Below are 144179 nucleotides of genomic sequence, written 5' to 3' on the forward strand. Positions count from 1 at the left end.
GCTATTATTCTGATTACACGCTTTTGTGCAATAAATACTTTATTCCTCAGTGATGAATTACCCCAAAATATGATGCCATATGAAAGCAACGAGTGAAAATAGGCGTAGTAAGTTAATTTTCTAAGATGTTTATCACCAAAATTTGCAATGACCCTTATTGCATAAGTAGCTGAACTCAAACGTTTCAGCAGATCATCAATGTGTTTCTTCCAATTTAATCTCTCATCAATGGCCACACCTAAAAATTTGGAATATTGGCCACACCCAAATTAAGCAGGATTGTTGGGATTTCAGCCATCAAATAATTTAATTTTACTGACAGCAAGGGTTTTTTAACAGCACAGAACATGAATATGATAAGACTAGTTTCTCTCTTTGTTATTGTGGGGTGCCAGGAACTTTTGGTTTTGGTATATTGACTCTATTCATTGAAATTATTCCTTCAACAATTTTACAGTTATATTTTCTTGTTGTTTCAGATTGAATAAACCTATTTTTTTATATTTTTTAATGTTAAGTTCAAGACCATTAGAGCAAAACCATATTAGAAAGTAGACAAATAACAAAAGTCACAAAGTGTAAGACTGCCTTTGTCATCCCAAACAACCTGGATCCTTCTGATGCCCAGTACATATAGAACCTGGATGGTGATCTGTGGGATTACATAGTATTGCTGGAGAACCAATTCCTTGAGACATGTTGAAGGAAGATACTTATTTGTTCCGTGCAGACCACAGTTTGAGTATGAATAAAAGCCTTTTGGGTGTCACACCACATCATTCTAAAGGAGTAAAACTACCGTAAAAGTAAAACTACCGTAAAAGCAATGTTTTGCCCTGAGGAGGTCTGTTGCAAAGACAGTTATTACTTATCAGAATTTATTTCAAAGTGCAAGATCTTATATAGCTACAGTACACTTTGATCCTGTCCATACTCATGATCAGACGGTCAGTTATCAATGCTATAACTGTAGCTACCTTTGTTGCACTGTTGACAACTGGGACATGCCTAAATAGTGAAGAATGTTTATGAGGGACAACTCATTTCATCTGTAATATTTGTGTTTATGTTTATGTCTCCAAACGAAATTCCCTGTCAGTTCACTAGCTGATACTTCAGAGTTGTTGTCATCACTAATTGTAACTGTGTTTCTTTCCTGGCACAACTACACTATGCCCACAGTCTGAAGAATTCATACAAGTCTGTCCTTTTATACAGTGATAATACTGCATGGTGGATTTCTGTCTTTACACTAGTGCTAAGTTAGTCACACTGTAGTGCATTTCAAAAATTGGAGCTCAACTTGAAATTGATGAATCTTATTTTTTATTTACTGCATATTTTGATAAAACACTGTGTCTGTAAAATGACCGGAGAGTTATTTTTTATGACATCTAGTAAGCGTTACTTTTAGTGTGAGAGATTTATTATAACTGAAACTTGTAGCTTTACATGTAGCTTTACATGCATGTGATAGAGGCTTCTGGTTAGATCCTGAATAAAAGTCATCAGCAATGATGGGTGGAGACTTCTGGAATAAAGAGTCACGCTTATTCTGCCAACAGCCTTGTAAAAAATGGCGGAGGAGTAGATAGAGTTTCCGGCCACTTCCTCAAACCTGTGTTAGGAAACTGTCCCTGCAGGCAGAATAGTGAGCAATCATCAACAGCAGGAGGATATTTGTATTTGTATTTTTATTCCTTTATTGGTCCTGTAAATCGGGTTTTGGTACATATTTTGCACAAACGATGTAGGACAAGTCAGGTTGGTACGGTATACAGAGTGAAAAGTATGTAAACTGACAAACTCTGGGAGGCTGTAGGGGACATCAAAACAAATATTGTTCCCTAATGTCATTTTTTCCTATAAGGAATATTTAAACCGGTATAGGAAGATTTCTCTGGCGGCAAATTAATAAAACCAACATATACTTTTCCATTTTTTTATGACCAAGAGACAACACATTAACACAACCCAATTTCAATTACAGTAGATTTTCACAAATACCTCCATTGACACGTAAACAAAGGTTACACCGTCGGATCATGTTCTGTCTGACACGGGCAAAAACCCCAGGAGTATCCTGATTTGTTCCTGCTGCTGTTACTATCCGGGCAACTAGATCCTCTTCTGATGAAACAGGATTTGCGTAAACAAGGTTGCGCATCTCTCCCCACACAAAAAAATCCAGACGGGACATATCTGGGGATCGAGCAGGCCATGGTACAGGACCACCTCTGCCAGTCCACATTTCTGGGAACCGTCGGTCCAGGAATCAATGCACACGACGACTGAAATGTGCCGGTGCCCCATCATGTTGGAACCACATGCATTGTCTTGTAGGGAGCAGGACGCCTTCCAGCAATTCTGGCAATGCTCTGGCGAGAAAATGGTAATAGTGCCTTCCATTTAATGGCCTAGATAGCAGATATGGCCCAATTAAACAGTCCCCAACAACACCAACCCACACATTAATGAAGAACTGCACTTGATGAGTGCTAGTAACTGTGGCATGTGGGTTATCCTCACTCCAAATATGCAAATTGTGCATGTTGAAGACTCCGTCACAAATGTGTCTCCCATTTTAGATTTTGCTGAATATGTATACCTAAAAATTTTGTGTTGCTCACAGATGAGACAGTTTTTCCATCAATTTTAAAAATCAATCTTGCAGGATGTAGTCTCTGTGAATTGTGTAAATTGAATGTCACTGGTTTTTCATTATTTATTATTAGTTTGTTTGTTCTGAACCATTGTGTTAAATTTCATATTGTACCTGTAGCTGTTATTTGTAGGCTTTCCTCATCAGATGATTTGATTAGGATATTTGTGTCATCTGCAAAAAGTACTGTTGTCCCGTTCGTTATTTTTTCTGACAAGTCATTAACATAAAGAATGAAAAGAATTGGCCCAAGGACTGACCCTTGAGGAATTCCATGTGTAATGTTTCGTGCATTACTGTAAAAATTACAATTCTTTGTGTTTTTATGTCTCTTTATTTTATTTGAGTGATCTGTTGATGGTCATGAAGGTAGGAATGTATCCACTTATTTCGCAGGCCTCGTACTCCATAATTAACTAGCTTCTGCAACAGAGTATTATGATCAGTTACATCGAAGACTTTACAAAGGTCAAGAAATATGCCAGACACATGTTGCTTACTATCTACTGCAGTTAGAATTTCATTTAGGAAGATATAAATAGCTGACTGTGTTGATCTGCCAATTCTGAATCTGTGTTGCACATTACTTATTAGGTTTTCTTTATTTAGAAAGGCTGTCAGCCTTCAAAGAAATACGGAAGGTAATGGAAACTATTGCATTAAAGATAAATAATGTGTATCCACAGGAGATGTAACTGGAAAGGTACCTTGATAATATCTCTGTTGGCAAAAAGTTGTGGCGAACTTGCAGCATGCTGGAATAGCTGTGGGTCAACAACTTCTGTTAATCAGTACAATGAAAAACCAGCCAAAATTGCAAATTGCACTTTTTCTATTCACTCAATAACTAATTTCAGGCTGTGGCCCATTTACAAATCATAGTAACATGCTCAAAAATGGTATTTCCAAAAACACAAAAACCATGTCAGAAATGTGCAAACGAGCAGTTACAGCAAATACAGATAAATAAAAAAATTCTGGAGTAGTCCCCCATTCAGATCTCTGGAAGGGGACTGCGAAGTGTTGAGTGACCATGAGAAAAATAAATGAAATATTGTCATTCTATGAGTAAGAGTATGGAATTTTAAGAATGTGAGGAGGATTACCGGGCTGTTTGCACCAATAATCACATCCATTTCGCAGTAGTTCATTTATTGACCTTAACACATACAAGGATCACAAAGAACTGAACATGGTGGAACATCCAAAGATAATGCTTAGAGTCCAAAGATGAATGCATATCGATGTTAGTGTTTGTTTCATCGGCACCACAAATGTTAATGTGATAGGGAAGCATAAAAATCTGAAAAGGGAAACACAAAGACTCAGTCTAGATATAGCGCGGGGTCAGTGAAGTAAAATGGAAAGAAGATGAGGATTTCTGGTCAGATGAATATAGGATCATGTCAACAAATGGTGTAATGGGAGTAGGATTCATTATGAGTAGGAAAGTAGGACACAGTAATTTATATAGCTCGGATGTAATTGTGAACATCACAAGCAGAAGATGAAGATGTGATGAAAGTATATGAGGATAGTGAACAGGTAATAGGGATCAACATGGGAAGAAATCTTGGATGACAGAAGAAATACTTTAAAAATTGTTGAGGCAGAAATATGCCACTACAGGTCACTTTGGAATGAAACCAATACAGTTTGCCGGGAAGCAAAAGATGAAGCGCAGGGAAGAAAAAAGTAATGACTGCAGGAAAACTGAGAAGAAATACAAAAGGAAATTTTCATTAGGTGCTCAAGTTCAGCATGTAGAAAAGTCAAAACAACTTTTCGTGACATTAAGAGCAAGAGTGTCACAATTAAGAGATCAAAATAAATTCCATTCATAAACACAGAGGATAGGGTAGATAGATGGAAAAAGTACATTGAGAGCCTTTACAAGATGGAAGAAATGCCTGCTGATGTGACAGAAGAAGAAATGGGTAGATTTGGAAGACATAATATTAGAGCCAGAGTTTGATAGGGTTTTGAAAGGCTTGCAATTAAATGAGGCTGAAGGCACAGGTCACATTCCATTGGAATTTCTAAAATTGTTGGGAAAAGTCAATCAAATGATTATTCAAGTTAGTGTGTCAAATTTGTGGCACTGGAGGTATACCACTGGACTTTCATAAGAATATCATCCACACCACCTCAAAGATATCAGAGGCAAATAAATGTAAGAATTATTGCGCAGTCAGCCTAACAGCTCATGGATTCATATTACCGACAAGAATTATATAAAACAAAATTGAAGATTTAACAAAGGAATGTCCAGGCTGGAATATCAGCAGTATTATACAAAGGATAGATTTCTACTTACTTTAAAGATGACACGCTGGCTTGAGGAACAACTTAAAGCCTGTTACTCATATAACTTTTGGCAATAGCATTCTTCAGAAAAGAAAATGCTGAACGTGTCTTCTTTACTGTAATCTACTGTAGTAATCTATCCTTTTCATAACACTGTTGAAAATTGAAGATCTATTAGAGGACTGTCATTTGGGCTTTAAAAAGGTAAAGATACCAGACAGAGAGTTCCGACTTTTTACTTGATGGCGGTGGCAAGACTTAAGAAAAATGAAGAGACCTTCTAGGATTTATTGACCCATAAAAAGCATTTGACAGTGTAAAATGTTGAAAGATGTGCGAAGAACTCTGATTAATTGGAACACACTTTGGGGAAAGATGAATGTAGTATACAATATCTACAAGAAACAAAAGGGAACAATAGGAATCAAAGACCAAGAGAGAAGTGCTCAAATTAAAGAGGTCATAAGGCAAAGATGCTATCTGTCTCCCCTACTCTTCAACCTATTCAATGAAGATTGATGGAAATATACGAAAGTTTTAGAAGTGAATTTAAAATTCTGGGTGAAAGGGTATCAGTGATAAAGGTTGCTGATGACATTGTCACTGTCATTGAGGATAACAATGTCATCCTCAATGACAGTGACGAACGTGCTGAATAGAATGTACAGTCTAATGAGAACAGGATACAGACGGAGGGTAAACCAAAGGAGGATAAAAGTAATAAGGAATATCAGAAATAAGATTAGCAATAAACTTAGAGCAAAACTGAGACAGCATAATAGACGAAGTGAAGGAACACTGCTACTGTGGAAGCGATGTAGCACATGACAGGCCAAGCAAGGAGGATATAAGAAGCAGACTAGTTCGGGCAAAGAGGCCATTCTTCTTTAAAATAAGTCTGATCATAACAAACATAGGCCTCAATTTTAGAAAGAAATTTCTGAGAATGTATCTCTGGAACACAGAATTGTAAGAAAGAGAATCATGGACTATGGGAAAACTGTAAAAGAAAATAACTGAAGCATCTGAGATTTATTGTTACAGAAAAATGCTGAAAATGTTGATAGATAAGATAAGAAATGAAGTTACTCCACAGAATCAGCAAGAAAAGGAAGGAAAGGAATATGTGGAAAACACTGACAAGAAGATTAGACAGAGTAATAGAAAATGTACTGAGACACCAGGGAATAACTTCCATGGAACTAGAGGGAGCCATAGATGGCATAAACTGTGGGGAAAGACAGAGATTGGAATATATCCAACAAATAATTGAGAACATTAGGCCTAAGTGCCACTCTGAAATGAAAAAGTTAGTGCAGGAGAGGAAGTTGTGATGGGCTGCATCAAAGCAATCAGAAGACAAATGATTAAAAATGGAGAGTAGAAAATGGGAAGCAGAGATAATTTTGGCTTTCTCATCTCTTTTTCACCCATACTGTCTGTAAAAGGCTGATCACAGATATCCAGAAATAAATTTATCTAATTTTCCTTTCATGCACATACATGGAATTGTAATCCAGTGATAACTACCAAAAATGCACAGAAATGCTAATTGCAAAATAAAAGGATGTTTTGTATCCAATCAGTGATAGCTAATGTGATGGCTTCTCATCATCCAGAAAATTTGTTTTGGCTGTCAACCCCTCTACAGCTAAAACTCCGAATCTTTGTTGACAAAATGAGAAGCTACATTAAGAGAACCATAAAAGAAAAAAAAGAAGCATAAAGAAAATAAATTTGAGTGAAAGTGTATATAGTATTCTAATAAATTAAGGATATTTAAATGCAAGAAACCAGCAACAAAGCAATAAAAATGAGAGCAGCAGAATAGGCAACTATTATTAAACCTGTTCACGAAGTTCCATATGTTGTAATGTGTTGAAGATAATCTCATTTGTACTATATGGTTACTGAAAGTAATTAGAATTTTTGAGTCATGATAGGCACAACAAAAAGATTCACACAACTGTAGCATTCGGCCTTTGTCAGTAGTAGACACACATACGCACACACACACACTCACACTCACGCAAACACAACTTGCACACACGTCTTCAGTCTCAGAGAGCTGAAACCACACTGGATTTTCCATTGTTAAATTAGAATTTTTGTGTAATACAGTAAATAACAAATTATAAGTATTTTGTTGACATTTTATTTTCAAATGTACAGTATAATAATAAAAAAAACTTATTATTAAAACCTATGGCAGTGTTGTCAAATAATAATCACAATAATTAAATCAGTTTTCATTTAACACTAAAACTAAATATTTCACAATGCTGCACTTTTCTTTTTGTCTAGTTGGTCGGAAGTAGTACGGTAGTTGCACATCTTAAATATATAGTGTTAAAAACACGTTAACTTACAAAACTAAAAGCTTAGCACCACATGTTTGATTTCACAAAGTACTGAATAGTACTAATGCAAGTATTATCAATTTCCAAAGTGTGAAGTTACTTTGTACCACACTTTACTCCAAACAAAAAGGCCAAATAGGATTGGAGCTTTCAAGGAGTATAGCTCCTTAGCCTTCTCTCAGTTCATCACACCTTTCATCCAGATCATCCTAAAGGAAAAGAAAATGTGTTTATTTATTTCATTCCACATGAGGGATGGTTTATTAAGATTGATATGCTGACTGAAAGTGCCTTACCTGATCCAATTCCAGGCATTTCCCCCATTCTACCAGGGAGATAGTGTGATCGTCGTTAACATCACAGCTGTCAAGGAAAGGTGCTATACAGTGCTCTAGAGCCATGAGTGGAGCACGGATTGGGAACAGCTCATGCCTTGACACACTCCTGCAGACAGACATAGATTTCAAAGTAAAAAATGTTTTATAACCCATATTTCACAATAAAAAGTATGTTACTAAATAATACTGTTACATGACATGACGGATTTTCCTTAAGAGTTACAGAGCACTGTATTTTTTAACAGAATATGAAGGAACAGTGCAACAGTAAGTACATTGCTGAATCACAGAAGAAAAGACATTACTGCATTAAATTGGAAGTACATCTCTAATATGAAAGCCAGCCAAAATTGGTTGAAATTCTCTTAGAATGACATGAGTTAAAATAATCATAGTCACATGTTTTTAATTCTCCATAACAATGCTGTATTCTGTGATGCATTACAAGCAAAAGAACTATAATGCCTACAATTTCTTGATCATTAGCCACTAATAGCATGAGGTGTGAGGAATGGTGAAAGCAAGGTCTGCGAAGCTTATAAACTACCACAAGGAGACAACCAGTGTAGGAGGCACAAGCAACCCTTCCTCGTGCAGGCAGTGATGGTGCTATGTATGTGCTTTGCATCAAGCATCAATACAAAAGTAGAGAAGACTCATCCTTCACTACAGATTGTAAACCACTGTGCCATTCATGACTGACCCAAAATTGTTCCCTTACTTACAACGAACAATTTCTGCTCTAAATGAGTTTTGTCCCAGCTGCATGTTAGTGCTGTATTGTTAGTTAATTTACAAAAATTTAGCATAGTATATGAGGAAGTCCAGTTATGGCCATTATCCCTTAAATGTAATATTTATCACTTGTAATTGTATTTCATATGCTTCTTTCATTCTTAGTTTTTCAAAAATACATATTAAATATGTGACAAGGTAGGACGTTGTCTCTGCAAATCACATTCAGTATGAATATAAAAACCTCTGACAATTTCATATTAAATACTGAGTTGGAAGGAAATTATGTCAGTACTGAACACACACTGTTGTTCAACAATTGCCAGCTTCCTTGCTGTTGGTAAGATGAATGACACTGAACACTGATGGTATATATTATACCTGTGCCTTAAAATCAGCAAATTAAAAATTGTTTCACATTAGAATGGTGTGATGAACCATCATTGAATATTGCTGCATATAAAAAAGACAAATCAACTGGTCTCGATTTGATAGAAACATGATGGGCTGGTTGTATTTGAAAACTAGAGCAACGAAAAGGGATAGTTCTATTACAGGAAGCAAACTGCAAGGCAAGAAAGTAAATAGGTTACAAAAAGTAGTGCAGAGTGTGCAGTTGCAGAATGGTAGTGCTGTGTCTTGTATCAGGAGATACACACAAATTATTTGAAAGAGTTACAAGTAACAGTGGTTCATTAAATACAGAAAGTGGATCCATTTTTGTACTGACTTCATTTGTTCAGATACTGATGAGTACTAGAATTAACTCCTGCAGATTTTTTTTTCCATCATTTCACCAAGTTACTTCTGGCAAATGCTGGGATGGGTCCTGTAATGCCGAGGCCAGTTAACTATCCCATACTTGTCATACTAGACCTCTAAGTATGTAAATGTCTGTACATATTAATGACTTTATTTTGTTATTCCTAAAGTTTAATATCAACAAGACATGTCCAATAAGATAGTAAACACTTTTACGAATGATTAAAACCACCACCACCACCACCATCACTACTACTACTACTACTACTACTACTACTACTACTTTGTTTCATTTATGTATTATGTACTCCTTATTCAAGTCAACATTTATATTTCTAAATCACTTCAACTATTGAATTAAAAAATACACTAGCTTCTCTCTGTTAATTTTGGTTAACTTGTGAACTCTCTTTTTATCAATTGAGATGTCTTTCAGTGATCAAGGACATAAGTAAGTAACTGATCAAAGACCTAAGTAAGACCTCATCAGAGGTGAGGACACCTGTGTAAGCAACCTTGTCCTATACCAATTCTGCTGCAAGCACTGCACAACTTTTTATGTTGGTATGACTACCAACCAGCTGTCCAGTAGGATGAATGGCCACCACCAAACAGTTGGCAAGGACATAGCTGACTGCCCGGTGGCAAAACTTGCAGCTCAGCATAACACAATCAGTTTCAGTGGCTGCTTCACAACCTGGCCATCTGGATCCTTTCCTCTATCACTAGCTTTTCTGAACTATGCAGATGAAGTGATCCTTGCAACACGTCCTTCACTCCCATTATCATCCTGGCCTTAATCTCCAGTAACCCACTATCCCCACACCCTCTACCCAACAGTTTCCCCTTCCTCCAGTGTGTCACTCCCTCCCAAATTCACGTGTTAACATCACCTTCAGTGTACACTGTTCTCCACCACCTCTGACAACCGGGCATCACAGGCCTAGCCTATGCACCTGCCACCCCTCCCACATTTGTAGCCAGCAAACTGGTGAGCCACTAGCCACCCGCACCCAACCCCTCTCCCTGCCTTCCACCTCTCTCTTCCTCTACCCACCCCACCCAACACAAAGCCCGCCACAACATAATCCATCTGCTGAAATGCAGAAATGTGCATCTAGCCGGCACTATGTAGAGGCCTAGATAGGTGTGAGTGCACGCGCACTTGCACATGTGTGTGTGTGTGTGTGTGTGTGTGTGTGTGTGTGTGTGTGTGTATTTGTGTTTGTGTTTGTTTTACTCTAGCTCAAAAAGGATTACTCTGCAAGTTAGCAAGTTAGCAAGTTTTCTTCCTTTTGTGCGTGCCTGTTGACAACTCAATGCTTCTGCTTTTTGGTGAGTGGTCTCCGTTAATCCAAAAGTATTTACATTCTATGAGAGCTTTCCTACAAAAATAGATAAAATCTGATGATGCTGTCCAAGTTCAGAAGTGCACTTGGTGATGGAGAATAAAATTATTTAAAAACTGTGTGTGTTTAGTGGTAGCTAGCTGATTCTTAAATTACTTATGTTTTGATACAGCACATCGAGTGACAAAAATAGCTTCAATAATTAAAGCAGTGCCAATTTTGTACCTAGTAGACAGAAAAACTTATAAATGTTGTGTGTGAACTGTGTAGTTATTTCATATATGTAGAAATAAGTGTTTCATTACTGTATAAAGAGCAAATCACATGATAATAGAGGAAGGTACATGACCAAACTATGTGAGTTAATTTCTGTCTCTCATTCTTACTCTACAGTGTGTTACGTATCTGTATAGTGTTTACTTGTTTGTAGGTTAAAAAAAGAAAATAAAATAAAGAGCAGAAGTGGTAATAAAAGCAGAGAGAGATATAGGGAATGAAGACACTACTGGAATGATGGAAGTCTCCTTCTGTATTTTAGTTAAGATGTTATCACAACAGAATAATTTTAATTCTCTTTTTTTTTTTAATTGTGAACCACAAAATATTTAACTGTGAAAATATATTTGACTGGAGCTAATGTGACTTTAGTGCTTGTATCCATGAAACTACATGAATCAAATATTAATATTGTACCTGTCATGTGGGTGTCCATCCAAGTCACACCATTTCCAGATGGCAGCGTTGGTCCATCGGCGGGTCATATTATTTTCAGCTTCGCGTTCCATTTCCAGGTAGTGAGGTGTCAGTTCACGACGGTCAGCCAAATCACGCATTATGTTGAAAAGCCAGTCACGCATTCGGCGTGGGAAGTCAGCCATTTCATCAGGTGTGCATTCCTATTTAACACAGTTTTAGATACAGTACTATTAATTATTTCTATCAAACAATGGGTTTTATGAAAAATCAGTTTTTTCAGTTTATTCTGATCATTACATTATTTGTGTCATGGGGTTTCTGTCAATACCTATGGTTTTCCAAGAATCATCTTTCCATTGTTTCAGTTTCCTGAAGATTTGGAAAGATTGTCTTCTCTAACTTTGGAACTGGTAGTTGCCGAAATTATTCACACTGCCATCTCGGTTGGTCCTGAGCACGATGAAGGCACTGCGGTCACTTCTGAGCTCACATAACGACCGTACCTGCAGTTGATCTTCAGATCTCTCTCACACAATGGTCTCCCAGTAGCTTGGATTATGAGTTGAGGTGTACTCCTGTAATCCATGCAACTGGGAAGAAATTGTGTGGGAGAGATCTGTAGGTCAACTGCAGATATAGTTGTTTCATGAACTCAGAATCATCTGCGGTTACTTCATTGTGCTCTGGATCAACTGACATGGCAGTGTGAAGAAATTCACTGACTGTCACCTCCTGAGTAAGAGAAGGCAAATTTCACAAAGCATTGGGAAACTGAAGTGATGGATAAATGATTCTCACAAAACCGAAGCTATTGATAGAAACTCCATCAGTCTGTTGTTATTTGTTTCAAGAAGAGCATATATTTTTCACTGTAGAACTATGAAGTAAACTTACAGGCATGTCTCTGCATTCGCCATAATATTCAATGTGGACATGAGAGTATTCATCACCCCGGCATCCATCCATGCCATGCTTGCACCAGCAACGCATCTGGTAGACCTCACAGTCTGAGCCCCAAGTCTCATTGTGATTGGAACACACCTGTTAACACATATTGTAAATAATTTAGGAACAACGGAAACAACTCAACACATATTGTTAGGTGTACATTCATACACTGTAAGAAAATTTCATGTAACTGGTTGAGTGTCTCATAACACAGGCTGTATCAAGACAGGTAAAGAATGATTTTAAAATGGCATATTAGTTTAAAAGGTACCAAAGTACACTAAAGATGTTTGAGTACTCTAGGTATTTTGATGAATTTCGAATCACACACAAGCAAATTTTTGCAACTTCCAGAAATATGCCACAAGAAAATAAAACAATTTATTATCAAACTGGGAAAGAGCTATGACATATTACAGGCAGCAAATGTGACATATCAATTAACTGGATAGAAGTTTGTGGAACAGGAACACGATAAACAGAAAAGGAAGAATGAGTCACACTATCACATAGAGGAAACCATATTCAGTGTCAAACATTTGGGCACTAGAACCAATATTTGTACAGGATATAAAAGTTTTATGATGGGAAAACGACACCATCTACTTGTAAAAACAACAGACAGGTCTCTTACTCAGAATACAGGATTAATGGCATGGCTGTCATTGTTCCTGGAATACTGAGACTCATTAGCATTGCAGGTTCTAGATGTATCCATTCAACAGAGTCTTCTAAATCTGTGAATCAACAATAGGCGGTCTATCTTTCTGTTTACATAAGATCTGTAGACACTCCAGCAGTGTGCTTTTATCATTTCTCTATTTTGTATTTCAGTGTGTATGTAGTCTTGAGAAGGTCATTGAGCAACATAATGTACTAGTAAATTTCACTCTTAAAACAAAAGTTACATAAGAGTTCTACTAAATGTGTTTGTATACTAGATCATTGTGGGTTTGTGGAGCATGAAGCAAAATAATTATTTGGCAGAGAATGGTCATGAATGTGTTATGATGTAGCTTCCTAGCTATCTGTAGTAGAACAACCATTGCTACAGTATTTAGTAAGTGAAATACTAATTTTAAATAGCATCTAATAATACCTTTCTGCGAGGATCCACTTCAACAGGACAGTCAGGAATACAGACACAGTGCCCTTCTCCTTGTTCATTCACTTCACACACTTGACCAGCTCCACAGTGCTTCTCTGCACAAGGATCTGCACCAGGCAAGAGTAAGGAATTGTTACAAAATTATAGAGATATTGTGCATGTATAAAAGTACAAATAACTACTCAAGAGTGATTCCGTAAAGCAAAACTGTAAAATGTCACATGGAAAGTATTGTATATGAAAGCTTACATTTTAATATCTCAGTTTCTGTCATTCACACACAAAATATGATCAGGCAAGTTAGAAATGATATTTCATTATATAAAATTCATACCAATGGCTATGACTTCATTATCGTCTGGCTGCTGTGGCTCCTCTTCTTCCTCTTCTGGTGTCTTTTTCAAATCTTCATTCTCCTGTGCTTTTTCCTCTTCTTCTTCATCCTGTGCTAGCACTGAGAAAACATCACCATCCTCTGCTCCTTGAATGGCTTCAGCTTGCGGTTCTGTTGTGGTAGTAGTTGTAGTGCGGACTCGCCGATATTTCTTGTGTTTCCTCTAAAAATAATGAAAATTTTGTACATTGAGTATATTAGTCATGCATTATTATATTGTATTAATGAGAAACAAACAAAATAGATTCTAACTGGGTCTCTCAAAACACCCTTCTGGACTTAATCTCTATTAGCATATCCCCACCCTCTTTTCTCAGTACACTTTTTATCACATACAATGTTTCCCTGATTCTTAATTGCACTATGCTTTTCTCTTCTTCACCCTAACCTATCTTTACTTCTCACTCCATCCTTATCATCCTTTCATTGGAATATTGTTCCCTGAGAAGAAAGATAAGTAAAGCAGAATGGAATGCACTGTTGTCATAACTAGAACCACTTCTAGTGCTCTGTGAGGTTTCCAGCGCCAACAGCACAAAACGGGGGAATTCGTATACAGACTATCCGGGACAAAGCTTAGCCAAAGTAATAGAAGATAATCATATTCTAATCATCAATGATGGGTCTCCTACTCTGGTATCTCTTCCTCATACAAGTGGCTCTGTTGTAGCTCTCTTGTTATACTTGCCACTAATTCCCAGTGTTTCTACTTGGTCAATACTGCATGACACATTAGGAATAGATCATGTCCCTGTTATTCTGACAATAGAAGTGATAGGAAGACTTGTGAAATTTGTTCCTAATGGCCTGTGGAACATCAGCAGAGCAAACTAACATTCCTTCCACTAAGCACTAAAGAATACAATTGCTAAAGTACCAGAAAAAGGCCTTTTTGTTGTGGTCTTCAGTCCTGAGACTGGTTTGATGCAGCTCTCCATGCTACTCTATCCTGTGTCAGCTGCTTCATCTCCCAGTACATACTGCAGCCTACATCCTTCAGAATCTGCTTAATGTATTCATCTCTTGGTCTCCCTCTATGATATTTACCCTCCACACTGCCCTCCAATACTAAATTGGTGATCCCTTGATGCCTCAGAACATGTCCTACCAACTGACCCCTTCTTCTAGCCAAGTTGTACCACAAACTCCTCCTCTCCCCAATTCCATTCAGTACTTCCTCATTAGTTATGTGATCTACTCATCTAATCTTCAGCGTTCTTCTGTAGCACCACATTTCGAAAGCCTCTACTCTCTTCTTGTCCAAACTATTTATTGTCCACGTTTCACTTCTATACAAGGCTACACTCCATACAAATACTTTCAGAAACGACTTCCTGACATTTAAATCTATATTCGATGTTAACAAATTCCTCTTCTTCAGAAACGCTTTCCTTGCCATTGCCAGTCTACATTTTATATCCTCTCTACTTCAACCATCTTCAGTTATTTTGCTCCTCAAATAGCAAAACTCCTTTACTACTTTAAGTTTCTCATTTCCTAATCTAATTCCCTCAGCATCACCCAATTTAATTCGACTACATTCCATTATCCTAGTTTTGCTATTGTTGATGTTCATCTTATATCCTCCTTTCAAGACACTGTCCATTCCGTTCAACTGCTCTTCCAAGTCCTTTGCTGTCTCTGACAGAATTACAATGTCATCGGCGAACCTTAAAGTTTTTATTTCTTCTCCATGGATTTTAATACCTACTCCAAATTTTTCTTTTGTTTCTTTACTGCTTGCTCAATATACAGATTGAATAACATCGGGGAGAGGCAACAACCCTGTCTCACTTCCTTCCCAACCACTGCCAAGAGGCCTAGCATACATAGTATTCTATGCATGCTATCAAAAATTCAATGACTGCACATTGCTTAAATTGCATTGACCGACCATCTGCACAGGGTTCCATACTTTACACTGTAACAACAGAACGATTGAATGCTAAGGCTTCCCGCCAACTGGAACTGTAGAGAAGAGGCTATGGAACAAGCCAGTACCTGTCGCATACCAATGCGAAGTTACGAGTTACGAAGGTGGAGGCATTACATTTCCGTCAACCCTCGCACCTTGATATGCATGGGTACCAACCATAGTTCAACTCCTTCCCACTTAACATTGGATAGACATTGAGGATAACCCGTTCTGTGACTGTTTATCTGGTGTTCCTTCGAAGCACATAAAAACTGCTTACCAGAAAGATCCTCAAATATAAAAGCTCTTGTTTGTTTTAAAAAAGGGAGTAACATGTGTATATGAAACTTGGTGTTATATCTGTGGTTGCATAATTACTCTAATCTCCAGGTGTATGCTTTACAGTATCTGGTGAATTCTGTTTTTTATATTCTATTTTGCCCACTGTTGATAAGTCGAGATTCGTTAACTTTAAGTATCAGCCTGTGTGGAAATTGTAAAATACTTTAACATCATTATTCAAAATATTTATATTGTGATTTCTCTGCATAAATGGTTTTATAACAAGCTGTTGGCAGTATTGTTCAACAAGCCCAACCCAAATAAAAAAATTTTAAATGTACCATGTGTGACCTATTCTCTCTAACACCTCATCCTTCATCTTTGCCTACAATTATCCTGACTACAGGTAGGTCCTTCTGATCCTATAGTCTGAGTGACTTGCCATTTCCTGTTTACCTTCTTTGACCTGTCCCTCTGCTCTGCAAAGAAGGAACTTTAGCTCTGGGAGTGAAAAAGTGTATCACTTTTACTTTTATACATTTCTGTTGGCAGTAGGCTACTACACATTCAACCTCCTGAAGGGAGGTACTCACTAGCAATTCTCTCAAATAATTTCTTATTGCATTATCAGTATAATATCTTCTCTAATTCTCTGATCATTTTTCTTATACACACAATCTGTAACTCAATTTTATTCACAATTTTAATTTTAATGTGACATCCACCCATAAAACATTCTTTAAAATGTCTTGCTAGCATGATAAATAGCACTTCCACATTTATAATAGTTGTATGAGGACAGATCATTATTCACCAAAAAGAAGAGGTTCCGAGTAACCCTGCCTTCTCTCTCTCTCCTAATTAACACACACACACACACACACACACACACACACACACACACACCACTCTTGGCTCACCTACTGATCATGCAAACAAATGCTCCATTTGTCACTCAGTACAGCTTAGAACAACTGAATCAAATTCTCTGTCTCCCATTCGGCCTTGAAATGGGGAACATTCTCGCTATACTGCTATTCTTCCCAAAGTGATATTATGTTGCCCATCAAATCCATGTAAAAAATGTGTCCGCCCGAGCACCCTCAATGCTCTCGACACCCAGCTGGATAGTTCATATCCATGTGGGAGGACCAAGTACAAAACCTGTCCCATCATAAAATTTTTGATTGTGTATCTTTATTTGCATGCTCTAATATTGTTTTTGCAGATTCAGTTATGTAATGTTATGAATATAAAACATAGTAATCAGTAGTGACATAATTAGGAGCACTGAAATTCTACATTCATTTGTTCCTGAGAGCCTCTTTTTTTTTTGTCTGCCACCAATTGTTCGCACCACAAGTGTACCACTAGCATAAGAGCAACTTGTACCTGAAAGGGAAGAATTATCTTATATGCAAGAGAGTGAAAGACACTACAGAAAAGATTTTGATTACAAAGATTTTCACTCAAAATCCACAGACCACATTTTTTGCTACTCACCATATAAGGGAGATGCTGAGTCGCAGTTAGGCACTATAAAAAGACTGTCAGAAAGTGAGGTTTCGGCCAACAAGCCCTTTATCACACACACTGTTGTTTATTTCCTACAATGGCCTTGGTGGACAAACGCTCACTTTTTGTTGTGCCCATCTGCGACCGAGCTTTTCCGCCATATGGTGAGTAGCAACTATGTTTTGCATAATATTGCTCCATTCCATTCTGGATTTTCCATTGTTTGAGAGACCACAGTTTAAAAGACGAATAAAGAACATTATTTCTGAGTTACATCACATGGAATGATCAAGATACTAAATAAGAGAATTCGGGGCTTATATTGACACAAAACAATAGTCTTTCATCCAAAATAGTATCAGTAAATAGAGGGAGAAGCGGATGAAATAATAGTAATTCACTACGCTTGGTGTGTCAGATGTCATATAAGGTCTGTTCAAAAAATTCCGAAATATTCGTAATTTTGCGTCAATGGCATGTTGGAGCGAAATGCGGTTGGCACACCCGGAACATGCCTGTATGTAATGTGTAACTACCGAATTTTCATTGTCAGTTTTTCTCAGTGTTGTAATGAGTGGAATGTTGGGCCGCACAGTTTGCGAATTTCAGAGTTAGAGGAGCAACGCATCCGTATTAAATTTTGCGTGAAACTCAAGAAAAACTTTAAAGAGACACAGCACCATTCGGTGGAGTGCGTAAGCCGCACTCAGCGTTACGAATGGTTCACACGGTTTAAAAACGGCCGGACAGAAATTAAAGATGATCCTCGTTTGGACCCCCTTCGGTGTCTACCGACGATGCTCATGTCACGAACATCAACGAAATTGTGCGTGCCAATTGAAGATTGACTGTACGACGTATTGCAGAAGAATGTAACATTTCAGTTGGATCATGTCATGAAATCCTCACACAGCATCTTGGAATCCATCGTGTCGCCGCCGAGTTCGTCCCACGGAGTCAAGATCAGAAAGACCTACGCCTAGCGATCTGTGAAGAGCTTTTGGTTTGCGCAAATGAGAACGAAAAAATCCTTAAGAGGATCATAATTGATGATGAGACCTGGGTTTACGGTTATGATGTTGAGACCAAGGTTCGATGTTAACAGTGGGTCCAGAAAGATTCCGTGCTCTCCAGATCTGACCCCTGCGGATTTTTTATTTCCAAAGTTTATAGATGAGATAAAAGAAAATTTGCAGTCGGCTCTTCACGCGATCCATCAAGAGGTGTGCGAATACTACTTCGGGAAGTGGAAACGTAGTTGGGAGCGATGTATCAATTGTGGAGGAGAGAATTTCGAAGGAGACCATGCACAATAAGTCAAAGATAAACGTAGAAAAATTTTGTGGAGGAAGTTACGGAATTTTTTGAATACACCTCGTATTGTGGTTTGTGAGGCACACTTGTTGATATATTTAGATACAAGGACCGCTTTTGGAGGGTGTTTGCATCTTTAAAGTGAGCTGCCATTAGTACAGGGCTATTACAAATGATTGAAGCGATTTCATAAATTCACTGTAGCTCCATTCATTGACATATGGTCACGACACACTACAGATATTTAGAAAAACTCATAATAAAGTTTTGTTCGGCTGAAGCCGCACTTCAGGTTTCTGCCGCCACAGCGCTCGAGAGCGCAGTGAGACAAAATGGCGACAGGAGCCGGAAAAGCGTATGTCGTGCTTGAAATGCACTCACATCAGTCAGTCATAACAGTGCAACGACACTTCAGGACGAAGTTCAACAAAGATCCACCAACTGCTAACTTCGTTCGGCGATGGTATGCGCAGTTTAAAGCTTGTGGATGCCTCTGTAAGGGGAAATCAACGGGTCGGCCTGCAGTAAACGGTTGAACGCGTGCGGGCAAGTTTCACGCGTAGCCCGCGGAAGTCGACGAATAAAGCAAGCAGGGAGCTAAACGTACCACAGCCGATGGTTTGGAAAATTTTACGGAAAAAGCTAAAGCAGAAGCCTTACCGTTAACAATTGCTACAAGCCCTGACACCCGATGACAAAGTCAAACGCTTTGAATTTTCGGCGCGGTTGGAACAGCTCATGGAAGAGGATGCGTTCAGTGCGAAACTTGTTTTCAGTGATGAAGCAACATTTTTTCTTAATGGTGAAGTGAACAGACACAATGTGCGAATTTGGATGGTAGAGAATCCTCATGCATTCGCAGCAAATTCGCAATTCACCAAAAGTTAACGTGTTTTGTGCAATCTCACAGTTTAAAGTTTACGGCCCCTTTTTCTTCTGCGAAAAAAACGTTACAGGACACGTGTATCTGGAAATGCTGGAAAATTGGCTCATGCCACAACAGGAGACCGACAGCGCCGACTTCATCTTTCAGCAGGATGGTGCTCCACCGCACTTCCATCATGATGTTCGGCATTTCTTAAACAGGAGATTGGAAAACCGATGGATCGGTCGTAGTGGAGATCATGATCAGCAATTCATGTCATGGCCTCCACGCTCTCCCGACTTAACCCCATGCGATTTCTTTCTGTGGGGTTATGTGAAAGATTCAGTGTTTAAACCTCCTCTACCAAGAAACGTGCCAGAACTGCGAGCTCGCATCAACGATGCTTTTGAACTCATTGATGGGAACATGCTGCGCCGAGTGTGGGAGGAACTTGATTATCGGCTTCATGTCTGCTGAATCACTAAAGAGGCACATATCGAACATCTGTGAATGCCTAAAAAAACTTTTTGAGTTTTTGTATGTGTGTGCAAAGCATTGTGAAAATATCTCAAATAATAAAGTTATTTTAGAGCTGTGAAATCGCTTCAATCATTTGTAATAACCCTGTACATAATCTCAAACAGTTCCGAGGCTGCCATTATACTGCGATGTGAACGGTGGTATTTTTATTACAATCGCCTGGAGATCTCTCTTTCATTCACCTAATCCATAAATTTCACACCCAGAAATATTTTTCCTTCTAGTGTTGCTTATATACTATCAGAAGTGAAAAGAATAATGTAATCAGTTGTCTTACCACTTTATCTGCAAAAGCATCGGAAACCAAAAGGCAAAATACAAGAGCCAGTAGTAGAAGATGTGACTTCATCTTGATCACTGGGTCTGTAACAGAAAAGAAGCAGACTGTAATGAAAGGATGCAATCATCCACATAAAAAAATTGAGTGTCAGAATGAAATACAGATGTTGCAGCTGATAAAGCATAAGCAATGTTTTGTTACTGAGTTTCGGCAAATAAAGTCTAAATTACTACCTTGATGCTATCATTTTCTGTTGCCTCTTTTGCTCGTGGTGATGACCTATTATTTAGTGACTGATCTTAATGTTGAATTTTCAGCCCATGTTGCACTTGTACAAGAGAAACCAATCAGAGGCGCAAACAAAATTTAGGTCTTTTCAGAATACTATGTTTGATAACTAGAATGTTGTATCATCATCTCTGCTCTGGAAACCACTAAGAAGTGCATGGCATAGGGTACATCCCATTGTACTAGTGATTAGGGAATGTTCCCACTACATTCTCATATGGAGGGCGGGAACAATGATTGGTTAAATGCCATTGTGTGTGCTGTAATTAATCTAATCTTGTCCTCACGATCCCTATGTGAGTAATATGTATGGGGCTGTAGTACATTCCTATAGTCATCGTTTAAAACCGGTTCTTGAAACTTTATAATTATGCTTTCGGGATAGTTTGTCTGTCATCTAGAGTCTGTCAGTTCAGTTGCTACAGCATCACTGACACTGTCCCAGTAATGGTTGCTTTTGCTTGTTAATGTATAACTTAGAGCGTTCCACATCCCTGAAGGCTCTCTTATGTGACGGTATTTATGAAAGACAATGTGTGAACGAGTGAATGTACCCGTCTGTTTAATCAACTGCTACAATTCAGATTGTGTACATGTCTCAACAGCAACAGCTCTTGCGCTCTTACAAGGGAACCTCCCCATCGCACCCCCCTCAGATTTAGTTATAAGCTGGCACAGTGGATAGGCCTTGAAAAACTGAACACAGATCCATCGAGAAAACAGAAAGAAGTTGTGTAGAACTATGAAATAATAGGCAAAATATACAAACTGAGTAGTCCATGCGCAAGATATGCAACGTCAAGGATAGTTTCAGATGAAGAACGCCGTGGTCGCGTGGTTAGCGTGAGCAGCTGCGGTACGAGAGGTCATTGGTTCTAGTCTTTCCTTGAGTGAAAATTTTACTTTCTTTATTTTCGCAAAGTTATGATCTGTACGTTCGTTCATTGACGTCTCTGTTTAGTGTCTGTGTTTTGCGACCGCACCGCAAAACCGTGGGATTAGTAGACGAAAGGACGCGCCTGACCAATGGGAACCGAAAACATTTGATCGCAAGGTCATAGGTCAACCGATTCCTCCGCAGTAAAACACGTCTGATATATTCTGTACGACACTGGTGACGGCATGTGCGTCACATGATAGGAATATGTTGTCGACCCACCTAACTTGTACACTTGGCGAATGGGTAAAAAGATTCTTCTACCTTGCCCGATTTAGGTTTTCTTGTGGATGTAATAATCACTCCCAAAAAAGTGATGAAAACGTAAGAGTTTGACACAAAAACTGAAAATGAAAAATTAAAGTTTTTTACACCAAGGACCTCCCACTCAGCAGTTGCTCACGCTAACCACAGGACCACAGTTAACTTGTCTTCAATGTGTCCTTGAAGTTGCCTATGTTCCGCATCAACTACTCAGTTTGTATATTTTGTTTATTTTTTCATAGTTCCACACAACTTCTTCCTGTTTTCTCGATTGATCTGTGTTCAGTTTTTCAAGGCATATCCACTTTGCCAACTTATAACTAAATCTGAGGGGGGTGCGATGGGGAGGTTCCCTTGTTAGAGGAAGATACTGGCTGATTTCAGAATGCTTTGAACGTATGGGTTAAAAGCAATTCAATACTGCAGTGTTGTTATTTTCTTTTTGCTGAGGTGAAAATGGACACATAATATAAATGTTTGATATTAAGAATTTAATAAGGTAGCCACAAGCGTCTGCAACATTTTCTTCTTCTATGCTGGAGAAATTTGAGCCATTCAAATGACTCAGACGCAGGGACTCTTTGTCAAAAAAAATGTCACCATTGGTATTCTATGCAACGCTTTGTGTTCACTATTGGAGGCACATAGAACTTATTATTTTCTCTCTATAACCGTGCAAAGCGTAGTGTAAGTGGAAATATAAATCCCATAGCAATCAACAGACACGTGTAACCATAGTTCGGCGAGTTACGCCTCTCTGCCTTCATACAAGTCTCTTGATTAACAAATAGGGGCTTATACTAGTTTCAAAGTTCTCGCCTGCACTCGTCAAGATTAGTGCAAAAGAACGACTACCATTGGGCGTTACAGAGCTGTTAAGTAAGAGGTAGCGGTAGCCCATTCCCCAATATTCGGTCGCTCCATGCTTCTGTCATGACAAACTGTGCCATAGTTTACGTTTTTACGTCCAACATTATCTACAAACTTCGGCCTTGTTTGAACTGTACAGCTGCGTACATTATTAATAGGTCGTTCACCATTGACAATTAAATACGGCTTAGAAGCGCTACAAAACTGAAATATAGCGGCTGATTAATTTACGTGTGTACCTGTAAAGACGGAAATACCGTATCGATGTGAACAGAAATTCTCGGGAACTAAACACGCTTCGAAGCGGCATCGAAATGTAGCGCCCTTTGGTAAAAACGGCGCGTATGTTGTCTTAACGGCTGATTTGCAGACGCAAAAAATCACAACAAAACTACCTATGTTGTGTAGGCTCTACAACAAAATGGAGCTTCAGAAATGAAGTTCACGCCCCGAATTGAAGAAGCTCAATGAGAACGAGACGCAACAATTTGATCTTAACGCAAGAATCTTATGGCCGAGGCACACGTTGGAGTAATAAAGGTGCAAGCCGTAACAGAAAATGGGACTCCTCATTCATGCTTGCACGTTAAAACGCAAATGAAAGGAGAGGGATTACGCATTGTAGGTTTACGCGCAGTTAAAAACGCGCAGTACTTTGATTTACGACGTAAACAGACAAGTGTCGCCTTGGTTAAAAAAACAGGAAATATAGCAGAAGCTGAAACTACGATTATACCGTCCATCGCTTCTGCAGTGATAATAACGACGTCAATTGAGAGAGTCTTCAACCGGACTATGGGGTTGGCCCTCGTCTTCTTTCGAAGCCTGGGCGAAAGGAGTTTATCATGAAATCCTAATCGCAGCGCACCGATAATCGTGGCAACGTGAAAGATGTGCCATCAATTTTTGAAAATTTTGTTGCTTTCGGGACACCAGGAAGTGAAAAGGCTATCACGAGCTGACATACAATAGTGTGTGAATAATAGAAAAAAACACAATATTTGGAACTCCGCCCTAAATAATGATTTGAAACCTATATCTACATCTACATGAATACTCTGCAAATCACTCTTCAATGCCTGGCAGAGAACAACGCGCGGAAAAAGCGAACACATATCTTTCCGCGCGAGCCCCGATTTTCCTTATTTTATTATTATGATCGTTTCTCCCTATGTAGGTCGGCGTCAACAAAATATTTTCGCATTCGGTGGAGAAAGTTGGTGATTGAAATTTCGTGAAAGATTCCACCGCAAGGAAAAACGCCTTTGTTTTAATTATGTCCACCCCAAATCCTGTATTATGTCAGTGACACGCTCTCCCCTATTTCGCGATAGTACAAAACGTGCTGCCCTCCTTTGAACTTTCTCGATGCACACAGTTAATCCTATATGGAAAGGATCCCACGCCGCGCAGCTAACTCCAAAAGAGGACGGATAAGCGTAGTAGTCTCTTTAGTAGATCTGTTTCATTTTCTAAGTGTCCTGCCAATAAAACGCAATCTATGGTTTGCCTTCCCAGAACATTTTATACGTGATCTTTCCAATTTAAGTTGTCCGTAATTGTAATTCCTAAGTATTTAGTTGAATTTACGGCCTTTAGATTTGAATTATTAATTATCGTGTAATCAAAGTTTAACGGATTCCTTTTAGCACTTATGTGGATGACCTCACTCTTTTCGCAATTTAGAGTAAATTACCAATTTTTGCACCATAGAGATAAATGAAGCTGAGGAAAGGAAAAAAAGCTCATAGCTTGTTTTTAAACGTACGGAACTGTCAGCAAGTTCACTTGCGTACTTTAATGAGTGGTTGCGAGAAGACCATGAAGATGGTTGCAATCAAAAAATTAACTGCGACTTGCGAAGACAAGACAGAAAAATATGATACCGATACATGAAATATTTTGGCTTTTGGTGTCGCTTTCTTGCTGTGACATATAGGCTTGGCCAGCTGGCCGTGAAGTAATCGTATAAGTTGGTCGGGTGGGGGTGGATATGGTCAGGTCAGGTCAAACGAGATGTCAAACCGTGTGTTGTGTCTCCGACGAACTCGTGTTGGCCCCTGTCACGTGGGCGCGCCGGATCAGATAGTGTTTGGCGAAGCAGCCCGTAACTCGTATTGTGAACTTTGAAGATTATAGAGCAGGTTGTGCCTTGAAGTTGTAGCTAAAGAGAGAGATGTGTTTGACTTTTTATAACCTTGAATGGGTTGATCCCATGTCAGTCGAGCAGTCGAGAAAACTTCGACAGTGCCGCACTCTGTCAATGCAAATCCACAAGATTGTTCGACGTTTATCGTATTAAATACACCTACTGTATATTTCCTATAATATTCGTTGCTGCTACCATAAAGGCACTAGTAACGTAATTTTTTGTACCTGTAATATTTCTTGTGAATATGCAAGGGTAAATGAGTTTTTCGACAATTAGGTAGTACACTCCAGTTAAAAAAAAAATACACATACGCTGTTACACTCTACTGAAAATTAACAGGAAGAGGCCTCCGTAATTCTTCTGAGATATTTTGTTTGGTTTTGAAGGCCCCAGATTAAGACGGCAAGCTCTCATTTTCGGCCGTTAACCTCTGGGGGGAGCAGAGTTCAACGAAATAAGATAAGCTTTTGAAGGGTCGTTGCGGTTCACGAAATTCGCGCCATCAAACGAGGCCAGCTTACCGCTTATGGGCTCGGAAGACGAAAACAAACATAAAGCAAGCATTGAAAAACTTAAAGCCTTTTATTGCCAGAATTAGAACATTTATACACGTATCTGTGAGTTTACTCCAACAAATACATTTAACCTGTAAAAGCAAATCACGCAAATGGAGTTGTTGGCTGTTGTAAGCAACGTCCTCTTCTGTTAAAGCGAACTACAGTGAATCCCACATTTATTAATGGTACATTTCCCCTGCCATTTGGACGCAATATCAGCGCTATTTTTACAACAGCCATATTGGATTGTATTTCGAATTCTGATACTTGAAAATGAATGTATAAAAAAATTCTCTCCGCTCACATTTTCATTTTTTGTGCTGTCCTTGATGTACTACAAAGGTTTGTACACCCATAAATTTTCCCTTTCTACTCAAGGTAGCATTTGTCGGTTAAAATTACGAGTTCCATTTTACAAAGAGTTCTCTACAGCATTAGCCCCTTACCTAGCTTGCATTTACCACGAATCTCTCGCCCAGCACAAAGTCCCAAGCGACTGAAACAAAGCGCAGGTGACTCCTACATATAAGAAGGAAAAAAGAACGGACCCGCAAAATTACAGACAAATATCCTTAACTTCTGTTTGCTGCAGAATCCTTCAACATATTCTCAGTTCGAAAATAATAAACTTTCGGTGAGACTGAGAAGCTTATGTCCACGAACCAGCATGGTTTTAGAAAGCATCGCCCTTGGGAAACTCAGCTTGCCCTTTTCTTACATGATATACAGCGAGCTATGGATGAAGGGCAACAGGCAGATTCCATATTTCTAGATTCCCGGAAAGCTTTTGACACTGCACACCATTGCAGGTTGTTAACGAAGGTACGAGCATACGGAGTAAGTTCAAAGATATGTGAGTGGCTCGAAGACTTCTTAAGTAATATAACCCAGTATGTTGACCTCGACAACGAGTGGTTATCCGAGACAAGGGTGTTTTCAGGAGTGCCCCAGGGAAGTGTGAAAGCAGCTCTGTTGTTCTCTGTATACATACATGATTTGTCCGACAGGGTGGGCAGCAATCTGTGGTTGTTTGCTGATGACGCCGTGGTTTTCGGTAAGGTGTCGAAGTTGAGTGACTGTAGGAAGGTACAAGACGACTTAGACAATATTTCCAGTTGGTATGATGGATGTGGAGCAATGTAAGTTAATGCGGATGAGTAGGATATAGTATTACAAATGTCCATCTTGACACAGTCAAGTCGTTTAAATATCTGGGCGTAACGTTGCTTTAGCGATATGAGGTGGAAAGAGCATGTGAGAACTGTGGTAGGGATATATATATTGATACTCATTGACTCATTATCAAAGCCTATGGGTTAAGTATCTACATACGAGGGCCACTCCAAAAGAAATGCTCTCTATTTTTGTAAAAATACAGTTTTCATTCGCATGTGTGAAAGGTTTACAGTGTGTAGATACATCCTTCCCGCTTGTTTTCAAACTTAGTTCAACCTGTTCCCGTGAGTGGCGCCGTCACATCATGTCTTCAAGATGGCTGCTACATTGACGTTCGTCAGAAGCAACGTGCTGTCATATAATTCCTGTGCTGTGAAAACGAGAAAGTGGGAAACATCCAAAAGAGGTTGAAAAAGGTGTGTGGAGATGCTGCTGTCGATCGCAGTACAGTTAGTCGGTGGGCAAGCAGGTTACGTGATGAAAGCGGGCACGGCAATATTGAGGATTGTCCTCGCAGCGGCAGACCTCGTAATGCACACACTCCAGACAATGTGCAGAGAGTCAACAAATTGGTGACTGCTGACAGACGCATCACAGTGAACGAATTGTCACGCTGCGTTGGGATAGGGGAAGGAAATGTTTGCACAATACTGAAAGTGTCGGCGTTAAAAAAGGTTTGTGCCAGGTGGGTTCCCAGGATGTTGACAGTGGCTCACAAAGAAACAAGAAAATCGGTATGCAGCGAACTTTTGGAACAGTACGAGAATGGTGGAGATGAATTTCTTGGAAGAATTGTGACTGATAGACTCTCTTCGTGGCACAAGGTTTGAAGATGATGACTCCCTTGTGCACGCTGCCAAACAGTGGCTCTAACAGGTTGGTCCAGAATTTTACCGTGCGGGTATATAGGCGCTGGTTCCAAGATGGTGTAAGGCAGTTGAGAGGGATGGGAATTATGTGGAGAAATGAAAATATTGTTCCTAAAGGATGTATCTACACACTGTAAAACTTTCAGACATGTAGAATAAAATATGGATTTTTAAAAAAATAGTGTGCATTGCTTTTGGAGTGACCCTCGTACAAGTTGGGCCTAACGATGCTGACACGCTATCTCAGCGTCTTTGTTCAGAGGGCTGCATTTTCTGTAATATATATATATATATATATATATATATATATATATATATATATATATATATATATATATATATAAAATACAAACCTGAGTCAGGCATTCAGCGATGAACTTGAAGGGGTTTCCTGTGACGTCCGCCCAGACCAAATGACGAGAACAACGACAAACGAAGCGAAGAATAAAAAAAAAAAAAGTGGTTGAGTCGAATCTTGGTCGGATCACAGATCTTCCAATTTTCTTTATAACCTAGCCTTCGCTTCTCAGGGATGTGAGGAGTCACCAGAAGCAACAAGTGTTTCGAATTCCAAGTTCAACTGTGGGCCCCCTTTCCCCAGTTGGACAACTGGGATAGTTTATGGACGTGTAAGTCGCCGAATTGGCGTCCATTAGAAAGGCTTGCACCAGGCCACTATTATTATTATTATCTATATACGTAATGAAGTTTGTATGGAGCCATCATCAACGATAAGATGCGCCAGGCCACTATTATTATTATTATTATCTATATAGGTAATGAAGTTTGTATGGAGCGATCATCAACGATAAGATGCGCTATAGTCATATTTTTCTTTACCTGAAAGGAAAGCACAACCCAGTTTCGGGACACGTGCCCCATCTTCAGGTGCGTATAAAATGTGAGTCCATAAAAGTCGAATAACAGAGTTTACGGAGGTTTTCTCTCTCGGCGAAAGCAGCCCGCTGCGGCGTGAGTGCGCTGCCTCGAGGCAGCGAGATCGGCCGGCCGCCCCCGCCTTCCGGCGGAAACCAGACCGCCTCCGCGCTGCCCCCGTATCGGGAGCCGCACTTCCGCGACGCCACGTTGTTCTCTGCTCTCCGCGCCTCATCTGGCACACCAAACCGACTTCTGGACCGTCGCCGGCAGCGGGCGCCAAACGCGAGCTCTGCCTTCCGCTCCACACTCACATAAATGCGCCACCAGCGCGAGTTTCAGCCCGGCTCCTCGTACAAGACGCCCTCCTCCTTCGACATTCTAGCAATCTCCCGGGTGGTCATAATTAAAGTGCAGCTACTCATAGAGGTCCAGTGTGTGCTGTTAATTATCGCACGCCAGCGAAACTTGATAGATATTTTAGTGCGTTAATGCGGAACCGATTTATGCTGGAAAAAATTAATTCCAATTTTGCCCATCAGATGCAAATCTGGCACTGTGAATGCAAGAGAGACATATACAAATAAAATATGGCGTTTCAGTCTTAAGCTTAGCTTTAAAAAATGTTTTCACATCTCCCACAGCCTGACTAGGCACAAGTTTATCAAAACTAGACATGGTTATCTCACTGGGAATTCCGCGATCGTTCATTAAGTAAAATATGGCGTTTCAGTCTTCGATCGCTATTCTTTATTTTCAATTACCGGTTTCGGGCTAGCTGCCCATCTTCAGATCTGTTAGACAATGTTAAAAATGTAATTAATAAGAGAGATACAGTTAGTGATAAAAATATCTTAGTTTACAAAAAGAAATTTTGGAACGTATACAAATGTTTCCATATATAATGGACTAGCTTAGTCCCTGCTGCTTTACTCGCGTAGACTGTATGGTCTGTAGAGATCTTTTCTTTTCTTTTTTTTTGCTTCTATTTAATCGAATTTTTATGTTGTTCACAAATTGCAACACCTTCTAAGCTTTCCACGCTAAGTAAGGCCATATGAGCGTGGTCTTTTGCGATTGTACTCCTGACCAAAAAGCGATTCTGGTAGCTGGGGTCCAAACTATTCATGCCGAATACAGGGATTAGCGATCACAAGACAGTTGCTGCTAGGCTGAATACCGTAACATCCACAACCATCAAAAAGAAACGCAAAGTACATCTATTTAAAAATCTGATAAAATGCTCTTAAAGCCTTTTTAAAAGATAGTCTCCACTTCTTCCGATCTGATCACGTAAGCGTAGAAAAGATGTGGAATGATTTCAGAGAGATTGTATCGACGGCAGTTGAGAGATATATACCACATAATTTAATAAGTGACGGTACTGATCCCCCATGGTACATAAAACGGGCCAGATCGTTGTTGCAGAAGCAACGAATAAAGCATGCCAAATTTAAGAAAATGCAAAATTCCCAAGACTGGCAAAGTTTTGCAGAAGTTCGAAATATAGCGCATGCTTCAACGCGAGATGCTTTTAATAATTTCCACAACGAAATTCTGTCTCGAAATCTGGCAGAAAACCCAAAGAGATTCTGGTCATACATAAAGCACATAAGTGGCAAAACGCAATCAATACCTTCACTGCGTGATAACAACCATGGAGTCACTGATGACAGTGCCACTAAAGCAGAGTTATTAAACACGGTTTTCCGAAACTCCTTCACCAAAGAAGACGAAGTAAATATTCCTGAATTCCGATCTAGAACAACTGCCAAGATGAGAAACATAGAAGCAGATATCCTCGGTGTAGCCAAGCAGCTTAAATCACTTAATAAAGGCAAGGCCTCCGGTCCAGACTGTATACCAGTCAGGTTCCTCTCAGAGTACGCTGATGCAATAGCTCCATATTTGGCAATTATAAGCAACCGCTAGCTCACAGAAAGATTCGTACCTAAAGACTGGAAAATTGCGGAAGTCAAACCAATACCCAAAAAGGGAAGTAGGAGTAATTCGCTGAATTACAGGCTCACATCACTAACCTCGATTTGCAACAGGGTTTTGGAACATATACTGTATTCGAACATTATGAAGTACCTCGAACTAAACGATTTATTGACACATAGTCAGCACGGATTCAGAAAATATCGTTCTTGCGAAACACAACTAGGTATTTATATCCATGAAGTAATGAGTGCTATCGATAGGGGATATCAAATTGATTCCATATTCTTAGATTTCCAGAAGGCTTTCGACACCGTTCCTCACAAGCGTCTTCTAACCAAACAGCGTGCCTATGGAATATCACCTCAGTTGTGCGACTGGATTCGTAATTTCCTGTCAGAAAGGTCACAGTTAGTACTAATAGACGGAAAGTCATCAAGTAAAACAGAAGTAATGTCCGTCGTTCCGTCTATTGTTCCTGATCTATATTAACGACATAGGAGACAATCTAAGTAGCCCTCTTAGATTACTTTCATCTCTTCTTTCACCCCCATAGGAGTGGAATTTCGGTCAATTCATTCTTAAACGATGCCTGCAGTTTAAGATCGACACCCTCCCCGAAAACAGAGTTTCTATGCATAGCGATTTGGGCTGGGGGATGACGAGTCAGTAAATCAGTCTGACGCTATTTCACCCCATTGGGAGTTGAATTTCCAAAAACAGTGAAACACGAAGTTTTCCTTCTCTACTAGAGAAGATTAACAGTAATTTTCAGAGATTTAGCTTTAAAAATGCTTCCGCAATGAAATATTTTCATAATGCTGTTCACCCCCTATTTCACCCCTTTAGGGGTTGAATTTCCAAAATCAGTGACAAGCGTATGTTTTATTTCTAACAGAGAAGCCAAATACAAATTTTCATAGGTTTATCGTAAAAGATGCTTGCACACTGCAATATTTCCAAAACAACTTTCATCCCCCGTTTCTCCCCCCACAGGTATTGATTTTTTTCCAAGATCAGTGAAACGCATATTTTTTGGTTTCTAACTGAGAAGTCAAATTTAAATTTTCATAGATTTAGCTTCAAGAATCATGAAAGGAGGCTGTATACATGGAAGAAGCCTGGAGATACTGACTGGTTTCAGATAGATTATATAATGGTAAGACAGAGATTTAGGAACCAGGTTTTTAAATTGTAAGACATTTCCTGGGGCAGATGTAGATTCTGACCACAATCTATTGGTTATGAACTGCAGATTGAAACTGAAGAAACTGCAAAAAGGTGGGAATTTAAGGAGATGGGACCTGGATAAACTGAAAGAACCAGAGGTTGTAGAGAGTTTCAGAGAGAGCATTAGGGAACAATTGACAGGAATGGGGGAAAGAAATACAGTAGAAGAAGAATGGGTAGCTCTGAGGGATGAAGTGGTGAAGGCAGCAGACGATCAAGTAGGTAAAAAGACGCAGGCTAATAGAAATCCTTGGGTAACAGAAGAAATATTGAATTTAATTGATGAAAGGAGAAAATATAAAAATGCAGTAAATGAAGCAGGCAAAAAAGAATACAAACGCCTCAAAAATGAAATCGACAGGAAGTGCAAAATGGCTAAGCAGGGATGGCTAGAGGACAAATGTAAGGATGTAGAGGCTTGTCTCACTAGGGGTAAGATAGATACTGCCTACAGGAAAATTAAAGAGACCTTTGGAGAGAAAAGAACCACTTGTATGAATATCAAGAGCTCAGATGGCAACCCAGTTCTAAGCAAAGAAGGGAAAGCAGAAAGGTGGAAGGAGTATATAGAGGGTTTATACAAGGGCGATGTACTTGAGGACAATATTATGGAAATGGAAGAGGATGTAGATGAAGATGAAATGGGAGATAAGATACTGCGTGAAGAGTTTGACAGAGCACTGAAAGACCTGAGTCAAAACAAGGCCCCGGGAGTAGACAACATTCCATTAGAACTACTGATGGCCTCAGGAGAGCCAGTCATGACAAAACTCTACCATCTGGTGAGCACGATGTATGAGACAGGCGAAATACCCTCAGACTTTAAGAAGAATATAATAATTCCAATCCCAAAGAAAGCAGGTGTTGACAGATGTGAAAGTTACCGAACTATCAGTTTAATAAGTCACAGCTGCAAAATACTAACGCGAATTCTTTACAGACGAATGGAAAAACTGGTAGAAGCCGACCTCGGGGAAGATCAGTTTGGATTCCGTAGAAATGTTGGAACACGTGAGGCAATACTGACCTTACGACTTATCTTGGAAGAAAGATTAAGAAAAGGCAAACCTACGTTTCTAGCATTTGTAGACTTAGAGAAAGCTTTTGACAATGTTGACTGGAATACTCTCTTTCAAATTCTGAAGGTGGCAGGGGTAAAATACAGGGAGCGAAAGGCTATTTACAATTTGTACAGAAACCAGATGGCAGTTATAAGAGTCGAGGGGCATGAAAGGGAAGCAGTGGTTGGGAAAGGAGTGAGACAGGGTTGTAGCCTCTCCCCGATGTTATTCAATCTGTATATTGAGCAAGCAGTAAAGGAAACAAAAGAAAAATTCGGAGTAGGTATTAAAATTCATGGAGAAGAAGTAAAAACTTTGAGGTTCGCCGATGACATTGTAATTCTGTCAGAGACAGCAAAGGACTTGGAAGAGCAGTTGAACGGAATGGACAGTGTCTTGAAAGGAGGATATAAGATGAACATCAACAAAAGCAAAACGAGGATAATGGAATGTAGTCAAATTAAGTCGGGTGATGCTGAGGGAATTAGATTAGGAAATGAGACACTTAAAGTAGTAAAGGAGTTTTGCTATTTAGGGAGTAAAATAACCGATGATGGTCGAAGTAGAGAGGATATAAAATGTAGACTGGCAATGGCAAGGAAAGCGTTTCTCAAGAAGAGAAATTTGTTAACATCGAATATAGATTTAGGTGTCAGGAAGTCGTTTCTGAAAGTATTTGTATGGAGTGTAGCCATGTATGGAAGTGAGACATGGAAGATAACTAGTTTGGACAAGAAGAGAATAGAAGCTTTCGAAATATGGTGCTACAGAAGAATGCTGAAGATAAGGTGGGTAGATCACGTAACTAATGAGGAGGTATTGAATAGGATTGAGGAGAAGAGAAGTTTGTGGCACAACTTGACTAGAAGAAGGGATCGGTTGGTAGGACATGTTCTGAGGCATCGAGGGATCACAAATTTAGCATTGGAGGGCAGCGTGGAGGGTAAAAATCGTAGAGGGAGACCAAGAGATCAATACACTAAGCAGATTCAGAAGGATGTAGGTTGCAGTAGGTACTGGGAGATGAAGAAGCTTGCACAGGATAGAGTAGCATGGAGAGCTGCATCAAACCAGTCTCAGGACTGAAGACCACAACAACAACAGATTTAGCTTTAAAAATATTTTCATAATAAAATATTTTCATAAAAAGTTTCATGCCCTATTTCACCCCCTTAGTGGTTCAGTTTCCAAAAAACACTGAAACACGTATTTTTTATTTGTAACCGAGAAGTCAAATACCAGTGTTCATAGATGTAGGTATAAAATATTTGAGTAGTTCTTTAACAATGATATATTTTCAAAGAAAAGCTTTCACCCACTATTTCACCAACATAGGTTTAAATTTCCAAAAATGCTGAAACACACAATTCTTTATATCTGACGAGAAACCAAATACCAATAGTCGTAAGTCTAGCTTGAAAATTGCCCTAGTAGCGACATTTTTGTAAAAAAAACCTCATCTTGTATATCAACTCTTTACAGTATAAGATCCACGCCGTCTCCAAATTTTAAGTTTCTGTCCTCGGCGATTTTGGCTGGGCGATGATGAGGCTGTCATTCAGGACATTGCCTTTTATGTATAGAGATTAGGATGGCACATCGGCAGAAAAGGTGAAACAGGTGAGAAAGGTATAATGTTGATTTTATTATTAACCGCTTCTTTGGCACCGTTTGTTCAGTATGAGCACTGGAGATGTCGACGAGATGATGTACAGCGCCAGATTTGCACCTGGTGGCCAAAATTGGAACTAATTTTTTCCAGTTAAGTCGGTTCTGCATTAAAACATTAGCATAACTACAAAGTTTCGCTGCTATACGATAATTACAGCCCTCACTGGACCTCCATGAGACCTGTGGTAATAATAATACAGGGTGGTTACAATTAAACTTTTGCTACTGGAGAGGATCCCCATGATAAACGAGTGACTGTAGAACAATGAAACTTTGTGGAAACATTTGTAAGGAGATGCAAAGAGGAATAACGAATAAACCCAAACAAACGCATTTTAATTTCCACATGAGAGGGTAACATTCGTTAATTGTACCTTGTTTACGTTTCAGGTTACAAACGTTGCTCAGCGTGACGACCAACTGCATCCACGACAGCCTGGAATTGCATTATAGATTGCTCTACTGCTGTCCGAAACATCTCAGGTGGGTTGTTGGCTACTTCCGTCACTATGCTGATCCTCAACCTCCAATGTGTGTTAGTGTCCCATTGATAAACTCTGTCATTCGGGTAACCCCACAGCAAAAAATCACACCGATTCAAATCTGGTGATCTTGGTTGCCTCGCAGTTGGGAACAATTTACCAATCATTCGGTTTTCTCCAAACGTGTTACAGACTCCAGAATGAGATTTTCACTCTGCAGCGGAGTGTGCGCTGATATGAAACTTCCTGGCAGATTAAAACTGTGTGCCCGACCGAGACTCGAACTCGGGAACTCCCGAGTTCGAGTCTCGGTCGGGCACACAGTTTTAATCTGCCAGGAAGTTTCGTGTTACAGACTTTTCGAATGATTTCATGAGCAATGTGTCGATACTCACAAAAAGTGGCAGCATTATTGCTGTTGTTGTGATAAAACAGGGTTATTAGTAAGGTCCTGCTTACGTTATCCAGACCCACTTTCAGTTCCTACAATTGTAATCAACACTGGTGCTTGTATTTCAAACCTGCATCGCCTCACCAGTACTAGCACCTAACAGCAAATAATGGTGGTAACACTGCTACTAAATCTAATCATGCAGCACACAGGCTGAACATCTTTCACATAAACTTGTGTTCCCATACGGCCTACGAAGTCAAATATGGTAAATAGTCTTTCATCTACACTGGCTCAAGTAGCGAAAGTTTAATTATAATCACTGCGGACCACGTGAACGTTTTTGCGGACCATTTGTATCCCATCATGCTCGATGCCTTCCCCAACACCAATGGCGTCTTCCAGTACAACTGTCCTTGTCACAAGGCCAGAATATGCCGTGCTACAACGGTTCGGGAGGGGGGGGGGGGGGCGGCGGCATGACGGTGAACTCACATTGATGTCTTAACCATCAAAGTGGTCTGATGTGACCTCAGTAAGCACATCTGGGACTCTACTGAGCACCAGATCCGAGACCACTAACCTCCAGCCAACGGTTTATGAGAACTGGCACGTGCCTCAGGAAACTACCAAGGAGTTGTCGAATCCATGTCATGCAAAATCACTGCTGCATTGTATTTCAAAGCTTGCCCAGCTGGCTATTAAACAGATGGCCATAATGTTTGTCATCCCCTTAACGGAAAATACTGTTCATTTTGGAGCTCTGTAGGTGGTGTAGAATTGATACGAGGCGATCAAGTGGTCATCCACCACTGGCATAAGTCTTCGCAGTCAAGTCGTGTGGACAGCACATTCGGTTGTATGGAATCAGTGCAGTATACAGGGTGGACGAGAAGACGTGACGGTTGGTAGAACAGAGCCATCGTGCTTGGATGTGCTCGTGGTAACACTGTGAAAGGATTTTCCCAATTTGTCGGTGTAGTGAAGCAGGCTGTTCAATATGTCTACAAGGAATGGTGCTCCACTCCCAATCGAAAACGCAGCATAAGAGCAGAGGTCATAAAAAAGGGAAAAAAAAAGAATCTTAAATGACACGAGCCAGAGAGGAATTTCAGACTGTATCAATGACAATCGTTTTCAAACTCGGCAGGAATTGCTGCGGATGAATGTAGGTCTATCCGAATCGGTTTCTGAGCGAACATTGCGGAGGAAAACGCATGCAGTTGACATTTGGAAACGGGCAGCTTGCAAAAAGCCTTTACTTACAGCGGCACATGAAGCTGTATGTCTTCACTGGGCTAAACATCACAGAAACTGGACAATGGATCACTGGTGGTCCTACGAGTGGCGAGTTTGCCTCTTTTAGACTGATGCTGTGGAGACTTTCTGTCTTCCAAGGTAACAGGATCCATGTTCATAGGCCTCTAGGCATAGAAAATGTCTGGAACTCTTTGGAACACCGGCCTCAATGTAGAAATCAACATCCTCACTATTGGTAGCTCAGTGGCTTCATATCATCAGTGAGCTGGAGATGGAATACCTGCAGAAACTTTTGGACCCTCTTCCTCCCCAAACTGAGGCCATTAAGGAGAGAGGCAGTATACACGGTATTAGCGTTTCGTCTCCTGTGACTAATTTTTTGACACAAACTCTCTACTAGCGATGTATAACGCACAAGAAAGGCAGGAAACTACTTCTGATTCAGTATCGTCATAACCTTAGCAAATCAGTAAGGAACGTGCTTACTGTGGGCAGAAGCACACGATCAGCTTCTGCTGAGGGCGTGTTCAATGAGCAATTCACGAGTTCTTCTTCCTCATTGGGATTTACGTGCCCGAAAGGGACTAAGTATGCCCCATCCACAACGCGTAACTCGCAATCTTTATCATGTGCTCCCTTGGCCGAAATATCGTGTAAGTACAATGCAGATTACTGGAGAAAACCCGATTTTCCAAGATGACAACGTCCCGCTGGGAAAAACTGAAGACCTACATACACAGTCCTTTTAAATGGGACTCAGAGAAGCGTGTATTTGTGACATATTAGCAACGTGAAGATCAAATTTATTATATTATTTAATCTGTTTGTTATTATAGAAAAGAAAGATTAAATAACAAAAATAATATATTTATTGGAATACAAGCTCCATATTAACTTTATTTACATATAGGAGACAAGCGGTGTCTAAGATAAACAGAATAGGTTGCGTGGTTTTTTCAGTAATCATTCAAGCGTTCTCCTACAGTAATTTTGAGAAAAATCATGAAGAACCAGAGTCATAATGGTCATAAGCGGAACACACCCTAGGTAGATTGTGAATTAGTTGTCTAAACATATGTGCCACTTGCTCGGCGGAACGCCTGAGGCGGTTCCATTCCGTCAAGTAACTGCTGTCGTGTTTGGTCATCTCGCGACGGCCGTTGGGTGTTGGCGTTAATGTTTGGCAACCATGTGGGCAGAGAACGTGGGCGCCTGCGTGTATCTGGCACGTGGGAGCAAGGACGTCACACGCTGGCCATTATTTGCTGCTGCACGCTCCACTTTCATGGAGACCCATCCTCTTAAGGGGCTCTCATTCAGAAATGATATGTCTCTTTCACACAGCTGTATGGTAGAAAGCAGGCAGTGGTACTAATGCCCTGTTTACTTTCAGCAAAGTGTGTTTAACGGATAGCAACCGTTTCATTTCCTTATCAACCTCTCTCTCTCGCGCGCGCTTCACGTATTACCAAATTTAAGCAACACATGGGCTTCCTCAGTGAGCACAAGAGTTTCTCAGGAAATGTAGCTTCTGTGCATAAGGCGCACAATGGATTGTGAATGTGCAAATATTTCAATGAAATGCTGTACCTTGCGGTGCAGCTGGAATGACATATCACACAGAGAAGGTCAAATTATACGTGAAGACTGACGCGCATAGTAGTAGTTTATTTCTGTTAATTCATTTTGAGGGCGATTAATTTGACATTTTTCCAGATTTTTATTGTTGTTATCCAAACGAGTGGTTTAACTCGTTTAAATTTTTTTGTCTCATTTTTTTAATTATCAGCTGATACCTAACATTATTGGTATGGTATGTGAATGAAATTTTTGTCTTGTGAATAAGTCGTTGAATACCCTTTATTTAATCATAAGGAAGCTGTAATTTTAGATCATTGAATCAAAATAATTGTATTGATACTAATAACATAAAAATATGTACATAGCACGTGCTAAAAATATGCATACCATTTTGGTATCAAAGTAATTTACCTAAAAATCATTGAGTCGTTCCCTATCAGTCGTTTGAGACACAGTAAGTTTTGTGTAATTTTCGTCAAATTTAGTTTTTTGAGGCACTTATATGTTCTCAGACTCAACGAATCAGTTGCACAAAACAGGCGATTTTAGAAATTTGTCATCTTTTGGATAAACTTCTGCGAACTTCCTGGTGACGTTGCATCTATGATCGTTTGAATCTCTCTGTGCGCTGAACGTAACTATTCCATGCAACTTCAGAATAATTATTGTCAGTGAATATTTTGTTTCATACTGTTGTTGACGGTTGTTATAGACCTCCATAATGTATAACTTCTTGTAGACATTTATCATGTATTATGCCTGTTTCGAGAGTGAAAGAGGAAGACAACAGAGCTGAACTACTTTTGAGGTTAGAGTTCAAACATTGTTATATTCATGTGTGAGGTAATTTTTCATGAATTCACTCATTTTAACTACAAAGTTTACGAGCTATCATTCGTGGCACTGAAATATGGATGGCGTTAATTACAGTACTATGTAAATCGACAATTAATTCGGTATTTACGGCTTTAAAATATTTGTTTAGCGTTTCTAACATGAAAATATTGTATGACTCTGAAAACACGTATTTACCACTTCCACACTGTGGCTCCTAAGATATGACAAAATTAGTCAATGGTGGTTACCAAACGGAAAAAAATTAAATTTCAAAACTTGTCGATGTAAGAAAAATTTTCTTCGGTGTAACCATAACGTAAGTTGCTTCTCTTTCTCGAATTAGGATTTCAGTCTCTTTCAGGTTGAAGTTCTCGTCTCTCTAACATCCTTGTTTTTCTGGCAATTTAAATGAAAGATTCGTGTCATTCAGAATGAAATGCTTGCAGTATTATAATTGGTTATGTTTATTAAAATTGTACTAGATGAGTTATTGTATTATGTTAGTTGCGATTCAGTTTTACAGTTCGTTGAGCAAGAGTAATGGACGCCACACCATGGCTTCCAAGTGCCTTCGCAGATTCAGGCACGAAGCTCATCGGCTAATGCAGGACATATACGTAACGAATCAAAAGAAAGGATTTTCAATCCAGACCTAATCGTGTTTCCTAGTTTCCCTGAGCATATACCGAGTGGACATCTGCAGTGAATGCTATTGATGACCGTGGGTTCGTCCCCAACGAGAAACTTCGTCGTCATGAGAAACAAAGAAAGCTGTTACCTAAATTTCTTTTAGTTGCAACTAAATTCGAAAGTGCGTCAAGTTGAAGTATCTTCAGGAAAAACAAGTGAACATACTAAGAAAGTATCTGATGACCCATTTCTTCCTGAGAAATACGATGTTCGTAAAGTGGATGAAATTCCGTTCCCCTTCTAACTGCAACTGAGCCGAAAAGAGCATATTCTAGCCTCTGTTGGCATTACGACATTGCGAATATAACTCTTTTAAAGCGAAAAGTGTGGAGGAAGTCGTTTATAGTGAATTCCAAGATACAGTATGTGCTCAAACTGAGCGAACTGTAAGAAAAATATCACTCAAACACAAGCGAATGGGTGGTAGGCGGGCGGAATCCAAGACGATTTGCAACTTTTTATCTTTGTCGACGGTTTCTTAAGCTTTTATTAATTTATTTTTGGCCTCTAGCATACACACTTTTTAGCCATCACAAATTGAAAGAATTTGAAAATATATCAAAGTAACATTAGACCATCTTCATAACATACATTTTACAGCACATTATATTTTATGCCTTCTTGTGCACCTAGCTATGGCGTCATAATTACGCACTCCTTGCTTTCTCTTTTAACAGCTGGGGTAGTGCAAAGCGACAGGCAGTGACCAAGTTTCTAGAGCTTCTTTAAAGTATTCAGTCTTCTTTTTCATAGCGCTTGGACTGAAATGTGTTATTTGCATTACCGATTTTGTTTTCAAGTTTTATTAAGTGTTAGAAAGAGCGACAGTGCATTCATGTCTAATGCGATAATCCCCAGTTCTCGTAAGAGCAACGCAATTTCTCTTTGCGAGATATACGCTGCTTAGTTTTTATAGTGACTTAAAACTGTCTTTCTAATCGAAATAAATAAATTTTACCGCCTGCCATGTTGATAAACTTCCGAAACACTTTTCAAACGAATCGATCTGCTACCTTAGCGCTATCGCGTTTAAAAAGCCGTTAATAACCGGGAGTTGGGGAGCGGGCCAACTCCACCTAACGGCCAAGGGCAACATGGGAATGGCGCGAAGTTCTGCTCTCCCTAATTCGTTGAATTCAGCGCATGGCAAATCTTTCCGTGTTTTTCTTGTAATAATATTCATATCATATCAAATATTTATCTGTGAAACAGGTTGTGGCAGCTCTGCTTAAGAAATCGCTTCGGTTGTCAATGCAAGATGTAGGCTGTGGAGAGCGTTCTGTCAATATGTTTTCGCTTAATACAGCTCAATAGTACCATGTGCACTCCACATGCAGATGTCCCTAATTTGGCTACCGATAGGATAGATAAATTTCTGTGTTAAGACAACGGCGCTCCTCATTATAGAGAATTAGACGGATTTTTGATGACAACTTATACATAAATTCTTGGCCAAACATGATCAGTCTGTAATTAGTGAACTCACTATCGGCTGATAAATATGTACATCAATAAGTAGTGGAATATTTGACGGGCGAGACGTAAGTACATTTGCGACAACGCGAAAACACGCCGGACTTATTTATTTGTTGACTGAGTCACAGCGAGAAATGTGTCCCGCTTAGCTGGTAACCATCTCATGTATTATATAGCGTTTTCGACCTTCAGAAGTTTGTGAGTTGTTTAATTAAATTGAATAGATCGTGTTCGTATTTGTGATTGATGACAAACAAGGACTATACAAATAAGAACTTTAAACGCATAGCTTATGAAAAGTAAGTCAAATATGGGACAAATTTGAGAAAGAATGTAATGTGAACAACATAAAACAGATCCACAGTCTTAGGAAAATGTTTCGTAATGAAGAAATCTGAAAAGACGAAACAGAGTGGAAGTGCTGTTGGTATTTACAAACCACGCTTGCCGGGCTATGAGTTGCTTACTTACGTTTGAAGTTCTCCAACCCAGTAAGGGAAGTATGGAGATTTTTAACTCGTTTCCTTTTGTTCGGAAGTTTGTATCCCATTAAAGCAAACAACGACAATTACTAATTCAGTGGCCATTGTAATTACAACTTACTCAAGTTTCGTTCAAGTTGGAAAGTAAAAAGCGACAAGTGATGAGCGGTATGCTATTAGTATTCAACAAAATACCTGTGGTCATGAGCAGTTAAGAAACAGCCACCAAGCTATCTCGCCAAGCCATCAGACTCGGCTGATAAGTTACAATTCACACCAGTGTTTATTCGTGACTCTGTAAAGATAAAACTGTCGGATTTATCGTCACTAAATATAGTCTCACATTCCTGTGTGGTTTATCTGCACAAGCATGCAAAGAATTGTCTCTGGAAAGTATGTAAAATTGCCATCTAAGGCTGCGGTACCCTCTTTATTGAAAGATGTCCAGCCACAAATTGCTTTAGAGGAGGGAGCAGGTGAATCTCAGAGGGTGCCAAATCTAGTGGACAGGACAAATGACCCAGAATTAGTATTTCAAATTTCTTTTTTTTATATTACCAACACATTTTTGTGAGCTGATTGTCTTGATGGAAGATTTTTTCTTTTTTGTTTTGCAAGACAAGCCTTTTCTTACAAGTTTTTTTCGAGCAGCACATTTAGAAGACAGTCGGGTATTGTCTGCAATTTGTTGTTTTACTTTATGCAAGACAGTAAATAATTATCATCCCAGAAAACACCGGCCATAAGCTTTTTTTGGCTCCCGTCTACTGTTTTGATTGGCGTTTCCCTGTGGGCTGAAATGGACCCAAGTGTCATCTAGAACGACGATTCACCGCTTAAAATAAGTCTGATTCTTTTAAAAATGACCCAGACATCACTGAGAAATTCATTTTCGCTTTTGCTTTGGGCCAGAATTTGACAAAATGGCACACATCGAGCACAAAAGTTTTTACGTAGTCAGTTGTTCATGTGTGGAGTATTGTACTCTTTCTCCTGATACACCAATGCTTTTATTTTTCATACACCTTCAGTACCCTAAAGTCCATTTCATCTATTATTTTAGTTTTGGAAAGTCCTTCGGAATATCTTAATAACAGACAAGTCACATTTGAATTCAGTCCCTTGTTAATTAAATAGCGAATATGAAGAACAGACTCCTAACAAACCTTTGATATCTGCAAACAAATTTTTGTTGGCAGAAAAACCACCAAAAGAAAGAATTTTATGAAGATATGGTATTTATATGAAACTCACATAAGTATTTCTAAGCCCTTTCAGCAGAGCCGCTATGCATATCAGGTACTCTAGCCCATCAGTCCGAAGATTGTTTTGAATACCACAGTGCTTTAGTAGGCATAGATGGCTCTGTTGCAGGTGACACGCCGTTGCCTTCATCTGACCTTTCAACTGACCTCCCCCCCCCCCCCCCCCCCCCACTTATAGTGGGATCTACAGTTTAACGTAAGATTCCGAACCAAGGTGCAACTCGGTATTTCAGTGACAGAGTTGAAAGAAGTGATAAACGACTTGTAAATATCGTAGAACTGATTGGATTCGAACTCGAGACTTTTGGACCTGTATTCTGGCATTTTTATCAATGAGCCACTGACCAAGTACTCTGCTTAACGTTATTGAGCTGCATATATGAACAGAATTTCACTGATATCAGTGCCATCTCTGGCTGACCTTATGTCATCTTGTCCGTATTCTCATCTCATCTTTTCAGCGAAGTTTGGTCATGTGTTAACACTACCCAGGTGCTAGCATACATCACAACGGTAATGAAAAAGCAACATAATCAGCCTCTTTAGTGCTCGAAATAACTTGACTTTTTTCTACATTCCAAGTGGTGGTACACTTTCGCAAAGTATGATAATCATTGCGAAAACGTTGAATATTGCGATTTTCATTAGCACTGTATTAGATTTAACAAAGAAAAACTTTTTTTTTGTAGAGGTACCTACATCTTCATCTTACCTCAGTGTTACTTTTAAAAATATTATTATTTACCTGCAGCAAAATTTAATTGAAATGTGTGGTGTTCAGAAATAGTATTAAAATTAATTATACTTCACGCAAAAGTCGGCTGCAGATGTTACTGCGTGAAAATGATTTTATTTTCAACAGAAGTAGGAAAAATACTCATATTTGTATACAGAATAGCAAACTTATGGTCTAGAAGATTGACACGTGCTGGGAAGTACGTTAGAAGTTTAGACAGGAGTAGTGCCTAGAAACAGCGTGCTTATATTTATTGCGTAAAACTGACTGGTTACATTTTTATTCACCAGTTTTTTCGTGTAATTACTTACGGAGTTCGCCCAGTGTGGATAAAATAATTTATTAGTACCAATGTATACCTTGAGTTTTGAACTTTGTTTCCAGTCTCCCTTCCTGGCACAACACACTTTTCCGTACGATGAAAAGCTGGCGAGATATTGGGAATTGGGGTCGACAGTGTAATCATTACATTTGAAAACTTTCTCAGACGAGACAAAACATAACGACTGTTTTATTTAATGGAACAACGAAACACCACTAGCCCCGCTCCCCACCCAAATAATACAACGAAACAATGAAAAGGATTATCTGAGACGAAAGTGAAACATGATCATTCGCATTGGAAATAAAAAGCTTTATAGTTGCTCTACATCATTTGATACTCTCTTGCTTCTGCTAAAGTTTTGCTTCTGTGCTTCTTTCACGTTTATGCCTTGGAAGCGTGGTCACTTCGTGTATAGACCACGTTTTCGAGAATATATCATCTCTGTGAGAACCGTTTCCGTGTTAATAAATACAAAGTTAGCACACAGTAAATCTTCCACGGATCGTTTATTTATCTTTGGTCGCTGGAGGGCGTGGGGGTACGGACTGCGAAGGTAGAATTCGGAAGGACGTTCATAGAGCTTCACTCAACGCAAACTTCGCCGCACGGTGGCAAGAAGTGCTTGCTCAGGGTGAACTATTTATAGCGCAGTTTGGCAGTTAACTGGTAAGACGAAGGAAATTTCCGGCCTTCCTCTACGACCGCCTCTTCGCGTTCCTATGCGGGCACGTAACGGTTCAAGCTATCAGTCAAACGGCTCGCGCGTATGGTTTGCACAATCCCAGTACATGAATTGCCCTCCTGTGAATAGTTCTGGTTAGGTATATGAGCAACACAAGAGAACCGAACAACATCGCCTAGAGATGATCACCTTGGTGGGGTTGGAAGCTCCAGATCACGTTCTTTTCGTGTACGCAAAATGCACATGTGATAGTTGTTAGGCTGAAAACAGAAAGAAAAACAAGGGCTTTGTATAATTTTTGCACAAATAAATAGCGACACATGGAAGATGACACACAGGTGTCGATACACGTTTAAAAACACCCTAATCGTCTTAAGATACCATTGAATGACGTAGGGACACTGGCTAATGAAAGACATCATCAATATTAATGCACAGTAAATAAAACATTTGCATTCGGATTCGACGTGGTATAACAATCGCCCGGTACTAGGCTGGCGTGGTACTATAGGCTACATTTTGGGTCTGGCAGAAGGTACTTCTCACACCACTATGCCCTTGCCTGTCCCAAATGCTAAAGGTGTGGGGGAGGGGAAGGTGTTGAACAGCTGAACTGCTGTCGGTGAATTTCCATGTGAGCTTAAATTTCTCTGATTTTCTCGTCGTGGCATTTAAAAATGTACGCTGCAGCACCTAATACGTCGCCTGAGTCCAGTACACTCAAGGAATTTTAACAGTAAACCTCTCCGTGTTGCAACTCTTCTAGCGTCTTGTACGGAAATCTAATTGCCTTAAATTTGGTGAGACATAGTCAGGAGTTAAAAATTCCTCATCTGTTTCTATTCAGTGGTCTACAGACTATCCACCATTTGTGGCCGGCAAAGCAGTGTGTGGAATACCCGATACACATTTTATTTCTCCAATTGCAGGGTAGAAAGGAGTCGCTCTGATGGATACGGGGGTATGTGAGAGTCAGTGGGAATAAAGCAACAAGCAGTTGCCATAGCCGAAGGCATGTAGACTGTAATCCGTTCATCATAAGAATAAACCTGATGTAAACAAACACAAACGCGATGATTGGTCAGAAGCTGTAGCACAGGTACACTGGTGTTGTTACGCTCTTGGAAGTAGGTCCTACTTATGTAGGAGGTATCTTATTACTAAGTTACGTTAAATGAAACTTTAAGCTATGCTAATGTATTAACAGCCATCAACGTTTTTCTTAATCACGCTTTAGCTACGTAGTTTTTATTTCAAAAAACGTGCACAGTTACAGCCTCTGCATGGTTGTAATCTGATTGACGCGCTGTTAATGCGCAGTATCTGCTTTCTTTTCCGTAGTGGGACACGCGCGTGGAACACGATTAAAAAGCGTCGAGAAATAGGCCTTTCTTAATGTTGTTGTTGTTGTGGTCTTCAGTCCTGAGACTGGTTTGATGCAGCTCTCCATGCTACTCTATCCTGTGCAAGCTTCTTCATCTCCCAGTACCTACTGCAACCTACATCCTTCTGAATCTGCTTAGTGTATTGATCTCTTGGCCTCCCTCTACGATTTTTACCCTCCACGCTGCCCTCCAATACTAAAGTCGTGACCCCTTGATGCCTCAGAACATGTCCTACCAACCGATCCCTTCTTCTGGTCAAGTTGTGCCACAAACTTCTCTTCTCCCCAATCCTATTCAATACTTCCTCATTAGTTATGTGATCTACCCATCTAATCTTCAGCATTCTTCTGTAGCACCACATTTCGAAAGCTTCTATTCTCTTCTTGTCCAAACTAGTTATCGTCCATGTCTCACTTCCATACATGGCTACACTCCATACAAATACTTTCAGAAACGACTTCCTGACACCTAAATCTATACTCGATGTTAACAAATTTCTCTTCTTGAGAAACGCTTTCCTTGCCATTGCCAGTCTACATTTTATATCCTCTCTACTTCGACCATCATCGGTTATTTTACTCCCTAAATAGCAAAACTCCTTTACTACTTTAAGTGTCTCATTTCCTAATCTAATTCCCTCAGCATCACCCGACTTAATTTGACTACATTCCATTATCCTCGTTTTGCTTTTGTTGATGTTCATCTTATATCCACCTTTCAAGACACTGTCCATTCCGTTCAACTGCTCTTCCAAGTCCTTTGCTGTCTCTGACAGAATTACAATGTCATCGGCGAACCTCAAAGTTTTTACTTCTTCTCCATGAATTTTAATACCTACTCCGAATTTTTCTTTTGTTTCCTTTACTGCTTGCTCAATATACAGATTGAATAACATCGGGGAGAGACTACAACCCTGTCTCACCCCTTTCCAAACCACTGCTTCCCTTTCATGCCCCTCGACTCTTATAACTGCCATCTGGTTTCTGTACAAATTGTAAATAGCCTTTCGCTCCCTGTATTTTACCCCTGCCACCTTCAGAATTTGAAAGAGAGTATTCCAGTCAACATTGTCAAAAGCTTTCTCTAAGTCTACAAATGCTAGAAATGTAGGTTTGCCTTTTCTTAATCTTTCTTCCAAGATAAGTCGTAAAGTCAGTATTGCCTCACGTGTTCCAACATTTCTACGGAATCCAAACTGATCTTCCCCGAGGTCGGCTTCTACCAGTTTTTCCATTCGTCTGTAAAGAATTCGCGTTAGTATTTTGCAGCTGTGACTTATTAAACTGATAGTTCGGTAACTTTCACATCTGTCAACACCTGCTTTCTTTGGGATTGGAATTATTATATTCTTCTTAAAGCCTGAGGGTATTTCGCCTGTCTCATACATCGTGCTCACCAGATGGTAGAGTTTTGTCATGACTGGCTCTCCTGAGGCCATCAGTAGTTCTAATGGAATGTTGTCTACTCCCGGGGCCTTGTTTTGACTCAGGTCTTTCAGTGCACTGTCAAACTCTTCACGCAGTATCTTATCTCCCATATCATCTTCATCTAAATCCTCTTCCATTTCCATAATATTGTCCTCAATTACATCGCCCTTGTATAAACCCTCTATATACTCCTTCCACCTTTCTGCTTTCCCTTCTTTGCTTAGAACTGGGTTGCCATCTGAGCTCTTGATATTCATACAAGTGGTTCTCTTCTCTCCAAAGGTCTCTTTAATTTTCCTGTAGGCAGTATCTATCTTACCCCTAGTGAGACAAGCCTCTACATCCTTACATTTGTCCTCTAGCCATCCCTGCTTAGCCATTTTGCACTTCCTGTCGATTTCATTTTTGAGACGTTTATATTCCTTTTTGCCTGCTTCATTTACTGCATTTTTATATTTTCTCCTTTCATCAATTAAATTCAATATTTCTTCTGTTACCCAAGGATTTCTATTAGCCCTCGTCTTTTTACCTACTTGATCGTCTGCTGCCTTCACCACTTCATCCCTCAGAGCTACCCATTCTTCTTCTACTGTATTTCTTTCCCCCATTCCTGTTAATTGTTCCCTAATGCTCTCCCTGAAACTCTCTACAACCTCTGGTTCTTTCAGTTTATCCAGGTCCCATCTCCTTAAATTCCCACCTTTTTGCAGTTTCTTCAGTTTCAATCTGCAGTTCATAACCAATAGATTGTGGTCAGAATCTACATCTGCCCCAGGAAATGTCTTACAATTTAATACCTGGTTCCTAAATCTCTGTCTTACCATTATATAATCTATCTGAAACCTGTCAGTATCTCCAGGCTTCTTCCATGTATACAGCCTCCTTTCATGATTCTTGAACCAAGTGTTAGCTATGATTAAGTTATGCTCTGTGCAAAATTCTACAAGGCGGCTTCCTCTTTCATTCCTTCCCCCCAATCCATATTCACCTACTATGTTTCCATCTCTCCCTTTTCCTACTGACGAATTCCAGTCACCCATCACTATTAAATTTTCGTCTCCCTTCACTACCTGAATAATTTCTTTTATCTCGTCATACATTTTATCTATTTCTTCATCATCTGCAGAGCTAGTTGGCATATAAACTTGTACTACTGTAGTAGGCATGGGCTTTGTGTCTATCTTGGCCACAATAATGCGTTCACTATGCTGTTTGTAGTAGCTAACCCGCACTCCTATTTTTTTATTCATTATTAAACCTACTCCTGCATTACCCCTATTTGATTTTAATGTATTCCATAAATTTACGGAGATATTCGGCTTTGAAGTTTTCCGAGCCTTGTATACAATGCAGTTGACGAATTACTCATACTGCATGTGTAGTGCAGTCTGTAGCGTAATGGAAAGTAAACTAACTGCAGTTTTTTCGTGCGTGGATTCAAATCTCCCTGGTGTCACTTTATATTTCTCGATCAATTTGAAACACCTACATCTCGTAATTGTAAAACTCATCACAGTTTTTTTATGAATAATGCATGTCTTATTGTTTCTAATTACATATTGGACGCGAAATTCCGGTTTCCATTTTCAATTATCGATGTTTTATGAAAGGCTGTTCATAAAAGCTCTTTTAATTACGGAAACATAATTTAATTTTGTAAGCCAAAAATAAGAAACCAAATCCTCTTTATTTGGACTATGTCCATCGTTTTATACCGCAGAGATAGATAAGTATCGTAGAAACATGAAAAACAATCTTTTTCACAGCATCGAGCACGTTATAGAAACGCTGCATTTTTACGTTTACTACTGTACCATTACAATATGAATCCTGCAGAACTGATTTGGAGCCAAGCTGCCGGATTTGGCCCGAGAAGTAACGAGATTGTTATGCTGCCAGACGTACTGGAACTAACGCACGCAGCTTTTTCACACGTCACTGCCGAACGCTGGCGGGATATAGAACGGCTCGTCGTAAAAAAAGAGAAAATGCTGCGCCTGACTGGCTCCATGGAATCAGTTGTTGATAGGCTCGTTATCAACGTAGCAGGTAACACTTCCAGAACTGAAATGTATTTCTCGGATTCGGATAAGGAAGGAGCTAAGAGATTACCAGACGACTGACTTGTATGAAATACCTTCAGTGGCTTCAGTATTTAACTATACGGCGAAGTTCTTCAATACTCTCTTACGCTACACATAGTTTACGCAGAAAAATTACCCTGTGGGTAAGTCAGGAATTTTCATCATTCTTGTTTTTAATTACAATAGTACTTTAGATGTAGTACTTTAGAAGTGGTTCATGGTGTGGGTTCCTGTAGTCATGTCCTAGTTCATGAACCACGGGCAACGTATGAGTGGCCAAGTAAGTGGTCCCAACAATCGGGATACCAGTTACTTTGGAATAAGGCTGGGCATCTCGGACATATTCTGAGTCGTGGTCACCTTTGTGCTCATACGGCAAAGACTACCAAATCCACCGGTTAGTCCCTCAGCCGTTAGGGGTAAAACCCAATGGGACTCGGGGCACGTAAGGCTAGTAACCTGCTTCCCTGGTACTTTAAATATGATGCTGGCAATAATCAGAGCAAAATGCCTCGGACCTTTGGAGGTGACGGAGTCCCACCTCTAACTGACAAACCAGGGACTCCTAAGATACGACTTGGCAAACAAATGGTAATGAGATGGGGAGCTATTAATATCAATGGGGGCTACTCTGGCAAGAAGGTAGAGCTGGCAGAGGCTGCAAGTAAGATGGGGCTGGACGTTTTAGCTGTTAGTGACATTCGGGTAAGGGGTGAGAAAGAAGAGGAAGTGGGAGAATACAAGGTCTACCTGTCAGGAGTCAAAGCAGGAATAGCACAATGGGGTGTAGGGCTTTACATCAGGAAAGAAATGGAACCCAGCGTAGTTGCAATAAGGTATGTAAACGAACGACTGATGTGGATAGATTTGACAGTGTCTAGCAAGAAAATTAGGATTGTGTCAGTATATTCGCATTGTGAAGGGACAGATCAAGATAAGATGGATAGTTTTTATGAGGCACTCAGTGATGTAGTTGTTAGAGTAAAGGGCAAGGATAGTGTTCTGCTCATGGGTGATTTTAACGCCAGGATTGGAAATCGAACAGAAGGGTATGAAAAGGTTATGGGTAAATCTGGAGAGGATATGGAGGCCAACAGGAACGGGAAACAACTCTTGGATTTCTGTGCCAGTATGGGCTTAGTAATCACAAACTCCTTTTTTAAACATAAGAACATTCACCGGTATACTTGGGAAGGCAGGGGAACCAGATCTGTCATTGACTATATAATAACAGATCATGAATTCAGGAAGGCTGTGAGGGACACACGTGTATTCAGGGGATTCTTTGATGACACTGATCATTATTTAATCTGCAGTGAAATTGGGATTGTGAGGCCGAAAGTGCAGGAGGTCAGGTCCATATGTAGGAGGATAAGAGTGGAGAATCTTCAGGATAAGGAAATCAGGCACAAGTACATAACAGCGATCTCAGAAAGGTACCAGTTAGTTGAATGTAGTCAATTACAGTCATTGGAAAAGGAATGGACAAGGTACAGGGACACAGTACTAGAAGTGGCTAAAGAATGTCTTGGAACAGTAGTGTGTAAAAGTAGGATGAAGCAAACAGCTTGGTGGAATGATACAGTCAAGGCAGCCTGTAAAAGGAAAAAGAAGGCGTATCAAAAATGGCTACATTCCAGAACCCAGGTAGACAGAGAAAGTTATGTTGAAGAAAGAAACAAAGCCAATCAGATAATTGCAGCATCCAAGAAGAAATCGTGGGAAGACTTTGGAAACAGGTTGGAGACTATGAGTCAAGTTGCTGGAAAACCATTCTGGAGTGTAATTAGCAGTCTTCGAAAGGGAGGTAAGAAGGAAATCACAAGTATTTTGGACAGGTCAGGAAAACTGCTGGTGAATCCTGTGGATGTCTTGGGCAGATGGAGGGACTATTTTGAAGAGTTGCTCAATGTAGGTGAAAATGGGATCAGTAATGTTTCAGATTTCGAGGTAGAATGGGATAGGAATGATGATGGAAATAGGATCACATTTGAGGAAGTGGAAAAAATGGTCAATAGATTGCAGTGCAATAAAGCGGCTGGGGTGGATGAAATTAAGTCGGAACTCATCAAATACAGTGGAATGTCAGGTCTTAAATGGCTACACAGGATAATTGAAATGGCTTGGGAGTCGGGACAGGTTCCATCAGACTGGACAAAAGCAGTAATCACACCAATCTTTAAACATGGAAACAGAAAAGATTGTAACAACTACAGAGGTATCTCTTTAATCAGCGTTGTGGGTAAAATCTTCTCAGGTATTGTTGAAAGGAAAGTGCGAGTATTAGTTGAGGACCAATTGGATGAAAATCAGTGTGGGTTTAGGCCTCTTAGAGGTTGTCAGGACCAGATCTTTAGCTGACGGCAAATAATGGAGAAGTGTTATGAGTGGAACAGGGAATTGTATCTATGCTTTATAGATCTAGAAAAGGCATATGACTGGGTTCCTAGGAGGAAGTTATTGTCTGTTCTACGAGATTATGGAATAGGAGGCAAACTTTTGCAAGCAATTAAAGGTCTTTACATGGGTAGTCAGGCAGCAGTTAGAGTTGACGGTAAATTGAGTTCATGGTTCAGAGTAGTTTCAGGGGTAAGACAAGGCTGCAACCTGTCTCCACTGTTGTTCATATTATTTATGGATCATATGTTGAAAACAATAGACTGGCTGGGTGAGATTAAGATATGTGAACACAAAATAAGCAGTCTTGCATATGCGGATGACGTAGTTGTGATGGCAGATTCGATTGAAAGTTTGCAAAGTAATATTTCAGAGCTAGATCAGAAATGTAAGGACTATGGTATGAAGATTAGCATCTCCAAAACGAAAGTAATGTCAGTGGGAAAGAAATATAAACGGATTGAGTGCCAAATAGGAGGAACAAAGTTAGAACAGGTGGACGGTTTCAAGTACTTAGGATGCATATTCTCACAGGATGGCAACATAGTGAAAGAACTGGAAGCGAGGTGTAGCAAAGCTAATGCAGTGAGCGCTCAGCTACGATCTACTCTCTTCTGCAAGAAGGAAGTCAGTACCAAGACAAAGTTATCTGTGCACCGTTCAATCTTTCGACCAACTTTGTTGTATGGGAGCGATAGCTGGATGGATTCAGGTTACCTTATCAACAAGGTTGAGGTTACGGATATGAAAGTAGCTAGGATGATTGCAGGTACTAGTAGATGGGAACAATGGCAGGAGGGTGTCCACAATGAGGAAATCAAAGAAAAACTGGGAATGAACTCTATAGATGTAGCAGTCAGGGCGAACAGGCTTATATGGTGGGGTCATGTTACACGCATGGGAGAAGCAAGGTTACCCAAGAGAATCATGGATTCAGCAGTAGAGGGTAGGAGGAGTCGGGGCAGACCCAGGAGAAGGTACCTGGATTCGGTTAAGAATGATTTTGAAGTAATAGGTATAACATCAGAAGAGGCACCAATGTTAGCACTGAATAGGGGATCATGGAGGAACTGTATAAGGGGGGCTATGCTCCAGACTGAACGCTGAAAGGCATAATCAGTCTTAAATGATGATGATGATGATGAGTACTTTAGATAAAAACGATACCATGTTGCGGTTTTCGTCTAGTCGTCCAAGGAGCGTATTGGGGGAGATTTAAAGTGTATTATTTCATTCTGCTTAAAAACTATATGACATTCAAAGCTGTATTGCTCCTCTGCTCGTCTCTTTTTACCGGGCGCTGATAACCTCGTTGTTGTGCGCCCTAAAGCACTAATGATCATAATAATCGTCGTATCTTTTTACGTGTGAACTACAGCTGGTCACGTCACTGCAGGCTAGCTGTACCAGCTGACCGGCCAGTGCTGTCCAAGTTAAATGCGCCGGTAAAGCTGTTGTCCCGTATTGTCGCCAAGTTGATGTGCGCGTAACGCACAGCGCAAAACGTACCCTTATTATCGTACTTGACAGTACTCGAGACAGCTTGGCTGCAGTCCCGCGTGAAACGGAAATCCAATGAGGTTCCAGCAAACGCGGAAGAATAGATAGTGTAATGTTTACATCAGGTTTATTCTTATGGTGAACGGATTATACATAACAGGGTTATGAATGTATCAGTGAGGGTGAAGCTCCAGGTATCAGAGCCGAAGAGGCAGTAGTCATGCATAAAACGACTCGGTGTGCTACTGTTCAAGTGTCGCGGCGTGCTGTTGGCAGAGGGGTGCACTCAGCCCTTGTGAGCCCTATTGAAGACCTACTTGACCGAGAAATAGCGTCACCGGTCACGAAAACTGAAAACGGCCGGAAGAGCGGTGTGCTGATCACATGTCCCTCCGCATCTGCATCCGGTGACGCCTAAGATCTGAGGATGACACGGCGGCCGGTCGGTATCGTTGGGCTTTCAAGGCCTGTCCAGACGGTGTTTATTTGGTTTTGCTATTGTTAAGCGTCCTGTAATCTTGTAGTTGAGGTCTGTCATTTCTGTATGGGACGAAGATTGCCAGGAGGCGAAAGAAAACAACAGCTGTCGGGAAAATCTGCTGTAAGACGATGGTGTACCTCCCTGCCTCTAATTCAAAGCCATGAAATCATCTCAACACTCCTTCCAACATAGCTAGCACATCAAGGAACCACGATGTGAGCATTCAGCAGTCTCAATTGATTGTGGTGTACAGATTACTGTATGCAACACTTTAACTGTGCTCGATATTTTAAGATGAAGCCAGCCTGGCTGTGTATTTTATGGGTGATGCTTAATGAATATATTTATGTCATCAGCAAAGTTTATCGTTTTTTGAACAGTCTTCCAATATTCTGGATACATTACTTTTTTAGATCGAGAACTAGCGCGCCAAGTACTGAACTTCGCGGAAGACAACATTTAACGTTTCCCCACTTTCAATTTTGTGTTATTTCCGTCGTTTCATTTGCTGTGTGGCCGTCTGTTATCTATTTTTTGATAAGACTCCAACCACGTAGGGGAACACCTTTAACCCCAAACAGTTTTAAGTTCCCTACTAGAATTTTATGATCTATTCTGCACAATCGAACATCTTGGAAAGATGACAGTAAATGCCAATAGTGTATCGTAAGTTTTCTTGTTTAGTTCTACCAGAAGTCCATATGTCCGATCGTATATTGCTTTCTCAGTGGAGGATCCGTTAAGAATGTCAAACTGAACTGTCGTTAACAGTTTATACTCAGAACGATGGAAAGAAAGAAAAGGTCTGGGGCGCCACCGCGGGCAAGAAGTCATCTTAGGCTGCATGGAGGGTACGTAACTTTCACTTCTCGGGAAGTCGTAAAGTTAGTACCGGTGCAGCACACGATTTCTATTTCTGGCGAGAGTTCGTGGAATCGCAGCGGCTGCTTGAGTTTGCAGCTGTTGATATACGGCATTGCACTTGGTTGTTGAGTACGCCCCGTGTCCGGGGAAGCGAATGCCGGCAGTAATTGCTTCGTCTGCAATTATGCTGTAAGAGGGGCTATTTACTGTTACAGGGAAGTTGTTGTATTTGTACCGTCAGCAGTTGTATACGTCTATGAAATCGAAAAAAAATGCAGAAAGAGAGTATCTCGCGTACTTGTTATTGCGAAGAAATTAAATTCTGTTTCCAATTAACTCGGTACGCGAGCTTTCCACTGATTTGGGTACTGAAAATACCTAACATGTTTACGAGTTACATGAGACGACGTCTTCCGTTATTTTGTAATTTACAATTTAATACCGATTTTCATTTATATTCTGGTGAACATTTTTATTGACTCACTTTGGGTCCTTGCAGTGGTCCGCAAAGACGGCGTAACCTGATCCCTGAAAGCTCGTTGCGCTGTTGTTTAAACAACACGAGAATCCTACAGCTAAACGCGTTTCCACGAAAGACCGGTTTATAACGTTACATGAAGCTAATTCGTAACAATCAAGAGCATGCGCCTACAGTGATACAATGACGTCACAGGAAGAGCAAGCAGTATAGGAAACAAAAGAAAAATTTGGAATAGGAATTAAAATCCATGGAGAAGAAATAAAAACTTTGAGGTTTGCCAATGACATTGTAATTCTGTCGAAAATAGCAAAGGACCTGGAAGAGCAGTTTAACGGAATTTACAGTGTCTTGAAAGGAGGATACAACATGAACATCAACAAAAGCAAACGTGGTCTCGCGGTAGCGTTCTCGCTTCCCGAGCACGGGGTCCCGGGTTCGATTCCCGGCGGGGTCAGGGATTTTCACCTGCCTCGAGATGACTGGGTGTTTGTGTTGTCCTCATCATTTCATCATCATCCAGGAAAGTGGCGAAATTGGACTGAGCAAAGATTGGATAATAGTACGGGCGCTGATAACCACGCAGTTGAGCGCCCCACAAACCAAACATCATCATCAACAAAAGCAAAAAGAGGATAATGGAATGTAGTCGAATTAAATCAGGTGATGCTGAGGGAATTAGATTAGGAAATGAGGCATTTAAAGTAGTAGATGAATTTTGCTATTTGGGAAGCGAAATAACTGATGATGGTCGAAATAAGGAGGATATAAAATGTAAACTGACAATGGCAAGAAAAGCGTTTCTGAAGAAGAGAAATTAGTTAACATCGAGTGTAGATTTAAGTGTCAGGAAGTTCTCTCTGAAAGTATTTGTAAGGAGTGTAGCCATGTATGGAATTGAAAAATGGACGATAAACAGTTTAGACAAGAAAAGAACAGAAGCTTTTGAAATGTGGTGCTACAGAAGAATGCTGAAGATTAGATGGGCAGACCACGCAACTAATGAGTAAGTACTGAATAGAATTGGGGAGAAGAGGAATTTGTGGCACAATCTGAATAGAAGAAGGGATCGGGGATCGGTTGGTAGGATACATTCTGAAGCATCAAGGGATCACCAGTTCAGTACTGGGGGGAAGTGGGAAACGCGCGCGGGGGGGGGGGGGGGAGGAGGGGTATAAAATCGTAGAGGGAGACCAAGAGATGTATACACTAAGCATATTCATATTCAGAAGGATGTACATTGCAGTAGTCACTCGGGGATGAAGAGGCGTGCACAGTATAGAGTAGCTTGGAGAAATGCATCAAATCAGTCTTTGGGCAAGACCACACCAACAACAACGTGAAACACAAGTACGTGTTTTCCTATTCAGTTTTACACATATAAATTTTGGCCATGTTTAAAAGTTTTCAACTACTTCTAAGGCACATTTTCTAAAATTTAACCACGTGCTGATGGCGGCAGTTTACATGTGATGTGTCACCTCAGAGAAAGGAGCCTATGGTCACTGGAGGTATCCTATTTAATTGTTTTTTTTCACCTTTATAAGTTTAATTTTTAGTAAAAAAACCCAAAACCATGTTCTGAAATAGTGATTTTGTTTCTCCACTAGACAGTGTCACGCGTTACTCCAGTCGTAACGCAACACATGCGTACCGAGAAAGATGGTGCGGTGGTTAACGCACTGGACTCGCATCTAGGAGGAGGACGGTTCAAACCCGCACCCGGTCATCCAGATCTAGGCTTTCCGTAATTTCCCAAAATTGCCCCAGGCAAATGCCGGGACGGTTGCTCTGAAAGGGCACGGCCAATTTCCTTCCCCATCCTTGTCGGAATCCGAGCTTGTGCTCCGTCTCTAATTATCTCGATGTCGGCGACACGTTAAACCATATTTTCTTTCCTTACTTCCTTCCACACCACACACACGTCATACTAACACATGTAAATCCACTTGATGATGAAGGTTTAAAACTTCGAAACGCATTGTGGATATAAAAAACCAGTAAACTTGTTGTTCCATTCGATAACAATTATAGTCACGGTAAAGCCTAACCTAAAATGTTCACATTTAAACTAACTGTTGAGTTCTCTTCATACCCAACATACAGCTTACGCAGTTAAACAGTGTGTTATGTTTAACACTTCGTTATAATTTTTTTTGTATTTATAACCGGTATTTCCCGATGTAAAATGAAATAATTCGAAAATAATAGAATTAAAATGTTTCATAATTAAAGTAGAATAATAAAAAAAATCTTAAATTTCTTTTCGTTTCATTCAGTTTAATAGAAAGCACGTCTTTATTCAATACAATGGGGTTAGTTCTTTCTGGTTTCACTAAAAGGTTTTGAAGATCTCAGAGATAACCTTACGTGGAAGCATTTTTTTTCTTATTTTAGTATTTAGCACTGGATTGAGATTCAGGAATTTATTTCTGTTGCAGATTAATGTGTGTATAGTACTTATATTGAAAGTGAAAATAAACAACCCATTATCAAGATCTACATCTACATCTACATACATACTCCGCAATCCACCATACGGTGCGTGGCGGAGGGTACCTCGTACCACAACTAGCATCTTCTCTCCCTGTTCCACTCCCAAACAGAACGAGGGAAAAATGATTGCCTATATGCCTCTGTACGAGCCCTAATCTCTCTTATCTTTGTGGTCTTTCCGCGAAATGTAAGTTGGCAGCAGTAAAATTGTACTGCAGTCAGCTTCAAATGCTGGTTCTCTAAATTTCCTCAGTAGCGATTCACGTAAAGAACGCGTGCTTTCCTCTGGAGACTCCCACCCGAGTTCCTGAAGAATTTCCGTAACATTCGCGTAATGATCAAATCTACCAGTAGCAAATCTAGCAGCCCGCCTCTGAATTGCTTCTATGTCCTCCCTCAATGCGATCTGATAGGTCTCCCAAACGCTCGAGCAGTACTCAAGAATAGGTGGTATTAGTGTTTTGTAAGCGGTCTCCTTTACAAAAGAACCACATCTTCCCAAAATTCTACCAATGAACCGAAGACGACTATCCGCCTTCCACACAACTGCCATTAAATTCTTGTCCCACTTCATATCGCTCTGCAATGTTACGCCCAAATATTTAATTGATGTGACTGTGCCAAGCGCTACACTACTAATGGAATATTCAGACATTAGAGGATTCTTTTTCCTATTCATCTGCATTAATTTACATTTATCTATATTTAGAGTTAGCTGCCATTCTATACACCAATCACAAATCCTGTCCAAGTCATGTTGTATCCTCCTACAGTCACTCAACGACGACACCTTCCCGTACACCACAGCATCATCAGCAAACAGCCGCACATTGCTATCCACCCTATCCAAAAGATCACTTATGTATATAGAAAACAACAGCGGACCTACCACACTTCCCTGGGGCACTCCAGACGATACCCTCACCTCCGATGAACACTCACCATCGAGTACAACGTACTGGGTTCTATTACTTAAGAAGGCTTCGAGCCACTCACATACTTGGGAAACAATCCCATATGCTCGTACCTTAGTTAGGAGTCTGCAGTGGGGCACCGAGTCAAACGCTTTCCGGAAGTCAAGGAATATGGCATCCGTCTGATACCCTTCATCCATGGTTCGCAAGATATCATGTGAAGAAAGGGCGAGTTGCGTTTTGCAGGAGCGATGCTTTCTAAAGCCGTGCTGATGCATGGACAGCAACTTCTCTGTCTCAAGGAAATTCATTATATTCGAACTGAGAAAATGTTCGAGAATCCTGCAACAAACCGATGTTAAGGATATTGGTCTGTAATTTTGAGGATCCGTCCTTCTACCCTTCTTATATACAGGCGTCACCTGCGCTTTTTTCCAGTTCCTCGGGTCTTTACGATGGGCAAGAGATTCGCGATAAATGCAAGTTAAGTAAGGAGCCAATGCAGTAGAGTACGTAGAGTAGATCACGAGAACTAGATTTATTTTTAAAAGGTCTTTCCAAGATCCCAAGGAAACTCAACTGATGTCCGAGAGGATTGAGGGTGGGGGAGGGCGATTGAGCAAGAAAACGTTCTCCAACCAGTCCAGTGTAGCTGAGAGGTATAAGGCTTTGGAAGTAGGCTGTACAGTGTGTGGTGAGGTGGCCACGTCGCGAGTGCCAGCGTGGCAGCAGCACACGCCTGGCCTGCAAGCAGCGCACAGCTGCAGCGGCTGACACGCTGACGTGATGACGTCACTGCGGCAGCCACGTTGGCAGGGACGAGGGAGGGAAGGCCTGTTAACGCAAACAGCGCAGCGTGCGCTGCCTGCAAAATGCTCCACTCCGTCGCCGAGTGGCGTTCCACACTGCACTGCACTGCCTGAGGAGGCGGTGAAAAATGAAAACGCTATATCACGAAGAAATCTACACTGAGTAACCGCAGGGAATGTAGCCGCCTGCTAAATAAATGATTAGATTGAATGTGGACCGATGGAAAATCTGTGCTACGAAATGGCTAAAATCGTGCACAGTCCGAGTTGCAGGTTGCCTACCTAACGCCTTCCGGGGGCAACGAAAATTTCATTTTAAATAATAATTCTTGTAATTCTTGACCGATTTTAAAAATTTAAAACGCCATCATAGTCTTCCCATTAACAAGTATAACCTCACATTAAAGCTTTAACACAACAAGGCATCAAGTATTAAAGTTAGAAACCGTAGGTCTTGAGTCAGCGGATTATATTCTTCTAGTATTATCGACTTCCAACAAACTTTACACACAATTTCAAATATTTTCGGCACTTCTTGTCGCTGGCGAGCCTACCCCCCCCCCCCCCCTCTCCCCACCACCACCACCAGTCCCAGCCCCCCAAAAAATAAAAATAAAAAGATAATGATAGGAAAACAGTGTTCCGCTTACTAAATGTACGTAGTTCACGCGGCAAAACTTTTATACCAAGCATGCCGTTTTAATTCATCGTTTCTTTACTGCTACATCTATTCGCAACACATTCTGCAGACACTAACCCCATATATTACGAATATGTTCATTCCACGACACGTAATTAATATGGTTCAAATGGCTCTGTGCACTATGGGACTTAACATCTGAGGTCATAAGTCCCCTAGAACTTAGAACTACTTAAACCTAACTAACCTAAGGACATCACACACATCCATGCCCGAGGCAGGGTTCGAACCTGCGACGTAATTAATACTTTAACTCATTTGTAAAGTAGTCAGTCGTTTGAAGATGTTCTATACATGAAAATTCGACTGTTTCAAGAATTGAGTTTAAGGGGTTACAGGTAATGTACACAGAAGAAGAAAGATATAGTAGCATTATAAGTTACGCCGGACTAAGCTGCAATGAAATGATATGAAAAGCTCAGCTGCTAACAGTGGAACAGGAAGCCCATAGACTTCAACTACTAACACGTTGTCTCCGTTAAAGCAATATCGCCTGGCTATGGGTTTCACTGTTTCTACCCCTCACCCCAAATCACCGAATGCCATACACTGCCACGCTTGCAGCATCCATTTACCCTCGCCTTCTAGCGTCCTTTTCCAACTCTTCAAATTCCTCTCGCTCCTCATCCACACTGAATTACTGCGTATAGGCTACACATCCTTGTCACGATGGGTGTTTCGTGAGGAGAGGACAATCAGCTCATGAAATGCACTTTCTTGGCCACCTCAATTCGTCTGATCTGTCGTCCTGTGATTTTTACCCGTGGGGCACATTGAAGGGTCAGTTGTACTGATATAGTCCCTATACACTGCAAGAGCTGCAGCAGGACAGAAAAATACGAGCGTTGTTTGACAAGTCTGGTAAGAAAGCAAGAGCAAACGTTTGTTTTCAAAGCAACCGATCTTACTGCTAAGCACAGTCTCCTTAGAGGGATATATACTTGGTCCAGCGATCCTCCAGCTTTTTCAACAAGTCAGAAAAATAGATTCTGCCAAACGTTGCAAAATACCCGTTTACTGCAACTATCACTCCCCCATTTGATGAAAATTTTTTCCAGCAAGCCGAAGTTTCAAGTTCGGGAACAGGAAGAAGTTGCTTGCGGCGAAGTCTAGTGAACAGAGTGGATGAGGAACCAATTCATATCCCAATTCCTGCACTTTCATCATTGGTATCGCTGATGTGTGGAATGGTGCATTATCCTGGCGAAGAGCACTTTTTGTTTGCCAACTTTGGTCTTTCTTTTCAGCCAACGCACGTTTCAAACGGTCCAACAATGAAACATAGTAAAGTCCAGTTATAGTCCTGCCTTTTTCCAAGTACTCTATGGGAGTTCCAGAGGACAGTGGTCATCAGTTTACCAGCTGACAAAACGGTCTATGCCTTCTCCAGTGCACTTTCACAAGCCTATGTTTTTACTATCGTTTTGGCAACAGTGATAGATCAGGGTTTCATCAACAGTCAGAAATGAGCGCAAAAGCCTTGCGCATTGCGATTAAACGTCGCCAGACTATCGTACCGTTTATAAGGCGCTCTCAAAGTCGGATTTTCGTAAACCGATTTACCAATACCGCTTCTGGATGGTCATGTAAACAGTTCAAAATCGATTCTGGAAATCCGCTTCTAGTTGCCGGCTTTCCAATTCCACAAACGATATTCGCTCCCACGTAAGCGCAATCGGTTTTGAAACGCGCTTGGATTGTCAAGTTACGTTTCGTTTTTAGAATATTTGGTTAATACGGACTTATTGTGCATTGAAGGGGAAGCAGAAATATTAGACTGAGCCTGAAGCTGTCTACCTGTGTTGATTGAATCAGAAATTGGATCAGCTGTTTTCCAGACGCCATATTTACCTGGGCTAGCAAATTCGCTTCGGACCGTAACATGTAAACACGACGGCGGAAAATGGTTCCGAAATTCGGTTTTCGCCTTTCAGAAGATGTGTCGCATGTAAACGTAGTGACCGCGTTGAAATGTTGTATCTGACGCGCTTTTGGTCGTCTGTGAGCAATCGCAGCACCCACCTCACACACAGCTTGTTCATAGCCAGTTCTCCGTGCAAGATATTATGCAGTGCCTATAGTCTCAGCACTCTCACGAATTTTTATTCGGGGGTCTCGCATTACCATGCGGCCGCTGTGGCCGAGCGGTTCTAGGAGCTTCAGTCCGGAACCGCGTTGCTGCTACAGTCGCAGGTTCGAATCCTACCTCGGGCGTGGATGTGTGTGATGTCCTTAGGTTAGTTAGGTTTAAGTAGTTCTAAGTCTAGGGGACTGATGACCTCAGATGTTAAGTCCCATAGTGCTTGGAGCCATTTGAACCATTTTTCGCATTACCATACTATCGATTTTGTCAATGGTTTCCTTTGTGGGGACCTCAGTTGGACGGCCGGAGTGCGCTTCGTCTTCGGCGCTTGTCCGACCACGTTCAAATTCATTAATCCAAAAGTAAATGGCACTCAGTGATGGTGCAGCGTCCGCGTGGGCTTCATCCAACAGTGTTTTGATTTGTGCGGCAGTCCAGATCTTCAAATGTAACTGTTTAATAGCAGCACGAAACTCGCTTCTTTTTTCCATTTTCAATTACAGTCGTCACACTGACCAACTCAGACTGGTGTGACCAACTCAGACTGCTGTTAACAGCCCGCATCTCGTGGTCGTGCGGTAGCGTTCTCGCTTCCCACGCCCGGGTTCCCGGGTTCGATTCCCGGCGGGGTCAGGGATTTTCTCTGCCTCGTGATGGCTGGGTGTTGTGTGCTGTCCTTAGGTTAGTTAGGGTTAAGTAGTTCTAAGTTCTAGGGGACTCATGACCACAGCAGTTGAGTCCCATAGTGCTCAGAGCCATTTGAACAATTTTTTTTGCTGTTAACAATAAACGTCACGCTGTAGATTGTTGGAATTCTTTACACGATCTTGGGAATAATGAAGCTTACCAGCCAAGTATGTGGAACAAAAACGTTCAATTCTTTCATGGAATTTTACGAGACTCATCAAACCACCTTTTTTTTATCTCATTTTGGTCGCATTTGTTTGTTTTTATCTGCTCGGGGCGGACGTCGTAAGACATCCGATTTAGTTCGTTGATGACCCTCTGACCGAACACGCTGAGCTACCGTGCCGGCAACCACCTTGGTAGGGCTCTGCTGGTACCACTCAGGCAGAGCCGCTACGCTTTCCTCACAGTTGGATAAACAGAGGACAGCGCTTTATTTATTTAATCGTGTCAGAAGCATCGTACATAAAATCAGAATAATTAACACACACATATCAGGTATATAACAAATACAAAAAGAGTGTAAAAGTATACAGATATATAAGCAGGGTCAAGTAGTTTTTTATTTTGTGAAGTCTTCGACCAGAACCTGGCCACGTCCAGCACTTCCGGTGTGGCATTCATCAAATCCTTCATGGTGCAGGTGCTTGGGCACAGCACACACTGCGTGAGGTGGGTGGTGGTTTGAGTGTGTCCACAGTCACACAGCGCCGGTTCATTTGAGAGGCCCCATTTGCGCATATTCCCTTTGGATCGTGTGATACTAGAGCGCAGCCTATTAAGAGATTTCCATGTCGTCCATCCTTCCATATGGCCGGGAGGGAGTTCTTCGTTTGGGGTTAACCATTCCCCAAGGTGCGCGTTTTCTTCTCGCCACATTGCCAGCCTCACTTGCTGCGGTGTCACGACGATGTTTTCTGCTGTGTGCAGGAAGCTTTTTCTAGATTTTAGTCGACGGCGGGCTGGCTGGTGTTTGTACAGCGGGTGGGCCGCTACTTTCCTTCTAGTATCTGGTGGGGTCACGCCTACCAGGCAGTACAGTTTATCAGTCGGGGTTGGTCTCAGACAGCCTGTGATGATGCGGCAGGTTTCATTGAGCGGTATGTCCACTTGCTTGGCGTGGCTAGAATTGTACCACACTGGGCACGCGTACACCGCTGTTGAATAGCACAAAGCGAGAGCTGTGGTTCTCACAATTCCAGGCTGTGCCCCCCATGTAGTGCCCGTTAGTTTGCGCACAATGTTGTTTCTCGCGGCTACTTTGTGTTTAGTGTTCATGCAGTGCTTTTTATAGGTGAGTGCACTATCTAAGGTGACGCCTAAGTATTTTGGTGTTTCGAAATGTTCCAGGGGCACTCCTTCCCAGTTAAGTTGTAGTTTTCTTGCAGATTGTCTGTTCTTTAGGTGGAAGACTCAGGTTTGGTTCAAATGGCTCTGAGCACTATGGGACTCAACTGCTGTGGTCATAAGTCCCCTAGAACTTCGAACTACTTAAACCTAACTAACCTAAGGACATCACACACATCCATGCCCGAGGCAGGATTCGAACCTGCGACCGTAGCGGTCACGCGGTTCCAGACTGTACCGCCTTTAACCGCTCGGCCACTCCGGCCGGCACTCAGGTTTGGGTTTTCCCTGGGTTGGGTTTGAGATGGTTCCCCTTACAGTAGGTGGCAAGCTTTTCGAGGGCTTCTGACAGATTCTGTTCAACAGTTTCAAAGGTGTGTGCTTGAGCGGTAATGGCGCAATCATCTGCATATATGAAGCTTTCGGTGCCTTGGGGGAGGGGCTGGTCATTAGTTTATATATTAAAAAGTGTTGGTGCCAGTACGCTTCCTTGGGGGAGGCCATTTTTCTGTATCCTCCACCGGCTTCTCTGTCCCTGAAAATCCTCGAAGAATCTTCGATTCTGGAGTAGGTTTCCAATCAGTAACGTTAGTCTGTAGTCCCTACTCATTGCGTATATTTTCCCTAGGAGCAGTCGGTGGTTGACAATGTCGTAGGCTGCTGATAGGTCTAGGAAGACAGCCCCGGTGATCTTCCTGTTCTCGAACCCATCCTCTATGTGTTGCGTTAATTTTAGCACCTATGACGTGCAGCATTTGCCCTGTCTGAAGCCTGCTTGTTGTGGAATCAGGAGGGATTCGATGGCATCGACGTTAGTGTCTTCTGTGGCATTGATTAACAAATGACAATACCACGTCAGTCTTATTGTAATTATTTGCCGAGCCAGTTTTGTTTTACCCTCAGTGTGTCACACGGTTGACGGTGGAGAGCGTCTTTTCCGTGACACGGTGGGAAGGAGGGACGAGGTACGTAGCGAACCGAGACGCCGTCCCCTCGGGCGACTTTTTCAGATTTGCTGCGGCGACGCGTGCGGGCTCGGGTGCAGGGCGCGGCCCATGTGGTCACGGAGACGGAGGCGGCGTCAGCGGCTGAGGTCACGCCCTGGAGGCGGCGGCGGCGGTTTGCGCAACGCTGAGCTCACTCTGCCGCCGCCGCTATTCCGGGCCCGGCCGCTGACATCACCGCATGAACCTCATTACTGCCTATCGAGGCGCGCACGCACTCTTTGCCGTCTGGGAACGACGGCTGTGCTTCCCTCTGCTCGCGGCATAGCACAGGAACTGACCTCCCTACAGTGTACCTTGGGCCTTTGCCACGCTACCACAGCGGCGAGGGACGCGATTAAAAAAAAAAAGTGCCCGTCCTCTGCGCATGCGCAACTGGTGTAGCGCTGCACGCACGAGCGGCAGATCGCAACAGTCTGTCGCCAGGTCGTGCGATATATCCTTGTGTGGCTCGCGATTACGTCTGCAATTTATCGCTAGTGTCTGATGGGCCCTCCTAGCGGCAAAGATCAGCCGTCACATCGTAAAGGTCTCCAAATACCAGTGACGAATCGCGGCAATCTGTCTTGCGATTAGTAAGCAGACCCGCACGTGTCGGGGCAAGTAATCCGATGAAGCGCCGGCTACAAATAGCCCGAATGTCGCTGGGTAGCAGCGACCCGTTTACTAATGCACAAACAACTTTATCGTCTATCACATTCGCAAACTGGGACTGAAAATAAAAATGTTTAACGCTGCTCAAAACAATTACATGGACAAGATTTTGCCCGAGTGCACAATGTCCGTAGTGCGTGATTAATATACCGGGTGATCAAAAAGTTAGTATAAATTTGAAAACTGAATAAATCACAGAATAATGTAGATAGAGAGGTACATATTGACACACATGCTTGGAATGACATGGGGTTTTATTAGAACAAAAAAAAAATACAAAAGTTCAAAAAATGTCCCACAGATGGCGCTTCATCTGATCAGAATAGCAATAATTAGCATAACAAAGTAAGACAAAGCAAAGATGATGTTCTTTAAAGGAAATGCTCAATATGAAACTTCCTGGCAGATTAAAACTGTGTGCCGGACCGAGACTCGAACTCGGGACCTTTGCCTTTCGCGGGCAAGTGCTCTACCAACTGAGCTACCCAAGCACGACTCACACCCCGCCCTCACAGCTTTACTTCTGCCAGTACCTCGTCTCCTACCTTCCAAACTTTAAAGAAGCTCTCCTCGCAGGAGTTTCATATCAGCGCACACTCCGCTGTAGAGTGAAAATTTCATTCTAGAATGCTCAATATGTCCACCATCATTCCTCAACAATAGCTGTAGTCGAGGAATAATGTTGTGAACAGCACTGTAAAGCATGTCCGGAGTTATGGTGAAGCATTGGCGTCGGATGTTGTCTTTCAGCATCCCTAGAGATGTCGGTCGATCACGATACACTTGCGACTTCAGGTAACCCCAAAGCCCATAATCGCACGGACTGAGGTCTGGGGACCTGGGAAATCAAACATGACGAAAGTGGCGGCTGAGCACATGATCATCACCAAACGACGCGCGCAAGAGATCTTTCACGCGTCTAGCAACATGGGGTGGAGCGCCACCCTGCATAAACATCGTACGTTCCAGCAGGTGTTTATCAGCCAGGCTGGGAATGATGCGATTCTGTAACATATCGGCGTACCTCTCACCCGTCACGGTAGCAATTTTGCTGTCCAGCGCCATCTGTCGGACATTTTGTGAAATTGTTTTTTTTTTTTTTTTTTTTTTGTTCTAACAAAACCCCATGTCATTCCAAGCATGTGTGTCAAATTTTACCTCTCTATCTACATTATTCCGTGGTTTATTAAGTTTTCAAATTTATACTGACTTTTTGATCACCCGTATATCTATATACAGGGTGAGTCACCTAACGTTATCGCTGGATATATTTCGTAAACCACATCAAATACTGACGAACCGATTCCACGGACCGAATGTGAGGAGAGGGGCTAGTGTAATTGTTTAATACAAACCATACAAAAATGCACGGAAGTATGTTTTTTAACACAAACCTACGTTTTTTAAGTGGAACCACGTTAGTTTTGTTAGCACATCTGAACATATAAACAAATACGTAATCAGTGCCGTTTGTTGCATTGTAAAATGTTAATTACATCCGGAGATATTGTAACCTAAAGTTGACGCTTGAAATCTCCGGCGTTCAGTTGTAACAAACACGGGCATAAATTGGCCAGCCCGTTCTCCTGATCTTAAACCTCTGGACTTCTTTCTGTGGGGTACGTTAAAGGAGAATGTGTACCGTGATGTGCCTACAACCCCAGAGGATATGAAACAACGTATTGTGGCAGCCTGCGGCGACATTACACCAGATGTACTGCGGCGTGTACGACATTCATTACGCCAGAGGTTGCAATTGTGTGTAGTAAATGATGGCCACCACATTGAACATCTATTGGCCTGACATGTCGGGACACACTCTATTCCACTCCGTAATTTAAAACGGAAACCACGTGTGTACGTGTACCTCACCCCTCATGGTAACGTACATGTGCGTCAGTGATAAAGACCAATAAAAATGTGTTAGCATGTGGACGTAATGTGCTGTTCCAGTCTCTTCTGTACCTAAGGTCCATCACTGTTCCCTTTGGATCCCTACGTAATTCGGTGCTCTCCGATACACACGATCGAACAGCGGAGGAGTGGTACTCAAGCGTCAACTTTAGGTTACAATATCTGCGGATGTAATTAACATTTTACAATGCAACAAACGGCACTGATTACGTATTTATTTATATGTTCAGATGTGCTAACAAAACTAACGAGGTTCCATTTAAAAAAAGTAGGTTTGTGTTAAAAAACATACTTCCGTGCATTTTTGTATGGTTTGTATTAACCAATTACACTAGCCCCTCTCCTCACGTTCGGTCTGTGGAATCGATTCGTCAGTATTTGATGTGGTTTACGAAATATATCCAGCGGTAATGTTAGGTGACTCACCCTGTATACACACTTGTGATTAAGTTATTTACTATTGTTCTTCGTCTTCCGAAGTGTTTTAATAATGAGAACAATCCTCCACAATACGTTTGGATGTCATGGCTTAGTGACAGTATTCAAATGTATCGTGCTATGCCCAAGAATGAAACGAATGAGTAATGTCTTACGCTGTCATCTCGTGTGTGTAAGTATACTCTCTGTGTAGGTTTCATCAGTCACCATGAGGCATGTGACTGAGGCAGAACGCGTTGGGGCAGTGGCATTACTGTAGGAACGATAGTCTATTCCTGCAGTGTTCAAATGTTCAAATGTGTGTGAATTCCTAAGGGACCAAACTGCTGAGGTCATCGGTCCCTAGACTTACACACTACTTACACTAAGTTAAAGCTAAGAACAACACTCACACCCATGCCCGAGGGAGGACTCGAACCTACGGCAGAAGGGCTGCGCAATCCGTTCATGGCGCCTCGAACCGCGCGACCACTCCGCGCTAAGTGGAGCGTCTACAGACCTTAATGTGGCCTCATCCGTTCTTGGGTGGGTCTGAAAACGATTTCGTGAAACTGGCACTCACACAAGAAAGCCAGGGCAAGGGTTAAAACGGAAGACATCGGCCAGTGACGACCGATATGTGGTTAATTGTTCTGTCCGCCGGCGCACGGCGACTGGCTGGGGGACTTACAAAATAGCTAAGATCAGTAACTAGTTGCAGTGCCCGTGACCACACAATACGCAGACTCTGAAAGACCAGATTAAGACTAAGAAAACACCATCATGTCCCTCGATTAACTGCTCGGCACATAAGAGATCGACTTCGATTTGCTCAGGAACATAGGCGCTGGCAACTGCATCACTGGCGCTATGTATTGTGTGCAAACTAGTCCTGCTTTCGGCGACCATGGTGTGACGGACGTCTACGTGTATATCATTGCCGCGATGAACGTTACGACGAAGTAGCAGTCCAGGAAATGGACAGATTTGGCTGCGGCTCATTCGTGGTGAGGTGTGGCATCACAATTGATCGGACTTTCAAATGCTCAAACGCCGACTTGATGCTCAGTGGTACATCAACGAGATTCTATTGGATCAAGTTATGCCCATTGCACCTCAGACTTGAATAACTTGCAGAGGTCCTTATTGAGGAGTGGGAGAAAATTCCACAACAAAATGTTTGTGAACGTCTCAGGAGCGTGCCTCGAAGATGTGAGGCAGCAGTACGGGCACATGAAGCTCCTACCAGGTACTGAAATGTTTCTTTTTGTGCCTATGTGATTTAAGTGAAGGAGTTTCCACATTGGTTTACGACAGTGTGTTGAATTTCTGATCATAGAACAAACATGTGTAATGAGAATATATATATATGTATATATAGTAAATATTTGATTAACCAGAACAAAAATTCTGTTTTACTTCAAACGTTCCTGCAAAAATAATGCGGTTGGCTGAAAATGTTGTCCCTCTAATTTTTTTGAACAGTATACAATAGCTGACAAACTGATGCTCCACAATTTGTCTGCGATTAGGGCTGAAAATAAAGCTGTGTTCTACTAACTGACAGTCGGTAATGCTTAATGTAGCTGTATTGTATAGTGCAGTTCGTTTAGTATGGCCACCTGGAATACGGATTTCACACTTGACTGCATCTGGTTGTTCCGAAAAGAGGAAGCACTATCGAAAACTAACTCCAAAGAATATCCGGTAAATTAAAAAGTGCGAAATGCTTAGAGCTGGTGCTCAATAAAGTTTATTTTCCGCAGCAGAACATGGCGTTGGAAATACTGCTTGAAACTGCTTGGTAAATCGCTCGTCTGTGGCGGCAGCTAGAATACGATCAGCGTCGCTTCCGAGATTGCCGGCGGTTTATCGCTCGTGTGTGCGACCCTCTGCTGTTTTAAGTGGGTGAATGTGTTGATACAAAAATGTAGTTCACGTTGCATCTTCGACACAACATGACATTCCTACAAGCTGCTGCGACTTCCACTGGCATGCGCACAGTACATAGCTGCTCCGTACCCTCTTTGAATCTACCGATAAACTCGCCCGTTGGGCACACATCGGAAGGCAGTCACGTTCATATGTCTTTGCACTCCGCAAGCCACCGTACGAAGTTGTCCTCGACCCAGAGATTGCCACTTGACTATTCATTGTCCTGTTGAATGTGCTATGCAGCTGCTTTCTCCCGACCTTCGGATTCACATACTCAGCCAGTTGTAGAGGGCGTACTGTCTAGTGTGGATCCGGAATAGCAATTTTTCTGTAATATATGCCGTTCACGTTGGGTGACGCTAGTACTGCAGGTTGGAATAGGTTATGAATTCGGTCGTCCTGGAGCATGTGCAATGTGAGGCCGGTCACATAACAAAATCCGTCACCAAGAAGGTTCTAGCTATGGAGGAGAGCTACTACGCCCTCTGTTAAGGAAAGCCATAGAGATTCACAAACAAGAAAGAAAGAAGTCTCAACGTCATCGGAATCTTGATTGTCGTACCACAGCAAACGACCGTTGCACGTAAGAAGGGGAGAATGGGAGAACCACGGCGGTAATGACAAGGGAGAGATCGTCGGACGTTGGTGCGATAGGTATAACCACAGCTCTACCGACAAAGTTTCGGGAGTTGTTCAGGGTTACTTTCTGAGTATTTTGGTGTAAGGGACCTGTAATCAGTAGTGGCTCGTTACAGAGTACCAATGTAATTATGATTTATTCGGTTTGTTCAAAAAATGGTTCAAATGGCTCTGAGCACTATGGGACTTAACATCTGAGGTCATCCGTCCCCTAGAACTTAGAACTACTTAAACCTAACTAACCTAAGAACATCACACACATCGATGCCCGAGGCAGGATTCGAACCTGCGACCGTACAGTCGTGCGGTTCCGGACTGAAGCGCCTAGAACCGCTCGGCCACCTCGGTCGTATTCGGTTTGTTACCACAGTCATCTAGTTTCTGTGAAAATACCTTAACGACAGTGGAGAAGCCTGCAATATGCAATAATCAAAACGTATATCACGAGTAATGCAGGTTTTTTAATTTATCGTTATTTCATTCCACTTGTCCCAAATGGGCGGGAGGGGGGGGGGGGTTTCGGCCTGTCAGCGAATACAATTTTTCGCTCTTCAGCAACATGAGAGTAACAATGTTAAAAACATGGTCTAAAAGCTGGACACGGCGGTTGACGAGAATGAATTTTTTGCACAATAAAAACACAGAACTTCAGTTGCGTAAGTTGAAAAATATAAAAGGCAGATTTGTTGATTAATCAGATTATAGACACAAATGAAATGGAAAACGAGTGTTGCACACGAATACATAAAACAGATACACATTTGCATAAAGTGAAACGAAAAGGCCGTTGCATTTGTTGATTTAAAATGGATACGTAGATGGGTGAAGCGATGAGTGGATGTAGGCTGCAAGGGAGAAGGGTACATGGGAACTTCGCCCTCAATCGTAGTGCGTAAGGAGGGCGTTTGTGTGGGTGTATGTTGGAGGAATGATGGGTGAAGAGTGGAGAAGGATGACGTTCCGAACCAAAACGTGAGTGCAGGAGATGGGAGCCCTGAGAAGGGGAGGGTGAAGAGGCTGATGGGATCTCTTAGATCTGGTAGGAAGGGTAATTACCGGGGCGGATTTCGTGGTCGGGTAATGGAAGGCGATTAAAGTTTCGTTGGGAGAGGACATGGAGGGTGTGAGGTGTACTGTTGGGGAAAGTAATGCAACAACTCCTGTCCGCTAAAGTGCTGTGATGTAGCCACTGAAACAGCTCAGAACAGCGTCGTCGTGCTGGTTTCCACTGCATTCAGTGATCCCATACAAGAGGTGCATATCGGCAAACTCTTTATCAGTAAACCTGTCTACAGTACTGCTGTGTATCGCTGGTAACGTACAACTAACACAGTAGGAAAACAAAATCCTGGACAGAGCCGAACAGTGCCGAGGCAAACTTGAGGGCAACGAGACAAGGAGGACATCATTGTGGTCAACAGAAAGTACTGTGAGCGAACGGAAACAACACACGCAGCGCGTACCGCCGAAAATTGCAGTGTTGCGCCCTATTTTCAATGCAATACAGATACAAAGCTAATTAGGGCAAGGAAGCAAACGAAACGCAATAACTGTGTAACTAGCCCCCAGACACCCTGGATCCGTTATACCAAAATACCAGAACGTATTCTTGAACAGCCTCTGGGAGTTTGTCGGAGGAGTAGGAGGAGGAGATTAGTGTTTAACAACTCGTCAACAGCGAGGTCATTAGAGACGGAACACAAGCTCGGATTAGTGAAGGATGGAGAACGAAAGCGGCCGTGTCCTTTAGAAGGAGCCATCCCGGAATTCGCCGTAAGCGATTAAGGAAAAACACGGGAAAGCTAAATCAGCTTTGCCTGACGCGGGTTTGAATCGTCGTCGTCCCGAATGTCCAGTGTGCTAACCACTGCGCTACCGCGCTAGCTTTTGTCGATGGAGTTCTGGCTTACTTTCTATAAGGGGTAATCAGGAACAGTCAGGGTGGGTTCTGCCTGGAAATAATTGCTAATACAAAAATTCGATACGTTATGCCGTTTCCAAGCTAAATAGTATTGAAGTTTGGCAATCGGACCGTTGCAAGCGCAAATTCAAGCGGCCCTTCAGAGACGGTGCCTCTTAGTTTGCTTTCCTAAAAACCGAACAAGAAAGCGATACGAAAATTGGTCCTGGGGCGATAGTAAGGATCGAACCCGAGCCAAAAGCTGAGCAGTCTCGTGCGCTATCATCTACGCTTTGAGAGCAACTGGCCCTCATTGTATCTGACGGGCCTCGTGAATTTATATGCGCAACAGCCTGATTGGCTAACTTCAATGGTAATTAACTCCGAAACGGTGCACCGTATGGAATTATTTTCTTAACAATTACTTCTCAGCACAACTTACCCTGCAACACTCTTACATCTACATCTACATCTACATTTATACTGTGCAAGCCACCCAACGGTGTGTGGCGGAGGGCACTTTACGTGCCACTGTCATTACCTCCCTTTCCTGTTCCAGTCGCGTATGCTTCGCGGGAAGAACGACTGCCGGAAAGCCTCCGTGTGCACTCGAATCTCTCTAATTTTACATTGGTGATATCCTCGGGAGGTATAAGTAGGGGGAAGCAATATATTCGATACCTCATCCAGAAACGCACCCTCTCGAAACATGGACAGCAAGCAACACCACGATGCAGACCGCCTCTCTTGCAGAGTCTGTCACTTGAGTTTGCTAAACATCTCCATAACGCTATCACGCTTACCAAATAACCCTGTGACGAAACGCGCCGCTCTTCTTTGGATCTTCTCTATCTCCTCTGTCAACTCGACCTTGTACGGATCCCACACTGATGAGCAATACTCAAGTATAGGTCGAACGAGTGTTTTGTAAGCCACCTCCTTTGTTGATGGACTACATTTTCTAAGGACTCTCCCAATGAATCTCAACCTGGCACCCGCCTTACCAACAATTAATTTTATATGATCATTCCACTTCAAATCGTTCCGTACGCATACTCCCAGATATTTTACAGAAGTAACTGCTACCAGTGTTTGTTCCGCTATCATATAATCATACAATAAAGGATCCTTCTTTCTATGTATTCGCAATACATTACATTTGTCTATGTTAAGGATCAGTTGCCACTGCCTGCACCAAGTGCCTATCCGCTGCAGATCTTCCTGCGCTTCGCTGCAATTTTCTAATGCTGCAACTTCTCTGTATACTACAGCATCATCCGCGAAAACCCACGTGGAACTTCCGACACTATCTACTAGGTCATTTATATATATTATGAAAAGCAATGGTCCCATTACACTTCCCTGTGGCACGCCAGAGGTTACAAGCTTTTCAGACTGTCGCGGACCACCTTGTATAATCTCCGACCGCGGTCTCGACCCCAGTCCGCCACTAGTAATGTTGGGTGAATCTGAACAAGCCACTCCTGCTGCCGAAACATTAGAAAAATCATTAAGCAAACGGGTAATATCTCACCAAGTCCGTTTCTTCGATCCATGGATTAACAAACACTGCTGCCGAATAATAGCATCAGTTTGAATGAAAACACGGCCACTCGACTTTGGAAGACACAACTGCCAATAATTTATTATTTCAGCACAGCTGATTCCGTAAAATCATTTGTATCTGCGCTAAAATGAAGCTTCGAAATTCGGGAATGCCAATAACATTCCGTGTTCACGTCTAACTGGCCTGCCTCCTTCTCTCAAAAGGGCCCGTGACAATTTCCGTATTTCTCAACTTCCTAGCAACTTTCGAAATTTCGTAAGTATTTGAAACGCGTTAAGGAATTAACAGTAGGGCTTCAGAATTACTAGCTTGTTTCTCGTGTACAAGAATTCACACTGATTCAGCTCCCTCTACCGTTAATAATTACCCCTATACTGCGTTCGACGGAAGATCTTAGTCAGCCAGTAGCGCTGTTGCCAGCTTTCAAACATAATCACCGTTGAACCTACGACTGTTGCTTCGCAATATCTTCGGAAGTCTTCGCAATTAAAAACGTCTCAAGATGGCAACTGAACGATGTGAAAGTGCGAGGGGCAGATCAAAATCAAAATTCCCATGTACATGGGTTTATTGCTTATTCTCACTAAATCCTTTCCTTCAACCAGCACTTGCGTCAGCACTTAACGACACTACGTAACAAATACCGGCGCCAAATAATATCAGCTTGGAATAAATTAATGCACAAATCATACGTGCATGCGCGAATATAAAACTATGAAAACTCTGCATCCTGGTCTCTCTGGATCTGCCCTTATCACTCCACGAGCGTCCGTGACCGACTTTCAGATTTCACGAGTTCGGAGCAACTGTCGAAATTTGTTTTAAAAATATGAAGCCTTTTATCGACTGATTAGTGGTCCGTCACAATGACCTCTGTCTCGCCCATTGTTATTCTCACTGGGTCAGCTGATAACTACTATCGAGCTCTTTAATTTATTTCCACAATGTGTTTCATTGGTTTAAACCTCCACTATCGAATGGAATTATACGTATTAATATGATATGTGTGTGCTGTGTAACAACATTTGGGGTAACCTGTGGCACTATCTCCATTGGCCACAGGCACCTTTCTCTGTCGTAATACATCACATATAAATTGTCACTTTGCTTACAAAGTGTGGCTGTTTGTGTGTGACGTTTTACGAGAGACTTCACTCCCAAACAGCCATGAGAAAAAAGTCTGAAATTAAAAAACAAATGGACACTGGAACGACGACGGATCATAGCGATAAGATCAAGTGTTGGAAAGATAAAATGAACAGGGAAACTAACTAGTGGTTTGTTATGTGCTCTTTAAAAAACTAAATGAAATAGTAATAATAGTTAGAATCCTGCCTCGGGCATGGGCGCGTGTGATGTCCTTAGGTTAGTTAGGTTTAAGTTCTAAGTCTAGGGGACTGAAGACCTAAGATGTTAAGTCCCATAGTGCTTAAAGCCATTTGAACCATAATAGTTAAGGAACACCACAATAACATTCGTCGACTTCGACGAGGGCTACGACTCCACAGATGGAGAAACATTCTTCAACACACTGGAAGAAATGAAAGTGGACAACGAAAGCAGAAACATGAACAAATACAACATCCAAAGTGAAGAAGTTTGTGGGAGAGAGTTCGGAACGAATCGAAATCAAGACAGGAATGAGGCAGGGCGATGGCCTGTCACCTGTTATATTTAAATCGGTTTTGGAGAAAATAATCAGGACATGGGACAAAGGAGGCAGTGGGGTAAAGATGGAGAGACAAGTATAGAACCGTCAAGATACAACATCTGGACTTTACCGATGATACAGTCATCATAACAAATAACGGAAAAGAAGGCAAGGGAGCTCTAGAGATACTAAATGGTTCAAATGGCTCTGAGCACTATGGGACTTAACTTCTGAGGTCATCAGTCCCCTTGGACTTAGAACTACTTAAACCTAACTAACCTAGGGACATCACACAAATCCATGCCAGAGGCAGAATTCGAACCTGCGACCGCAGCGGACACGCGGTTCCAAACTGTAGCGCCTAGAACCGCTCGGCCACTGACATAAGTAGATAGTTTCAAATACCTGGGAGAGGTTATACAGAAAACAGGACTGAACGGAACATCCAATGAAGAAAGGATCACAAAACTACAAAAAACATACAAACTTATGTGGAACCATTACAACAAAAGAAGTATTTCCACCAATGCCAAATTACGACTCTACAGTACAGTAGTCTTACTAGAGGCCATGGCTCAGAAACAACAGTAATCGAGGGAAGAACGAAAGTTAAGGAGCTGGAAAAAACAAGAGAGGAAAATACTGAGAAAGATCTACAGGCCCAATTAGAAAGAGGGGATCTGGATAAAGAGACCGACAAAAGAACTTTACAAACAGAGAGGATTACAAACAACTCAGGAAAAGGTGAAAGTTCTACAGACACATACATAGGGCGAACGAAAATAGATTGACCAAGAAAATTTTTAACAGAGTGACAAATAACACAGTGAAATCCAACTGGGTAAAGAAAACCATGGAAGATCTCAAGAAACTGAACATCTCCACAGAAGACACGACAGATAGGGAAAAATATAGAGAAAAAATCAGAAACCAGAAATTTCAGCAAACCCCCAAAGTGAAGAAACAGGAAGGAAGTGGACAGAAGACAGCAAGAAGAAACACAGTAAATATGGGAGAGGTTTTTCGGAAGAAAACAGGGACAGAAAGAAACGCCATGAAAATTGTGTTTTAGCGCTCTCCATAACGGGGAATTAACTTTCATAATAATAATAGAGTGTCAGGAAGTTGTTTCTGAAAGTATTTGTATGGAGTGTAGCCATGTATGGAAGTGAAACATGGACGATAAATAGTTTGGACAAGAAGAGAATAGAAGCTTTCGAAATGTGGTGCTATAGAAGAATGCTGAAGATTAGATGGGTAGATCACATAACTAATGAGGAGATATTGAATAGAATTGGGGAGAAGAGGAGTTTGTGGCACAACTTGACTAGAAGAAGGTATCGGTTGGTAGGACATATTCTGAGACATCGAGGGATCACCAATTTAGTATTGGAGGTTAGCGTGGAGGGTAAAAATCGTAGAGGGAGACCAAGAGATGAATACAATAAGCAGATTCAGAAGGATGTAGGCTGCAGTACGTACTGGGAGATGAAGCAGCTTGCACAGAATAGAGTAGCATGGAGAGCTGCATCAAACCAGTCTCAGGACTGAAGACCACAACAACAACAACAATAATAATAGTTAAGACTATTAGCTAAAAACCAGAAGATTACTCGTTCCTTAGCCTACAAAACTTTGGTTCTGTATCTTCAGTCTTTTACAGGGTGTTAGATGTTTACATTGCGATCACAACATGTAAAATGGCAGAGAGTAGTATTGTGACTTTCGTATCTCAAGTAACACCGCTAGTTGCGACGATTATACAGTCAATTACAGGGCAATCGGTAGAGAATATGGGCTTCTACTAGGTAAACTTTAATACGTTTTGTCAGTGATGTCACCACTGAGATACCAGCCTCTGTAGCTGTCCACAGCAGGTTTGTCTGAGTCACAAGCCGCGGTCGTGCCTGCCTCTCAAGCGGCCGGAGACTGAATGCCAAACAAATGTGAACTCGGCTTGCCTCATCTGTCACCATCTGTGAGCTCACGATGCGCTTCCCGACGGCGAGTTACTTTGAGAACCGAGGAAGTGCTTTCGTCCCACATGGAACTGTGTAAACGTTGCGAGTCGGCAGGCGGAGGGGCTTTGTTTTTTTGTGGAGGCGGCGGCGCACATTCCAGCTGGCTCGCCGCTCCCTAGCAGGCCTGTGCGCGTGTGTATGTGTGTGTGTGTGTGTGTGTGGGCACGCTTGGGCGCTGTCTGCTGCCTACGGAGTGGGTCAGCTTAGCCTCTGCACCAGGCTTCTAAAACGTGCATTGTCTGTCCGTTGGGTCTGCGGTGAATACTCGTACGACCTGTCAGCTGTTGGGAGGCAAACGAGTAACAGAAAACGCGAGTTCAATATTCTGCACAATAAAACTGTTCAAGTTCTGGTATAGATCCTATAGCACAGAACACAAAGAAGTAACCTTAAACTCAGAAGGGTGGAAGTTCGTTCACTTAAAGGAAGGAACAGAAGCTAACAAGTGAGCAAGGTCGCAAAAACTGTGTATTACTATAAAAAGTTATCCGTGTACCGCGACAGAAACGGGATCTTACTTTGTGACGTGGTTAGCTACAGCCCACGTTCTAGCTCGAAGCCTCGGACCAAAGATGATATAGACCACGCGTGACGTCATTAAATTGGAACCAACAACTCGATCAGCTGTCTAGTGGCGGCAGCCAGTTGCAGAGGAATTTGGAATATCTCTCGACTCATTTTTGACTCAGTTGTATTCTTTTATGTAAAGATTTCTTTTTTGCAATGGTGAAATCTTGTGCAGCATTTGGTTACGCCGAAAAATGAAAGCATATAACATTTCCTTCCACAGGTAAAGCTGTTTTAAGAATACAAACAAATAAAAAAAATCACCGCAACTTAGCAGTCACTCGACAGCTTGCAATGCCTTGCGGAAATTACAAAGACGAGAATATCAATTTGCCTGGTTCACTATTTGCAATGTAAAATTATACACTACTGCCCATTAAAATTGCTACACCAAGAAGAAATGCAGATGATAAACGGGTATTCATTGGACAAATATATTATACTAGAACTCACATGTGATTACATTTTCACGCAATTTGGGTGCATAGATTCTGAGAAATCAGTTCCCAGAACAACCACCTCTGGCCGTACTAACGGCCTTGATACGCCTGGGCATTGAGTCATACAGAGCTTGGATGGCGTGTACAGGTACTGCTGCCCATGCAGCTTCAACACGATACCACAGTTCAAGAGTAGTGACTGGCGCATTGCGACGAGTCAGTTGCTCGGCCACCATTAATCAGACGTTTTCAATTGGTGACAGATCTGGAGAATGTGCTGGCCAGGACAGCAGTCGAACATTTTCTGTATCCAGAAAGGCCCGTACAGGACCTGTAACATGCGGTCGTGCATTATCCTGCTGAAATGTAGGGTTTCTCAGGAATCGAATGAAGGGTAGAACCACGGGTCGTAACACATCTGAAATGTTCACAGTGCCGTCAATGCGAACAAGAGGTGACCGAGACGTGTAACCAATGGCACCCCAAACCACAACGCCGGGTGATACGCCAGTATCGCGATGACGAATACACGCTTCCAATGTGCGTTCACCGCGATGTCGCCAAACACGGATACGACAATCATGATGCTGTAAACAGAACGTGGATTCATCCGAAAAAATGACGTTTTGCCATTCGTGCACCCAGGTTCGTCGTTGAGTACACCATCGCAGGCGCTTGTGTCTGTGTTGCAGCGTCAAGGGTAACTGCAGCCATAGTCTCCGAGCTGATAGTCCATGCTGCTGCAAACATTTTCGAACTGTTCGTGCAGTTGGTTGTTGTCTTGCAAACGTCCCCATCTGTTGACTCAGGGATCGAGACGTGGCTGCACGATCCGTTACAGCCATTCGGATAAGATGCCTGTCATCTCGACTGCTAGTGATACTAGTCCGCTGGGATCCAGCGCTTCGTTCCGTATTACCCTCTATAGCGTCCCCAGTGCCATATTACGAAAAGACTTTAAATTATTTATAAAGAAGACATTCATAATTTGTAAGAGATTTTTTTTTCATGTAGCCGTAACATAAGAATTTCTCTGTCCAAGTTTCAAATGCAAAGAAATAATTTATGACAAAATGATCTAAAGAGGTGACAAGATACACTCTTTTGTTAATTTTTTAGTCGTCTTCATTACTTCTTCTTTTGTCTTGAGTGTATATAGACGGACATCTTTCGAGTGCTGACAAATGTAAGCATATTTGTATGAGTTAAGCAGATAATATATTAATTGAATATTATTGTGCACTTTTAATTTGTAAGAGGTGATCCCGATTTCATGTCCGCCTTCCTTGAATTAACCTGCATTCAAGTAATTTACAGCTCAACAATCGCAGCGGCCGATGCAGCCAACGACGCCATTACGTGGCGATATTAACTTATGAAAAATTAGCGGAAGCGGAAAACTCGCCCGCGATTAGCATAATATTAATTTTTCTCCACAGCCGCACGAAGTTGCAGATATACTTAGCTTTAAGATTCTTATTTTCAGTACCATAGCCGAGACCTAGAGCCAGGACTCCGACTACAATACAATGGTTAACGGAGGTAAGAAAAATACTCTCGCGCGTGTGTGGGCCGCAATTTTAATTAATAACTAAAGATTTCTTGCTTTAAAGTGAACTGACTAGCCGAGGAAATTAATATGCAACGTTTATTACGTTGTTCAGCTTGTATGCTCATGTTTGTAAGATGCAGCGAGTCTAACATTCATTAACGTAACAAATAATTTGAGATTAATATTGTTAAAAAAGAAAACTTCAGGAAAACATTTAACCGTAAAATCAAAATTAAATGGAATATCATTTTTATTAAGGCCCACCACGTAAGTCGGCAACAATCAAAGAATAATAATAACAATAATTATTATTATTCACGTTTGGGCCCTACTGGACCACGCGAAGTACAATCACGGGCATTCAGTTATTTTCTTTTAGACTTACTCTCTGCCCAAATTGTTTTCATTCTCTCGGAATGAGCTCTTTTCCTTTCATCAGACCATGTGGTTCCAGTTTTCTTTGGTTTTTCAGCTTGACCAACTACCCAGTCATGAATTTTTTGCCTAAATAATTTTCTGTCTTGAATTTCATCTTGTTTTATATCTGCCTCTTTCATGTCCTCTTTTATAGCAGCAATCCATTTTATTGTCTCAAATTTAGCTTTACTTCGATTTTCGTAGAATTCCACTACTTGTTTAGTTAGTCTGGTAGCATCCATTCTTTTAATATGCCCATAAAATTTTAATCTGCGTTTTTTCATATCCGAATATATGCTGGTGTATTGTTGAATTTCACTATTTGCTCTTAGCCTGTATGTTCCTTCTTCAGTATATTTTGGACCTAGAATTTTTCTGATTACTTTTCTTTCTCTTTTTTGGATTTCTTGAATGTCCTTTTTTCTGTTTAAAATTAGCGTTTCAGCCCCATAAAGGCACTCTGGTTTTATGACCGTGTCGTAATGTCTCAATTTAGAGTACCTCGAGAGACATTTTTTGTTGTAGACGTCTTTTGTAAGTCTAAAAGCTGTCTCCATCTTTTGACAACGAATTTCATTTCCAATTTTTTCTAGACCAGTCTCTGAGATTGTTTCACCTAAATATTTGAATTGCGAAACTCTTTTGATTTTTCCATACTTAGTTTCCAAAAGTTTGGGTGCCAGTTTGTTGCTAGTCATATACTGTGTTTTTTCAAATGAGATTTGGAGACCTACTCTTTCTGCTGTTTCTTTAAGAATTTCTATTTGTTTCTGAGCAATTTGGATGTCCTGCGTTAGAATAACCAAGTCGTCTGCAAAGGCCAAACAGTCTATTCGAATATTTGTTCGTCCTAATTTCACTGGTTGGTCAATTTTGAACTCCAATTTTCGTTCGCGCCACTCTTGTATTACTTTTTCTAGAACGCAGTTAAATAGCAACGGAGAGAGTCCATCACCTTGCCTCACGCCTGTTTTTATTTCAAAGGGTTCTGAAATTTCTCCTCTGAACTTTACTTTTGATTTTGTACCAGTTAGCGTGTCTCTGATAATTGCCGTGGTTTTAGGATCCAGGCCTTGTTCTTTCACAATTTGGAAAAGAGATTCACGATCCACTGAGTCATAAGCCTTTCTAAAATCTACAAAGGTACAAACTAGTTTTTTATTGTAAATTTTTTGATGTCTGAGAATTAGTTTGAGGACTAAAATCTGTTCTGGGCAAGATCTATTTGGCCTGAAACCTGCTTGATATTCGCCAATTTTCCATTCAAGTTGTTGTTGTGCTCGGTTCAGAAGACATTGAGAGAGGATTTTGTATGTGACTGGAAGAAGAGAAATTCCTCTGTAATTATTAACATCAGTTTTGTCTCCCTTCTTATGAAGTGGGTGAATCAAGGCGGTTTTCCATTCATCAGGAATTTTTTCAGTTTGCCAAATGTTTTGCATGATTGAAGTAATTTCTTTAACGGTTTTTGGACCAGCTGCCTTTAAAAGTTCTGCAACAATTCCATCTTCACCAGATGCTTTGTTGTTTTTCAACCTATGAATTTCTTTAATGATTTCCTCTTCATTTGGTGCATGTGAAACTGGATTGCATTGTTGGGGAATTTTTGGTGGAAATCTTTCTGTGGGCTCGGGGCAATTTAGAAGATTCTTAAAATATTGCAATTTTCTTGGTTGTTAAGAGCCAACTGTCCATTTTCCTTCTTGAAGCAAAGATTCTGGGGTTGGTACCCCTTTATTTTGGTTTTAAAAGTTTTATAAAAATTTCTGGTATTGTATTTCTGAAAATCTTCTTCAATTTCTAAGAGTTGACTATTCTCATATTGTCTTTTTGTTTGTCTAATTAGTTTTGAAGTGTCTTTTCTAGTTGTCAGGAATGTATCATATGTGTCTTCTGTCTTGTTGCTATTCCATGCTTTAAATGTCTCTTGTCTGGCTTTGATTGCATGATCACAGTTTTCATTCCACCAAGCATGTTTCTTGTGTTTTCGTAAAGGAATTTGATCTTGAGCTGTTTTGATAATCTTGTGTTTGAGTTGTTCCCAATTTTGTGCACTTGTTTTGTCAAATTCGTCTGCTAATAATGATGGTTGGATTTTACTGGTGTCAAATTTGGGGATTAATGGTGTCCTTTTGTTGAAATTTTGGGGTTTTAGCTTTAGTTTCACACGGGTTAAGTAATGGTCTGAGTCAATATTGGCGCCTTTACGAACTTGAACATTTAAAATTTCTTTGTGACATGGATACGAGATTGCAATATGGTCAATTTGGAATTCACCTATGTCCTTGTTAGGTGATCGCCATGTCTTTTGTTTTGAAGGTTTTTTCTTAAAATGACTTGACATAATTTTGAGATTGAAATTTCTGCAAAATTCTACCAGCCTCTTTCCATTTTGATTGGTCCATTTATGTGCAGGGAATTCACCGACCGTTTTTCTAAATTTTCTCTCTTTCCCTAACTGTGCATTAAAATCACCCATTAATATCTTTACATAATTTTGAGGAATTTTGGAGACTGTATTCTCTAACACTTCCCATGACTTATTTACTTTTTCTGGATTTGTTTTATTCTCCTGGTTGATAGGCATGTGTGCGTTAATTAAACAGTACATTTTATTTGCACATTTCATGGAAATTGTCATTAGTCTGTTGTTTACTGGATTTACTTCGATTACGGAGCCAAGAATGTCTTGCGAAATTGCGAATGCAACACCCAGATGCGGAGTGTTTTTAAGAATTCTTTTGTCTGTTTTACTTTTAAACAATCGATAGTTTCCAAAATCCATGGTATTCTCATCAGGTAACCTTGTTTCTTGCAGGGCTAAAATTTTGATATTTTGTTCTTTTAGTGTGTCTCCTAATTTATAGAGTTTTCCTGGTGTCAAGAGAGAGTTAATATTGATAGTTCCAAAAAATGTTTCGACCTTGGGCATGAGTCGGTCAAAAGACTTCGATTTCCTCTGGTTTGGGATATAGCGTTTCAGCCTAGTCTCCCCAGAATCCGATAGACTAGTTGCGCCACTGATGGCGGAGGATTTGTTACCACCTGGGGTAATTTTGTAATTACTAAAACGCTCCATAATAGTACTTAGAATCAAAGGGTTGAGCTCAGAAAAGCTCAGTGGTTAAGACTGGAGTGGTTAGTTCCAGAATTTGTATTACGGCCGCACCTCTGGTGAACAGACGCCGACCACAGTGCCGCTTGTTACAAGTCATAACAATAATAATATATATATTAAATTACGACGGCCGACGGACGCGAGACCTCCTGAACCCAGCGATTCCATATTGTGCTAACAGTCATCGGATCTCGGCCAACGCGAGCAGCAATGTCGCGATACGATAAACCGCAGTCGCGATAGGCTACAATCCGACCTTTATCAAAGTCGGAAACGTGATGGTACGCATTTCTCCTCCTTACACGAGGTATCATAACAACGTTTCATCAGGCAACGCCGGTCAACTGCTGTTTGTGTATGAGAAATCGGTTGCAAACTTTCCTCATGTCAGCACGTTTTAGGTGTCGCCACCGGCGCCAACCTTGTGTGAATGCTCTGAAAAGCTAATCATTTGCATATCACAGCATCTTCTTTCTGTCGGTTAAATTTCGCGTCTGTAGCACGTCATCTTCCTGGTGTAGCAATTTTAATGGCCAGCAGTGTAGATCAAGGGAGCGAGCTGAGTTCATGTTAGCGTTGATTCACAAGTCCGTACATCGCACTGTTCCAAATGAAAATCAAACTACGGAGCGTAAACTGAAATGAACTTTCTGGGTACCCCTACAGTCACATTCTTTTTTTGAGTCATCAGTGTTCTGCCTGGTTTGATGGCAACACGTCACGAATTCCCCTCCTGTGCCAACCTAATCATCTCAGAGGAGTAGCAATTACAACCTACGTCCTCAATTATTTGTTGGATATATTCCAATCTCTGTCTTCCTCTACAGTTTTTATCGCCTACAGCTCCCTCTAGCACGTTGGAAGTTATTCCCTGATGCCTTCACAGATGTCCTATCATCCTGTCTCTTCTTCTTGTCGGTGTTTTCCATATATTCCTTTCCTCGCCGATTTTGTGTAGAACCTCCTCATTCCTTACCTAATTTTCAACATTCGTCTGTAGCACCACATCCCAAAGGCTTCGATTCTCTTTTGTTCTGGTTTTCCAACAGTCCATGATTCACTACCATACAATGCTACGCTCCAGACACACATTCTCAGAAATTCCTTCCTCAAATTAATGCCTATGTTTGATACTAATAGACTTCTCTTGGCCAGGAATAACTTTTTCTGCAGTGCTAGTCTGCTTTTGATGTCCTCCTTGCTCCGTCCGCCACAGGTTATTCTGCTACCTAGGTAGCAGAGATTCCTTAACTTCCTCTAGTTTGTGATCCCTAATGTTAATGTTTTCCTCCTTTCAACACATGAAAGAAGAATATAAGATGACCATAAAAAAAAATCAAAATGAGGATAATGGAATGTAGTCGAATTAAGTGGGGTGATGCAGAGGGAATTAGATTAGGAAATGAGGCACTTAAGTAGTAAAGGAGTTTTGCTATTTGGGGAGCAAAATAACTGTTGATGGTCGAAGTAGAGAGGATATAAAATGTAGACTGGCAATGGCAAGGAAAGTGTTTCTTAAGAAGAGAAATTTGTTAACATCGAGTATTGATTTAAGTGTCAGGAAGTCGTTTCCCAAAGTATTTGCTTGGAGTGTAGCCATGTATGGAAGTGAAACATGGACGATAAATAGTTTGGACAAGAAGAGAATAGAAGCTTTCGAATTTTGGTGCTACAGAAGAATGCTGAAGATTATATGGGTAGATCACATAACTAATGAGGAGGTATTGAATAGAATGTGGGAGGAGTTTGTGGCACAACTTGACTAGAAGAAGGGATCGGTTGGTAGTACATGTTCTGAGGCATCAAGGGATCACCAGTTTAGTATTGGAGAGCAGCGTGGAGGGTAAAAATCGTAGAGGGAGACCAGGAGATGAATACACTAAGCATATTCAGAAGGATGTAGTTGCGGTAGGTACTGGAAGATGAGGAAGCTTGCACAGAATAGAGTAGCATGGAGACCTACATCCCAGTCTCAGGACTGAAGACCATAACAAGAGCAATGTTAATGTTAAGTTTCTCTCTTTACTCATTTCTGCTAATTTTCATTTCTTTTGTCTTTCTTCGATTTACTCTCAATCCGTATTCTCTTCATTAGACTGTTCATTCCATTCAACGCGCCGGCCGCTGTGGCCGAGCGGTTCTAGGCTCTTCAGTCTGGAACCGCGCTGCTGCTGCGGTCGCAGGTTCGAATTCTGCCTCGGGCATGGATGTGTGTGATGTCCTTAGGTTAGTTAGGTTTAAATAGTTGTAAGTCTAGGGGACTGATGACCTCAGATGTTAAGTCTCATAGTGCTTAGAGCCATTTGAACCGTCCAACACATCCTGCAGTTCTTCTTCACGTCTGTCTGCCGCTCTCGGAATCGAGTCCGGTTAGGTTTTTCTGTCAGACATGGTGCTACCGTTGGACCATTCATAGATGTCGCAACAAGCGAAGCAAATTTTCTGTCAGATCGCCATATAGTCGCACTAGTACTCATATGGGACGAAGAGATAACGTGCGAGTTCCAATACTATCATCCTACTAATGCGAATGGTGTGGTTTGCTGCAGAATTCTTCAGCGTATTCTAAGTATCGTTGAGGCACGAAAGCTTCTGTCTACAAATCAGCACGGATTTAGAAAGATCCCTCCCGCGGAACCTAGAATGCCTTTTTCTCTCACGATTTGCTGCGAACTGTGGATGAACGCAACACGTAGATTGCACTTTCCTAAATTTCACGAAATAGTTCGACACAGTGTCCCACTGCAGACAGTTAACGAAGGTTCGACCATGTGGAACAGTACGCAGATATGAGAGCCGCTCGAAGACTTCTTAAGTAACAGAACCCAGTATGTTGTCCTCGACGGTGAGTATTCATCAGAGACAAGTGTATCGTCAGGAGTGCCCAGGGAAGCGTGGTAGGACCGCTGTTGCTCTCTACATACATGAATGATTTGGCGGATAGGCTGGGCAGCCATCTGGGACTGGTCGTTGATGACTCTATGGTATACAGGAAGTGTCGTTGTTGAGCAACTCCAGGAGGGTACAGGGTGACTGGACAGATTTTGTATTTGGTGTGATGAATGACAGCGAGGGCTAACTGCAGGAAAATGCAAGTTAATGTAGATGAGTAAGATAAACGTAACCCTATGATCGAATACTGTACTGGTCCTGGCGGTGTGGTTCTTGACACAGTCACAATGATGAAATGTCTAGACGGAACGTTGCAAAGTGGTATGAAATGGAACAAGCACGTAAGGACGGTGGTAGGGAAGGCGAATGGTCGACTTCGATTCATTGGGAGAATGTGACAAAAGTATAGGTCAGCTATAAAGTGGACCGCGTATAGAACGCTAGTGGGCCGCATTCTTGAGTACTGGTCGAGTGTTTGGGATCCCCATCGGGTCTAACTGAAGGGAGACATCGAAACAATTCGGAGGCCGCATGTTGCAGGTCCTGTACGGGCCTTTCTGGATACAGAAAATGTTCGACTGCTGCCCTGGCCAGCACATTCTCCAGATCTCTCAGCAATTGAAAACGTCTGGTCAATGGTGGCCGAGCAACTGGCTCGTCACAAAAGGCAAGTCACTACTCTTGATGAACTGTGGTATGGTGTTGAAGCTGCATGGACAGCTGTACCTATACACGCCATCCAAGATCTGTTTGACTCAATGCCCAGGCGTATCAAGGCCGTTATTACGGCCAGAGGTGGTTGTTCTGGGTACCGATTTCTCAGGTTCTATGCACCCAAATTGCGTGAAAATGTTATCACAAGTCAGTTCTAGTATAATATATTTGTCCAATGAGTACCCGATTATCATCTGCATTTCTTCTTGGTGTAGCAATTTTAATGGCCAGTAGTGTACATTCCGCGCAACGACCACGAAGATAAGATATGAGAAATTAGAGCTCGTACGGAGGCATACAGACATACGTTTTTATTGGTTCCATTATGGAGTCGACCACGAAAGTGAATGATTAGTACTGGTACAAGGTATCCTCCGCCATGCACTGAAAGGTGGTCTGCGGAGTTTGTATGTAGACGTAGACGTACGGTTGGTGAAAGCAAATTGTGTGGAGCGAGACAGAGTGGTCCCAAGAGCTGCACCTTCCACGAAGCCAGAGGCCGGCGTCTGCGTGTTATTCCGCAGCACGCACGTGGGATACGGCGTTACCGGAGAGCTGACAGCGAGCAGCTTCGTGGTGTGGCCTTCGTGGTCACGGAGCAGCCGCCAGCAGACGCTGCAGAACTCGAGAACGTGCCACCTCACGCCGCTGCAGAAACAGGACTCCGGAAACTGCACTGCGCTCGTCGTCCTACCTGCCTACCCAGACCGGTTCGCAAAAGATTTTTTTTTTACTGTCACCACAAGCAGCTGACTTCAGCACAAACATTTTCGCACACCACACAAAGTACTACTTCAAATGCTCTATATTCCACTCTTCGGTTTACATTCCTACTAGCTGACAAACTCGGCCTTGCCCGGTTATTCATTTCGTCAATTTTCTATTCGAAACGAAAACAACAAATGCACTGTGTTTGTATCGAAAAAAGTATCGAAAAATATGCATAAAATACAAATGTATAAGCACAGTGTCCGAATTAAGAAACATGATCCCGCACAGACTAATTTCTCACGGTCGAGGTTCACAGTCAAGTAGAATTTTTTAAAAGGAATTCATATTCGCCGGCCGTGGTGACCGAACGGTTCTAGGCGCTACAGTTTGGAACCGCGCGACCGCTACGGTCGCAGGTTCGAATCCTGCCTCGGGCATGGATGTGTGTGATGTCCTTAAGTTAGTCAGGTTTAAGTAGTTCTAAGTTCTAGGGGACTGATGACCTCAGCTGTTAAGTCCCATAGTGCTCAGAGCCATTTGAACCATTTGAATTCATATTCGCCGTTGACAGTAATTATTCATTTCACAGTTGCAACTTCGGCCTTTGGGCCATTGTGAAGTGGTGCTGCCAAAGCTGAAAGAATGGAAAAATGAACCACAGAGTGTTCTCGTATACTTTGTTGGCTTGATATCGCTTGTGAAGCGTTATGCACTCTCTTATCTTTGCAATTGTGAAATAAATAATTTCTTCAGTCGACGACGAATATGAAGTCCTTAAAAAAAAAATTCCAGACAGTTTTTGCTTCGCGTGTCTAGAACACGATTTTGTAAACGCCTCTATGGCAGTGCCTTTTCGGAGCTCTACAGATGGGTATCGCTACAGCCGTTTGCACTTCGCGGTTGAAAGCCGTCAAAAGCGCTGCCAGGTGTCACGGATTTTCCTAAGTTGACTGGGCTGTAGGAGTGTCTTAGTAGAGAGAATAACTGTATTATACACCTATATCTCTAACGTCGATCAGTTGTAGAATTTTGGAACACGTATTATGTTCGAGTATAATGACTTTTCTGAAGACTAGAAATCTACTCTGTAGGAATCAGCATGGGTTTCGAAAAAGACGGTCGTGTGAAACCCAGTTCGCGCTATTCGTCCACGAGACTCAGGGGGCCATAGACACCGGTTACCAGGTAGATGCCGTGTTTCTTGACTTCCGCAAGGCGTTCGATACAGTGCCCCACAGTCGTTTAATGAACAAAGTCGTTTCGGCGCACAGTTAGATGCGACTAACAAGCCGCCGAAGTGGCCTCAATTAGAAAGAATAGTCCAAAAACCACAAAAAAAGAAACTGACGAAGATTGCGTTACATCCTTCCTGTATATTCTCCTGCTTCAAGCATCTTCTTTCCACAGCTTTTGAGCATCCTTTCGTTGCTCTTTCGCGCTTTCATTTCTCTTTACAACCAGTTTTCATTTTTTTCTGTCATTCTCTTCACATACAAGTGTCACGGAAGTTTACGAATGGTTCAAATGGTTCAAATGGCTCTGAGCACTATGCGACTTAACTTCTGAGGTCATCAATCGCCTAGAACTTAGAACTAATTAAACCTAAATAACCTAAGGACATCACACACATCCATGCCCGAGGCAGGATTCGAAACTGCGACCGTAGCTGTCCCGCGGTTCCGGACTGAGCGCCTAGAACCGCTAGACCACCGCGGCTGGCAAGAAGTTTACGACTGGCTGTAACACCAACAATATAAATTTTAAAGCTAGCTTCTATTCTTTGTGACTTACTCATAATTCTACCCTTCCTGGTATCCTGTTAATGGTTTCTGAAGAACTAAGTTTTTGAAACTTCCTGGCAGATTAAAACTGTGTGCCCGACCGAGACTCGAACTCGGGACCTTTGCCTTTCGCGGGCAAGTGCTCTACCATCTGAGCTACCGAAGCACGTGCTTCGGTAGCTCAGATGGTAGAGCACTTGCCCGCGAAAGGCAAAGGTCCCGAGTTCGAGTCTCGGTCGGGCACACAGTTTTAATCTGCCAGGAAGTTTCATATCAGCGCACACTCCGCTGCAGAGTGAAAATCTCATTCTGGGAACTAAGTTTTTACTGCCTGCATTTTATTCACTTTTTTGGGCCCATCCTTCCAACGCGTAAGAAGACATGACAAAAAATACGAATTCAGTGTACCTAATTCTGCTGCTGTCTCAGTAACGATACAGGGAACAATAAGATATTGTTCAGTTCCTTGACTGTTGCTGAAGAGAAATGACCATAAATCCTAGGATCTATACTGCACTGTGAGACTGTTACGAAAGAACGGTTCTGGTTGCCAAGTTTTTCCATTGTGAATTCAGACAGTTAATAGAATAACCTATCAACTTAACAGCGACCGAGGAGGCATGGCATTATATTGGAGAAGGGAGGCGGGGACGGCATTTGCAGGCATGGATGTCGGAAACACAACCTAATCTGACTGCTCTTGCCTAAATCCCTAAGCTTCTTTGTGTTACTGAAAGCCATAGTAGAGCCATCAGTACTGTTAAACAGTAAATACTTTGGGAATGGTCACATAAGCAACTTTGCTTGCCAAGACGATTAGGCGATATTCCAAGTAACACACGTTCTACGCCCACTCTGACCGTAGGCGAGATTTCAATCCATTACGGCCTTGGACGCTCCATGTCATTATACGGCATGCTGCGGTCACACCTCTGTGAAGGACGGAGGTGTATTACTTTTAGTAGTTTAGCATGTGTCATTTCCCTCTATCTACATTTTTCTTCTTATTGATTTTGTCGACCCCTCCCGCCGGAGGTTAGAGTCCTCCCTCGGGCATGGGTGTGTGTGTGTTGCTCTTAGCATAAGTTAGTTTAGTTTAGTGTGTAAGTCTAGGGACCGATGACCTAAGCGGTTTGGCCCCTTAGGAATTCACACACATTTGAACACTTTTTTGATGCTCACCGCTGTTCATGTGATCAGGTATCATCGGGTTGTTCCTCTTTGTTAAAAGTGTTTCTTACATTTATCTACATTTAAAGAGAGCTGCCACCCCTTGTACCAAGAGGAAATTTTGTCGACGTCTTTCTGCAACTGCTCACAATCATCAGCAAACAGTCTTATACTCCCGCAGACCCTGTCTGATAAATCGTTTACTCGTGTATTGAGAACACGAGAGGTCGTGTTACGCTTCTTTCGGATGCACGCCATTTTACTTTCACTTCTATGCAACATTCGCCGTGCAGTATGACGTACTGGCTTCTCTTCTGTTTTCTACGTATTCTATATTAATAATAAAAATGTAAAACCGCCAAGTTTGTCTGTTTGAAGACGCTACCTCCAAGAGTATTAGACAAATTTTGATGGGGTCTCCATAGGTGACTTGAACGTAGCTTGCGGCAACGTATTAGCTATATTTAATCAAAATTGGATCACGGAAAAAAGATACCGTGATAAATTTTTTTTATCTAAAACCATCGTGTCTGAACACGAAATCTCCAAAAATAATAGACAACTTTTCATGGGATTTTCACAGGTAATGCGAGTATGGGTTTGGGCAAAATTTAGGCTTGATTTCATGAAAATATGATCACGAAAAAAAAAGATAAAAATAAAGATATCGTAATGTAAAGCTTTATAAAAGCGAAAGTGTGTTACGTTTTCACGACTAAAATGTTGAACCGATTTTGATGAAATTTGCTGTTGGGGTAGGTTGAGCGCTAAGAATGAACATAGGCTACTTTAGAAAGTATGTAGTAGAAGATATTTATTGGTTTGCAGAATATTACGCGAATTAGCGAAATATGTTTACTCTTTGAAAATGCTATTTATTCTTTGACTGTTGAACTTTATCATATTTGTGAAAATGCTTTTATTGATTGATACGTTCTGCATAATAGATTGAGCATAATGAATGAAATGCTTATACAATCCTTGGGGTGTTAAATCCATACTTCCGTACCAAATGTGCGGAAGTATCTCTGTTACGTTTTGACGATTGAACCGCCGAACCAATTTAGATGAAACTTGATATGGAGATAACTTGAACCCGAAAGAAGAAGGTAAAATTAAGCTTAACTCAGCCCGAACAGGGCATGAATGTACAACGGTACGACCGACTGCCGTGTCATCCTCAGCCCACAGGCGTCACTGGATGCGGATATGGAGGGGCATATGGTCAGCACAACGCTCCCCGGCCCCATGTCAGTTTACGAGAACGAAGCCGCTACTTCTCAATCAAGCAGCTCCTCAGTTTGCCTCACAAGCGCTGAGTGCACCCCACTTGCCAACATGGCTCGGCAGACTGGATGGTCACCCATCCAAGTGCTAGCCCAGCCAGACAGCGCTTAACTTCGGTGATCTGAAGGGGACCGGTGTTACCACTGCGGCAAGGCAGTTGGCAGGAAAAAGGTAGACTACTTTATAAAATAAAAAAAGGCAAAAGTCGACCCTTAAAAGTGTGAAGTTGGAGATGGAATAATTTTTTTACATCAGTGAACATAAACCGTGTTAAAAATTTATTAAATTTGTTGCATAATCATGCATCATGTGTAGCTACTTCAACAGCGTGATGCATAGATGTGCCCACCTGCCGGCGCCCGTCCGCATGCACTGCTCAACAGCAACGCTGTGTGTGTGCCACATCGTCATTCCGGGGTGTAAGTTGAAGGGAAGGCCCGTGGGAGGGATCGGCGCATCTATGCGTCGTGCTACGCTTACCCAAACTGACAGATACGTGAGAGCAGCTGACGTTATCATAAGATATGGGAGCGTAGCCACGGGTAACAGCTAATAGTTAAGGAATTCTCGAGCCAATCGCTTATGCAGAATTTGCTGTTGCTGTTGTCTTCAGTTTCAATTCTACATCTACATCTACATTTATACTATGCAAGCCACCCAACGGTGTGTGGCGGAGGCACTTCACGTGCCACTGTCATCACCTCCCTTTCCTGTTCCAGTCGCGTATGGTTGGCGGGAAGAACGACTGCCGGAAAGCCTCCGTGCGCGCTCGAATCTCTCTAATTTTACATTCGTGATCTCCTCGGGAGGTATAACTAGGTGGAAGCAATACATTCGATACCTCATCCAGAAACGCACCCTCTCGAAACCTGGACAGCAAGCTACACCGCGATGCAGAGCGCCTCTCTTGCAGAGTCTGCCACGTGAGTTTGCTAAACATCTCCGTAACGCTATCACGCTTACCAAATAACCCTGTGACGAAACGCGCCGCTCTTCTTTGGATCTTCTCTATCTCCTCTGTCAACTCGACCAGGTACGGATCCCCCACTGATGAGCAATACTCTAGTATAGGTCGAACGAGTGTTTTGTAAGCCACCTCCTTTGTTGATGGACTACATTTTCTAAGGACTCTCCCAATGAATCTCAACTTGGCACCCGCCTTACCAACAATTAATTTTATATGATCGTTCCACTTCAAATCGTTCCGCACGCATACTCCCAGATATTTTACAGAAATAACTGCTACCAGTGTTTGTTCCACTATCATATAATCATACAATAAAGGATCCTTCTTTCCATGTATTCGCAATACATTACATTTGTCTATGTTAAGGGTCAGTTGCCAGTCCCTGCACCAAGTGCCTATCCGCTGCAGATCTTCCTGCATTTCGCTGCAATTTTCTGATGCTGCAACTTCGCTGTATACTAGAGTATCATGCGCAAAAAGCCGCAGGAACTTCCGACACTATCTACTAGGTCATTTATATACAGGGTTATTACAAATGATTGAAGCGATTTCACAGCTCTACAATAACTTTATTATTTGAGATATTTTCACAATGCTTTGCACACACATACAAAAACTCAAAAAGTTTTTTTAGGCATTCACAAATGTTCGATATGAGCCCCTTTAGTGATTCGGCAGACATCAAGCCGATAATCAAGTTCCTCCCACACTCGGCGCAGCATGTCCCCATCAATGAGTTCGAAAGCATCGTTGATGCGAGCTCGCAGTTCTGGCACGTTTCTTGGTAGAGGAGGTTTAAACACTGAATCTTTCACATAACCCCACAGAAAGAAATTGCATGCGGTTAAGTCGGGAGAGCGTGGAGGCCATGACATGAATTGCTGATCATGATCTCCACCACGACTGATCCATCGGTTTTCCAATCTCCTGTTTAAGAAATGCCGAACATCATTATGGAAGTGCGGTGGAGCACCATCCTGTTGAAAGATGAAGTCCGCGCTGTCGGTCTCCAGTTCTGGCATGAGCCAATTTTCCGCGGGCTACGCGTGAAACTTGCCCGCACGCGTTCAACCGTTTCTTCGCTCACTGCAGGCCGACCCGTTGATTTCCCCTTACAGAGGCATCCAGGAGCTTTAAACTGCGCATACCATCGCCGAATGGAGTTAGCAGTTGGTGGATGTTTGTTGAACTTCGTCCTGAAGTGTCGTTGCACTGTTATGACTGACTGATGTGAGTGCATTTCAAGCACGACATACGCTTTCTCGGCTCCTGTCGCCATTTTGTCTCACTGCGCTCTCGAGCGCTCTGACGGTAGAAACCTGAAGTGCGGCTTCAGCCGAACAAAACTTTATGAGTTTTTCTACGTATCTGTAGTGTGTCGTGACCATATGTCAATGAATGGAGCTACAGTGAATTTATGAAATCGCTTCAATCATTTGTAATAACCCTGTATATTGTGAAAAGCAATGGTCCCATAACACTCCCCTGTGGCACGCCAGAGGTTACTTTAACGTCTGTAGACGTCTCTCCATTGAGAACAACATGCTGTATTCTGTTTGCTAGGCGGATGAATGAGAGATGGAACCCCGGCACATGGTGATGACAGTCGGAGAGACTGATCGCTCAGTTGCTGAATTGCTGGTAGCTGAGACTGGCAGCTGCAGCAGGTGGCGTACTGCAGCTGCAGCCGAGACATAGAAGCAGAGGAAGGGGAGCAGGCAGTACATCTGGCGGCGATAGCCCGGCTGGGCCGGTCATTGCACCCGGCGCCACCGGCTCTGGGCAGTGCCCGCTACATCTGTTGCCGCTCACTGCGAGCAAGTAGGACTCCCCCACACCCACTTCTCTCGATATACTGGTCTCTAGTCGCTGCAGGTATCAAGCGTACACTGACGGCATCACCGTGAAGGTTGGAGGCGACGAACGACTAATTGGCACGAAATGTGTTACGGGTTTTTGGATACACAAGTGATTAGCGCTTCAGCGCAGCTGCACGAGTATTAGGTAACAGTGACGCCATCTACATAGTGCATACAACGTTTCCTGCATAGACAACTTTTTCTCACTAAAACAAATAACAAAAATGAAGATAATACAATTTAACAACCTTTATAGTCTTTAAAGGGAGTGAGACAGGGTTGCAGAGTATCCCCGATGTTATTCAGTCTGTATATTGAGCGGCCAGTAAAGGAAACAAAAGAAAAATTCGGAGTAGGAATTAAAATCTACGGAGAAGAAATAAAAACTTTGAGGTTCGCCTATGACATTGTAATTCTGCCAGAGACAGAAAAGGACCTGGAAGAGCAGCTGAACGGAATGGACAGTGTCTTGAAAGGAGGATACAAGATGAACATCAACAAAAGCAAAACGAGGATAATGGAATGTAGTCGAATTAAATCGGGTGATGCTGCCGGAATTAGATTAGGAAATGACACGCTTAAAGTAGTAAATGAGTTTTGCTATTTGGGGAGCAACATAACTGATGAAGGTCGATGTAGAGAGGAAATTTGTTAACATCGAGTACAGATTAAAGTGTCAGGAAGTCTTTTCTGAAAGTATTTTTACGGAGTGTAGCCATGTATGGAAGTGAAACATGGACGATAAATAGTTTGGACAAGAAGAGAATAGAAGCTTTCGAAATGTGGTGCTACAGAATAATGCTGAAGATTAGATGGGTAGATCATATAACTAATGAGGAGGTATTGAATAGAATTGGGGAGAAAAGAAATTTGTGGCACATCTTGAGTAGAAGAAGGGATCGGTTGGTAGGGCATATTTAGAGGCATCAAGGGATGAGCAATTTAGTATTGGAAGGCAGCACGGAGGGTAAAAATCGTAGAGGGAGACCAAGAGATGAATACGCTAAACAGATTCAGAAGGATGTAGGTCGCAGTAGGTACTGGGAGGTGAAGCTTGCACAGCATAGAGTACCATGGAGAGCTGCATCAAACCAGTCTCTGGACTGAAGACCCTACAACTACAACAACATCATACTCTTTAAAGACTGTGGAGTATTATCGGAAAAGAGGAATACCACTACACTGATATACAGAGGAAAACAGATGAATGTACCGTAAAGCTAAACCTGGGAACGTCGGCCAACGAAATGTCAACAAAGCGGCCAGACATGAATGTTGTATAACACCGTTACTGTGTATTTACATTTACACAGCGTTGCGAAGGAATGGAAAGAACGGGCTATAAAATTCAATGTAGAAAACAGCTTCAGATGGAGAAATTTTGTCTTATGGTTGGTGACCAGATTCTAGTTGCAGGTAAGGAAGATAATTTGCAGAGAGTGCTATATGAACTGCATAAAATAGGAATTGGACATAATTTAAGCATAGTCCATGGCATTCAAAGGCTCGCAACCTTTAAGATGTACATTCATATTAGAAAACAAAATTGTGAGTAAGTTAACACCTCCAGACTCTTGGGTTGTGACATGTCAAGTTGATTAAAAAAAAAAAATAGGGAGAGAGAGAGAGAGAAATTGATAACACGAGTGCCACCATTAAAGGAACGCTTAGGGGAAAAGTATGAAAGGACTGGATGCTAAACTTTTATAAAGTTATGGCTGTTTCTTGTGGACTGTACGGAAGTGAAAACTAGGCTATGAGCTCTAGAACGCATCGTAGATTCCAAATAGCCTAGAGGAAATTTTTGAGAACAGGCAGCCAACTCGCCGAAGAAACAGTACAGTGTAAAAGACAATTATGACCAGCGGTTTCAGAGGTGTCATAAATGAGGCTTTATTTATCAGAAAATTAGACAGGTGTATGAAACAATATGTACGCACATGCAATACGTACAGCGTAAACATGTAGACAAGCTACATCGTTTTCGGTGTTTCCGATCTGTTTGATTCGAAGTCATTGCATTGTGCATTCTTTGCTGCGAGCTGTTCAACATCGGTTGTAAAGAAACGCAGATTTTTTTACGAATGAACGACCTTCATCTCTGATGCAATTGAGACTTCTCCGTATTTTGAAAACTTTTAATCGACTGTAGCCGTTGGACATAGACCACGTCCCTTGTCAGTTTCATAATTTATAGTATACAGCAAGCTAGCTGACAAGATGCTCTTGAAACCCTTTGAACAGCTTTTTCCTCATAGAAGCACGATTTTACACAATTTTTACCACGAACATCAACGCACAATTGCATCCCAACCTGTATCATACGAGTCGTCCTCATCAGAACCGACAATTACTTCGATCAGTGAGAGCGAATTAGGAGGCAGAAATAACTACAGATTCCTGTACTCCATCACCTTCTTCTTGTGCACCCTTTGAAAAGGGAACGAACAATTCCTTTGCCATCCATGTCCTATATGAGCTATTGCTCCATCTCTAATCACCTCGTTGTTCACTGGGCGTAAAAACCTAATCTTCCTTCTTCGCTCCTCTGGTGTACGAGAACACACTGATCTGTGCCGGCCGGGGTGGCCGAGCGGTTCTAGGCGCTACAGTCTGGAATCGCGCGACCGCTACGATCGCAGGTTCGAATCCTTCCTCGGGCATGGATGTGTGTGATGTCCTTAGGTCAGTTAGGTTTAGGTAGTTTTACGTTCTAGGGAACTGATGACCTCAGAAGTTAAGTCCCATAGTGCTCAGAGCCATTTTTGAACTGATCTGTGGTAAAATAGAGCACACGCCAGGCGTTTGTGGAATTTTGAGTACAACAGAGATATTTGCGTGGGTGCAATGAGGTGAGCGTGTGCGTAAGGAAGTGCGTCTGTACGTACACTTGCCTCACGAATTCTGCCGTGAATTGTTCTGTTTTTCTCATGCACTGTTAAGCAGGCTGGCAGTTCTTCAACTTTTGATTACCGTGTAATAGGCTGCTAGTGTAAAGAGCTGACCCCGGCAATTGCACACAGACGGCTATTCCACTGCGAGTACTTAAGCAGGATATCCCGAGGGCGAAAGAGTGCTGCGCCGACCTAGTTGCGAAGTCGCCGCTCTCTCGGGTATAGAAAGACGCGCCGTACTGCGAACAGCTGCAGACAACTCCTACAGTTCGTTCTAAGATAGACCTGCTTGATAAGATTATTTCCGAGGAAAGTGCTTCACTATAGTGGACTAGGACTCCTTATTCTCATGGTCCGCCTTGATGGCAGAAATACAGTGTTATTTTTAATGCTTACATCACTGTTGTCTCATCATAGGGGAATTAGTTTCAGAATTTTAAAAAAAAGATACAAAACTCTGAATACTTATAGTTTAGTCGAAGCGACTCATCTCTTCCCCGTACAACAGTTTCGTTACATTTTGTGTCGTATTTAACGGAGCATAGAGTGTAACAGAGGAATGCGGTTATGCTCCACTGCTGTTCAAACGCTGAGTCGAAAAGCAATGACGGAATTAAAATATATAAGTTCATTCGTGCGATTAAAATTCAGAGTTAAAAAACATCAGTGGTAAGAATAGCTGATGACATTGCTATCCTTACTGAATATGAAGAAGAACTGCAGGCCATACTGAGTGGCATGAACAGTGTACTGGGGACAGAATATGGATTGGGAGAGAATCAAAGAAGACAGAAGTAGTGAGGGGTAGCAGTAACGAGATTATTGAGAATTTTACCAACATAATTGAGGACCACGAAGGAGTCATGATACCCAAGAAGCAGAATAACATATGACGGACGAAGCGAGGGAGACATAAAATGCAGACTAGTACAGCAAAGAGGGCATTTCTGGCCAAAAGAAGACTGGTGGTATCAAACGTAGGCCTTAATTTGAGAAAGAAATTTCTGAGAATTTACGACTGGAGCACAGCATTGTATGACAGTGGCGAAATCGAAGCTTTTAAGCTCTTTATTCGCACGAAGTAATGGCCGCTATCGACAGGGGATCTCAAGTTGATTCCGTATTTCTATATTTCCGGAAAGCGTTTAACACCGTTCCTCACAAGCGACTTCTAATCAAGCTGCGGGCCTATGGGGTATCGTCTCAGTTGTGCGACTGGATTCGTGATTTCCTGTCAGGAAGGTCGCACTTCGTAGTAATAGACGGCAAATCATCGAGTAAAACTGAAGTGATATGAGGTATTCCTCAGGGAAGCGTCCTGGAACCTCTGCTGTTCCTGATCTATATAAATGACCTGGGTGACAATCTGAGCAGTTCTCTTAGGTTGTTCGCAGATGATGCTGTAATTTGCCGTCTAGTAAGGTCATCCGAAGACCAGTATCAGATGCAAAGCGATTTAGAAAAGATTGCTGTATGGTGTGGCAGGTGGCAGTTGACGCTAAATAACGAAAAGTGAGGTGATCCACATGAGTTCCAAAAGAAATCCGTTGGAATTCGATTACTCGATAAATAGTACAATTCTCAAGGCTGTCAATTCAACTAAGTACCTGGGTGTTAAAATTACGAACTACTTCAGTTGGAAAGACCACACAGATAATATCGTGGGGAAGGACAGCTTACACTACACTACACTCGTTCGTCCTCTGTTAGAATATTGCTGCGCGGTGTGGGACCCTTACCAGGTGGGATTGACGGAGGACATCGAAAGGGTGCAAAAAAGGGCAGCTCGTTTTGTATTATCACGTAATAGGGGAGAGAGTGTGGCAGATTGATATGCGAGTTGGGATGGAACTCATTAGAGCAAAGACGTTTTTCGTCGCGGCGAGATCTATTTACGAAATTTCAGTCACCAACTTTCTCTTCCGAATGCGAAAATATTTTGTGGAGCCCAGCCTACATAGGTAGGAATTATCATCAAAATAAAATAAGAGAAATCAGAGCTCGAACAGAAATGTTTAGGTGTTCGTTTTTCCCGCGCGCTGTTCGGGTGTGGAATGGTAGAGAAATAGTATGATTGTGGTTCGATGAACCCTCTGCCAAGCACTTAAATGTGAATTGCAGAGTAATCATGTAAATGCAGATGTGGTGCAATAGAAGAATTTAGAAAATTAAGTAGACTAATAAGGTAAAACATGAAGAGGTTCCCCGGAAAAACGCCGACGGAATAAATGTGCGGCAAAAGACTGACGGGTGAAGGGACATGTGTTAAGACGTCTGGGAATAACTTTCGTGGTACGAGAGACACATGTACAGTGTAAAAAAAGACTGGAATACATCCAACGAATAGCCGAGGATGTAGGGTGAAGTGCTACTCTGAGATGAAGAGTTTCGTACAAGAAAATATCATTTGGTGAGTCGCATGAAACCAAAGTACTTTGTAGAGGAAGATTAATAAAATATAAAATAAATCACCAGGTCCGAATGGAATCCCAGTTCAATTATACGAAGAGTACTCTACGGCATTGGCCCCTTCCCTATCTTACATTTAGCGTGAATCTGTCGCCCAGCAATAAGCCTCAAGCGACTAGAAAAAGGCGCAGGTGACTCCAGTGTATAAGAAGGGTAAAAGAACGGACCTGCAAAATTACAGACCAGTATCCCTAACTTCTGTTTGCTGCAGAATCCTTTAACATATTCTGACTTCGGATATAATAAACTTTCTTGAGACTGAGAAGCATATGTCCACGAATCAGCATGTTTTTAGAAAGCATCACCCTTGGGAAACTCAGCTTGCCTTTTTCTCACATGATACTCTGCGAACTGCGGATGAAGGGCAACAAGCAGATTCCATATTTATAGATTTCTGGAAAGCATTTGAGATGGTGCCCCATTGCAAGATGTTAACGAAGGTGCGAGCAAATGGAATAAGTTCACAGACATGTGAGTGGCTCGAAGAATTCTTAAGTAGTAGTATGTTGCCCTCAACAGAAAGTGGTCATCCGAGACGAGGGTATTCTCGAGTGTGCCCCAGGGAAGTGAAAATAAATGTGTGTGAAATCTTATGGGACTTAACTAACTGCTAAGATCATCAGTCACTAAGCTTACACACTACTTAACCTAAATTATCCTAAGGACAAACACACACACCCATGCCCGAGGGAGGACTCGAACCTCCGCCAGGGAAGTGAGATAGCAGCGCTGTTGTTCTCTGTATACATAAATGATTTGACCGACAGGGTGGGCAGCAATCTGTGGTTGTTTGCTGAAGACGCCGTGGTGTACGGTAAGGTGTCGAAATTGAGTGACTATAGGAAGATACAATACGTAGACAAAATTTCCAGTTTGTGTGATGAATGGCAGCAAAAGCTAAATTTGTAAAAATGTAAGTTAATGCCGATGAGTAGGAAAAAGAAACCTGTAATGTTCAGACACGGTGTTACTAGTGTTCTGCTTGACACACTGAAATTGTTTAAATGTCTGGGCATAACGTTGCAAAGCGATATGAGATGGAACGAACATGAGAGAACTGTGATAGGAAAGACGAATGATCGACTTCGGTTTATTGGGAGAATTATAGGAAAGAGTGGTTCACCTGTAAAGGAGACCGCATATAGCACGCTGGTGCGACCTATTCTTGAGTACTGCTCGAGTGTTTGGGATCCGTACCAGCTCGTATTGAAGGAAGACATCGAAGCAATTCAGAGGCGGGCAGCTAGATTTCTTACCGGTAGGTTCGAAAAACACGCAAGTATTATCGAGATGTTAGGAAACTCAAATGGGAATCCCTGGAGGGAAGGCGACGTTCTTTTCGAGAACCTACAGAAAATTTAGAGGAACGGCATTTGAAGCTGACTGGCGAACGATTCTGCCGCCGCCAACATACATTGTGCGTAAGGACCACGAAGATAAGATACGAGAAATTAGGGCTCATACGGAAGCATGCAGATAGTCGTTTTTCCGTCGCTCTATTTTCGAGTGGAAAAGGAAAGGAAATGACTAGTAGTGCTACAGTGTACTCTCCAGGAGAATCTATGTTGGTGTAGATAAGTACGTTTGAAGCAAATATCACACTTGTACGTCGCAATGGGAGGCAGTTAAGGGATTTCGAATAAGTAACCCTTTTGTACATCTTTATGACTACGCATTGTACTGCCCCAACTATAATGAGAAAAGTCGGGAAGAAATCAGAAAACATTCTGCTCCGAACATGTGTCTATATGCTCACAGAAGTGGCGTGTTACAATGTCTCGGCCGGCTGGTGTGGCCGAGAGGTTCTAGGCGCTTCAGTCCAGAACCGCGCGACTGCTACGGTCGCAGGTTCGAATCCTGCCTCGGGCTTGGATGTGTGTGATGTCATTAGGTTAGTTAGATTTAAGTAGTTCTAAGTTCTAGGGGACTGATGACCTCAGATGTTAAGTCCCATAGTGCTCAGAGCCATATGATTTTGAACAATGTCTCGTCATACAGTTCACTTTCCGCAGTGCTGGATGTACTTTCTAACATGCAGCAGCAAACCGCCTCTGCACAAGACTTGGCTGCGTCTCATGGGTCTTACTTGTGTCAACGGTGGGGCACGATCTATCTGCAGTTGAGTTATAGGCATACACTCGCCCCTAGGCGATCATCGTCGTTGCGTTATTAAGACACATCTGCTCGCGCAGGTAGAAGCGCTGTTGTGTTTCGTGGGACGTCGCGGCGCAGGTGTTTGCGAGGGGGAAAGCTACTCGCCTCGGCTCACAGCGCCTTTTACGTCTGCTTGCCTGCGTGGGCGGCTACGGCCGTCGCTGTCGCCGGGTGACTGTGATACAGTGAACGCCGCTCCGGCTGCCACGCCCCAGCAGCGCAAAGCAGCGGCTGCGGCGCGGTCTAAGCCCGGCTGACGAGAACGGGCCGTACCACGTAGTCAAACTGCAGACCTGAGGACCAGTGAGTGATGTGCGGTATGAAACTTCCTGGCAGATTAAAACTGTGTGCCGGACCGAGACTCGAGCTCCGGACCTTTGCCTTTCGCGGGCAAGTGTTCTACCAATTGAGTTACCCAAGCACTTCCTTTCTTCCAGGAGTGCTAGTTCTACAATGTTACCAGGAGAGCTTCTGTAGAGTGTGGAAAGTAGGGGACGAGGTACTGGCAGAAATAAAGCTGTGAGGACGGGGAGTGAGTCGTGCATGGATAGCTCAATTGGTAGAGCACTTGCCCGCGAAAGGCAAAGGTCCCGAGTCCGAGTCTCGGTCCGACACACAGTTTTAATCTGCCAGGAAGTTTCACATGAGCGCACACTCCGCTGCAGAGTGAAAGTCTCATTCAATGTGCGGTATGTTATGCGGAGAGCATTACTCAGATAAACTAAAGTTACAAAATGGAGTGCCGAAGTGTCCGTGCCCGCCACAAAACACACGCGATTTCTATGTAATGCACAGTTTATAAACTGTTGGCGCTACCGCGGCCACTTCTTGATGTGGTTGGCTGTTGGCGCTCGTCTCGAGATCTTTGGCCGACGGTCGTTCAGTGGTTCCTTTGAAATTCCGCCAGCACAATGTGAAAGATTCACACTCCAATGTTCGCTACCACCAATCAGTGGTGAATCTTTGACAGTGCCAGCCACTCGTGCTGGCGAAACGTCAGAAAAACCACTAAATGACCGTCAGCCTAGGCTCCCGCCACGGGAACCCACAGCTAACACGTTAATGTACTTTCCGTTCTTCTGCTTAACCTGTAACTAACCCTGCTCCTAAAACGGTGTAAATCGCCATCTTTTCCGCAAAATTTTTCATATTATACAACCATCAAACTGAGCGAGGTGCCGCAGTGGTTAGCACACTGGACTCGAATTCCGGCGGACGACGGTTCAAACCCGCGTCCGGCCATCCCTGATTTCCCTAAATCGCTTCTGGCAAACGCCGGGATAGATCCTTTGAAACGGCGCGGTCGATTTCCTTCCCCATCCTTACCTAATCCAAGTTTGTGCTCCGTCTCTAACGACCTCGTTGTCGACGGGACGTTTAACACTAATCTCCTCCTCCAGAACCATCTTGAGAGGAATTTAATTCCTGTAGCGAGCTCGCAGTCCCGCTGAAATAGTATAATCAAGCAGGTATCGGTCTAGATTACAAACTTCAGCGTCTCGGTCACATAACACTTTACTGAGACTGATTACCGATTTCCACTTTGCAGCCATTATCAGTTCTAAAAATTTAGGAGCGTCACGTGGGCGTGTAGCCAGTACATCACATACGTTGTTTAGGCTGTGAGGTACTGGCGGAAGTGGAGCTGTGACGGCAGACCGTGATTTACGCTCGGGTAGCTCAAACATTAAGGAAACGTTCCGGGTTCGAATCCTGATTCGTAATCTGCCACGAAGTTTCGCAACAGCGCACACTCCGCTGCAGGGCGGAAAATCTTTTCGGTATGCATGCCCGAACTATAAAATGAACGATTTCCAATCTGATATAGCACAGAGGACAAGACCGGCTTCAATACGACCAAGGTAAATAATTGAATATGGGAATAACAAAATGCAACTCACGGACAGGGTCGACGGCAGAAAATGATTCGAGAGGGGACAAGATTCTTAAACTGACATTTTTTGTAAAACTACACTGCGCAACAAAATTAAAGAATCACTTTTTCGAAACCCCCGTAATTTGTCCCCTGTCGCGCTGCCTAAGTTTGAAATGTCGCTAAAAGCCGCCCACAACCTTTCTCTGTAATGGCACAAAGAAGGGGCGCCATGAAACCCTATGGCTCGGTGTCGCTTCAAACAGCAAGGTGACGACACATGCGGAAAAAAGGCGACAGCTCGAAAGTTCACGTAAGCTGTAAAGCGATTAATGCTGTCAATTTGGCACCAAGCTTCACCACAACTCTGCCGCACGTCACCGTGGACCCGTCACCCGATGAGAATGTCACGAGAGACCCTCTGACCCACATTTCACCTCTTCTTTTGACGTCTTTGCGATGGTGTTTACAACTGCGACATCTAGTTGTGAAATCACAGAATGAGTGGCTGTGGAAAGCATTTCAGGTACACCGAATCTACATGAAAAGCCTCTGGGGATGGTATAATCGGTGTCAGTGGAACAACCACTTTCCCTGGGGCGTTGATTCCCTCACATTTCGTGGTCGCAAACAACAGTTCTCAGTGTGACGAGCAACAGGTAGATGTTCTTGACAGCCTTTGACAGTGCTGGCACGCTCGTACACTTTGGAACGACTAGGGGCCGTTCAAAATCATCATGTAACGAATTTTAAGCAGGAAAGGGTGCTCATAGTTTTTCGGCCCCCTATTTTCCCTTCCTCCTGTGGCATGATCACGCGGGAATGCAACGTTAAGATGTGCGTGAATCAAATGGCAGAGGGTTCTTGTAGGGCTCTCCAGTCCGGGAACACCCTCAGGCCACCCAGACAGTACAAATGTACTTGTTAGAAATTTCTACACCATTTCGGCCGGGCGGCTGCTCAAGCGCTTGAGGCTAGGCAAATCCCAGACAACGGCTAGCGAAAGTGTTGCCTGAGTCCTCAGACGCTAGAGCACCTGCTAGGCTGAGCTGGTGTCGAGCTTTTTGACAGTTCGCAGAGACGCCAAAAGAAAGGGGTAAATGTGGGTAAGGGGCCCTGTGACGGCGTCCTAATGGTCTGAGACGTCCCTAGTGGCGTTGGGCAGAATTGTGGTGAAATTTGGTGCCAATGTGACATTATTAACCCGCCTTTCAGCACACAAGAACTTCCGAGCTTTGGCCTTTTTTTCGCACGTGTCGGCACCTTGCTGGTTGAAGCGACGCCAAGACAAAGGGTGATGTCGTAAGTCGCCACGCCTTTACACCCCATGTTTTTTGTGAATGTATGTTTTCTATATTATTCATGTGAATATGAAGACCGCTTTATAAAACAGTGATATGACATTAAATTCTCTTACGATTTAAGCCAAGGTATCCAAGGAGTTAGTAACAACAATATTTTTATTTGTATACAAATTATGTTACGATTAACATAGAAAATTACGAATCCGAAACAGAAAAAAAACGAAGTGATCGAGGAAATGCCGTTAGACATGAAAGAAAAAAAAAAGGAACCAGCAAAATATGAGGCATTAATTCTTCTGAATGGTAGGTACAGGAAAGAAATGGGAAACAAAATTAAAAAAAAAAGAAAACTCTTCTACAACTGTGATGCCATCTGTATGTAACACTTTGCTTATACAACTGCACATTTTAGCATCTTAATGGACTTACTACATTATTTTCATGTCTTTATTATTCAGTGGATGGGAAAAGACCTAGAGGGCGCCCAAGAACACGGTGGAAAATGGGAGTGAGAATATCTGTTGAAAGGAGAGGTGTGGCGTGGCAGCAAGTGGAGGAAGAAAAGTGGTGGGAGGACCGAGCCAATTGGAGAGGACTCGTCAGCACCCAGACCCGGCAGTAGCTGGAGCGGGATTCGGATATAGATAGATATTATTCAGTGACCACTAGCATTACTATACTTCAATATTTTTTAAGGTAGGTTACCTAGGTTCCTAACTTCATGTTTTTTTATATTATTAACGTGAATATGAATGCGAGATTTATAATACAGTGATATGACATTACATTCTCTTGCGATTTAAGCCAAGGTTGAATACAATGTGTTTTCAAAGGTGCATTTTTGGGGTCGTTTGGGTAAGCCGTAACCTTGGAGCAGCATTCGACTATATAAACAGGAGAAATGTCTTAAAATCATCCTGAAATCAGGCAGTACAATCGACTTCTAACAGCCTAGGACTGAACCAAGGCGGTTGTCGTCCCGCCCGTGTGACACCATTAACTGGCATCCCTACCAACTAGACCGTAGGATTCGTAAGTCGAAGACTAGATGTTGCGCTTTATTATACAGGATAGAGTATGAGAAGGTCCCAGTTCTTGGAGAAGGCACTTTTCCAAACTCGGAATTCAACATTGTTCTGCTATCTTTTCGAGTGGTTCGTTTCGGTCCTTGGATGTATAAGTGTACATTCGTACTGAAAGCACAGACGTGTTTTTCAGAGTCTCCAACAACAGCTGTGTCGCATAGAGCTGAACGCAGACTCAGCAAGCCTTTACGGGTTCTCTTTGTCCTCAGACAAATGGTAAACTACTGTTGTGGTTACGTAGTGCGGCAAGAGGAGGGACGTCCTTGTGGGCACTAGGGACGGATGTTGGCCGGGGATACCATGTTCATGACGTGCTGGGAATTGTCGGATTTTGGACAGATACTTCTCTTCAGCTCGATGAGGCCTGTACGGGAAAAGGGGGGGGGGGGGTTGACACAGAAAAGATTGGCAACTCTTTTCTTTATTCAGGCCCTTTTCTGGAAAGTTCCGTATCCACCGTGACTGCAGCACAGTAACGAAATCGCCGCCGTGCAAAGAAACGGTGTAATATTTGGAGAACCGCGTTACAACCAAACAAATCCAAGTAGTATAGTGATTGCTAAAACCACACAATGTCCCGTTGCGCTGAGTAGGTCGACATCTGTAGTTTAATAGAATGGCATACAAATAATGCTAGGGAAGCGAGAGCTTCTTGTAAAAAATACTCCCAGCTTCTACATCTACATCTACATCCATACTCCGCAAGCCACCTGACGGTGTGTGGCGGAGGGTACTTTGAGTACCTCTATCGGTTCTCCCTTCTATTCCAGTCTCGTATTGTTCGTGGAAAGAAAGATTGTCGGTATGCCTCAGTGTGGCCTCTAATCTCTCTGATTTTATCCTCACGGCCTCTTCGCGAGATATACGTAGGAGGGAGCAATATACTGCTTGACTCCTCGGTGAAGGTATGTTCTCGAAACTTCAACAAAAGCCCGTACCGAGCTACTGAGCTTCTCTCCTGCAGAGTCTTCCACTGGAGGTTATCTATCATCTCCGTAACGCTTTCGCGATTACTAAATGATCCTGCAACGAAGCGCGCAGCTCTCCGTTGGATCTACTCTATCTCTTCTATCAACCCTATCCGGTACGGATCCCACACTGGTGAGCAATATTCAAGCAGTGGGCGAACAAATGTACTGTAACCTACTTCCTTTGTTTTCGGATTGCATTTCCTTAGCATTCTTCCAATGAATCTCAGTCTGGCATCTTACCGACGTTCAAATTTTATATTATCATTCCATTTTAAATCACTCCTAATGCCTACTCCCAGATAATTCACGGAATCAACTACTTCCAGTTGCTGACCTGCTATATTGTAGCTAAATGATAAAGGAGCGTGACAAGTGATACAATTGCCCCGCCTTGTGGATGCCTGTGCTTATGTGTAAACTGCCCAGCTAGGCGCCAAGAGTATTAGAGGGGTCTGCGCGTTTACTGGCGAGAGCACTCCCTAGTGGGGACGCTTAGTGGTTGTTAGTGCGAGAGGAGCGCCCCTGGGGCTGTTAGTAGGGCAGAGAGACGGGGACTGACCTGTGACGGGGACGGAGACGATAGCGCGTGTTGGCCGCGCCGCTTCCAGCCGCCGACTGCCGCCCGCCCGCCGGCCGCTCGCTGGTCCAGCAGCCGCAGCCGCCTCCGCCCCTACCACCGCCGCCCCCCTCCCGCCCCCGCCGCCTCCGGGAATGCTGGACGCGATGCCATCGCGCGCTGCCCACACGACCCGCCCCGCCGGGCGACCTCTGCCCCTTCTAGAAGCGTAGCCCAGTTTTCGCGTCGCTCGCTTCTCCGACGGCTCGAGGATGCTGCGAAACTTCTTATCAGCTCTGTCACCGCCGCCAGCTTTACACGAAGTCAACTGATCCCTCCACTTCGACCAGCTCGCGTAGCTCGACGCGCAACGTACTAGCTTGCGCTACAGTGAGTAGGGTTAGGCATGCGCATCTACACTACTGGCCATTAAAATTGCTACACCACGAAGATGACGTGCTACAGACGCGAAATTTAACCCACAGGGAGAAGATGCTGTATTATGCAAATAATTAGCTTTTCACAACATTCACACAAGGTTGGCGCCGATGGCGACACCTACAACGTGCTGACATGAGGAAAGCTTCCAACCGATTTCTCATACACAAACAGCAGTTGACCGTCGTTGCCTGGTGAACTGCTGTTGCGATGCCTCGTGTAAGGAGGAGAAATGCGTACCATCACGTTTCCGAGTTTGATAATGGTCGGATTGTAGCCTATCGCGATTGCGGTTTATCGTGTCGCGACATTGCTGCACGCGTTGGTCGAGATCCAATGACTGTTAGCAGAATATGGAATCGGTGGGTTCCGGAGGGCAATACGGAAGCCGTGCTGGATCCCAACGGCCTCGTATCACTAGCAGTCGAAATGACAGGCATCTTATCCGCATGGCTGTAACGGATCGTGCAGCCATGTCTCGATCCCTGAGTCAACAGATGGGGACGTTTGCAAGACAACCACCATCTGCACGAACAGTTCGACGACGTTTGCAGAAGCACTGACTATCAGCTCGGAGACCATGGCTGCGGTTACCCTTGACGCTGCATCACAGACAGGAGCGCCTGCGGTGGTGTACTCAACGACGAACCTGGGTGCACGAATGGCAAAACGTCATTTTTTCGGATGAATCCAGGTTCTGTTTACAGCATCATGATTGTCACATACGTGTTTGGCGACATCGTGGTGAACGCACATTGGTAGCGTGTATTCGTCATCGGCATACTGGCGTATCACCCGGCGTGATGGTATAGGGTGCCATTGGTTACACGTCTCGGTCACCTCTTGTTCGCATTGACTGCACTTTGAACAGTGGACGTTACATTTCAGATGTGTTACGATCCGTGGCTCTACCCTTCATTCGATCCCTAGGAAACCCTACATTTCAGCAGGATAATGCACGACCGCATGTGTCAGGTCCTGTACGGGCCTTTCTGGATACAGAAAAAGTTCGACTGCTGCCCTGGCCAGCACATTCTCCAGATCTGTCACCAATTGAAAACGTCTGGTCAATGGTGGCCGAGCAACTGGCTCGTCACAATACGCCAGTCACTACTCTTGATGAACTGTGGTATCGTGTTGAAGCTGCATGGGCATGTGTACATGTACACGCCATCCAAGCATCGAAGCTCTGTTTGACTCAATGCCCAGGCGTATCAAGGCCGTTATTAAGGACAGAGGTGGTTGTTCTGGGTACTGATTTCTCAGTATCTATGTACCCAAATTGCGTGAAAATGTAATCACATGTCAGTTCTAGTATAATATATTTGTCCAATGAATACCCGTTTATCATCTGCATTTCTTCTTGGTGTAGCAATTTTAATGGCCAGTAGTGTACATTCTTACTCTGTAGACAACTGAAGTACCGTCACATTATACGAGTTATTAGCGTTTCTTCCCGTCCACACGTACTGAGCGCGGGAAGAATTATTGTTGCATGCCTGTAAGTGTGTGCTGTAATTAATTTAATCTTGTCCTTGCGATCCCTATGTGAGCGATACGTAGGACGTTGTAGTACACTGAAGAGCCAAAGAAACTGGTACATCTGCCTAATATCGTGTAGGGCCACCTCGAGCACGCAGATGTGCTGCTACACGAAGTGGCAGGGACTCGAATAATGTCTGAAGTAGTGCTGGAGGGAACTGACATCATGAATCCTGCATGGCTGTCCATAAATCCGTAAGAGTGGATAGAGATCTGTTCTGAACAGCACGTTGCAAGGCCTCCTATATATGCTCATGTCTGGGGAGTTTGGTAGCCAGTTTAAACTCAGTAGAAAGTTCATGGAGCCACTCTGCAGGAATTCTGGATGTGTGGGGTGTCGCATTGTCCTGCTGGAATTGCCCAAGTCCGTCTGAATGCGCAACGGACATGAATAGTTGACTAGGGCCTCCCGTCGGGTGGACCGTTCGCTGGGTGCAAGTCTATCAATTTGACGCCACTTCGGCGACTTGCGCGTCGATGGCGATGAAATGATGATGATTACGACAACACAAACCCAAAATCTCCAACCGAGCCGGGAATCGAACCGGGGCCCTTAGGATTGACATTCTGTCGCGCCGACCACTCAGCTACAGGGGGCGGACAATAGTTGCAGGTGATCAGACAGGCTGCTTACGTACGTGTCACCTGTCAGAATCGTATCTACACGTATCAGAGGTCCCATATCATTCCAACTGTACACGCCCCACACTATTACAGAGCCTCCACTAGCTTGAACAGTCTCCTGCTGACATGCAGGGTCGATGGATTCATGAGGTTGTCTCCATACCTCTACACGTCCATCCGTTCGATACGATTTGAAACGACACTCGTCCGTCCTGGCAACATGTTTCCAGTCGTCAAAAGTCCAATGTAGGTGTTGACGGGCCCAGGCGATGCGTAAAGCTTCGTGTCGTGCGGTCTTCAAGGGTACACGAGCGGTCCTTCGGCTCCGAAAGCCCTTATCAATGATGTTGCGTTGAATGGTTCACACGCTGATACTTGTTGATGGCCCAGCATTGAAATCTGCAGCAATTTGTGGAAGGGTTGCACTTCTTTCACGTTGAACAAATGTCTTCAGTCGTCGTTGGTCCTGTCCTTGCAGAATCTTTTTTCGGCCATAGCAGCGTCGGAGATTTGTTGTTTTACCGGATTCCTGATATTCTCGGTACCCTCGTGAAATGGTCGTAAGGGAAAATCCCCATTTCATCGCTACCTCGGAGAAGCTGTGTCCCATCGCTCGTGCGCCGACTATAACACCACGTTCAAACTCACGGAAGTCTTGATAACCTGCCATTGTAGCAACAGTAACCGTTACAACAACCGCGCCAGACAGTTGTCTTATATAAGCGTTGCCAACCGCAGCGCCGTATTCTGCCTGCTTACACATCTCTATATTTGAATACGATATGCAGTTTCTTTGGCGCTTCAGTGTAAATTCCTGAAGTCATCATTTAAAGTCAGTTCTTGAACCTTCGTCAATAGCCTTTCTCAGGGCATCTTACACCTATCTTCAAGCGTCCGCAAATTCAGTTTCCTTCAGCGTATCTGTTACACTCTCTCATGTCTCAAACAAACCTGTGACCAGTCATGCTGCCCTCCTCTGTATACATTCAATATTCCATGTTAGTACCCTTCGGTATGGATCCCACACATTTGAGCAGTATTGTGGGAAGGATCACAACGAGCTTCCCTTATAGACTGATTGCATTTCTCCAGTATTCTACCAATAAACGGACGTCTACCACCTGATTTACTCGCAACTGAGCCTACGTGATCACTCTATTTCATATCCCTACACAGTGCTACACCCAGGTATATGTATGAGTTAACCGATACCACCTGCGACCCGTTGATACTGTAGGATTAGAATACTACGTTTTTTCGTTTTGTGAAGTGCACAGTTTTACATTTTTTAACTTTCAAAGCAAGTTGCCAATATTTACACCATCTTGAAATCTTATCATGATATGACTGTTCCTGGATCGGAAAACAGGGTGAATGTAGTTTTTAGGCTGTGTCCCACACTCGCTTAAGCAACCGCTGGGCTGGTTTCCAATCTCTGCCATAGAAAATTGAAATGGAAACACCGCTCACCGGCCGTCCTGTCAACCGTCTTTAGTTGAAGCCCCGTGTCAGGACAACGTAGAAATGCTACTGATTTTGGGTGGTCAAGATAGACAGGACTGAATGACGGGCGTGCGTTTAGCTTGTGTTTCAATTTATTTACAGACTCAAGCAAGTGGGCGAGTTACGTTACCCTGGGACCTTCAGTACACGCTAGTACACGAGAGTCGTAGCCAGTTTTGTGTTACGTTTTTAATAACGTCATATTTACATGAATGGCAGACTGTGATACATATCTGAACGATCTTGATCTTTTCCTTTTGAATGATGAGACTCCTAATTGACTTGACGCGGCCCGCCACGAATTCCTTTCCTGTGTCAACTTCTTCATGTCAGAGCAGCACTTGCAACCTACATCGTCGATCATTTGCTGGATGTATTCAAATCTCTGTTTTCCTCTGCAGCTCCCTATCGTACCGTGGAAATCACTCTCTGATATCTTAACAGATATCCTATCATCCAGGCCCTTCTCCTTGTAAGTGTTTTCCACATATTCCTTTCCTGTGCGATTCTACGCAGAATCTCCTCATTCCGTACCTTATTATTCAACCTAATTTTTTAACATTTCGTCTTTGGCACCACGTCTCAAATGCTTCGATTCTCTTCTGTTCCGATTTTCCCACCGTCCATGTTTCATAATGCTGTGCTCCAAACGTACATTCTCAGAAATTTCTTCCTCAAATTGAGGCCTATTTCTGATACTAGTAGACTTCTCTTGGCTGGGAATGCCCGTTTTGCCGCCGCGCGGTTTAAGGCGCCTTGTCACGGTCCGCGCGGCTGCTCCCGTCGGAGGTTCGAGTCCTCCCTCGGGCATGGGTGTGTGTGTTGTCCTTAGCATAAGTTAGTTTAAGTTAGATTAAGTAGTGCGTAAGCTTAGGAACCGATGACCTCAGCAGTTTGGTTCCATAAGACCTTACCACAAATTTCCAAAAAATTCCCTTTTTGCCAGCACTAGTTCGCTGTTGAGTCCTCCTTTCTCCGCCCGTCATTGGTTACTTTGCAGCCTAGGTAGCACAATTCCTAATTTTCATATAACTTCGTGACCATCGATCCTGGCCGGCCCTTGTGGCCGAGCGTTTCTAGGCGTTTCAGTCTGGAACCGCGCTGCTGCTACGGTCGCAGGTTCGAATCCTGCCTCGGGCATGGATGTGTGGGATGTCCTTAGGTTAGTTAGGTTTAAGTAGTTCTAAGTTCTAGGGGACTGATGACCTCAGAAGTTAAGTCCCATAGTGCTCAGAGCCATTTGAACCATCCATCCTTATGTTAAGTTTCTCGCTGTTCTCATTTCTTCCACATCTCATTACTTTCGTGTTTCTTGGATTTACTCTCAATCCATATTCTGTACTCACTAGACTGTCTATTCCATTTAGCAGATCATATAATTCTCCTTCACTTTCACTCAGGATAGCTATGTCATCAGCGAATGGTATCACTGATATCCTTTCACCTTGAATTTTAATTCCACTCCTGAACCTTTCATTGCTTCTTCAATGCACAGAGTGAATAAATGAATAAAAATATAGGATGCTACTTAAAAAACACTTACTGCTGTTCGTATCAACGTACGAACGAAGTTACAAGCAATGAAATGATGCTGGTTAACGTTCTTGTGTGCTGCAAGCCCGTGACCGGACTGTTTGCTAGACAGCGAGAAGAATGCAGTCTTGTTTCACAGCGACACTAGGAGCGGGAAGGTGGGGGACCATCGCTCCGCTACCGTGGCCACCTCCCTTCCTCCCTGCCCCCCACCTCTCCCACGGGGATAGATCTGAGAGGAGAATGAATGGACCTGGGGCCGTCCTGTAGGACTGGAAAGAGGAAAAGTCGCCCGCTCCTATCGGTGATGGAACCCAGGACTTCCAGGGCCCACGACGTTCAGAGATCAAGACGCAGGTTTCGTTCCCCATTTGGTAACTGCTGTGTTATTTCAGACCTTTTTAAAATTCCCAGTGGCTGTTCCGGCGCGTAATTATTTGCAGGTTGAAACGAGGCACTTCTTGATGTACCTTTGCGTATCCTTAGTCGGTCCATTATACGTAATTTAACATACAGTGAGTCCAAAAAGTATTCGTCTAGCTGCATATCATTTAGAAAACAAAGTCTGTGTAAAATGAAAAGAAATGTATACAAAATCTAAACAGCCAGTCGTGTAAGAAGTATCTCAGTAAGACATTATTGTTGAAAAGCAAGGAAAGAAATACATCCAAATCGACAGCAAGGTTAACAAAATAGAAAATGTAATACAAGAGCTAGTTCATAAAGTGTTTGCCGTCCGGGGTGGCCGAGTGGTTCTAGGCGCTTCAGTCTGGAACCGCGCGATCGCTACGGTCGCAAATTCGAATCCTGCCTCGGGCATGGATGTGTGTGATGTCCTTAGGTTAGTTAGGTTTAAGTAGTTCTAAGTTCTAGGGGACTGATGACCTCAGAAGTTAAGTCCCATAGTGCTCAGAGCCATTTGAATCATTTTTTTGCTGCACTGAGGAAAGGTATCGATATCGGTCGCTGAGGCTTGGCACGAAGTTGGAGTTCCAAAACATCCCAAAGATGTTCTATAGGATTCAGGGCAGGACTCTGTGCAGGCCAGTCCATTACAAGGATGTTATTGTCGTGTAACCACTCCGCCACAGGCCGTGCGTTATGAGCAGGTGCTCGATCGTGTTGAAAGATGCAGTCGCCATCCCCGAATTGCTCTTCAACAGTGACAAGCAAGAAGGTACTTAAAACATCAGTGTAGGCCTCTGCTGTGATGTTACAACGCAAAACAATAAGGGATGCAAGCACCGTCAATGAAAACCTCCGAATTTTACTGTTTCGCCACATTGTGTACCGTGATTCGTCACTCCATACAACGTTTTTCCACTGTTCAGTCGTCCAATGTTTACGCTCCTTACACCAAGCCAGGCGTCTTTTGGCATTCACCGGCGTGATGTGTGGCTGATGAGCAACCGCTTGACCACGAAATCCAAGTTTTCTCACCTCCCGCCTAACTGTCATAGTACTTGCAGTGGATTCTGATTCAGTTTGGAATTCCTGTGTGATGGTCTGGATAGATGTCTGGCTATTACACATTACGACCCTCTTCAACTGTCGGCAGTCTCTGTCAGTCAGAAGACGAGGTCGGCCAGTACGCTTTTGTGCTGTACGTGTCCCTTCACGTTTCCACTTCACTATCACGTTGGTACCAGTGGACCTAGGAATGTTTAGGAGTGTGGAAATCTCGCGTACAGATGTATGACACAAGTGACACCCAATCATCTGACGACGTTCGAAGTCCGTGAGTTCCGCGGAGCGCCCCATTCTGCTCTCTAACGATGTCTTATGACTACTGAGGTCGCTGATATGGAGTACCTGGCAGTAGGTGGAAGTACAATGCACCTAATATGAAAAACGTATGTTTTTGTGGGTGTTCGGATACTTTTGATCACACAGTGTGTCTCTCCGCGATCTTAACGCTGTTGCCCGAACAACATGGCAGAAATCCTCGTTCCCATCAGAGCAAAATCCCCTCTGTGCAGTGCAGTCACTCAGCCACTTTCTCGAAGTGCTTTTCAGCAGCAGGAAGGTGACTCTGGAATAACGTCCTACTTTACACCAGAGAGCTGAACATCATCTCCAGCTTCAAAAGGCATTACTGATGTACTAGTGAAGCAAGAACAATATCTACCATTATTTCTGTACATACTCGTTTCCCCCTTCACAACCAGATCTTCCTCATTTCCCTGTGCTCGTACCAGGTGCAGTCAACTTAAATTTCGCTCCCTCAGAATTTGCTATATCAGAAAATATCAGTTTCTTCCGCTTATAAATACTTTTTGTATCTACCACTATCACTGTTATTAGTGGCATCACTAGCAGTGATGGAAGTACTGCCAGTATTAACTTCATTTGTTCTTAGACAGAACTGTTTAGTCACATTTTCTCTACATGCCCCACCGCGCGGAGTGGCCGCGTGGTTTGAGGCGCCATGCCACGGATTACGCGGCCCCTCCCGTCGGAGGTTCGAGTCCTCCTTCGGGCATGTGTGTGCTGTTTTAGCATAAGTTAGTTTACCTTCGTTTAAGTAGCATGTAAGTCTGGGAACCGATGACCTCAGCAGTCTGGTCCCTCAGGAATTCACGCACATTTCTACATGCACTGAAATCATTTTCAGTCCGATTAACGCTATTTCACTACTATTTGTCACATAAAATTTATTGTTACTTCTTAGGTAACTGTATGTGTGAAATCCGGTCCTACGTAAGAGAGGTCCTGAAGGTCTTAATTTGAACATGTTAAATTAATAAATAAAGTAAATAAAAGTAAATAGCACTTTCGCCGAACAATCGGGATGCTGTAACCCTTGTCTGATAAATCGTTTATTTACATTGAAAATATATGCGGTGTTATTCTTAACACTTGAGGTTCACTCGATGTTACTTTCATTTCTGTTTAACATTCACCATCCAGTATAACCCACCATTAGTCAAAAATTCGTCGAGAATTTCAGATATTTGTAAAGATCCTTCGTATGGTTGATTATCAGTAGATAATATTGTAGTGTCGCTCGTCTCTCGGTTATTATAGGACACGGTACTTACCTGTTCACCTGCATAGCCTATTTGCAAGAAAGTGTGTGTAAAAAAAGAGTGAGATTTAAAAGACGTGTTTCTCTCGAATGTGTGCTCAATCTTTGAAGAACACACTAGTGCAGACATTTCTCTCTGAGAAGCAGGCCTTAGGAACCAAGCGTCTTTCTATTCATGGGCACTCTCCGAATTCGCCAGATCTTGTCCGCATGCAACCTTTATCTACTCGTCACCAAATGAAAACTGCGTTAAAGGAAATAGATTTTCCGTCTGTGTAAGCGCTGACAACAACAGTAGCACACTTGTTACTGCAATGGACGCTATGTAATGAGCTATAGCATTGACTTGAACAGTGAAAGACTTGTATGCAACTGTGTGGAAACAGAGGAGAAGAAACAAAATTGCGCGCTGATTTTTTTTTTTTTAATCGCAAGTTTCTTACCAGTCTCCATACTTAGTTGCCACAGTTTTTTTACTGGTGCACATGACTGCCTGTGCTGTTTTCCTGGATAACAACGGAAGGACGGCGCAGGGAACGCGACCCAGTTAGACTGCGAGGGCTGATTATTTATCTGCCATTCCTTTGTTGAGGCAGCCACGAGAGTTCTTATCGTGAGTCAGCGGGAAAGCGCAACCTTTGCGGTGCTCAGGATCTTGTGTTTGCTCCAGCTGCAACCACGCTCACTTATCACCGAGCTTGCAGACACCCTTCACACTTAACATTCCTGTTTCCCTGCTGCGGCGCTTGTGTTCCAGGAACCCGTTTGAAACTGTTTTGCGAAAATGCGTCGCTACTATGTTTGTTTCATACATATTTACCAACAGCAGCCGCCATTATCGTACTCCGCAAGGTGCTAGCACGTAGTTCCGTATTATTATTTAGCCATTTCAGCACTATAGTGGTACCGCAAAAGCAAAACGAGGATAATGGAATGTAGTCAAATTAAGTCGGGTGATGCTGAGGGAATTAGATTAGGAAATGAGACACTTAAAGTAGTAAAGGAGTTTTGCTATTTAGGGAGTAAAATAACCGATGATGGTCAAAGTAGAGAGGATATAAAATTTAGACTGGCAATGGCAAGGAAAGCGTTTCTCAAGAAGAGGAATTTGTTAACATCGAGCATAGATTTAGGTGTCAGGAAGTCGTTTCTGAAAGTATTTGTATGGACTGTAGCCATGTATGGAAGTGAAACATGGACGATAACTAGTTTGGACAAGAAGAGAATAGAAGCTTTCGAAATGTGGTGCTACAGAAGAATGCTGAAGATAAGGTGGGTAGATCACGTAACTAATGAGGAGGTATTGAATAGGATTGGGGAGAAGAGAAGTTTGTGGCACAACTTGACTAGAAGAATGGATCGGTTGGTAGGACATGTTTTGAGGCATCAAGGGATCACAAATTTAGCATTGGAGGGCAGTGTGGAGGGTAAAAATCGTAGAGGGAGACCAAGAGATGAATACACTAAGCAGATTCAGAAGGATGTAGGTTGCAGTAGATACTGGGAGATGAAGAAGCTTGCACAGGATAGAGTAGCATGGAGAGCTGCATCAAACCAGTCTCAGGACTGAAGACCACAACAACAACAGTGGTACCGCAGCGGACACCAGCAGTTATGTTAAACACGTCATAACAGGAAGCGCAAAGCATGCCAATTCTTATCTAGATGTGCTTCATTTCTTTGTAAAGTATGTATAGCGCGCGCGGTTGGCTTTCCGGGCGGGAAGGAGCGCCTGGTCCCCGGCACGAATCCGCCCGGCGGATTTGTGTCGAGGTCCGGTGAACCGGCCAGTCTGTGGATAGTTTTTAGGCGGTTTTCCATCTGCCTCGGCGAATGCGGGCTGGTTCCCCTTATTCCGCCTCAGCTACACTATGCCGGCGATTGCTGTGCAAACAAGTTCTCCACGTACGCGTTCACCACCATTACTCTACCACGCAAACGTACGGGTTACACTCGTCTGGTGTGAGACGTTCCCTGGGGGGTCCACCGGGGGCCGAACCGCACAATAAGTGGTGAAGTGGACTGCGGTAGTCGTGGTGGGGTTGTGGACCTCTGCGGCTGCGGCGGGGACGTTTCTAGGTCCCCGGTTGACATACAATACAATACAGTACAAAGTATGTCTCCTTTTCTTTTTTGTCTGCCTCGGATTAAGTAACCTACACCTCGCCGAATTAGGCTGTATGATAAAAATATGTGGATCGCTCTGGGAACGGTGACAGTTGTAGTGTTTAGATGTGAAACATTTGCACTGTTCATGGCTGAAGTAGAATTTCAGTATAGCTACGTACACATAAGTCATACTTTCCGTATGCTTTACCGTGTGGTCAGTTGCTGTAGTCCTTCCAGTATGTCTCCGATCTTAGCACACCTGTATGAGCACCTGAATCCTTTTTTACAGAATCGGTTTGTTTAGAAAAAACTGTTTTTGGTGGAACGATCTACCTGACAGTTTCAATCTAGCTTCGTACGCGAGGACGGTGGCGCCCGACTCGGAGGTAAGCCGGTTCGAATCCCGGTGGTGGATGAAATTGTCACTACCAGTATTTGGCCAGGAAGCGGAGGAGAGATGGTGGCGTGAAGCTGCTGACCGCCAGTCTCTGCGCCACAGTCCTTCACTTAATTCCAAACATCTGCGTAGTGTCTCACGAAGTCAGGGCGCTTTAAGCTGTCGGTGATGGTCCATCTGTCGGCTAGGGACGTTAAGCTCGTCAGCTTCCATGAGTAGGCGCCTATGTGCCGAAACTGAGTTGCACCTTCTCCCTTCCCTTCATGCGTAACAACACAAACCCGACACTACACATCGCACGCATCCTCACGACACAGATAGCCTACACGTTTGGCACTTCATAAGAAGTCGAAGGAAGGCAATGGCCAACCATCTCCACAAGGAGCTCGCCTAGAAAGGCGATGTGTTATTCCTGCATCTGCTCCCCTATACCTATTTCCTGAATGTGTGCCTACGTGCACAATTCTGACCTTACAATTTCATTGAACAGATACACATTTTCAGCATCGGAAGAAAAGTAATGTTTCACCTACAATTACAACTATTGTAAACTACAGCAATAAAGATTTTTACGTTTCCATTATTTATTAGTATATACGTTGAACCGGACAATCGGGGAATTAAGGAAAACGGGAAGAACCAAGCCCGAAAATCAGCTGGTTATTATTTCATGCAGTTAACAACTTATTGATAAGTTAAAATTTAACTTACAGTCAGAGAAATAAACACTGCTATTTAAATCTTAAGGCCATATTTTAAAAGAAATATAGCATGATTTTAATAATAATTAAAGGGGCGAGCTACGCAAAAGTTCAGGTGAAATTTGCAATTTAAATCTTAAGGCCACAGTTTGGAGAAATATGAGTACAAAGTTACTCTTTTCAGACTAATAGCCGGCCGATGTGGCCGAACGGTTCTAGGCGCTACAGTCTGGAGCCGCGTGACCGCTACGGTCGCAGGTTCGAATCCTGCCTCGGGCATGGATGTGTGTGATGTCCTTAGGTTAGTTAGGTTTAAGTAGTTCTAAGTTCTAGGGGACTGATGACCTTAGAAGTTGAGTCCCATAGTGCTCAGAGCCATTTGAACCAAGCCATTTCAGACTAATATAGTCAAACGAAGCCACAGTTGATACTCATCTTGTGTAAGTTGTCGGCGCTGCATGGATGTAAGAGGTGTCTTGAGATAGTAATTTTTAAATAAACAGTCGGATGGCGTATCCGCAGATCAATCCAGGGTGAAGCAGACGAACCAGGCTGAGAGCAACGTGAAGCAGCAGTCCATACAAGCCGATGTATTGCGGTGTCACTAACCAACGGTCGGACGGCCACAAAGTTGCCCCTTTGCACAGCTGGGGGCCCGCACTAGCTGGCGGATGCGACGAAGGCAGACCCCACCAACCGACCGACACACTCCACACACCACTCGTCCAACAGCCAATTTCCTGTCTCGGACGGATGCGGCTTTCGCAGACCAACTTGGCTCAAACAGCCCAACCCAGCTCCCACATAAGAACCCGATTTCACAAACAACTCGGCTGTAACCGTGCAACTCCGCTGTCTCAGATCAACTGTTCAAAATGGTTCAAATGGCTCTGAGCACTATGGGACTTCACATCTGAGGTCATCAGCCTACTAACCTAAGGACGTCACACACATCCATGCCCGAGGTAGGATTAGAACCTGCGACGGCAGCGGTCGTGCGGTTCCAGACTGTAGCGCCTAGAACCGCTCGGCCACCCCGGCCGGCAAATCAACTGTCTTCCCACCCAGAGACACACCACACCACCAGAACTTCCATCTAGACCGACTACAGCCAAAGAGGCTTACTGAACAAATAGTAAATCGATAGCAAACTCGAGCCAGTGGCGCCAGAAATGACGCAAGGGAAGTAAAATATGGCGCCACGGCTCATACGTGTACAGTAATATCTTGTAATTGTCTTGATCGCAAAATGTTACTGCAGAAGTTGGACCATTATGGAATTAAAGAAGTAGATCACGATTGGTTCTTCTCATACATTAAGAACAGACAGCAAAAGGTCATTCTCCACAGTAATGAGAATGGCTATGAGATTGCGTCTGATTGCGGCACGAGTAAGTAGGGTTAGGGGTGCTGTGATGCCCCAGGGGTCAGTGCTGGGACCATTACTGTTCCTTATGTATGTAAATGATATGCCTACTAATATGACGGGTGATCCTAAAATATTTCTTTTTACTGATGACGCTAGTTTGGTACAAAAGAATATTGAGTGCAACATTGACAGTACAGGTATTTAAGGCATAAACTTGTATCCTGTATGAAACAAATTGATGCTGAATCAGAGTGAAACACATTTTTTACAGTTTCTGGCACGCAGTTCGACTAAATCCGACATTTTGATTACACAGAATGGACATATGATTATTGAGTCCCCACAGTTTATTTCTCTAGGTGTTCAAGAAGATGCGTATGCGTGTCAATAATGATGAATGACACACAACACCCAGTCCCCTGCCGGGAATCGAACCCGGGCCCTCTTACGTGGTAGGCGGTAACACTACCGCTGCGCTACAGAGGCGGACTTCAGGATTTTTGGCTCAGAAACAGGCATTTCGAGCAATATGGGATGTAAGTTCGCACGCCTCTCGTCGATCCTTTGTTCAGGAGTCTGGGGTGCACCAAAACGAATCATCCGACTTGGTATACAGGGTGTTACAAAAAGGTACGGCCAAACTTTCAGGAAACACTCCTCACACACAAAGAAAGAAAATATGTTATGTGGACACGTGTCCGGAAATGCTTACTTTCCATGTTAGAGCTCATTTTATTACTTCTCTTCATATCACATTAATCATGGAATGGAAACACACATTTGCACTGAAATGAGGATTGACACAAAGTTGGATGAACCATTCGCAGAAGTGTAGCCGTGGAGGCCAGTCAGCTGCTGATAGTGCCTGCACACGCTGTACATGGTACGGAAACAACTGGTTCTCCCGTAGCACTGTCCATACAGTGACGTGGTCAACGTTACCTTGTACAGAAGCAACTTCTCTGACGCTGACATTAGGGTTATCGTCAACTGCACGAAGAATTGCCTCGTCCATTGCAGGTGTCCTCGTCGTTCTAGGTCTTCACCAGTCGCGAGTCATAGGCTGGAATGTTCCGTGCTCCCTAAGACGCCGATCAATTGCTTCGAACGTCTTCCTGTCGGAACGCCTTCGTTCTGGAAATCTGTCTCGATACAAACGTACCGCCCCACGGCTATTTCACCGTGCTAATCCATACATCAAATGGGCATCTGCCAACTCCGCATTTGTAAACATTGCAGTGACTGCAGAACCACGTTCGTGATGAACACTAACCTGTTGATGCTACGTACTGATGTGCTTGATGCTAGTACTGTAGAGCAATGAGTCGCATGTCAACACAAGCACCGAAGTCAACATTACCTTCCTTCAATTGGGCCAACTGGCGGTGAATCGACCATATTCTCACATTATGACGATTCACCTTTCTATTTAAATGGAATGCTGCCTCGTCACTAAACACTAAGCGTGGAAGACAACTGTCATCTTCCATCTTGCCAAGAACGAAATTACCGAACTCCACACGTTGTTGTCACCCTCACGAAGAGCTTGCAGTAGGTGAATTTCGTATGATTTCATGTGTAAACGTCGACGCAACGCACGCCAGATGGACATCGGGGGCATGTTGAGCTGTCGAGCTGCAAGGCGAAGAGATTTCTGTGACCTCCTTGTGACACTATGGCGGATACGTTCGACGCCTGTGTCAGACACTCGGGGACGGTCCGGCGATTTGCCTTTACACAAACAGCATGATTCTCCAAATTGTTCATGCCATCGTCTAATGCTCTGTGCTGTAGGAGGATCCACACCATATCTAGTAGGAATGTCACGCTGAACAGTTATTACCGTCCCGCACTACGCAAAACGTAGAATACAGAAAGCTTTCTGTTGTTACAACACCATTTTTCCTAGAACTGAAGTGGGCGCACACTGCTGATACCTAGCGGGAGCCATGTAAAACTCGAGAATTTTCCCTTTCTAACAGTACGTTGTTCACGCCCATATCTCAAATAACATAATAGTTACGATTTGTTTTAATCGGATGGTTCTTTTTGTACACCCGTATATTTCCTATAATGGCGTTTGTTGTTAACAGTGTGAGCCTATTCCCAAAAATTAGTAGCTTTCGCTCAATTAATACTAGACAAAAATCCAATCTGCATTAGGATCGCACCTCCATGACTCTTGTCCAGAAAGGCATACAGTGTTATGCTGCACCCATTTTCGATAAGCTACCACAAGAATTAAAATATCTTAGCAGTAATCCTCGCACATTCAAGTCTAAACAGAAGAACTTCTTCATGGAACACCTATTGTGTCGGGGAGTTCCTGTACAAAAAATAAGCTAATCCCCGTGTTATATTGTTGATTGTGGTAATATATACTTACAGCTTGTCATCTGCACGGGATTCGTGTACGTTTTATTTTATCTATGTTAATTTCATGTGCTGATTTGTTTCGTGACAATGAAGATTTGCTCCTGAATTTGCTTCTGCGGATCTAGACGTGTAAAGTAAAAAAGATAAATAGCAGAAAAAGGCCATTGGAAAAATATTTGTCTTAAAGTCCCAGAAACACATCAAAATTTTAATTGAGAAAAAGAAAAAGAAAATGAAGTTAGTCTTCTTTAAAAACTGTATAGAAAATTCACTGAAGAGTCAACGAAACTGGTACACCTACCTAACATCGTGTAGGACCACGGCGAGCACGCAGAAGTGCCGCAACAAGACTTGAAATGGACTCGACTGCTGTCTGAAATAGTGCTGGAGGAAACTGACGCCGTCAGTCCTTCAGGGCTGTCCATAAATCCGTAAGAGTATGGGGGGGGGGGGTATTGGGGGGTGGAGATCTCCTGAACAGCACGTTGCAAGGCATCCCAGATATGCTCAATAATGTTCATATCTGGGGAGTTTGGTGGCCAGAGCAAGTGTTTAACTCGGAAAAGTGTTCCTGGAGCCACTCTGTAGCAATTTTGGACGTGTGGTGTGTCGCATTGTCCTGCTGGAATTGCCCAAGTCCGTCGGAATGCACAATGGACATGAATGGATGCAGGCGATCAGACAGGACGCTTACGTACGTGTCATATGTCAGAGTCGTATCTAGACGTATCAGGGGTGCCATATCACTCCAACTACACACGCACCCCACTATATCAGAGCCTCCACCAGCTTGAGCAGTCCTCTGCTGACATACAGGGTCCATGGATTCGTGAGGTTGTCTCAATAGCTGTACACTTCAAACCGCTCGATACAATTTGAAACGAGTCTCGTCCGATCAGGCAACATCTTCCCAGTCATCAATAATCTAATGTCGGTGTTGATGGGCCCAGACGAGGCGTAAAGCTTTGTGTCTTGGAGTCATCAAGGGTACACGAGTGGGCCTTCGGCTCAGAAAGCCCGTATCGATGATGCTCCGTCGAATGATTCGCGCGCTGACACTTGTTGATGGCCCAGCATTGAAATCTGCAGAAGGGTTGCACGTCTGTCACGCTGAATGATTCTCTTCAGTTGTCGTTGGTCCCGTTCTTACAGGATCTTTTTTCGGCCACAACGATGTCAGAGATTTGATGTTTTACCGGATTCCTGATATTCACGGTACACTCGTGAAATGGTCGTCCGGGAAAATCCTCACTTCATCGCTACCTCGGAGATGCTCAATCTCCCATCGCTCGTACGCCGACTGCAACACCACGTTCAGACTCACTTAAATCTTGATAACCTGCCATTGTAGCAGCAGCAACCGATCTAATAACTGCGCCAGACACTTGTCTTGTAGGCGTTGCCAACCGCAGCGCCATATTCTGCTTATTTACATATCTTTGTTTCCCGTTGCAAAAAAAATGATACTCTCGTGCGACATTTTTACCGACGTATATTAACAGGGACAGCAAAACACGAAGAATAACTAGTACGCTAGCAGCGACCGAGCAGCGCTGTTTTATGTCGACAGCACGAAGCGAGGGCCCGGTCGTTGTTGTCACAGATGGAGTTCTGGTACCCTTCGTGGTTTGCTGTCCTGTTAAAACGTATCGTTAAACCGAATATCGCAGCAGCCTAATTTGGGGACCCTCTAACGAATAAGCACCTAAAATTCCGATTTAAAAAGCATTTTTCTCGTAACGGGAAACAAACCAAGCATGAAAGACGTGATTAGCAGTATGTGTTTGGGCTGACTGCATTTATACACTGCATAGTCTAAATTAGTAATATCCACCGAAACACGAGAGAAAATACGCCTGACGATTCTTAGTAGGAACACGCGGAATTTTTTACACATCTTCTAGAATGTCGACCTTGTTCACTTTTTCCGTCTGGGATCCAACTTCGGTCGTCTGTTATCATCCATTCATTCTAGATGACTATACCAGTGTAAGCTCTTCTCCTCAATAGTTTCCATTATGTTCCCTTCCATTTCCATTTTTTCTCATTTGTGATGTCTAGTACCGAGACTCCACCATTTCGTCCTCGTTAATCTATTTCCATGGATAGCAGTTAATCCTTTCTTTCTTATTTTCCAAACTTCTGATCCACATACGAGGGGCGTTTGAAAAGTCCGTGCAAAATAAAAACTACTTACATGTTCAGGGTAAACCTTTTTTATTTTTCGACATAGTCTCCTTTTAGACTTATACACTTCGTCCAATGCTGTTCTAATTTGTTGATGCCTTCCGAATAGTAGGAATTGTCCAAGTCTGCAAAATAGCTATTAGTTGCTGCAGTCACCTCCTCATTCGAATAAAATCTTTGTCCCGCCAGCCATTTCTTCAAATTGGGGAACAAACAGTAGTCCGAGGGAACCAAGTCTGGAGAATAGGGGGGATGTGAAACGAGTTGGAATCCTATTTCCACTAATTTTGCGACCACAACTGCTGAGGTGTGTGCTGGTGCACTGTCATGATGGAAAAGGACTTTTTTGCGGTCCAATCGTCAGTGTTTTTTCTTGCAGCTCGGTTTTCAAACAGCCCAGTAACGATGAATACTAAGCACCTGTAATAGTTTTACCTTTTTCCAGATAGTCGATGAGTATCCCTTGCGAATCCCAATAGACAGTCGCCATAACATTTCGGGCCGAAGCACTGGTTTTCACGTTTTTTGATGCAGATTCTCCCTTGGTAACCCATTGTTTAGATTGTTGTTTGGTCTCAGGAGTATAGTAATGTATCCATGTTTCATCTACAGTGACGAAACGACGCTTAACGTCCTGTGGATTCTTCCTGAACAGCTGCAAACCATCCTTGCAACACTTCACACGATTCCGTTTTTGGTCATGCGTGAGCAATCGCGGAACCCCTCTTGCGGATAGCTTTCTCATGTCCAAATGTTTATGCAACATATTGTGTACCCGTTCATTGGAGATTCCCACAGCACTAGCAATCTCACGCACCTTAACTCTTGTCATCCATCACCATATCATGGATTTTATCAATGATTTCTGGAGTAGTAACCTCCACAGGGCACCCAGAACGATCAGCATCCCTTGTGCCCATATGACCACTCCAAAAATTTTGAAACCACTTTTAAACTGTTCTAATCGAAGATGCAGAGACACCGTAATTTTTATCAAGCTTCTCTTTAGTCTCTTGAAGCATTTTGCCTTTCATAAAGTAATGTTTAATCACCACACGAAATTCTTCTTCGTCCATTTTTTGACAATCACACTACTTCCTTTATTCACACGAATGCCAAACACAAAGAAATAGGCCAAAGATGCTACAACTAAGCATGACCTCGATAGGCGCCGGCGGTGTCATCTCTTGGACGTCGTACGGACTTTTGAAATGCCCCTCGTATTCGTAGGCCTATAGCTACTACTGTTGTCTTTTACATAATCTATTTAGTTTCACTTGTGAACTTATTACTCCTGAGTTCATTTGTCGAATAATGTGTTTACCTGTCCAAACTTATTTTTAATATCTTCAGCACACTTTTCATTCGCAGATGTAGTCACAACTAGGTATTTAAATGAAGAGCAACGTTTATATTAAAATTCCCAGCGTCTACATCGTGCTGTTTGCCATAATCCAGTATCGCATATTCAGTTTTCTTTGCGTTTATATATTTATATACACAGAACCTCAAGGCACACGATCACTTGTTTCACAGTGGCACGGCGAATGCTTGCTGATGGACTCTTTGCCCGATGGCTGGTATGTTGTGCTCCGTGCACATCCACACATTGTTTGCGATGGTGCCAAGATTATAGGGATTGGACCAAAAAGGAGGGGGGGGGGAGGGGGTCGCCTGCTCTTCTTGGGTGAGAGGAGATTGTGGATGTACCCACATGTGCCGAGAGGTGGGAACACATAATGCCCCAACGAAGAAAACCATGCCATATTTAAAACAACGCCAACTCCTGAAGAATGGCGAAGCTTTACAGAAGCTTGAAATTTAGCGGGAACTTCAATGCGAGATGCTTTTAATAATTTGCACAAACAAACTCTGTCTCAAAACCTGGCAGAAAACCCATAGAGATTATGGTCATATGTAACGTACACCAGCGGCAAAATACAATCAATACCTTCACTGCACGATGACAATGGTGGTGTTAATGATGACACTGCCACAGATGCAGAGCTACTAAACACTGTTTTCGGAATTCCTTCTCCGAAGAAGGCGAAGTGAATAATCCAGAATTCGAATCAAAGAACACCTGCCAATATGAGTAGCTTAGAAGCAGATGTTCTCAGTGTAGCGGAGCAGATTAAAGCACTTAATGAAGGCAAGGTATCCGGTGCAGATTATACACCAGTCAGGTTCCTTTCACAGTATGGTGATGCAATAGGTCTATCCTTAGCAATCATATACAACTGCTCGCTCGTCGATAGATCCGTACCTAAAGGCTGGAAAGTTGCACAAGTCACACCAGTGTCCAAGAAAGAAAATAGGAGTAATCGTCTGAATTAACACCCATATCGCTAACATCGATCAGCAGTGGGATATTGGAACATGTATTGTATTCGAACATTATGAATTACTTCGAAGAAAGCGATTTATTGACAAACAGTCGACATGGATTGAAAAAATATCGTTCTTGTGAAACGCAACTTGTGTCCCTACGGAGCTTCGTCTCAGTTGTGCGGCTGGATTCTTGATTTCCTGTCTGAAAGATCACAGTTCGTAGTAAGCGACGGAAAGTCATCGAGTAAAACACAGGTAATATATGACGTACCGCAAGGAAGTGTTATGCGCCCACTGCTGTTCGTGATCTACATAAACGATTTAGGAGACAACTGAGCAGCCCTTTTAAATTGTTTGCAGATGATGCTGGCATTTACCGTCTTGTAAAGTCATCAGATAATCAAAATCAATTGCAAAATGATTTAGACAAGATATCTGAATGGTGCAAAAAGTGCCAATTGGCTCTAAGTAATGAAATGTGTAAAGTAATTTACTTGAAAACTAAAAGAAATTTGCTATATTTCGGTTACACAATTAGTCACACAATTCTGAAGTCTGCAAGCTGAGATAAATACTTAGAGTGTACAATTACGAAAAACTTAAAGATAGATAATGTTGTGGGAAAAGCAAAGCAAAGGCTGCAATTTATTGGCAGAACATTTAGTAGGTGCAGGAGTCTACTAAAGAGACTGCTTACACCAGTCTTGTCCGCCCCTTTCTGTAGTATTGCTGTGTGGCGTCGGATCCGCATCAGATGTAACTGACGAAGGACAACGAAAAAGTTCAAAGAAGGTCACCTCGTTTTGCATTATCGCGAAACAGGGGAGATAGTGCCACGGACATGATACGCGAATTGGGCTGGCAGTCATTGTAACAAAGGCGTTTTTCCTTGCGACAATATCTTCTCATGAAATTTCACTCACCAACGTTCTCCTTGGAGTGCAAAAATATTTCCTTGGCCCTTACCTGCATATGGAGAAATGTTCATCATAATAGAATAAGAGGAGTCAGAGCTCGCATGGAAAGATTTAAGTGTTCGTTTCTGCCGCACTCTGTTCAAGAGTCGAAAGTGTTCGTTTTTCCTGTCCGCTGTTCGAGGGTGGAACGGTAGGGAAACAGCTCGAAGGTGGTTCGATAAACGCCTTGGCAGGCTCTTAATTCTGAATTGCAGAGTACCTATGTAGATGTACACTACTGGCCATGAAAATTGCTAACCACGAAGATGACGTGCTACAGACGCGAAATTTAACCGACAGGAAGAAGATGCTGTGATATGCAAAATCTGCACGAACAGTTCGACGACGTTTGCAGAAGCATGGACTATCAGCTCGGAGACTATGGCTGCGGTTACCCTTGTCGGTGCATCACAGACAGGAACGCCTGCGATGGTGTACTCAACAACAAACCTGGGTGCACGAATGACAAAACATCATTTTTTCGGACGAATCCAGGTTCTGTTTACAGCATCACGATGGTCGCATCCGTGTTTGACGACATCACAGTGAACGCACATTGGAAGCGTGTATTCGTCATCGCCATACTGGCGTATCACCCGGCGTGATGGAATGGGGTGGCATCGGTTACACGTCTCGGTCACCTCTTGTTCGCATTGACGGCACTTTGAACAGTGGACGTTACATTTCAGATGTGTTACGACCCGTGGCTCTACCCTTCATTCGATCCCTGCGAAACCCTACATTTCAGCAGGATAATGCACGACCGCATGTTGCAGGTTCTGTACTTGGCCTTTTTGGATACAGAAAATGTTCGACTGCTGTCCTGGCCAGATCTCTCACCAATTGAAAACGTCTGGTCAATGGTGGCCGAGCAACTGGCACATCACAATACGCCAGTCACTACTCTTAATGAACTGTGGTATCGTGCTGAAGCCGCATGGACAGCTGTACCTGTACACGCCATCCAACCTCTGTTTGACTCAATGCCCAGGCGTATCAAGGCCGTTATTAAGGCCAGAGGTGGTTGTTCTGGGTACTGATTTCTCAGGATCTATGCAACCAAACTGCGTGAAAATGTAATCATATGTCAGTTCTAGTATAATATATTTGTCCAATGAATACTCGTTTATCATCTGCATTTCTTCTTGGTGTAGCAATTTTAATGGCCAGTAGTGTAGATGCAGGAGGACTGTCGAAGATGATCGTTTTGGTGGTCCAGATGCTATGGTGTGGGGAAACATAACGTTGGATGCGCGTACTGACTTCAGATCTTTGAACACGGTACAATCACTGGTCAACGTTTTTGTTCCACTGTAGTCTTTCCCCATATGCGTCTCTTCATGGGTGCATTCGGTCGTGACTTCATTTTTATGGATGACAATGCGCGACCGCATCGACCTGTGCAGGTGGTGGATGTCTTGGACCGAGAGGATATTCGGCAAATGGACTGGCCTGCCCGTCTCCGCGACTTAAATCCCATGGAGGACACGAGGGATGTCTTGGCGAGACGTAATGCAGCACTTCCACACGCACCAAGGACGGTCCAGAATTCGTCAACGGCGCTGGTGGAGGGATGGAAAGCCCTGCCACAGGAACTCGTAACCAGCCTAGTGGTCAGCGTTGGAACACGTTGCAACGCATGCACTGCCGCCCGTGGTAATCACACACTCCATTAACAACCAAGTCCCGTATTTTTTAAAGCCCGGAGGACCGTCGAAAAACCGCGGTGATTTCATTTTATACAAAGGGCGTTCAAAAAGTTTTGCAAAGTCGTCTCTAATGTTTTTATTTTTTGCAGGAGGAGAATGAAATTTTGTGTGCACATACGTGAAACATTTAGCTATAAGCCGTTATATAAAAGTATTTTCTTTTATTTACAGGTGAGCCATAATGGACCGTGAAGTAGATGTCAGGATGCGACAACGGTCGGTGATGGAGTTCCTCTTAATGTCCGGCGATGACTCTGCCATATCGATTCGCAGGAAGTTGCTCCCTGTTTATGGGGAGGTTACAGTGGATCGCAGCAGTATCCAGCGGTGGTTTCAGAGGTTTAAAGAAGGTGATTTCTCTCTACTGGACAATCCACGATGTGGTGGACCATCGACGGCAGTGAGTGATGTGAATAAGGAGATCATTGATCAAATCATCCAAAATGACAGAAGTGTGACGACACGACAGCTTGCTGAAATGACTCGTTTGTCATTGGGTAGTGTGGTACAGTCACTAGGGTGCAGAAAAATCTTTGCACGTTGCGTGCCTAGATTACTGACAAGAGAAATGAAAACGATGAGGAAGAATGTGTGCGAGGGTCTCATGAAACCCTTTAATGAAGAGTGCAAACACTGTTTTGACGGAATCATTACCAAACATGAAACATGGTTGTTTTTGCCCGAACCTGAGAGCGAAATCCAATCCATGGGCCGAGCGAGGTGGCGCAGTGGTCAGACACTGGACTCGCATTCGGGAGGATGACGGTTCAATCCCGCGTCCGGCCATCCTGATTTGGGTTTTCCGTGATTTCCCTAAATCGCTCCAGGCAAATGCCGGGATGGTTCCTTTGGAAGGGCACGGCCGACTTCCTTCCCTGTCCTTCCCTAATCCGATGAGACCGATGACCTCGCTGTCTGGTCTCCTCCCCTAAAACAACCCAACCCCAACCCAATCCATGGAGTGGTGTCACCTGGATTCCCCTCGGAAGAAGAAACCAAGACTTTGACGAACTGCAGGCCGAAAGGTGACGGCCTCCTTCTGGGATCAGCGTGGTGCCATTTTCATTGACTTTTTGGAACCTGACCCTACTGTTAACTGGGACCATTACTGTTTGTCATTGGACAAGCTGCGATGTGCCATCAAAACCCAAAGACCACAGCTTCACGGTCAGCTCGTCAGACTACACCATGACAATGCTAAACCCCATACAGCCCATATGACGCAGGAAATCAGGAAAATGGTTTGGAAAATTGTGCCTCATCCTCCCTACAGTCCGGAATTGGCTCCGTCTGATTTTTACCTCTTTGGTCGTCTGAAGGCCCACCTGCGCGATAAAACATTTGATTGTGAGAAAGGCCTTAACTCCTGTGTCAAGTGATGGTGTAAAAGGCAATCCCCAGAATTTTACCGAAGTGCATTTACATCATGGAAAGAACGTTGGGCCAGGTGCGTCACAGCTGGTGGATGCTACAATGAGTAGGCTCAGTGTATAGCTAAATGTTCCAGGTACGTCCACAAAAAATTTCATTCTCCTCCTGAAAAAATAAAAAAATTAGAGACCACTGTGTAAAACTTTTTGAACGCCCTTCGTACTATCTTTGAATATACATTCAGGTATGTGCGTCTCACTGAGTATTTCTTTCAGTTATCTTGTATGCTATATTGTAACAGTTCTTCCTACGTGTGGTCCAAGTTTCGTCGAGCTAGGTTACTTGGCAGTGACACATCCTGCCGAAGTTACTTTCGTTCTTAAGTTTCTCGTATTTCGTTCTATCTTACACTCATATTCTGCAAAAGCAGAATACCTTGAACGACTATAAATAGGACGTTCATGTTCACAGAATATGTACAGTAGTGAGTTTTGCAGAAATGATTAGCATCTGAAACCACGTCGCCCCGCCGGTTCAAGGTCATCTATCTCGGGGCGCAACACCACTGAAAGCTCTCTGTTGGATTCCTTTCATGTTTAATTTCTTAAATCTGTTGCCATTTATGGAATAAATTCCTCTTCTAAATGTACTGTGGCGTTTCTGACTATCTGGGAGGAGACTGAGCAGTGGAACGTGTTACTTTTACACATAAACAAGAACGATCTGTCACACTACTACACTTTAAAGCACAGTTTATATGTAATTCTTATATGTAATTCATGTCACACAGTCTCATACGGAACCTACATCCGCTTTCTTTTATATACTGTATATGATAAGATACTGTCATCCCCCTTCCCTTTTGTGTGAGAGGATGAATGAGCATATGTATTTCTAGTTGCATGCTTGAGGGTAGCAGACAAGGCTGTCTGCTAGAGAACAGTAGGACCAACGTCGGAACAGGTAGCTACGCTTCCTAAAAGCAAAGAGGTTTCTATCCTTAGTATGGTCCTGTCCATCCGTTGTCATGTTGGTATAGGAAGCTGCCCCTCTGGCCACTTCCGTTGGTCTTTGTGAGCCACCGTCAGGAAGCACGCTCGGCAGTAGGGCAGTTGCAGTGTGGCCGTGGCGAGCATCTGAAGTGGTAAGATCTCCGGCTAAGCGCGTGTCTGTTAAGTCCGTAGGACAATGGATTTCTTAAGTTCAGCCTAACTGAAAATTTAATCACCTTGATTTCGGGTTTAGCTCTAAAATATCTAATGCTATCTTAAAGTGCAGCGGAGTGTAATTCTCGTGTTAAATTCAGATTATTTTGCGGTAGTTGCTTTGTTACTACTTTGTGAGTAAAGTGGAACCACGTGTTGATCAGTAACTCTAACTAAGTTCACCAATCTCAAATGCGAATGTTTGTGTGATTATAACGTCTCGTCTTGAGAATATTTTTTTAATATAGCAACTTTTCTTTATACTTTTCTTTATGTTCAACCCACGTGGGGTGTACTTTGCGAGACCAGTACCACGTGCTTATATAACTGTTTGACCCATCAGGTTAATAGTAAGACGTTAGTAACCAGTTCAAGGTTTTTCTTTTGTCAATTGCTTTTCGATCGAATTTATTTTAATTACCAAAATTATTGTGGAGTTATACGCTTTGTGTAAACCAAGTTGACCACGTGGAGCATGTGGTGTAATCATCAAAGTAGCCCTCAGCTATTCTTTTTGCGAAGACTTCACAAAGAGTTAATATGAATTTAGTATACCAGTGTGTGGTAATTACATGACGGACAGGATTGTGGTATGAACGTAATTTCTTTGGGTAAAAACTGAATCTGTTGGTTGTGGTTAATTTGTTCTTGCTTATGTTTCAATGTTCTTCGTGTGTTATTTTATGAATGGAGTGTTGTATGCAGTTTTCCAAATCTTGGCTCCATATTTTATGTGTTCCGTAAGATTACAATCTCACATTCTTTTCAATCGTAAATAAGGCACCCGCTCAGTTATAACTCACGTATAATATGCTGAAATTTCAATGAACAATCTTAAAATAAATTTCCAAATATAAACTGATTTCTTTCTTTTTATTTAAATTCTCCTTTTTATATATATATTTTACCGGTTTTGTATGACTATTAAAAGATTATCATTAATGTTAGTCTGGTTGGTAAACCTAGACTAAATATCTGATGAAACAGTTGCCCAGTAATCCACAGTTAACGTCCCCAGACAGATCACGGCTTTTAACCCACTTTCATTGTCAATCAGCACCGATTTCAGCATACCAAATTAAAAGTAACAACATTACGAATTCAGCATAGCAAATTAAGAGTAACAATATTACACATGGCGACCCTGTTCTGTGATTCCGCTAGACTCTGGAATCTCTGAAATGTTAGATTGCGAGCGTGTTATAATCTTAATTTTTTTTCCCTACAGCGCTCAAACAACTTCTGCGTTGTTTCCGAGCAGACTTTCAAAAGATTCACGGCGTTGTTGATCGGCGTTGCGTTGTTCGTCTTGTTTTGTTTTTTATATTTGTGTGTTTTATATGTCTGTGTTTTTTTTTCTCGCTTGTAAATTCCACTGTTTCGATCAAAGATAAAAATTTGTTTTGCGTGTGAAAAAGTGTGTACTAGGTTGGGTATCTTTCGTGTGACTGTCGTAATTTTTGTGGGACACATATATTGTGATTAGTGTGTTGCGTACTGAGTATAAATTGCACTAATGCAAACACGTAACCAAGCTAAAAGTAAGCGGTCCAACAACTTAAGCAACATGGACCAAGGGGATAATTTGATTTCCAATATTAACGCGTCGGGCGGTTCCGAATATGCAATGGGGAATACTTCAGACGAAATGCAAAACAGCACGAACGGGCTCACATCAGAGCCAGAAATTAATTTGCCTCTAACTAACCAAATTGATGTAGCAGAACTCATGAAAGCCTTATTGCAACAAAATAAAGAAAATGCAGAGAAATCAGAAAAATCGTTCCGAGAACAAAAAGAATCATCCGAAAAATCGATCCGCGAGCTAGGCGAACAAATAGACAAAAAACTAATCCAGCAGACAAATAAAGTCGACAAGTCGATGCAGAGAGTGTCCGATGATATCTCACAAAGAATAAACAATCTGGCAAGTGAGATAAAAAGTGATATTATGAAAGAATTAGGCCGTACATTTGAACAAATCGATGATCGTTTGCAAGCTTTAGAACAGAGCAAGCGAAGGGGCGATACCGAATCTAAAGAAAGCGAAGAACGGCTACTTAGGAATTTCCAAGAGCTGAGGGAAGAATGCCAAAGGGAACACCAGCAGGTAATCTCGAGGGTTCAAGAGGCGGAAACGCGTTGTCCCACGTCCGTTAGCAACACAATAGCGGACAACAGTTTAGCGATCCACGCGTTGGAACAGCAAGTAGAACAATTGAAGCAGACTGGGGCGGAGGACAAGAGACAAATTGATGATAAGATTGCGGCATTAGCGGACATTGTAGGCACGATGAAGCTGACGGAAAGCGAGAACAATACTACACCGGTAGCGGCCGCAGAGACCGAAGAAGTGCGTTCGCTTCTGAAATTTCAGAAGGGACAGTTCGAAGTGAACAGGCAAAACAGAGCTGTAACAGGCGAATTACAAGAACGCGTGGCGCATCTGGAAAACCGCATGGCGTGTGATTCCGAACTCGTCAATAGCATTAAAAATAGCCGTACGAACAGTGCAGAGAGGGACTCCGGCCACGAGGGAGATTTTGACGACAGGGAAGAATGTAATTTGAGGGGCAGACATGAGAATAATAGAAACATTCAAGGGCCTCGCCAGGAGGAAATGCGGGGATTTGATTTCAAACATTTCCTTACGGTGAGAAAGTTTGAGATATTCCGAAATTCGCAAAAAGGAATACATCCACGAGCATGGCTCGAGCAATTTGAGTTCTGTCTGCCTCCCGACTGGGCAAGTTCACATAAGATAGAATATATGTGTGGCTATTTGGAAGGCGAACCGGCGATTCGCATGAGGTCGGCAGCGCGTCACTGCAACTCCACTCGGGAGTTTCGACAAGCCTTTCTGTCCGCCTATTGGTCGGAAGCGGCACAAGATAGAGTAAAGCATGGCATAATTATGCTGCCAAATTTGAACCAGTCTGGTTTCGGCAGCCCTGCACGCCTATTCGACCACATGCTGCAGGCAAATCAATTCCTATACGACCCATACGGGCCTGCGGAACTAATTAGGATATGCATCACCAAATTGCCGATGCACTTGCGGCACGTCATTCTTGCGGGACGATGCAAAGAGGACGTGGAAACGTTTAAAACACTGCTCCAAGATTTGGAATATAATACAGCAGAATGCCCGCCTAATCAGGCACAAAGTTATTACGGGGCACAGCAGCGCGACCGCAGTCGTGGCCGTATTACTAATGAACGGCGTGACTGGTCGTCGCGACGCGAACGGAACAATAATCGGGACAGGCCGTATAGAAACTGGGGTGACAGTCGCGAACACAGGTGGAACAACAGAAATGATCGAGGACGTAGACAGAATCGTGAACGGAACAGTTACGGCAACCAGAATCGATACTACGGTGAACACGGTGGGAATAGGACTATAGGCGGAGCACCTCATGATGTTGAAATTCGGCCAGCTAACCCTAGACATAATCCAGCAAATGGAAATGAACAAAACCGGCAATGACAAACGATCAGCGCAGAAGGCGCCCAATCGGAAACAATGAACGACATGGCAAAGGAGTGCATACGGTATATAGAGAGGGAAGATATTAGAGAGGATTTGTTGCAAGAAACTACGAGTGCTAAAATTTCGGGAGTAAATCCAGTCGTGACAGTTGCAGTAAACGAAATATGTTTTAAGTGTGTCATTGACACTGGAAGCCCTTTCTCGATAGTGAGCGAGGCAGCATTTCAAAAATGCGAAGGGACTGGGACTTGGCCCGTTTTTCAAGTGCGAGGAATTAAGGTGAAGGGCGCAATCTACGGTAAGAGCATAGAAATCCGAAGGCAAAATCGGCTTAATTTTACCTGCCAGGGAAGAGAGTTTGAGTACAACTTCTTTGTGCTCCCAATGCTGAATGTGGCAATGATTTTAGGAAATGACTTCATGAATGCCCACCATGCAGTAATTGACATGGGTGGAGGAGTAATGACAGTTCAAGTTGGGGATCAGCCAATTAATTTAGTATTTGATGAATGCATATTACGTGCCGAGTCAGAAATTAGTTGCCTAAAATTTCAAGCTCAAACCGAGTCGCAACCCAGACTGGAGCTACTCGTGAACTATGTAAGTGAGTCGTGCTCTACGTCTGGTGAGCAGGGGAAAGATGTTGCTTTTGCTGATGCACTGAGAAAGAGCATCGCGGGTGTCAGAACCACGGACAGGGAAAAGGAGAAATTGTATTGTCTACTTAGGAATCATGAACGGGTATTTTCTGAGACTCCGGGGGCTATTAAGGGTTTTACGTACCAATTCAGAGTACGCGACCATCAGAAGTTTTCTGTTAGACCATACCCTATTCCCGTGGTGTATAAAGCCCAGGTGGAGAAGGAAATAAACAAGATGTTAGAACAAGGAATAATTGAGCGGGCAGTAAGCTCGTACAATTCACCCTTGCTTGTCGTGCCAAAACGCGACAACTCAGTTCGTTTGGTGCTAGACTCGAGACAGATAAACACAATTATTATGTCGGAAACGGACAGGCCTGAGAGCCTTGAGGAACTCTTACAACGTTTCCACGGAGTAAAGGTACTATCATCTGTCGACCTCCGTTCGAGTTTTTGGCAAATCGTGCTACACCCATCTTGCAGATTATATACAGCGTTCCTGTGTTACGGAAATTGTTTCCAATTCCGGCGTCTCCCGTTCGGACTAAACGTCTCATCAGCTGCTTTTATAAGGGGATTAAATAGCATTTTACCCGATGATTTGAAACAGCGAGTGACAATTTACGTGGATGACATATTAATTGCGGAAAAGTCGTGGGAGGACCATAATGACGTTCTGAACAGACTACTGGATGTTTTTGAGAAGGCAGGTGTAACAGTCAACTTAGATAAGTCACAGTTCGGACGAGAGAACATAAAATTCTTAGGCCATATTGTCTCAGCAAATGGAATACAACCTGACCCGGAGAAAATTGCGGCGATAGCGGAGTGTGCAATTCGGACAAATAAAAAACAGTTGCGAGCATTCTTAGGCCTATGTAATTTTTATAAGCGATTTATAAATTTTAGTGTACTTGGTACACCCCGTCTATGTGGACTAACAGGGAAGAACGCTTTGTGGGTCTGGGATCAAGAGGCACAGGATGAATTTTATAAATTAAAAAAGGCATTGGTAGAGGCTCCCATCCTCGTGCATCCCGACCTGACACAAGAATTCTGTTTAATGACGGACAGTTCCTTGTCAGGATTAGGTGCGGTACTGTTTCAAACGGGAGGAAATGATGATATTACAACTTGGAAAACAATCTCGTTTGGGAGCAGGGTGCTCTCTCGATGTGAAAAAAATTATTCTGTCACGGAACTCGAAGCACTCGCGATAGTTTGGGCATTCTCAAAATTTAGGTATTTTTTATTTGGGAGGACCACCAAGGTGTACACTGACCATCGTGCACTCCAATTTCTTATGAGCACAAAAATCACGCATGGGAGACTAGGACGCTGGGCACTATACCTACAGGAATATAACTTCACTGTAGAATACATTCCTGGACAGAAAAATGTAATTGCTGACGCTTTATCGCGCATTCCTATAGGTTTGGTTCACACAGAAGAAAGGGAACTCGGTGAAAATAATTTTAGCATCCTATACTTACAGAATGTAGCGTTCGAGAATTCTGTTACCACCTCGTTAGGGAGTATAGCGGACGAACAGGATAAGGACGCAGTATTGAAAGATATAAAGAAGAAGTGGGAGGACAAGGAGAATGTAGGAATACGCCAGTACTACTTAGTGCGCAATAGAATATTATTCAAGAAACGAGCCCCGGACGACTCCAGATGGGTGTTGGTGATTCCGGAGGAACTCGTAAACAAAATTATATGGTACATACATTTGAGTTATGGTCACTTCGGAGCACAGAAATGTTGTGAAAAACTGAAAGAGACATGCTATTTTAATAACATGTTACGGCGTATTCGTGGTGTACTTAGAGTGTGCGGAGCTTGTCAGCGAGCAAAGGCGGCCACAGTGACTTATGCTGCATCATTGCACCCGATAATACCAAGAAAACTTTGTGACCTCGCGGCCGTGGATCTATTTGGGCCACTAATACGATCTAAAGCAGGTTTTGCATATGTTTTCGTAGCGGTGGAGCTAACCTCCAAGTTTGTGTGTCTGACTCCGTTGAAGCGAGCCACAGGAAGGGCAGTGGCAACTGCATTTGCAAAGCAGTTTCTGCATGAAGTTGGGAGCGTGAAAAGGGTTATCTCGGATAATGGACCACAATTTAGATCACAGTACTGGCAGCGGATGCTTCGAAGAAGAAGAATTAAACCTATATATATATATCTCTTTCACCCCAGCTCGAACCCCAGTGAGCGTATTATGCGTGAATTAGGAAAATTATGTAGGTTATACTGCAGTCGTGATCACCGATCGTGGGACATACACCTAAAAGGATTTCAGAATATAATTAATGAGTTGCCTAATACGTCAACAAAGCTTCCGCCAATCACTGTGCTAAAAAACAAGGAGCCCCCAAGCAAAATCAAAGAGGTGGTGCCTTGGCCATTAGAGCCGAGACTACGCCGGAACGCAATTGTTGACTTAGCTATACGCAACATCAAGCGAGCAGCAGAAGCCAGAGTCAAGGCGTATAAGAAACACGTGAGAAAAGCAGTGTTTCATGTAGGACAAAAAGTCCTTATCAGATCACACAAGCTGTCTAACAAACGGTCAGGTGTCTGCAAGAAATTTTTTAATCTCTTTAACGGGCCGTATCGGATAAGGAAGATTCCCCATGAAAACGCCATAGAAGTGGAAACTCTTCGATCGAAGAAATCAAAAGGGCTACACCATGTGTCAAACGTAAAACCATACATTGAGTAGAAAGGGCAGTGAGGACTAGAGACGACGGTGAAGAGAAACAATTGATTAGTTTACATTTGTGATAAATGCATTTTGAATAATATGTTGATAAAAATTTATGATAAAGATGTTTCTATGTGATGGATTGAAGTGATGTTTTAATTTTTTTCTCTCCTTATGCAATTAGGATTTAGTTTGATTCAAACGTGAAGATAAAAGGTTTCTTTGTGAACGAGTAAAATGCTGTTTATGTTTTTTTTTTTTTGTGTGTAAATTGAAAAGAGTCGCTCCTGAAGAAAGCAAGATCGTTGCTGAATTAGTGCATAAACTCAGGGGAATATCCGATCTGTGGGTATTATGGGTCTGGCAAACCCAGGTCCCCAGCTGTTAGTAGCCTTGTTTCCGATTTTCTGCTTTCAGTGCTACTATCTATCTATTACTATTCTATATCTGTCAGTATAAATGAGGATCTCTTACTATAGTATGCGTGCTGTATGAATATTTTAAGATAGGAGAACTCTGAGAAAGGAATGAGTAAGTTCAGAATCTTGAAAACAGGATGCGATAATACGATTGTTGAACCATTGGCTTCCAATATGCGATGATATGTTAATATTGATGATATATGTCTTTTTTGTTCTTTATAGCTGAGTACGTAAAGTGCTGTCTGTGGATTTCGTAAGTATATTGATTCCCTTCAAGGTGAAAGAAGAATTGTGGTCTGTGTAATTTACGTGGCTCTGAAATATTATTGTGGTAGTCAAATACGAGCAGCTTTTCAGCAAATGGAGAATGGAACGGAAATATGGATCCTTTTTGTAGTCTTGATTGATGTTGAGCCAAAGCCTAAAAAATTATTCTGCGTTAATACTTGTCCTAGAAAAGCGACGTTTATGTGTTTTGCTGATGCTGTGAGCATTACAGCTTACTGTTTTCGCTGGTGCGGGATGCACTGCAGCCTATATGATTTGTACTGAGGAAATTTCCCTCTTGAAGGTAGAGGATGATTAAATAATTTTGATTATGGGAATGAAGGAAAGCTTGGTTTAAGGTAATAAGGATAAAGCAAAACATTTGTCATTTAAACTACAGGAGGATTCGGATCTTTTGTGTCTGTTGTAAGTTCAATATGTTAAGATGATATTGTTTTACAGAATAGAGGTGACCACAATTTTGCCATTCATGAGAAATGAATCCAGAATAACCCACAGGCGAAATAACTGATTTGGAAGCGAAAGGTAACGTAAAGAAGGAACGAAATCGCAGCAAAATGGGTAAGAAAATGTAATATAACCTGTATAATGCAAATATTTTTAACCTTCTCAGAGTCATCTGCGTGATTAATTGTTGTGATAACGTAATTTTAGGTGAAATTTTCTTACTGTTTTATGTGTGAATATATGAGTATGATAAATGTATAATTGCGAGTCTCTTTTCAGCTGTGCGAACTGGTATAAATGTTTTGGCGTGTAAATAACCATTGTTCTTTTTAATGTGTATGTTTAAGGAAAGTTCTCCATATTTATCATGTGACAAGACGTATGCCGCGAGCGTCAAGAAGAGGACGAATTAGAACAATGTTGTAGTGGTATATACACGGTGTGGAAATAGCATTGAAGTAGCTTATTGGCTTAACTAGTAGTGGATAGAAGTAGAATATTGAGTAATGCATGTTTATGGGTAGTTAGTTTGTAGAATAGACAACAGGTGTGCATGTATGTGTGTGTAAATAACATGTGAACCCTATGCTGTCCTGACCTATACTTGCACAAGGCATAATCCTATTCATTTTAGTGAATTAATAAATAGCATTTGATTTATTAAAACGTAAGTGAACCACATTAGTGATGTGGATTTAAATATTATATTGTCAGTTCATTTAAATTTTTATTTTTATACTGTCAAGTCATTTCACTTTTATTTTTTTTACATTGTCAAGTCATTTAAATTTTAGTTTATATTGTCGATTCATCTAATTTTTTTATTTTAAAAACAAATATTAAGTCTCACTTTGTTCTTAAAAATTGTGAAAGACAATACTAAGTGGTATTATGTATGACATTGTGTAATCACATAAGGATGATGAAAAATTTCTGTGAATGCAGTTGAGAACGTGAAAGCGAACCGGCAAAACTCTTAAGAGACAGCGGGAGCAGCCGGACTAGTTGTAAACTGGCGGGTTTCCCAGCAGGACACGCTGTCAGCCAGGCCACTTTGGGAGCGCGGCCGACAACAAAAGAAGGTACGCGGCAAACACTTTCCCTTGTACCTGGAGCTAATGGGCGGCCGCCCCGGGCGACCCTTCCTCGAGGCGATGACCTGAAATGGGCGAGTGGTCCACCGCGCGGAAATCCATCTGCTGGCAACGCACCACACGCACGCGACCGTGACGAGACGGCCGCGGTGAAACAACACAAGGGGCGTGGAGCCTTTTGACAGGTACTGCCCAGAGAAACTTGCAGACGTCAACGACGCCTATCGACATTTCCTGATGGATGTCTACTGTCAAGCGACAGTAAATCATGGTTCGATGTTCTCTGGTCGCTAAGGGTGGCACAAAAGAAGAGCCATTAAGTGTCATCCTTGCCCAGGAATATCAAACCGGCGAGCCAATTGAGGATAACCCAAGAAAGTAACAACACAAAGGGCGTGGAGCCTTTTGACACATACTGTCCAGAGTAACTGGCAGACTTCAATGACGCCTATCAACATCTCCTGACGGATGCCCACTGTCAAGCGACAGTAAATCATGGTTCGATGTTCTCTGGTCGCTAAGGGTGGCACAAAAGAAGAGCCATTAAGTGTCATCCTTGCCCAGGAATAACAACCTGGCATGTCAAACGAGGATACCGCACGAATTTGACAACACAAACATGGAACCAAATCGAGATGACGTGACACGGGAGAAACTTCATGAGAGGGCAGAGACGGCGGGATCGCACGCAACAGATGGACAAAAAAATCTCTACTGACAGCTGCGGCGACGAACCCCCCCTCTTTCCCCTATATTGTGCCTCGGAACAGTGGAAGTACTGAGTGTGTCAGTGAACAGTGATTATACGGTTCTTAGTCCAGTGCATATACGTGTGTTTCTGTCAGAGAAACTCTGACTCGTGTGTTTTGCAGGAGTTCGATTTATTGGTGTTTATTAGACTGACTCTTGTATTTTGCAGGTGTTCTATTTATCTTTTTTAGACTTTGACTCTTGTATTTTGCAGGTGTTTTATTTATAGGTGTTTTTTTGTTTTAGATGTTGACTATTGTACTGTTTTATTTATCAATGTTTGTTTTTGTGTGATGTATTAGATTTGTGATATTTTGTTTTCGTGCTGTGGCATTGCTTCGTTTATCAGTC

General features: G+C 42.6%; 1 protein-coding gene across 1 annotated transcript; it reads right to left on the bottom strand.

Moving 5' to 3' along the window:
- Nucleotides 1-7108: 7108 nt before the first annotated feature.
- Nucleotides 7109-108702, bottom strand: LOC126093561 (SPARC). Its single transcript, XM_049908729.1, has 8 exons — nt 108608-108702; nt 20368-20453; nt 13600-13822; nt 13257-13372; nt 12104-12250; nt 11207-11409; nt 7626-7773; nt 7109-7538 (listed from the first exon to the last, which is right to left on the bottom strand). Exons 2-8 carry the CDS (start codon nt 20437-20439, stop codon nt 7497-7499), a joined length of 951 nt encoding a protein of 316 aa, XP_049764686.1. The 5' UTR covers nt 20440-20453; nt 108608-108702; the 3' UTR covers nt 7109-7496.
- Between the last annotated feature and the right edge of the window lie 35477 nt (nt 108703-144179).

The sequence above is a fragment of the Schistocerca cancellata genome, chromosome 1, assembly GCF_023864275.1.
Source record: "Schistocerca cancellata isolate TAMUIC-IGC-003103 chromosome 1, iqSchCanc2.1, whole genome shotgun sequence".
Taxonomy (NCBI): domain Eukaryota; kingdom Metazoa; phylum Arthropoda; class Insecta; order Orthoptera; family Acrididae; genus Schistocerca; species Schistocerca cancellata.

Bases quoted from the DNA above. Each gene is read 5' to 3' on its own strand.
- LOC126093561 (XM_049908729.1), bottom strand. From the start codon at position 20,439: ATGAAGTCACATCTTCTACTACTGGCTCTTGTATTTTGCCTTTTGGTT. The intron at 7,774-11,206 runs GTACAATATTAA...GTCTGTCTGCAG, and splicing joins GATGGACACCCACATGACAG to GAGTGTGTCAAGGCATGAGC. The intron at 7,539-7,625 runs GTAAGGCACTTT...CTTTTCCTTTAG, and splicing joins AATGCCTGGAATTGGATCAG to GATGATCTGGATGAAAGGTG.